The 144,179-nt window shown below is 39.9% G+C and overlaps 7 protein-coding genes across 10 annotated transcripts; 3 read left to right on the plus strand and 4 right to left on the minus strand.

The window, feature by feature from the left end:
• Nucleotides 1–6,460: 6,460 nt before the first annotated feature.
• fignl2 (fidgetin like 2) lies at nucleotides 6,461–44,988 on the plus strand. 2 transcript variants are annotated; one of them, XM_083895621.1, is made up of 3 exons: nucleotides 6,461–6,474; nucleotides 30,075–30,215; nucleotides 40,505–44,988. In XM_083895621.1, the coding sequence occupies exons 2-3, from the start codon at nucleotides 30,191–30,193 to the stop codon at nucleotides 42,517–42,519; spliced, it is 2,040 nt and encodes a 679-aa protein (XP_083751747.1). In that variant the 5' UTR covers nucleotides 6,461–6,474; nucleotides 30,075–30,190; the 3' UTR covers nucleotides 42,520–44,988. The 2 variants fall into 2 exon arrangements, with proteins under 2 accessions (XP_083751747.1, XP_083751746.1); XM_083895620.1 differs by lacking the exon at nucleotides 6,461–6,474 and adding an exon at nucleotides 28,570–28,664.
• A 5,730-nt stretch (nucleotides 44,989–50,718) lies between these two features.
• stat6 (signal transducer and activator of transcription 6, interleukin-4 induced) lies at nucleotides 50,719–65,360 on the plus strand. Its single transcript, XM_083895619.1, has 20 exons — nucleotides 50,719–50,881; nucleotides 54,572–54,717; nucleotides 54,852–54,996; nucleotides 55,235–55,315; nucleotides 55,711–55,900; nucleotides 56,036–56,136; nucleotides 56,267–56,415; nucleotides 56,575–56,691; nucleotides 56,849–57,016; nucleotides 57,974–58,061; nucleotides 58,143–58,265; nucleotides 58,363–58,455; nucleotides 60,744–60,947; nucleotides 61,041–61,135; nucleotides 61,217–61,350; nucleotides 61,585–61,734; nucleotides 61,812–61,872; nucleotides 61,966–62,040; nucleotides 63,396–63,515; nucleotides 63,610–65,360. The coding sequence occupies exons 2-20, from the start codon at nucleotides 54,584–54,586 to the stop codon at nucleotides 63,668–63,670; spliced, it is 2,289 nt and encodes a 762-aa protein (XP_083751745.1). The 5' UTR covers nucleotides 50,719–50,881; nucleotides 54,572–54,583; the 3' UTR covers nucleotides 63,671–65,360.
• A 2,234-nt stretch (nucleotides 65,361–67,594) lies between these two features.
• mipa (major intrinsic protein of lens fiber a) lies at nucleotides 67,595–68,715 on the minus strand (the record flags this gene model as incomplete). The annotated part of the gene is made up of 4 exons (XM_083895292.1): nucleotides 67,595–67,780; nucleotides 67,874–67,954; nucleotides 68,080–68,244; nucleotides 68,356–68,715. The coding sequence occupies 4 exons, from the start codon at nucleotides 68,713–68,715 to the stop codon at nucleotides 67,595–67,597; spliced, it is 792 nt and encodes a 263-aa protein (XP_083751418.1).
• A 2,882-nt stretch (nucleotides 68,716–71,597) lies between these two features.
• LOC310931591 (prostaglandin E synthase 3-like) lies at nucleotides 71,598–76,035 on the minus strand. Of its 3 annotated transcripts, none has more exons than XM_083894786.1 (9): nucleotides 75,917–76,032; nucleotides 75,256–75,338; nucleotides 74,417–74,530; nucleotides 74,026–74,095; nucleotides 73,847–73,945; nucleotides 73,576–73,665; nucleotides 73,442–73,486; nucleotides 73,317–73,344; nucleotides 71,598–72,230 (listed from the first exon to the last, which is right to left on the minus strand). In XM_083894786.1, coding segments are annotated over exons 2-9 (468 nt in total). In that variant the 5' UTR covers nucleotides 75,276–75,338; nucleotides 75,917–76,032; the 3' UTR covers nucleotides 71,598–72,228. The 3 variants fall into 3 exon arrangements, with proteins under 3 accessions (XP_083750912.1, XP_083750911.1, XP_083750913.1); XM_083894785.1 differs by having other exon boundaries at nucleotides 73,317–73,347; XM_083894787.1 differs by lacking the exon at nucleotides 75,256–75,338 and having other exon boundaries at nucleotides 73,317–73,347; nucleotides 75,917–76,035.
• Nucleotides 76,036–80,377: 4,342 nt separating this feature from the next.
• On the plus strand, nucleotides 80,378–85,528 carry dtx3 (deltex E3 ubiquitin ligase 3; the record flags this gene model as incomplete). The annotated part of the gene is made up of 5 exons (XM_083894639.1): nucleotides 80,378–80,428; nucleotides 80,642–80,682; nucleotides 82,989–83,791; nucleotides 85,084–85,301; nucleotides 85,453–85,528. The coding sequence occupies exons 2-5, from the start codon at nucleotides 80,670–80,672 to the stop codon at nucleotides 85,526–85,528; spliced, it is 1,110 nt and encodes a 369-aa protein (XP_083750765.1). The 5' UTR covers nucleotides 80,378–80,428; nucleotides 80,642–80,669.
• A 22,586-nt stretch (nucleotides 85,529–108,114) lies between these two features.
• On the minus strand, nucleotides 108,115–124,774 carry acvr1ba (activin A receptor type 1Ba). Its single transcript, XM_083895762.1, has 9 exons — nucleotides 124,649–124,774; nucleotides 115,198–115,434; nucleotides 114,829–115,092; nucleotides 114,315–114,545; nucleotides 113,848–114,015; nucleotides 113,578–113,734; nucleotides 112,082–112,206; nucleotides 111,827–111,957; nucleotides 108,115–110,523 (listed from the first exon to the last, which is right to left on the minus strand). Exons 1-9 carry the CDS (start codon nucleotides 124,710–124,712, stop codon nucleotides 110,398–110,400), a joined length of 1,503 nt encoding a protein of 500 aa, XP_083751888.1. The 5' UTR covers nucleotides 124,713–124,774; the 3' UTR covers nucleotides 108,115–110,397.
• A 3,305-nt stretch (nucleotides 124,775–128,079) lies between these two features.
• acvrl1 (activin A receptor like type 1) lies at nucleotides 128,080–140,237 on the minus strand. The gene is made up of 10 exons (XM_083894501.1): nucleotides 139,792–140,237; nucleotides 134,602–134,673; nucleotides 133,659–133,889; nucleotides 133,180–133,385; nucleotides 132,984–133,083; nucleotides 132,749–132,895; nucleotides 132,364–132,639; nucleotides 131,376–131,573; nucleotides 130,290–130,420; nucleotides 128,080–128,878 (listed from the first exon to the last, which is right to left on the minus strand). The coding sequence occupies exons 2-10, from the start codon at nucleotides 134,669–134,671 to the stop codon at nucleotides 128,732–128,734; spliced, it is 1,506 nt and encodes a 501-aa protein (XP_083750627.1). The 5' UTR covers nucleotides 134,672–134,673; nucleotides 139,792–140,237; the 3' UTR covers nucleotides 128,080–128,731.
• Nucleotides 140,238–144,179: the final 3,942 nt, after the last annotated feature.

Below are 144,179 nucleotides of genomic sequence, written 5' to 3' on the forward strand. Positions count from 1 at the left end.
ATGTTACATCTGACACCAGTCAAAAATAACCTTTTCCCAGACACGTTCTCTAAATTGCCTTCCAAGTCTACCAAGATCACCAGTGGTTAGTTTGTTATCTGCACTTATACACTCATCCTCCAACTTTTTCAGGTATTGAACCAAGTAAAGTGTCTGGTGATTTAAATCAAATTCAAAATTAAAAAAAAAACTTTATTTGTCCCCAAGGGGCAATTGAAGACAGACACGTAGAGCAGCAGCATTAGGTTTACACAGGACAAGCAATTGCTGTGGCTGTATCTGCTTCACTATCACTGAATAGTTTCTCTTTCTCAGACTATTCTTTGTGGTTGTGCATGAAAATAGATCCAGTAGATTAGGACTTTATGAAATACTCAGCAGCAAACACCATGCCACATTCAAAGTCACTTAAATGTCCTTTATTATGCCACATGTCCCTTTGTACTTTCTAGAAAATTGCCCCGACATTGTGATTTGGCGCCCCCTATTGACCACCTGGTTAGAGTTATCCACAGACAGTGAAGACGTTGGTCTGTAACATGCTCAGTCGTTTGTTTTACCGGAAGACAAGTCGTGTTTTGTCACAAACTCCTGACACCTGTGATTATAACAGACAATATAATACTTTGACGCCATTTTTGGCTGCCTTCGTAAAGACTACAAGAGATACAGCCTGCCAAACGGTCAAACGGTCAAACGGTCGTCAAGTTGCACGTAATTGTGTGTTTGTTTGGTGAGGTGAGTAATAGCACAGCTATACAGCTAATTTCTTTGTTTGTTTCAATGAAGTTGTCCTGTTTTCTTATTCCTACAAATCAGTTTTCTGGCTCGCACCTGTTGTGTTTACACTGACTGACTGTAAATGGGGTCATTTACACAGCAGCCATTTTGTTCTGTTGAGCAGCAAAAGTGTTCGTGATCACATTAACGACGGCTCCGTTCAGCTCATGTAAGTCAGTGAATCCAATCCAACTTTATTTATAAAGCACTTTAAAAACAACAACAGCTGAGACAAAGTGCTGTACATCAGAGATAAAGAAATAAAACAAATAAAACATACAAACGTGTGACCAAACAGACAATTATAACATTAAAAAAATTATAATAAAAACAGAGGAAGCTAATTAGGACTCAGCCACACTTGAGATTGTTCTGCTGTGACCTGTCAAAATGGCCGCTGTGCAAAAAGTCCATTAGGCTGTGGCCCTGATTCAATACAACATATTTAAATTGTGTTTTACAGCAAATGGAGAATAAAATGTTTAACTGCTAAAGTGACTGCTGAAGACTGACCTTCCATCTCAAGGTAAGATGTTTTCATTCCGCTTCTTCAGTTTGTTAACATTAATTCAGACTGTCGTGAAAAGTTCACAGTTACCAACAGGAGATGGAAGAAATGGCAAGGAGCAAATAATGGTACAGGTAGACAGTTTAATAATAAACGTGACCTAAGGATAGTGTTGCTTCTACAGTTTTCCCTCATTTTATACGAAAAAAAAACCCAGAGAAAACCCAAGACAGCAAAGTGGGACTGATAGGAATAAATATTTATATTATTATCAGCTGGGAATGCTGACTCAAAACTGATCATACGCACAATTCCATTGGTCTCATTCGAATATCATTCTCAATAACAGTTTTGCAAATCTCAGAATGCACCGTTGAACAGACTTTGTTCACATAAGACTTATCAGTTAGACTCACTCATGTTGATCCTGTGCAAACTTAATCAGAAGAACGAGTGTTAAAGAGGCCTTAAGTGACTTTTTGTTTACAATTTATCGAAATTTTATCGAAATCGCAACACGGCCTACTGCAATTATCAAATTGCAGGAGGCGCAGTATTTGTTCTAAATATGAATTTGGATGAATGATTGTCTTGATCTGTACACACATTATTCTACAGACTGAAGAGAACATCTTTGTTTCTCACAGATCTGCACAAATATCACACAGTCATCATTTGAAATGTGTTTTTTCAAATGAAAATGAGAATAATGATGGAAAGATTACCATTCCCTCTGATACTGCGAATCATATCGCAATTGCGATTCCTGTTGAAATAATCGTAATTAGATATTCATTCAGAATCGTTCAGCCCTATTTTTTGTGCACTTGTTTTCTTTTAAGTGGCTCTCGTTGCATTTGCACAGGTGATTTACTGAGTTTTTCTACATGTTATGTATAGTTGTGTTCCATATGAACACTAAATGCTACTTTAGGACATAAAACTCTTCATTATACCAAAGCTAGAAAAAGAAAGTTTATTTCCATTCAGTCAAATATATGTAGTCAAATATGTCATATGACGTCATGAGACTTAAACACACATGGACACTTTTTTTTTAAAGCCAAAAAGTGTGTGATGATATCATTTTAGATCTATGCACATCTTATTCTACAGGCTGAAGAAATAATTTTAAATGTGTTTTCAAATGAAAATGAGAATAATGATGTAAAAAGTTTCCTCTGATATCGCGATTCACAAAATAATCTGATATTTCTTCAAAGTTGTTCAGCCCTAGTATATCTTGATAAATGAATCACAACTAAATTGTCATTAAGAAAACAACTCTTAAAACTCGTAAAAGGCTGGGGAACCTGTGCGAATGTATTTGATGACACAAAGATGTGATTCAGTCTCTGCGAACGACTGCTTTAAGATATAAAAAGTAAATAATAGCTGTGAGGATTGTTTTGGTGGAAGGAATTAGTACGGAGAAGAACTACTTTGACTACTCATGACATGTAGTGCACTTCTAGGCTTTTGCCACTAGGTGTCAGACTTCACCACAGGACTGTGTTGAGGTCTTCTTGACTGTCTCAAGTGAAGGAACCCTTTCATAAGAACTTTTCCAACCTTTTCTGGACCAGGGTTTTGGCTCCCATGTTTTTTATAACCTTAACCAACATGTCACATTCTTGCCAGTTAAATCACTTTTATTTTTTTACTTCCAAGCAGTGGAAGTTGTTAAAATGGGAATGTGTATTTACAGCACCAAATTAAATTGTAAAAAGAAACAAATACATGTCTGGCACCTTTTCAGACAGCACCACATGGACCATGATTATGAACACAGTTTTGAGATGCGCAGCCTAAGCCACTGATGGAAAAACAAAATATTGGACCGGTTTGGTCAGGTAAGAATCTCTCGTACCGTGTTAGGAGGATATAGTATTCACCTGAATCCTTGGAGAAATATACACAGAGACCTTACCTTACCACCCAATCCTCTGCAGCAGTTCCCCCTGGGAGGGAGGGAATAATAGTCTTAGTCTATATTCAATATAATCTCACCAAGAGAAGATTCAGGGGAGTTCAGTGCAGGGCTGTGATTGCCGAGGGTCATGCTTACATGGGCTGCAGTGCTGCTCTCGCTGCTGCTGCTTGATAACTTGGTGCTGATTGATACATTAATATTGCATTGATCTGCTCCTTCTTGTACACACAGGGGCACTGCTTTACAAAGCATCAGTAAAGGCTTTGAAGGGGGGGGGGGGTCTTTGGTGCATCGACCTTCCCAGGGAGCTTAGTGTTATATGCTGCTGATGTTTTATTATGCTATTATTGTTTGTTTGCATGTGGATAAAGTAAGTGATAAAATATTCTCCTATTTTTAACTTTCATGTTAGGTAGTGTACAAGATTGGTTTATATTGAATATATTGAGCTCAGCATGAATCGTGCCTCACTTTGGGCGAAGTCTGGGATTCGCAGTGGATTCTACACATTTGACAGTTTATCTGCAACAATAAACACCTTCTCTCGCAAATCGTATCTGGACTTTGAAACGCCTCAGGGGACAAAACAATACGATCATCGCCTACTAACGTCATGACTGAGAAGTGGTTTAGCCTGAGTTTTTTTTTACCTTCAAATTTATTTGTGCTGTTAATGATAGGCTATCAGATTCCTATCTCCCTTTCCTTTCCTGCTCTGTCCCCTCTTGTGCTCCCTGCTGTAGCCCGGAGGACTGTTTTTGGGAGCATCTGGAGGAAGGCTGTTGAATAGACTCCATTCTTACAAGGTCCTGTGCTCCAGCGAGCGCACTCGGGGCATGGACACCCGGCCACGTTCCACAGAGGAGGCAGAGCTTGGTAGTGGGGGCAGGGAGGAGGGAAGCATAGAAGGATGCCTTCAAAACGTGTATTAATTGTGAATTTTCCATCAGTTAATTATTTCGTCATGTGCGCTGTATCCCCATAAATGTTCTTCTCTTCTCCTTTTCTTTCACTCTACTCTTGTAATTTTCCTTCTGATGGAAGTGGAGGAGAAGCCTGGTGGCCTTGTGCCTTCACAGAACTGAAGAGGAGTTTGATTTCTTTCTGCCTTATAACACAAATACTGCACAGTGCACTACAGCATGGACTAGTGGACTCCTCAGGGGGAATAGGTGGAGGGGCTCGTGAGTGTTGCAGTGGAGCAGCTGTGAAAGTCTATTTTCAGTAGATTTTGGAGAATGCTTGTGGACAACTGTGGTCTCATGATAGCCTCATGTCAATTCCTTGGGCTACAAAATAAGATATTCGTGATGTTCCCAGTGAATTTAAGAGAAGTTATAATTGATTCGGTCATTATAATTCAAAGATTGTGAAGCATGTGCCTAGATCAGTGTTTTTCAACCTTTTTTGAGCCAAGGTACATTTTTTTCATTGAAAAAATCACGAGGCACACCACCAAACAAAAATGTTAAAAAAATGATACTCTGTAGCCTATATTAACAATTGAGTCATTCTTATCAAAGTGTCTTGAATATTTATATCCATATTATTTGCAGATAATTAATTATTTATTTTCAAAAAACGTTTTTAGGAAATTCTGATGAATCTTCATACATCAACAACACAAAAATGACTTTCTCTTTATTTTGAAAGACAAGGTAAACAATCTTGTAATGAAAAAAAAAATTGACTAATATAACTCGTCCCAATTTGCTTTGAAGCCCTCCCTTCTTATTGATCGTGAGACTGTGAATCTGGGATTACTGTCTTCTATCCTCGCTGTTTGCTGCTTCAGCTTCTGGATCAATGTGTTTGTGTCTGCGCAGGGGAGCAGTGGCTTTGGCTGGAGCTGCTCTGTTGACGGTAATGAGATTGTAAGTGTCTGGCAAAGAGTGGTAATGAAATGAGGGACTGTTGGAGTGAGAGATTTTAGCTCACAACCACACACATAAGAGTGGTAAAGACGCAGCATAGAGTGTTATTTGTATTAGTTGTGTGAAGTGTGTTGATATGATTATATTATGCACTCACACTGACTTGCTGCTCCTGTTTCAGGAACTCATGAGTTTGTATTTGGCTCTGTGGGTGTGCAGTTCAGCCACAGTGGTAGACGTAAACCTTACACTGACAACATAACTACAGTATGTTACACCAGGGAAGGCGTGGTCAGCTCCTGCATTTACTACTCTGCTGATAGTTCTTATCTCCGAAGACAGAGAAATAGGGTAATGCTGTCCTGCAGCTGTCAAAACAGCCATTCTCTGTCTGTTTACTTGATGCATGTTCCATGGAGATAGAGCTTGGCTAAGCTGCTGCAAAGAGGTTATGGATGGTTATGATTGATTACAATTTGTATTGGAGGTGGTGACCATTGGGGTTATCTAAACTAAATAAAACATTTCAGATATTTTGTTTGTCGTATCATATTTCTGCCAAATCCTTGCAAATACTCCCGGGGCCCTTATGTGAATCACCATCCTCCTGTTCATAATTTCAAAGAATCACATCCTATATGTATCCCATTGTTTTTTGATTTGGAGCACAGAAATAGCAGATTAGTTTTAGATCCCCCCCCCAAGTAGATTATCCACTCATCTCTAAAGCTCTTGCATTGAGGTTTCCTGATAATTGCTGCTCACAGTTGAGGGAGCAGGAGTGCCCAGCTTACCCATGTTCAGGAGTTCAGGACCGTTCTGTTTCCTCAATGCCATTCGTGTGTCTATTTATTAAAAGTGCTGTTGACCCTGGTTTTCCCCACTGCATGCTTCTTCCTATTGTGTTCCCCCTGATTGATGTTGACTGGGGTCACCTAAGCCGTTATGGGGGATCATGGCACAGTGCAAAGGGAGCTAAATGTTTACATGCATTAATTTGACTTTACTCAGGGGTCCGCTGGGCCAATACAGGGTCATCTCATGTACAGACGGACGAGGCCATATGTCAAGCTTTTCTGCACGACTGGACTGAAGGTCAGACCAACCAGGATATGGAGGCTAGTTAGAAAGAATAAATACTCTCTGTGGGTGGATTCTTACCTTGTGTTTTGGCTCTGGGCTTTCAACGACGACAACAGGAGTGGGTTTAGAATCATGTATGATATTTATGTTATTTCACTGTTGTTTAACCTGTCCAACATGACAGAAAAATACACCAGATTGTTGTGTTCTTCATTTTAGTCATGCAGTGGAGCCAAATGTGACAGTGAAGAATGGGGAGCCTGACTGAGTCTGGAGTGACTGAACTAAATGCAAAGGTAAGTAACTTACTTACCTGTGATTAACTCTATTCTTTTTCTCCATGTAGGTGTGAACGGAGCAGTGAATTGTTGTGGATGTGTACGTCCAACTTTGAGAAGTTTGATATACTATAATTTCAGTCGGGCAAACATGTTTACATGTATTTTAAAAGTCCAGTTTGATACGGACTAACACAATCATTTTTTTTTTCTTGTGTCATGGAAACGTATTGGGCCACACAGTTGGTGTCGTGGTTAGCACTTTTGCCTTTGCAGCAAGAAGACCTGGGTTTGCAACCCGGACAGAACAAGGGCCTTTCTGTATGTTCTCCAGTTTCCTCCCACAGTCCAAAATAGAGCTGAAACAATTACTAAATTAATCAATTACTAAATTAATATTAGTTAATTATTTTGATAATCAATTAATCCGATTTCTGATTGTTTCAGCTTCTTAATGTGAATATTTTCTGGTTTCGTTGCGCCATATTACAAAGAAATCATTAAAAACTGAATCATTTTGTTTTTTTGGACAAAACAAGACATTTGAGAACATCATAATTTCCAGGTATGACAAACACTGATCAACATTTTTTTAACATTTTCTGACATTTTATGGACCAAAATGATTAATTGTGAAAATAATTGCCAGATTAATCGATTATGCAGATAATCTTTAGTTGCAGTTCTAGTCCAAATAGATAGATTTGGGGATTCTGCAAATTGGACACGTAGGTATGAGTGCGAGAGTGGACGGTTGTTTGTCTCAGTGTGTACCCTGTCGATCGCCCTATGTCAGCTGAGATTGGCACAGCTCATGTGGATAAAGTGGTAGGATGGATGGATGTAAATGTACTGTGTAGGGGTTTAAGGTACTGACTGTGCATAATGAACAAATGACTGCTTTGATTTAATGTTAGGGTATTAACATTCCCTGTAATAATTCATGCACAGTTAAGAACTTACCAGTTTTCCCCATATGTAACAGGGTTGTGCTCGTCTCCTGTCCCTTGCTCTTTTTTTCACTTGTCCACTACTACTAAGACACTATACTTTATATTTATATTAAGTGCATTTATGTTGTTAATAATGATCTGCAAGTGTCTCGGCGTTAGTGGCGTGGCTGGCAGTTTTGTGCTGAAGCAGTGATTAGTCTGGGGTCAGGGCGGCAGCTTCAAATAGTACAGCAGAGAATTACAGCACCTTCACTTCAGCACTGTTGTACTTCAGCAAATGATTTAACAGGCAGCTATTGATTCACCTGGTAAACATTCATTGCATTCAAACAGATTTTCCCCTCAGTTTAGACGTCTTTCTCTCTCTGTCACTCTCTCATGCTTACACATTGGAATGTGAGTGTGTGTGTGGTATGTGTGTTTGAAATGAATGTTAACAGGCAGGCGGGGGTGGGGTAACTGATTGTAGTCAGAGTGAGTGAGTATTGGTAGAATGTGGTTAAGGCTAAAAGAAGAATAGGACAGAGAGCAGACAGTGTGGTGGTAAGGAATATAAATGACAGATTGTCTACTATTTCTCTCACCCATTAACCAGACAGAACTATTGTTGTTCTCATTTCCCATTGGTACACTGTTGCTGTGACTGACAGGCCACCTCTATAGGTCTGCCACATGGTGGGTCATTGAATGGAGATGGCAAACTGCTTTTTAAAAACGGCTTACCTCAACTGCTGATTGTGAGACAACAAGCGTTCACCTGTACTTCACTGAACAATCCAGCTCCTGCATTTGCTTCACAGCCCTGAGGCTGAAACAGAATGTGTTTTTAAACCATTATGATTTAATTGCACATGCAATTGATCAAAACTTGATTTCTAAATGAGTGAATGTCACATTTAATGTTGTGTTTTGGTCATGCAAGCAGGTCCTTCCAATGTATCTCTTTTTTGCGCATACACACATTTGCTTTATTTTTAGTCAATATATATTTAGGCACTGCTTGACATGTGTAGTGTTAGAAATTAGGGCCACATTATACTACTTATTATGCGTCACCACGGAGACACCTAGAGCCTTCATACTTCTGCGTCGTGGTGACGGATACGTGCTGCAATTTCCCGCCCGATCAGTAGGGGTCGCTGCGCAAGGTTGTTGTGCTTCTGGCTACAGTGAACAATGGCGTCCGAGAGAGAAAGACTGTTGGCCGTTTCTCACTTTTCTGTGTCACGGAACGCAGTTTTAAGATAATTTGAGGCGAGAAATTGGCCATTTAGAGTCTAAACATGTGCTGTGTGTGTTAAGATATGATGTATTTATAGTTTGGCAGCGGCGTGGTTGGCGGGGATCAGCCCCCCATCTGTGGACGCTCGGTGCACATTGTGAGCCGGCATAGAGCAGCTTCGCTCGGCCTGTCCTGAGGACCAATCGCAGCTCTTGCCGTCTCCGTTGTCCCTTGACGGAGTGACGGACACTTAAAAAATATTTTGTGCAGTCGGAGACGACGCAGAGGCTCCCCAACAGGCTCTGAGTCAACGCAGAGGACTCTGCGTAACCTACGCAGAGCACTTTACGCAGGAGTATAAATTGGGCTTTACAGGTCTGTGGGAACCGCAGGGACTAGTGAGTATAATTCTTGCTCCCCCAAAAAGCACCTCTTGAGAAGTGTTGCCTCAGCCCCACCTTATGAGTCCCAGTACACACCCATTGGCCCGGCACAGCCAGAGTGGTGGTGGAGAACGCTTGGCAAGAGATTGAAGCATGTTGAACGACTCTCGCAGGCGGAGGCTGTCTCATGGAATTCCAGAGCCAGAGCAGGAGGCAGAGAGGAGGCTGCTGCGGAAACAATGGGCAGGGACATCTGTCATGCGTGGCTGCACTCCCCATCGCTTACAATAGCTCCTGGGGACCAGCCAGTGGTGGCTTTCTTTTCTATCCCCTCCTTTCCGGGGACACTTCTGGCCCTTACAATGGGCCTTTTGTCCCCTCCCTGCTTTTTGCCAACATTTAACCCTTCGAGCATGCTCCTTTTTCTGCCTCTTCTCTCTGTCGCCACTAGAAAACAAAACATAGTTGAAACCACGACTATTCATTCACCTCCCTCTGCTTCTGTTTTTCATTATGACTTTTGACGCAGTCTCTGGCTGTGCACTGCGCTCTTTGCATGAATGTGTCAAGACCCTCTTTTATTTGCCGCATGTGTTTTTGAGCACAAGCGGACAGACGGAGAGACAGAGGACCCAAATGACTCCTGTGAGTCTACTCATCCAAACAGAAATAAAAGAAAGGCCTCACACTCCAGCGATTTCTTAGCACCTTCACAGATCTGATTTTTGACATGAGTCCATTTGTTTTACATACAACATGGCAGTAGCCTCTGGCAGGTTAGACACAGTTCTGGCTCAATATGCTCCTTAACCTCAATGGTGTCCTCTTCCAACGAACTCCATTGTGTTTCACCCAGGTTTCTATGTTTCCAGGAAGCCAGGCCACTAAAGAGGTTGTCATCACACACTCACTGCCCATTGATGCGGCACAAATCACTTCCCCTGTGTGATACCTGGCAGTGTGTTGGGTGAGAGCAGTCTGTGCACATGAGTGACAGCAGTTTAGATACTGTGAGTCCTGCTCAGGACATTGATCGTCAAACCCATGATGATGTTAGAGACGCAGCGCTGTACTGGCTGGTATGTAATTATACTCCCATTCTTGGAGCTGTCTTTTTCTTAGTGTTTTCAACACTCATCAGCCTGATGTAAATTGCAAATTGATTTTTCCCTAGCCTCTCATTCTTAGGGACTTAAGGGGTTCAAGCTGGTCTACGATTGATTGGTCAGATTGCAATTTATTATTGCTGTCAGCAAGAAGCCTTTTCAAGGGGATACTTGGCAGTCCACTGGGTAAACTGAACTCATCACCTCTGTTGTGCCAACTTGGCAAAGCAAAAATCAGCTGTAAATGACTAACTACTGTACACAAAACATTACCCATATCAATAACATGGGTTCAGTAAACATACTGTATATTCTGCCCTGCGTTGGATATGACCAGCTGTGAAAAAGCTGCAAAGTTAATTTTGGGTGACTTGGGTAAGTGTAGAAAATCCACATTACCGATGTAATTTACAGCCCCCAGCACTTCTGATTACACTCCCATGTTTCACCCAGTCCTGCACTCTAATGGACTCACTGGTGAGTTGGACTGCTGTGTCCTGTCCTGGCAGCTAATTGTTGCCAGCTGCCGGAGGTCGGAGGGACAAAGGGTTGTTTGAAAAGGTGAACTGTTGATTGGAGAAACTGTCCACCCTCCTCCAGTGAGATGTGCATCACATGAGATCTAGCATCTGTGTACAGCACTGCCTCATCCTCACACACACATGTCCCCAGGACTTAGCACACTGTAACAAAAACAGCCCATCTGTTATTTTTGGTAATGGAGAGCCTAATGAAGTCAAATAGTGAACTACAAGATGGCGTGTGAACATAAGGTGAAGGTGGTGTAATCTCATGAAATCAAGTTAGAAATAGGCCGATTGGTTTGTTTTATTAATGCTATTATTCCGGCTTTGACGTTTCTTTGCCTTCACTACATCACAAAGGAGTTTTGCTATTAATAACACCTGATAAAAGCAGCAATCCTATCATTGTTTTTAGTCATCTGCACAAATACCTTTTTAACTGTTTCTAAGAGGAGGAGGACCGGCTCAAGGAAGCAAATATTTCATGCTACTCAAAGGATGTGTTGATATGGAGATAAAATTCTTGTCTTTACTCTGTCAGCATAAATATTTAAGTAAGCCTGTCAGAGGTGCACCCTCCCTCCTGGTGCTACCTCAGAGGAAGGAGAAAGCAACAGTGAGAAAGTGGCAGAAAGAGCCACCGAGAGAGAGGGAGAGCACGATAAAGGCCCCTGAATGATGTCTGTCTGTCAGCAGGGTTGTACTTTGTGGCTGTAAGCAGGACCACTCACATGCAGACGGGTCCTGCGTGTGTGTGTGTCCAACACCTCTCAGAGCTGTCTCTCTGATCGAACGGCCCTGCAGGCGTCTGTTATGACAGCTCTTTCTCCGCCTTGAGAGACCTCATCTGGGGCATGTTCTGACAGGGCGGCTGCTTGGAGTCGCTCTGATGAGAGGCAAGCACAGACCTCTATCATTCTGCTGCTGCTCCCTGTCACTCTTGCTTTCGTTCTCTGTAGCTGTGTGTGCTTGGATGCCTAGTGTTGTTGGTGTGAATGAGTGTATTGCTGTATTATTTAAAAAATAAATCTATATCATATACTTGCACACACAGTTGGGGAATGATACTTTTAAAACTGTGGAAAAAGTAGTTTGTACGTTATTACCAAAATTGAAGAAAACCCCTAGTGATTCTTTAAACTTTTAACTGTAAATATAACTTCTAAATGACCAACTTGGCTTTTGTGTTGAACAAAGATTGCTTGATGGTGTTTTCCGAATAAATTGCTCTAAAATCCCAATTTCCAAACAGAGCTTTCTGCTAAACCCGTTCTCCTGTGTATGGGCCTTGAATGAAGTACACAAGAAGTCCCACCTCTGCAGGACAAGTTCTGATTGACATTGTGTGGGTGAGATGGAGCGATCAAAGCAGGAAATGCCCTTGACAGAGCCGTGGCCTGGCTGTAGTTAACGGCTAAAACAGCACCATCTGTGACACCCCGAGAAGCAATTATCCAATATCACATTCTCACTAACCATCTATATGAAAACCTGCTCTCAACACCTGAGAATAATCCACACTCAAACCTCTACTGCATCTAGCTTGTACGCCAGCGCTTATTGTTCTCCTCGGCCATTGGATTGGGGGCTGGTTCAGGGTCAGTCTATACCTTGTTCTATGTATTCAGCTATGATTCTGCTGCCACTGCTCTGGTACACAATCATAGCTGTGGCTGTCGTAAAATGTCCTATAGCTGAAAATGACCATAAGCCAAGCTATTACAGGCAGTGATACAGAGAGGAAGGGGGTGCTTTGGCTGTAAAAGCAACATGGACTTGTCCCTCAAATGGCACCTGGAGGTCAGTGGCCAGCTTTGCTGCTCCAGCAGTGCTCTGGCACTCTCAAAAACATTGTGCCTTTTTTTGTGCTTTCCTTATTTATGCTTATTAAAGCTGTAGCAAGTATTTTGTGTTTTTTGCAGTCTTAAGTGATTTTTGCTTTTTTTATGTGATCATTCAGCCTCTGTTTGGTGTTTGTGAACACAGACAGTCAGTGTGTTTAAATGCATGTTAATTAAAGACAATAATTTGGTTTTCTTCTAAAATCGAGTTAGACATAGTCAGACTAACAAACCTGGAGAATGTGATTCATAGTCTGATTAGGATACAATATGCATGTATGCGGCCAGTAAATCAATTTTTTCCTCCGCATGTATACTCAGACTCGGCAAGTCTGATTGCCTATCTTAGTCGGACTACAGCCTTCGCTCGATTAAACTGCATGTAAATGTATTTAATGTAACATTATTTCTATGCTGTATCCATATCTGTAAACAGGCTATCACACCTGACTGACGTAGCGTTTGTGTGTATACACCAGCATCACAGCAGCAGGTGGGGATAACGGCTTATCTCGTCAAACTGCTGAACAACTAGAATTTTTGAGCAATATAATTCAGATCTCAAATGTGTAGCGGGTGCTTCTTTGTATTTTCTCCAACCAGCTATCTCACTTTTCAAGTGCAGTATTGCTGTTGCCTCCCTCTTTTATTGACATAAGCTAAATCGGTGCTGCTTTCCATCTATTTTGCTTTTGTTTGCTGTATTACTTTAGTCTACTTGTCATAGTGATTTGCGTTTTATTTTCTATGGCCCTAAATCCACATCCTCATTTTCTGTACAGTTGGTAAATAGTTGGAATAATTGTACATAACATATAGAACCAGTGGTATAGCAGGTCTTAATCCAGCCATACCTTAACCTGTAATCTAATCTGCCTAGCATGCTTTAGCTTTTTTTGTCCTGACAACCTGACTATCCTGACTATCACCCAGAACATTGCTTGTCAGTGCAGTTGCTTTGCAAACCAAGTATAAATCAAGTCTCTTCTTAGATGGTGATTGATAAAACCAAAAGAACGCTATACATCACAGCTGCCAAGTACTAGAAAACCGTTTGATGGACTGTGTGTGTGGGGGGTTGACAAACGTACACATTTGAGATTTTGCTTTAGAAGAATTGTCCCACACAGGAGTGCTAGAAATAAATCAATGCATTATTACTTTATCTGAGGCATGTCTTTGTATTTGTCGGCACACAGCAGTATGAAACTTGAAGCCAGAGTGAATTCCTTTTCAATGCATGCGAGATGGAAAGATCAGTGTGTGCTTGGCCACTTTTCTGTGTGCTCTGCTTTCAGCATAGAAAATTAACAGACCTTCAAAGAGCAGAGGGTCACAGAGACAACGTGCACACTTGTGATGATGTCAAAGTGAGAGGTAGTGAAATGCCACTGATAAAGAGCAGAGCTGCCACGGCTCAATGTGAGGCAGAGGTGAATGTGGAGATAGAACTGCGTCCACGCTCTTGCACATGGCTTGATTGTGTGAAATGTTTGTTGCTCGCTGCTGGACAATGCTCAAGGCCTTCTTCTTGTGCACTGTCCTTGTGTTCCTGGCTTCAGACTGTTAAAGGTACATTGAGTCAGCCTAAGTCAACAATATAGACTTGGGTGGAAAGAGAGTCAACATACTGCTTCAACAAGAACATCCTACACCACCTTTTCATCGGGACAAACAAGCCCACATGAGTCTTGAAGCTTAGCCTGAATGACTTGAATAATAAGTGATACGACTTAAAGGCGGACCCATCTCTCGGAGCATGTTCTCCTTTTTGCCAGGGCCATTAAGCTATCAAAGATGTGGCCTGTGAAGAAAAGGAACATTGTCCAGAGCTGAGAATTCCTCTGAACTGGGGGAGGAAAGGTAGAGAGAGTGGTGTATGTGTGTGGGGGATTAGAGTGGGTTTGGAGATGGAGGAGAGGGGAGACAATGATGATGGACAGACACGGGGGAGCCCGCGTCCACCCCCCCAGTATCAAAGCAGCAAGAATTTGGAGCGGGCTGGTAGGACCTGGAACGCACTTCTAACCCTCTGATCTGATGTGATGTGTGAAGTGGAGGGGTGAAAGCTTAGCAGTGCACACAACAGCTGAGATACAGAGCAGGGCCACAGATGTGCAGCTGGTTACCAGGTACTAAAATAACATTAGACAACATAAAGGTAAAGAAGGTAAAACAGTTGTAATTTCATATCGATATGTTTTGTTACATATGCATTTGTTATGCTTTGATGAATGTCCTCTTTTTTGTGTTTCTGCAAAAAAAGCACAATATCCCACGGAACATCAATAAATCTTTTAACCTTGTTGTACCTCCTGCAAAATCCAAATCCCATACCTATTTAACCTGAAAAAACACTATTAGGTCAATAATATTTTCTATTTCACCTATGGTGTGAGGATCTGTGGGCATTTCCTTCAGTTCCTTCGTTGGTGTTTGGTGCTTAATTTGTATGGAGGAATCGGAGCTGTGCTGGATAATTAACCAGGGCACATCTCCATCGCTGCATGGGGTCATGTGCTTGTGTACGAGACTTTGTGCCTCCACACCATTTTATTTCCCACTAATAGACAAAGCCCATCTCCCTCTCCCAAGTGTTCAATCACAATGAGAGAGCTACACATGGAGTGCATCTCTTTGACCTTACTCATTTTCCTGTGAGCACATGGACAGAGACAGAGGGCGAGAGTACAGCACCGTCTGTGGTTAGCCATTATAGAGATGCCGAGAGCTCTTACAGCATCAGTCCAATTATGGCCATGCATCCGCCTCTGCTTAAGTCCATTTGCTTTTACTTAATGTCCCAACTATTCCCACGATGCTTTGTTCTTTAGTCTAAATACTAAATTCTCTCTCCATCTTTTTCTCTTTCCCCCTTCGTCTCCAGGCTGAGTGGCTCCTGGCTCTCTCTCTCTCTCTCTCTCCCCCTCTATCCCCCTCCTTGCTAAACATATAAGCTGCTTCTCTCCACTGGCTGTACGGTCATTAGCTCACCGGAAATTTTGGCTTTGTTTCTCTTGTGTTTTTTTTTTTTTTTCTCCCCCTTGCCTGGAACAAAGAGAGAAACATTCAATAGTTATTGATTTGGAGACATACAACTTTTACTGGAGATCCCATTTAATCACAAAAGCTGATTTATTGTAGGGCCTCTGACAATCCCATTAAATTGCTGTCTAGCTAATCAAGTCCATTCTTTCTCCTCGAGGACTAATCTTTTATAGGGCCAGCAGAACAAATCCCAGCAGTAACAGGATTTGCGGGGAACCAGAGGGTTCATGGCTGCCTCACCTTCCCGTAAATTAAATAATAATAAAAAGAAAAATCGCACAAAATGATGAATATAAATCATTATCTTCTGTGTAGAGAGTAGACATTCTTTTGGCTGGTACAAAGTTTATTTTGTCACATGTTCAAAGAAATATCGGTTTTTGTTTTTTCATCCTGATAATTCAGTCTCAGTACAGGCAAATATCTGATGAATTTGACATTCTTGGTCTTTGCCATCTTCATTGTAAACTTCACCCTGCCTGTGGGGGGTTTTTGCACTTCAGACTGAGCTCAACGCTTTGTTTTTGTGATGGTTTAAATCAGAATTAACTGCATTTTGGCAAATGAATTCTGTGTATTAATGTGTAGGTGTTATTTTACAAATACATTTTATGTCTGTGAGCCATGTGATGGCACAGTGGACTTGAAAGCCTCCCGTAATGAAATTGTTCTTGTAAACCTTTATGTTTTTCGCCCTTCATGCTGAATGTATACATTCCTGCTTTATGAGTCACTCAGTCATTGAGCTTCAGCCCATCCACTAAATGAAGTGGAAACCAAAAAGAACTGATGATGGAAACCTGGAGACACATGACTGAATTTTATGACGTGCTGATAAAATGTCACTAGCCCTTTTCTCATTGGATAACGCCAGGAAAGCTGTCGCTTTTTTGTTTTTGTTTTGAGACATTAACACATTCTTTGTTTTAATATAAATCTTTATTTAACAGTACACTGTTATTTTATAGTTGTTTGGCACATCAGAGCATTGTGTTGCTATATTGTCTGTGAAGGAAAATGTCAGTCAACACTGCCTTTAGAACAAAATTATGTTATTTCAAATTGTTTGTGATGGAAAGCTGTAATTGCTCACTATTGCCGTACCTGTAGGAATTCAATACTGTCAATAGAGTGCAATTTAGTGTCAGTTGCTATTACTCTTGTGAACATGTTCTATTTGATTGTCATCTGCAGTGAAACGTTAACTGGGCTTCAGGGCATCCACCGGCATTATGTTTTTAATAATGCTGCTGTCCCTTCAATATGATGAATGTCTGTGTTGCCCCATTTCTGTACATAAGGAACAACAGAATGGAGACACCTATTCCACGCTGCTTCTCTCAGCCACTCATCGATCCCAAGGTTAGAAATATAATGCCTTATTTGAGCCCATGGATATTGTCTCAGTTACCAGGGTGAGGTGTTTTCATACACAGGAGCATATTGTCACAAAAGACCCCTGGTCCTAATAATAAGTTATCCTGCCTATAGGCCTGACACACCTAAGATACACACACAGGACAGAGTGCTGTCTCTGCAGGCCACTCCAAAAGTCCACCTCAGCACCTCTGGACCTCAGCGCAGTGACCATTGATTTGATCTCCTCACTTATTCCTTCATTGACACAGATACACTGTGTCAGAGCTGTTTGACAGAATAAATCTGAGGCAGTCTAAACAGGCTTATTGTCAGCAGGCATTTGAAGGCTTTTCCTTTGGTGTTTATGGAGATTTCCATCCTCTTAATTTAATTGAAGCAGTGCTTAGTGTTAGATGTTGATTGCATTTTGCCTCTCTCATTTGCATACTAAGAGTACGTTCCCACTGAAAAGATCAAGGTAATCTATGTGTGGCCAGTCCTGGGCTGCTGCCAGGAAGACTGTCGATTTCATTCAAGGTGGGGCCTGATTTTTGTCATTACCTTTATTGATAACCACGGGGTCAATACTGTGATATATTCTGCTGGGATAGGGCTAAGCTTAAGTCACAAGTTTCACCGGGGCCTGATCGATAGTATACAATGGACATGTACAACATGGCCACACATGAACTAAGAGCATCAGCAGAGCTGTAAATCTATCACAAAGTTCCGTGGTCAGGTGCACAGACTGAACAAACTGCAGAGAAACTATAAAAACAACAGCTGGGTGTGTTTTTATTTCTACTTCAAAGTCCACGGCCGTTGACTTGCAACACAGTCACTATTCATTGTGAAATAATGACACACAGGATGCAAAGAGAATGTGTAATATATAGGTAATTGTTAATTTCTGGAAGTTTGTTGTTTTCTGTCTTCTAGCTGTTTTTAAACATACATGTATAAAATAGTGTGTACACAGTAGCAGGGACCTTTTCAGACAGTTTCAGGTGAAGGATAGTGTCTGGTTTGAGCAAGCAGGAGGAAGGACACAACAAGATTTTCTTGTTGTACTGTCACACAGGCTGACCGTAACAATATCCAGAAATATGACACATAGAAATGTGAAATATAACAGAGTCAGTGTGTTTAAAAAGTTGTGGTACAGAGAGGTTTGCTGATAAGGGTTTTCAGTTTCAATAGTCATCTTCTGTAGCCTGCAAATTGCAGTGGTGCATTCAGCAGAGCTGTTTGTCTACAGCCGTGTATCCAGAGCTGGACATTCCTCTGGTGGTTGCGGTCTATAGGAGGAAGGCACTGACAGCAACCTCTGAATAGACGCTGAGTCGCCAGACTGGACAAAAATGTAATTACCTCTCGCTCACAATGTCACACTGCACACCCGAGTCTGACAGCAGCCTCAAAATGGAAAAGGCTGGGATTGAATTAACTTCCAGCTGGGAACAGTGTTGTTGAATGTCTTAGTGTGTGGTGTGAAGTGCGCCAATGCCTTCTTTTTTTTTTCGTGCCTGCAACTCACTGAATTTTCTTGAATTCTCATGCACTATTAAGCAGCACAGAACTGGTTTTCTAAAATTGCTTGGCCAAGCAGCGTACTTTCATTGTGTTTTATGACTTTTGGCCCAACCAGCCAACCACAGGAATCGGTTCAGATCACTGGCTAGTGTAATACATACACACTTGACACACTTGCTTTCTGGTAAATCTGATAGCAACAGCACAAAGATTATTCTCCCTTCTTGAGCTTCAGAAGCTATAGCTCTGATAGGACAATAGCCTTCATAGCTCAAGAGCTATTAGTCCCTGTGAGTGACAGTAATTTGCTGCTCCCGGTGTAAACCTTTGTCATAGTCTTTAACATCAAACAGATTATGTGCAGTCACTTATTGAGATTGATTAATATTTTCATGATGCAATTTATTTGGTGGGGAGTGTACAGCATGCACTGGCTGAGTGGGCTAATGTAATGTAATGGGGACTTAAATGAACCATTAATCTGGCAGACTCAAGGGTAAAGGGACAGACTGAAGGGACCTGGAGAACATGATGTAACCAAGATATGGGGGCAGGTGATCACAGATTATTTGGGATTTCATTGTTTTAATATCTTGACACTTGAAATGTATAAAGATCTTGCAAAGCTTTACGTCAGTTAAAAGCAACACATGTACATGCATATCACTACCAGGCAGAGCTTTTTCTCTCAGAGTGTTCCATCAAAAGCAATTTATTTATTTATAACACAAGGGCAGGAGCAAACCGAGGCTTTAAAAGAGGATACCAGGTGCTTCGAGATCGGAAATTGAAAATGGAGATAACACGGTGGAGGAAAGGGAAACGAGGTGGTGATACACAATTATCTGTGGGAGGCGTTGGGTATTATAAATGACCCTGTGAGACCAGGGAAGGAGGTGGGAGCCAGCGAGCTGTCGGGGCTTCCTGGCTGTATAATTGAAAATCATTCAGACAGCTGTACAGTTTAACCTTGGTGGACTATGGTCTTAGTCACTAATTGATAGGTTGGCATGCAATGGCTATTGAAAAGTGTGGCGTTTGTGGGTAGATGTGTTACTTATATGTGTGTGTGTCTTTATGAACATGCAGTGTTTCTGGAAATTTTCCTTCTCCATCGTACCACATCGCGACATCAGTATTCAAATTCTCGATATTTGTCTTGAGCAACATTTTTCTGATTAGCAAACCACCCACCACCGTGATGGTGCAACATAAAGAATCAGTTTATATCAGTTATAGAAGCTTGTGTTTGTGTGTGTGAAAAAAGCCAGAGAGAGGGTAGTGAGTGATCTCCAGGAAGTAATAGATCTCCCTGGTCAGTCGGAGCAGAATCCTGTCTCCTTGCACCAGGCCGGAGCAGTGTGGTCATCTCTTCCCTCTTGGAACCAGATGCATTATTGATGGATGGCTGATTGGGAACTCAATTACACAGAGATTACTGGGCTGGCAGACACTGGGACACCGCTACCCTGTCAAAACGATTGAATTAGAGCACAGGAGAGGAGGGAAAGTGTCCTTCAGAGACGCCTCTCCTCTCTGCAGACCTCCTGGGGATGCCAAACGGCCACAGCCTAGTTCATTCACTGACAGATGACCTTCCCAAGCCGGACAGCCTTCTCAAGGATGCTGCACAGAGGAGTGGAGAGAATCTTATCTTAACCACAGTCCAGACAGTGTGGTGCTGTTGTACATTTTACTGCTTTATTTTATTTATCTTATTTTATGACTTTCTTTTATGATTTGTAATTGATGTACTGTCGTGTGTGTGTGTGTGTGTGTGTGCGTGTGTGCGTGTGTGCGCACAAAGACGCTCATGTTTGCCTGTTCCCGAGTTTCATTTGATGTTGCAAATGACAGCTGCTCACTCTTTCTTAGTGAAATAGATGCGATGATGAGAAAGGCTCAGACCGTGAATGTATGTGCATAGATATAGGCATTTCGCCACATCTCATTCATATAACATGGCCCACCTGAATGAGAATCATGCCTTGCAGGGTCGCATGCTATTACAAATTTAATGTGAAATCTGGATCGAAGAAGATGAGAGAAGGGGGCTCCGGGATCTGAAATGGAAACATTCATCTTCCTTTTCTGTTGGTCAGCAAATGTGTTTTCGAAGGGAAGGGGAAAACAAGGCGAGGAAAAACTGATCTTTGAGGACGAGAAAGCCTATTTCACCCTGTGAACTGGTACAACTGGCTATCACAGGCTGCTGTTTATTGCATTCATCAGTGAAAATTTGCAAGACTGACCTCATCTGTCTGCTCCCACAACTTTTCCTTAGGAGGAAAACCCATATTTTAGACAGTCATGTACAGATGCACGTTTTCTACCTGTGTCATTAGCGTAGAGGGAACGTTTGTGATCATGGGCAAGGTTTTCCATTTCTTGTGTCTTCTACTATTGTTGCTATGTCAGGGTGTCGGCAAAGAGAACAAATCTTGAAAGAGACCATTGTTTGGGCTTGCGTTGTCAATGGAGACGGGGCCATTGCTTAGATTAGGTGGACAACAGGCAGCTTTCACCAGGCTCCTGCTTTGTCCAGGTCTTCTCCAACAGGATGGACTCTTTTAGAAAAGACACCCTGGTGAGCTGTGCCCCGCTCTGTTGCCCCTGTCGCCCTGAACACTGGGCACAAGTTAGATCCAGGAGAAAAGGGTTAATAAAGAGTGGAGAATAGCTATTAGCTCCCTACCATCTAATGTAGGAGAAAATGGAGGGGCCAGTAGACCTACACAAACCTGTGTGTAAACCTGACTGATTCACAATACTAACTTAAGCACAGCCTCAGTCGTTACAGATTCAAACTGTCTATGCTTTATCTATTTTATCTAATCTAACTCAACATGGATTAAGTTAGTGTGGGTATTTTTAATTTGTCACCTGTATAGAGATGCTGAGTCATAAGTGAGATTGTTTTCACACATGTACCAATTGAGTGGCCACATTATTTATATATATATATATATATATATATATATATATATATAAATAAATATCCAATTTGACAGATAGATAGATACGTAATTAAACCCCAAGGGAAATTCACATATTCCAGCAGTATCCACAAATTTAAAATAAATAAAAAGGCATGCAATAAGTAGAGCAAAGCAGAGTGCACAGCTTAAGGTGGACGGTGTGCAGTGTGTCGTACAGTCCAGGATGGATCACTCCCCCCGAGTGGAGTTAAAGAGCCGCATGGTGTGGGGGAGGCACGATCTCCTCAGTCTGTCAATGGAGCAGGACCGTGACAGGTGACCCTATTATTCATTTTGTAATAAACAAGTTGCAGGTAATCTCAACTAACTGTGATAACTGACACAGAACTGCCCCAAACCGTGGTATCAGTGAGTTGACAGTGGGCAGTTGTTGCTGCTGGGAGGTCGTCTTTAAAGCCATTTAAAAAAAAAAGATCGGTTTTCAGTGTGAGCTCGTCGTCGCTCTATGGCTGCTTTGCAACACAAACAAAGCCCAAGGATAAAGTGTCTTTCAAGCAGCAGAGTGGGCCGACGGAGCTCAGTGTGCTCTGTAAGTCATTGTACTGCCTTGTGCCAAACGATAGAATCTATTGGATGGTATTTGAAATAATGAATACATTCATGTAATCATGCTGCTGACCTATTCATGGTGAAGGAGCGCTTGACATTATTTAAGGAAATGATCTTCATTATGTAAGCGTTTTTTGCAAATTAGTGACAGTGACTTATAGCATCAAATTATTTGTTGCCTCAGTAAGTTTGCATCAGTTATCATTTGTTCTCATTCGTTGGACAAAAGGAAGTCTGCCCATATAATATATTTGATCAGGTGTATCAGTTATTCATTATTCGATTGAAAGCAAGACTCTGCAGATCAATGAAGAAATTGTTCATGTGTGTGCACACAAATACAATGTGCCCTCAGCACTGTGGTGAGAGTTGGACTCGAGGAACTCGGAGGTTAAATTGTGTTTATTGTCTCACTGACAGAAACTGCTGTTGGGCTGTAACTACTGAATTGGCTCACTGTCTTTAATTACAGCTTAATGCTATCACTCTCAATGGAAGCACACAAACACATTTAAATCACTGTTAATGTTAAGGATTCACATTTATAACTGATTTAACTGACAGCAAATAAGTATACCTTATCCATGTAGAGTTGAGGTATCACTGAACATCTCCAGACATAAAGTCAGCTTGTTTTCTACTAGGTGCCAAAATAATTGAATAGCCCCAACCATATTGTCATTTGAAACAGTAAAAAAAAAGCTAAGTTGTGGTTTAAATTCAACTCTGTGACCACTGCATGTCCGACGACCTGTTTCCATGCCCTCTGACGGCATGCCTGCATGGCGCTGAACGTTCAAGTTTCTCAGTTTCCAGGGTCACAGGTCCCTTTTGCAGATTAACAGCATGCATGGACGTGACCAGAGACCCTCTGACACCAAAGGCTCATGCCAACAGTGTGTGCAACAGAAAGAGTCCACGTGTGCACAGGATGCATTCACTGGTCGCTGGTGTTGAAAGACATCGATTGGCTGACTTTCTCTGCTGCTCTTTTATGGTCATACGTCATGATTGGCCGCACAAAAGGCAAAGTGACGAGGCATTTTTCTCTCTTGATGGATAAATGAACATCAAATCTTGACCAGCTAACTATTATAGTCTTAGGTTTTTCTTACCCATAAATCTGATATGTCTGTTACTTTTTTTGTGAATGACGTCCGCTGTTAGTGTGTGCGTGTATGTGCTGCGTCAGTATCTGTGAGTGCTGTCAGTGTGTGGAGCCATGCCACAGGGTTTAACCCTTCCACATTGATCCACAGGCTGCCTAGGGCTGCTGCCTAATTCTCCAATTTTCAGCTGTTAGAGATAGAATTCGAATAATAAACAGCTGAACACCCCCTTCTTATCCCCCCAACACACACACACACAATTTGTCCCTTCCTCCACTGCTTGTCTCGGGTAGAGTTTCCCTCTCTCTGACCTAATCTCAGCAAAAGCCCAAGCACTCACCCCCTGCCCTAATGAAATGATATCGGTCAATTCTAAGAGCCTGGAGCTGATTATCACGTGAAAAATGTACACACACACACACACACACGTGTATATTTGTAATTTATTTTTTGACCTCACAGGCAAAGTGTGAATTCCCAGCTTTTCTACAAGTCTAATTCAAACAGATGCTGTCACTGGAGGCAAACAGAGGAAATGACATGTAATGTGTTTTAAAACACAAAGTGCAACATTTGTTTTACCTTTTTTTTGTTTGTTTGCAGATCTACATGTAAGAATTTGGATGATTAGTTGCCCTTAAGTATTGCTTTAGTAAAGGGTTGTATGCACAGTTCTGGAAACAATTAGTCTCCTGAGGTCAGATCTCAGTCTCATGTCTTTGTATGTTTAGATCGTCCACATTCTTCACAGTTGTGATCTTCATTGTCAGTTCCACAGTCTGTAGTTATATCTATTTGAAAAACAATTGCCATCTTTTAAAATGATTTCAAACATAAGGTTTCAAATAAAATCCACTTAAAGTCCTCACAGCTGCAGCTCTTGATGTTAAAGTAGACCAAAGATCGGACTTTGTATTGGTCATCATTGCATCACTGTTTTGGCTGATATGTGTTATCATCTAGCACTTGTTTTTAGGGCTGCAACGAACCATCATTTTCATAATTGGTTAATCTGTGGATTATTTTCTCGATTAATTGTGTAATTGTTTGGTCCATAAACGGTCAGAAAATGTAGAAAAATGTTCTCAATGATGTTCTCCAATGTCTAGTTTTGTCCACAAACCTTTTCTGTTTGTTATATGGAGCAAAGAAACCAGAAAATATTCCCATTTAAGAAGTAGGTGAAGATTCAGAAAACTTGTTTTAATAATGAAAAACACACTGATGAATCGATTATGAAGATTTTAAGTTTAAAGATTTGTTTATGCCTTGATTAAAGCTTCGCTAGGCTTTCTCCATGACATTTTTCTGATGATAGGTGACCCCAGATTGAGATTATTCTACTGTACTTTCACAGTAAAACTGCACCTTTTGACTCAGTGAAGCCGCTCAGCATATCTTGCTTAGCTAATCACTCTGTGGGACTGTGTTGCATGCAGATTTTCCTTTAATCAAATTGAATGTAAGCCTGATTCATCAATTTGCCGCGATGGAATCAGCTGACACACTTAAAGAGTCTTCTCTGGGCGAACAACCCGCTGAATGGACGCGTTGAACTGACATGCCCCGGAGTATGAGGTCAAACACTAGCGTGTTGACCTGTAGCCTCTGTCCATTCAGGAGTCATTTTCAGCCAGTCATGGCTCTTTTTCCTGCCGCTCATATCTCTCCATTAACCTCCAATCATCAAGGCACCTTCACAACCTCCCATTTCTGACAGTAAGCCATGTACCCCAGGGTCTGCTGGCCTGAATGTACTGAGTGTTTGGGGAGCCTGGGATGTCACAAGTGTGCAGAAATATCTTAATACTGGAAGAGGGGCGGGATCTCTGAGAGGGACACCTGTCAAACTCGCTCATGTCGGACAGGATCTTGTCTGTGCAATCATACTTGCTCAGTTTTTCCTTTTAACTCTCTTTCAGTCTTGTTTTTTTCTCTCAGGTTGTCTCTAGTCCTGGGGCCGTGAAGTCTTTTGTGCCTCAGTAGTGCTGGGCTCAGCATGCAGCCTGTGTCCACACACTGCAGCCTCAGCACTAATAAGGCAATAGAGTGATAGAGAGTGGCAGAGTTGCAGGCTTTCAACATTCCTACTCAACCGTACCCTCACCTAACCCCCCACAGAGACACCATTAGCAAATCATTGAGGAGCCCATATTAAGGAAAACATTAAGGACTCTAATTGTGCTTCTGAACTGGGACTCATTGAGTGTGTTAAGTTTTGTTACCTCTCTTAATGAGTTGCAGTGTTTCCTCCAATGGGTTTATTGCCCTACATTCCAATTCAAGTCATGTCACTGACCACTGGGGCATCACCTGAAATAGCTCAACCCACATGTCTTACAAAAGAGTATTCTCAGAGGCCATGTGTTTAAAGGGTAATTACAGTCTATTTCAACTTGGCTCTTGTTTTTGTAGTTTGGGTCATTATTTATGTCGAGTGTTGTGTTCGCTTAAGTCGGTAAATACACGACGACACCAGCCCTGATACAAGAATGCCAGACAGGTAGAGAAACATGTATAAGTCATATGATTAGACTGAGAGGGAGCCAGCATCAAACTGTGACCTGACATTGAGGCAGTGCAATGTTGAACCAGGGAAGTGGTACATGGACGGATGCAAATAATAGACACTTTGCCCTTTTGTCTGAGTGACATCACTGTATTACGAGCTCTTGGCAAAATGTCAGAACATTGTATCACTACATATCTCTGGGCCTCTCATACAGCAAATACCTTCCATAGTACCTTCAAATAATCACGTGCATGTAATGCTCTGGACGTAAAACATATGACTAAAATGGCCCGATCCATTTTCACACGGCACACTCACTCTGTACGCTCACTTGTGCTGGAGAGGTGTGAGTGTGGGTGGCATCCCGTATAACTAGTGTGGGAGCGTGGCAGGGAAGCTCGACTGGAACACTGGCTCCATGTAACAGGAGGAGATGACTGGACCATGTGGCCCTCAATGTGGTGATAAAAATAGCCTGACAACTGTGTGTGTGTGAAGAGCAAGTAAATTGAACTGGTCGAGCACCTGACAGTGAGATAAATGGAGCCCAGAAATATTTTTGAAACATTTGTGACATGACTATTGGATCATTGACACATTGGATACATGCTTTATATTTTATACTATTTATTGTAATGTTTGCTAGAACAATTACGCTATTGCAATATTCCGACGTCGATGAGAAAACTATGTGCATTCTTATGTTCTTGACCGTTTTTATTGTTTTGTATCTGTCCTATACCTCTTTCATATCAAAGTTTTTTTTCAGTGTTTTCTGTGATCAGATTGCTATCGGATTGCGCCTGACCACTTGCAAGTACAGGTGTAAACACAACTGAGGATGGATTGTTAGCCGATCTGCTGAACCACTTTGGGAAGTGGTCAGAGATGCATTGTAAATGCAACAAGTTTTTGATGTGTCTCCGCTCCACCCACAACGTGAGCGGAAATACGTTAGTGGCTCTGAGCAATAGCAAAATGGTGACAGAACTGCACAGTCTCCTCTGTTTTTGTCAGTTTTCTGCTTGTCGTAGACAACTTCTTCACCTGCTTTGAAAAGCTAGGAGGATTCCAAACAATAGCGCAACTTCACGTGCAGTTAACGTTGTTGTTGTTGTTGATATGACACAGAGGGGGAGGTGAGCGTGATCCAATAGCAATTGGATCGTGATGTGGCCACAGGAGACACATGTTAATACCACGTGTAAGGGCATGTGGTGAAGCGCTACCCAAACGCTATCTGATCACAGAAAACGCATTCTAATGCCAGGTGTAAAGGGGGCCTCTTAGATTTGTCTCCTGTGACCACATGTGATAGCATCTCATATCCACAGGCTGTATGCAAATACAAAAGGATGTCTTTGTGTCCGTGCAAGTGACCAGTATAGAGAAAGAGAAAGAAACGAGTCAGGAGCTCTACTCACCCTGCCGTGACATGAAATAAGATTGGAATCATTGGAAAAAAAGAAATCATGTGTTTTTGTTAATAATGTGGTGGTTTTGGCAACGAGAAGTGTATAAATACTGTGAAAACACAAACTGCAGCAGGATGTCAGCAGGTCCCTAAATCCAACCTGAGGACAGATTGCATTCATGCATACTCGAGAATGTGCTCACATGTCCCCAAAACAACCTCCAATGTTGTTTTTGTGATCATATCTGAAGATGCATTCAGGACACATTGGGTACGTTTAGGCTTGGACTTTGAATCATTCAGGATGGATGTTAATACAAGGTTTGAATAAGGTGGAGGTCTGGGTTCTAAATCAATCATATAGTATGACAGTTCTTGATCAGGCCTGTTTGAGGATGGGCGTTTTAGAGTGCTCTTTCATCAGGGGTGGAGCTAGCTGTTAATCAGTAAGCACTCTAAGCACACTGCCTTTTTTTTTAGCTTTTAAAATGTGGTCAGTACAGAAGATGTGACAGGTGGGTGTGGCCACACTTTTGACAGAGCTGAGCTGAGTAACCTCTTTCAAACTAAAACATGAGTATGCAGTACTTTGTATTTTTGAACCTGAGTGAAACTTTGATCACCAATTATATTCCAATAACCATTTGTTTTCCTCCACTGCATCCACATCATAGCCCTCAGTGATAATGTTGAGGTGGTCACTATTTTGCTGTTCTTACTTAAAATATACTATTCAATTCAATTGATATAATAAATTATATTTTGCCCAGTCCAACGTTTTAAAAAAAATAGGACAACTACAAACATTAATGTCAACCCCCAATGAATTGAATGAGTGTCTCAGTGTTGCGCGATAAATAACACAGCTCTGACAAAAATAGTGCTGTCGAAGAAGAAATTGGTGTGTTCACCCGGGTCTTACATCATCGATGCCGTAGCCGATAAAAACCTGCGTGCATTGCACAGTCATTTGACCTAGGAGTGAATGCCAATTAAACACATTCCACTGATGAAATTGCGTTAGTTTTTTTTACCAGTGGGAATGGAAACTAAATAATGTTGTTTCTGCATTTGAGCAATAAGTTACACTTTTAATGAGTGATAAGTGATGGGTTCACTTTTCATGCAACTTCAGCTGGACAGAGGAGAATTAAGATTTTTTTTAAATCACAGAGAAACAATCTGACCACTGTTCCTTTAGCTCTTAATCTTCTGGGAATAAACCCATACTGAACTGGTCTTTTCCCTCCGACCAAAAAGTCTCTTTCTCTCCTGTCATCTTCAGTGTGAAGCCCTTTTCTCCTGCAGATCAGAATTGGTCAGTGCTCCACCCTTGTGCTGCCCTCCCCTCATTCTCTCTCTCTCCCCAGTTAAATACTTTTAGCATAAAGAGAGAGAGAGGAAGGGGAGGGAGAGGGGGATGGGAGATCCATGGGGGAGGGGTATGAGTGCTCATACTGTTGTCACTGACCAGAGAGAGAGAGAGAGAGAGGGGAGGGGGTAGAGAGAAAGAGAGAGAGAGAGAGAGAGGAGTTGTGCAGTTGTGTTCCATATCTGGGAAAAAAGCATAGCCGTGCACACACAGGGGTCTGTGTTCTACTCCAGGGATTATCTTAGTGCTTTCAGATCTGATGGAGGACGTGCAGGCATGAATAGGTAAGGCTGACTGCTGTTTCTGCATCTCCGTGTTGATCTGCTGTCATAGCCCACTGCTCTTCCCGCTGTTTGACTTGCCTCCTCCGAAGTTGGAATAGGATTCAGAGTTGAGCGTGGTGAAGAGGCTTTCTCCCCTTGAACTGTGCAAGGACAGAAATGTTTGTTTGAAGTGGAAGCTGTGGTTTGCTGCAGCGGTGGAGTTAGTGATTCTGTGCTGTGTGTTAAAAGTTGACTTGCCAGTTAGAGCTGAGGGGGTCTTAGTCGAAGGCGGTGTTGAATCTGAAGCCTGTTGGTGTCCAGGGTCAGCCGTGTGGTCATTGCGTAATTTCTTGTCCATGAGTGAATGTATATTGGTAACTTCCCTGCTGTTATATTTACACATGCTGAAAAAGATTAAGACCCTCTGTTACTTAAATGTGTTAAAGCACTAAATCTCACTGTTTTGCATGAGATAAAACAGTGGGGTCTAAAAGTTGGTTGATATATTTTAGAGTTTATGAGGTTTTTGATGTTTGTTTTTAAATGACTAATGTATGACCGTTACTAAAACATGCACTTAAAAAAACTAATTTATATGTGTGTGTATATATATGTATATATATATATATAGTTGGTTTTTTTAAGTGCATGTTTAAAATGATAAAAACATGTCTATTTGAGGAATAAATATTTTCACTTTATTTAAAACACTGGAATTTCATTTGTCTATAGACTTACTATTTAAAATAGTTTAGCACCAGTGAGGATAAATATTGTTCTTTGGCAAATATAAATAATGTTCAAATGGTTGTTTTGATATTATGGATTTGCTCAGAGAGGCAGAAAGCAGCTTTTTTGTATCTGAATAAAACTATAGAGATGTTGGATTATTCTGCCTACCAATCTGTGCATGAATGAAATTTTTTTTTCCAATGTTTCACATGCAGTTCCGCAACTATTTGGTCTCCTAAGAATGCAGACTTTATTGCCCGGTGCACAGAGCAATGGTATGCATGAGTCTTTTTGTGAGGCAGATTTAGAAAGCCCTCTTTAGAGGCTGCAGGCTGCAGCTTCACAATCAGCTTAATGCCTGCCTTATAATGAGTACTCTTGTGTGTGTCAATTTGGCAGAGTGTATGGGTGTGTGTGCGTGTGTGGGGGTGTGTGTGTGTGTGTGCGTGTGTGTGCGTGTGTGTGCGTGCGTGCGTGAGTGTGAGTGTTAGTGTGAACTCTTGCTTTTGTTATGTTGATAGTGTTCTCAGGTTGGTCGGTAATTTTCTAACATACACTGAATTGTGCAGTGTGTGTGTGTGTGTCTGTGTGTGAGTATGTTTAGGTTTGCAGTGTGACTGGTCAGTTGACATGTGAGTGTTTGTCCAGACATTGTGCAGCAGCCTGTAACTGCCTCACCTCCCTCTCTCTCTCTCTCAGGGTTGTTCTGTTGTCAGTGCGAGCTCATGCCAGTGATGGACTGCAGCCGGGTGGATACTAACCTCAGCTGGTATTCACAAAACAGCATTCCTCCTAACTGAGACCAGCTCCACAGAATGCTGAGTCCCATTGTCCCCTATCGTGAGTACACTGCACCCTTCTGTCTATCTACCCCGCTGCATGTCACACCACACAGCCCCGTTTGACTTAGTTGGACTTTGCCTGAATCAATGGTCTCCCACTTTGAAAGTAATCGGCAATGAACACCGTATATATAAGTGTGCAACTTATAGAAGTAAAAATGCACAGGTAGTGGTGGGAAAATGCGGTAACCTGCCATTGTTGTCACATTCCTTGGGGAAATACTAGCATGTGGACACTGGTCCCGACTGAATGTTTCATCATCAGGAAGAAGACACCAAGGGGGACTGGGGAGATTGGAGAGCTAATGGTTAAATCAGCACAAACTCATCAGTTAATCCAGTGTAATTTGACCAGTACAGCTCCAGACCCACCACCGCTGCCTTCTGCTCTCCCTCCCTTCTGCCCTCCTCTGTCTTTTCTTCCTGAAATGCTGACCTAATAACTGTTGTGTCCAATTTTGGCCTCCCCCTTTCTCACCCACCCACCAGCTTTCATTTCAGTCCTGTGCACTGACTCTCCAAAACAGCATTGTTTGCTGGTCAGCATGGGGCTGCCTCCATGGCCTCGACTTCAGCAGCCCCTTTTTATCAGCTCTTTAACTTGCCTCAAAAGAGCTTTATTGGATTGACAGTTACAAGAAAAGGGGGAAATCACATAGAAAGGATAATGTAAAAACTATTACTTGATAATTGATGGTAAAAGTTTGAATTTGCAAAAAAAATGTGATGTAGTGGCAGCGTAAAACAAGTGTGTGGGTGTTTGAATTAAAACCAGACAAAACAGTGTGACCAAAGCATCAGGAGCGAATGGCACTTTTAGTTGTTTGTGAATTTTACCCTTGAAGAAGTTGATGTTATTATCTTCATCTCATCAGATGAGTGGATTTTAGCATCGCTACTGGCCCAAAAAGTATTTGACCTTGTGTTGTTATGAAACACGTCCTCTCACAAGTGGTTGGTTTATTGTCACTTCTCATTTTGTTGTTGTTTTTTTCCCCATTAAATTATGTTTAAAATTGCAAATCCAATAAGATTAACTTGCTGAAATAACATCATTTGACCATTAATTTTCATTGCATGGTTGCGGTGCCTTTTACCAACACTTCTTTTACGAGTCATTCCATCAGCTCCCTGCACCCTCCTAGTCCATGGCGCCTCAATGCACTCCATGCTGCAGCAGGCAGTGGACGGAGCGTCCAAGAATCTCACAAACTGCTGGTGGAATAGTTAGCATGCCTTCAGAGCCGGACACTGCTGCTCCTTCACAGGCAGTCCTCCAGTACGTTACGTACCGGCCTTTGTGTGTGAATAGCTTTTATGATCGGGACACACAAAGCTGGTCTTCATCTGCTCTGTTTAGCAGATTGATGGGTTTTTTCACGTACATAGCAGCCCTGTTGTACTGGGCTTCTGCAGATTTGAGGTCGCTTCAAAACAGTGTGCCAGTGTGTTTGCGCGTAGACAGAGGGATCGTAAGCAGCGCTCTTTACTCTCAGAGCAGTGACACACAAACACAACCCTGTGCTTGCTGGTGACACTGCCGCTCAATGTCTTTGAGTTAAAGAGTGTAGTCGTGATTCTACTGAACAAAAAACGGACTGTGAGGCACTTTGCATTTGTGCAGGACATGTGAAGACTCTCACCTCCATGTTGAAATTCCCTTTGTGGGAATAACGAGCATTCCAACATCCAAGCCTGATTTCTGACTCCTGCTGTTGGCATTTCTGCCCCAGCACCTCGAACCTGTGTATGAAAGGTGACACACGGTTAGGACAGGTACGCCCACTGACACACTTCACTCTTTGTTTTGACCTCTGCTATAACATGTCCACTCTCAGTGACTCAGATATCACATTCAGCCAGTCTCTGTGTGCTTCTCTCTTCCGGCCTTGGTTCTTGTCTCCAGCCAGTGCAGAGGACTTCAAGCTGGGGCAAGTAGCCATGGCTGGACCTGAGGAGAAACCTGAGAGAGATTCCAGGGGCCATAGATACTCCTGGAGGGATTTGGTGCAAAGAATCTGTAATCTGCACTTCAAACACACTCTTAAATCAGTCCCAGGCCGCCAACCCAGGAGTGCCCTAACTCTTGTTGCTGGAGGGGGGGGCTGCTGGTCTTGCGATACCTTTTCTTTTAAAACAGCGCGCACACACACACACACTCAGGGAAAACGCACACAGTCCAGATCTGGCAGTTTTTATAGCTCTCCTCTGACTGACCCCTCTCCCTCCCTGGCCCTGTTTTTATGTTTTGCACAAGTGTCTTTGTGAATGACTCAGCCAAGTCATGGAGTAGTTTGTATAGAAAAAAGGAGGAGAACATCTCTTCCTGGGCCCCTGAAGGAGCCGGTTGGAGGGCCATGCCAGCATCTTTGTCGGCAGAGAGGTATGAGTGGTGCAGCGGAGGGGGCCTGAGGCCCTTGAGTAAACACACAGCCTGCTAAAGCGCGTGTGAAGAAGAGCCAGGATCGTTAGTGTGGGGTGTGAATGGGCTCTAATTAGCCCCTAGTATGTGTGTGGTTGTGTGTATGTTTGCGTGCCTGTGTTGCCACAAGAAAGGAAGGTTAGGGACCCAGAGCCCCATGAGTCCGCTGGCCCTCTGCTCCGTCTCTCTGAGGGTTCATCGGCTCATTAAGGAGACCTCTGCTCCCATTAAGGGCCAAATTAAGAAGCAGGGCGGTGAAGCTCATTTGGATGGTAACACTTCACTGAATTCCTGAGGCAGCAGAATTCACAGCTCGACAATGAGACACAATGTTTTTCAGTCCCGCACAGCTAATTAGTAAATGACTGCACTTGAGAAATGACATACTTAAATTGTTGTGCCATAAAGTGTTTGTCATGCAGTGATCATAAAATGCGCTGCCATAGCAGGGACTGCGGGTGTTTTATATACTGAGCGTTATCTCATTTGTGTGCGCACAGAAAAAAAAAAACGAAAACAACAAATCCCAGAGCTGTCCATGTGCCAAGAGTATACGCTTGGAGCGCGGAGGGGCCGGGGGAGTTGGACAGAAAGAAGAGAATGCAACATGCTCACTGGAAACTGGGGGGAATAAGGGAGGAGCAGAAGCAGAGAAATAGGGAAAGAAGGAGATTGCAAGAAAAAGACAGAGCTGAAAAGAGTGAGATAGAGTAGAGATTGGACTAGTGAGACAGATGGAAGGGGTGATTGGTCATCACAGAGCCTTAGGACAGCTGTTCTTTGATATATTAGTGGACACAATGACCTAAAGCTAGCCTGCAGAAAATAGGAACCCTGTTTTTCTTGAAGGGGTGGGGGGTAGGGTGTTCGCCATTTGTGGACGTGCGTTAGCAGGCTCGGGGGAGGGGGGAGTTGTTTCTAAAATTACGAGCATGAAGTGACGCATCCAGCAATTATTCCGGAGGCTTTCTGGTTTTGGAGACTGTTGAGAAAAGAGTTGTAAAATGAGCATGCACTTGGACGGGAACTTTCTTTTTGCTGTGCTGCCATTAGCAATTCTAAACACGTTAGTCAATTAATCAGTGTTGAAAAACGCCATCAAGGAGTTTGGCTGTGGCTTCTCTCCACCCACTCTGCAGAAGAGCAAATTTTAATGACAATGTGAATATTTGCTCTGTGCTAATGAGCTGAAGATGTGCCACATACACAGCCTTGTTTCATCCTGTTAATTGATTGGTTCTGAGCAATAAAGGGAATTTATTCAGACTATATTTTATCACAGACAAAGGCAGTAATGTTTCCGTCGTTCTTCAAAATACACAGTGCAGCGCAGTGCTGTCATTTTGCCCTTCTCTTCTTCTAAAACCATATTAGTTGAACAAGCTGACAAAAGCTGTTCTGACAACTGGCCTGAAACATTCCCAAAGGGGAATGAAACAAAAAATGAAGTAAGTCAAACTGTCACTCTCATACACTGAGTGCAGATAGCTCTTTCCTCAGAAAGAAGAAAATACAGAGACATTGAAAGAGAGAGAGAGAGAAACAAACACACACACACACGCATAGAGGACATCTCTCAATGCCACTGCAGGAGATGGGCTTGTTTCTCGTGGGATTGAACTGGTGAAGCAGTTTGAAAAGAGCTGCGTCTGCGTGTGCACTGGGCAGCAGGTGTGAAAACTCCCCACTGGAGCTCCCACACTCTTCTGTTATTACATCTTTTTAGGGCCATGAAAGAGGGAGCAGATGAGCCAGAGGGTGCAAGAGGCAGAATGGGAGTGTGGGATTGTGTTTCTTTTGATTGATAGCAGTCCTGTGACTAACACATAGATTTATAATAATTTTCCCTAGCAATGCCCAATTATGCATGGCTGATAAATTATGATGCCTGTTGTCTGCTGTGTGCATTAGCCCTGTCGGAAGGAGGTTTGGGAAGGGTTTCATGGGCTGACCTCGCTCTTCCTTAAACAGCTTCTTGGCAGTACTCGACACAACAACAGAGGCTATTCGGTGTTTTTGAGCTATTTTTGACTTTGTGTTGCAGGTTTTTAGTATAACAAACATAATCCACAATATATGTAAGGAATTGTTTGTTTTTCACGATGTTAGTGCAAACTGAGCAAGAGCTGATAAAATGTACATTTCATATCAAAGTGAGAGAATGTCCAGAGACAATTTTCCGCCGTCTCCACTTGCCAGGCTGTAAAATGCAGCCGGCCTCTGAGATTGGTGGTTTTATGACAGGCCAGGTAGTAAGCTGGGGTGGGACGGCCGCAGCCTAGTGAGAATGTCCTGCTTGATATTAGTGCTATAAATCACGGTGAACTTGAGAACAGAGGACTTAACGGCCTTCAAGAGCGAACAACAAATCAAGATAACAAACTCTGATAAATAACAGATTCTCAGGTGCTTCTTGCTCGGCACAACACGCCCAAGTCATGATTACGTGTGACGGGTCTTATTTGAAGTAGGTAATTGGATGTGTTTTGTCGAAAAATAAACAGTAGTGTTTAAAGATTCTTTACATATTTATGTCCACCGAACACAACTTTCATCCAGTAACTCATTGATCAGCTTGCGCCTGCTGAATACATAACAGCTGATGCAATCTTCAGAACGAGATTGTGATTTATCAGCACAAATATAGTGGCTGTCGCACTCTGCCCTTCTCTACATTTTCTGCTTGTCATACCTCTTTGGTGTGGCTACTTGCTTGGTTTTGTAGTGAAGAGAAGTGTCTGTTTCTTGGACTACGTCTAAATGAGTTTTTCAGAATTCTCAGGACAAATTGATGCCGTCGTTGAAAGATTTGCACGTTCCTTCCAGCACGTTTAACTCCACCACGAATGGACGCAATAGATTTTGCATTTTTATATTCACTGCAGTCAACAATTATAGATTTAACTTATGGAAATAACATGTTTTTTTTAAAATTTCATTTGATATCGTTGGCTTATATGTAATGCTGTCACCCAATACAAACTCAGTGGTCTCCTTGAATATAATAATAGTCATTATTTAATGTACTTCAGCATACAAATTACCAATTGTTCCAGTTTACTGTGCAGGTGTTTGGCAACAATATTGTTGAAGGAAGGTTAGCTTTTGTCTGTCTTTAGTCTGCTTTTTAGCACATTTGCTTAAAACTATTATCAGGGAGCATCAATGTCCAGTCTTACCTTCCTGATCAGATTCAGATGTTCTCCAATGTCTTTCCAAATGTCCACAAACCAAAATGATTCAGTTTGAAGGATTTCTTTGTCATGTGGAGCAAAGGAAGGAAGAAAATATTCACATTTAAGAAGCTAAAACAATCAGAAATCTTGTTTCAATAAAAAAGCTTTAAATCGATTATCAAAATAGTGGACGATTAATTTAGTAATCGATTAATAATCAATGAACTGCTTCAGCTCTAATTTAAACCCTCTACACCAGTAAGAGATGGACTCACAATCGCTCTGCGTGCTGCTCTTCTCTAACGTTAGGTCAATCAGTCAGATGCTCAACTGAGGTGCTGCATCGAAGGCAGTTTAGTGTAAATAAGGATTTTTATTCAGGATATGAATCAGTTCAAGAGTGAACATATAGAGCTGGAAATTAGCATAATACTAATTGTTAGTATGCAGCTACATTTCTCCACAGAATGTTTGTATTTCAGGATTTCCAGAGCTACTTTTTAATTCAAGAAGCACACTCTGTCGGTGTAAAGTTGACCTGCTAAGCAACTATCTGCAGGCTGCATCATGATAACGCTGCATTTTCATGTTGCATAAGAGATATGATGTAGATTTTAGAGGCACCTTTTTTCCTACATAATCTGTGTGGAGGTGTATGATCGAGTGCATGCGTTTTCTCTGCTCACTGGTTTGGTTGGGCGGGGGCAGGAGGGGGTAGTGCTCAACCCCGAATAAAGACCTGATTGGATTGATCTGCAGTGTCCTTGTTTACAAGCGGCCTCTTCACAATTGGCACAGTTTAATAGCACACTGTCCCAGAAGGCTTGTTGCATCCATGTCCGTTTTGTTCCTTGGGGCAGAGAAAACAAAAGTGCCGGGAAGGGAGAAGGGGAAAGCAACCTCAGGGGAATTGTGAAACGGCACTGGAGCCCTCCGTCTCTAGGCTTCCTGCCAAGATAGCGTTTCACCTTACCCACTGATGCTTCTTTTATAGGAAACCACAACACAGTGTTGAGTATTCCAGTCTTCATGGGCCAAAGGCTATTTCAGTTTCCCGCAGCCAGCTTTATTTGCAGTGACTGTGTAGATACTAAATTTGCACATATGAATGCAGAAAAAAAAACAAATTCATGAAACTCTCACCTTGTGCCAAAAGTGCTCAAATTTTAATTTTGGGTCCTCAAAGAAAAGCAATTTTCTGCTGAAGAGAGCCATACCAGTGTCTTTATCACGCACTCCTACAATAGGATGTGGCTCACACAGGTCCCTCAATAAATCCCAGGCTAACACAAAAGCTGTCAGTGGACTGCTGCTGAATAGATTAATAAGATTTCCATAATTAGACAGGCCCCTGACAATAGGATCCTTCAGGCTTTGTCTCAGGACCAACTGGATTGTCCAAGCCGCGCACGTCTGCTGGACGGGCAACCACCACAATGGCCGCACAGACAGTAAGGCGGTCAGAAGAAGAACATCTGTCTCTCCTGGGGCCAAGAACACACACACACACACACACAGTGGGAAGTTCCATGTGCATAACACAAGGTTCTTATCAACCTTGTTGCAGCCCAGTGAGACCACCGGTCGATAAAGAAGCAGCCATGTTGCATAATAATGTTTACTTAACTTGGTCACTGCAACTAATCTCTTTAATGCTTTTTGATATGGGTTTAACAATGCTTCTGGTAAATGATTATATGTATATGGTTATTTAGTGACAGCTTTAGTTTTACCAACAACCTCTACAAAAAGCTTCACAAGCGAATGAATGAGGACCAGATCCCATTTTCAAACCGTGACGTCATAGTGTTAAAATGAAAAGTCTCAGGGCCTGGGGATAAAATGTATTATGAAAAACCATAGCTTCTTCCATCTCTGGATTACAAATTACAAACAAGGCCATGCTTCTTGTATTCTTTGTTTTATTTACAATCTAGCCTCACACTGAAGTAATATACACTGAACTTACAACATTAGTACTGTGTCCACATTGTCCTTGTTTCCAACTTCTAATCTTAGCTTTCTTCCTGTCCCTCCTGTGAATTAATCTACACAGCGGCTCAGATTCAAACAGAAGTGTAGATTACAGCTTGCTCAGTTTATTGAAACATACTGCTCTAAAAACCACAATCCAGCAGAGGGCAAGATCTAATTACATGGACAGGGATCAACTGCACTGAAACCCTGCTGTGTTCATCAGTGGTGAGTGGCAGCCCATCACTGATGCAACTCTGTGTCCATACAGGAACAATTATAGTATAGAGTATGATCACTTTCTGAAAAGACTCAGATTTAATTGTGAATTGGTTTCTTAGGTATAGGCAGCTGGTCATTAAATTTGGCCTGGGGGGTAGTGCAAGAGGAGTGGGTTCTGTGTCGGTGCTACTGTGATGATGGAGTGGACAGCAGTTAGCCCGCCTCACTGAGTCCTCTAATGCCTGCTCCAGTCCACTTAGAGGGGACGAAGCGCCTGCTGTCCGCTCTCTCCACTCTCTCCATCCCTCCCTCCTTCCATCCCTCCCTCCCTGCTGCAGGTTTTATGAGCTCCCCTGGGCTCCCATCCATCTCTGTCACACACAGGCCCCATTATTGGGCTGCTCACAAACTGGTTGGGCTGCAGATGGGAAGGGCCTGCAGGACACGGATGGTTTCTGCAGCCTGGACAAAGACCTGCAAGTCAATCCACAAAAATATGTGGTCATCTGGGTGTGGACAAGCCAATGTCTTCAACATGTTTGTGAAAAGAGTGTGAGAATGTTCTGGTGTGTCTTGTTGTAGTGTATGTGTGTCTGTGTGGGTTGGCTAAAGCTTAGGGAAGTACTTGAACTGGTTTGGTCATTGGGAACTTAAGGCAGTGGATTTGAATATGAAGGCCATGATAATCCAATGGCCATCTGGTCTGCTGCTCTCATTTGACTGAATAAATATCGGCCGTAATCTGAAAACACACATGCGGAGGTTCGGAAAGCTGGGCAAAAACAAAGAGGCCAAAGTTTAGGAGTGAGCCAGAGAGCAGGGGAGCAGTAGCAGAATCACAGGCTGTGGATATTGAGATTTGATTTAAATGGCAATAAGAAGCCTGGCTCCACACACATAGACAGCCATGAATAATGAATCATCAGGCGTCCACTGAAAGGAAAGCGGGGAGGCCAGTAATGACAGCTTTTGCCTTATTCCTTTTTACCTACCTTTTCTAGCTGCAATAGTTGTCACCTCGGGGTAAATCATAGCAGTTCAATAATGCCAAGCTATGTGTGGAATGTCAAGCTAATGTCTCTGCATGAGGTTGTGCAAGTCTCCAGTGAAACAGATGATTTTGTAACTTTAATATTATGATACGTTTGTTTAAAGCACACATAAAGACTTCTACTCTTTAGATGTGACTATATAAACTATAGTTAAACCGCATACATATTTAGCAGATGCATTTTGTGTGTTGTCAAAGTAGTTTAGAGCTGCAGTGATAACTAAATAACCACATTTTTGCTTAATGCATGATAGTAAATTGAATATATTTGTATATTTGTGGCATTTCACAAACAAATTACCATATACCTGCTCCACGCGTTTCAAATGAACAGGATGTTTTCATGAGAGGAAATGGATACTTGGTACAAAACATCTTCTTCTCTATGGCTGTCCTCTCTGTGATGTTCTCAGTACGTAGCACCCATTATCAATCAGGCCTCGGCCTGTGCTGAAGTCAGCCGGAGGAACAGACATTCCACTTTCCCAATGTTCCATGGGAGACTGTGCTGATGAATAGCACACTATGCTGCAACTCCAAACCCCCCCCCCCCTCCTCTTTCTTCCTTTCTCTCGCTCTTTCTACACCACTGTCCACACACAGACCCTTCCTCCCTCTGTCCAGCCGGCCACTGGGCCTTTGGAGCTCTGGTGTACGGTGGGTGGGTGGATTGGTGGGTGGTAGGTGGGGGTGCAGGGCGGAGAAAGCAGGCATTCAGAGTAACATGCGCTGGGAGAAAACAATAGCTCCTCTGGGAGACATGCAGATGCTAGCAATAGAGGGAATACAAGTGGGATCTTATCACTATTCTAACATAAGCTGGGAAACAACACATCCAACCCACCAATCTGCTTTCACTCTTTTTCTCTCTACAGCTTTCTTTCTTCTTCCTCCTCCCCTTTACCTTCCGCTCCCTCTCTGGGAAATTTGAGCCCTCACTGCTACCAAACAGGATGGTAACACTGAAAAAGTTCCTTTTCCAAACAGAAGAAAGGTTATTTATTGTCAGTAGAAAGGAAATATTGTCCTAATAGTTGTCGAACTGACACATTTGTACGAAGCTAAATGGAAGTATATTCTGCAAAGGCATTGTACATTTTTCTTTTTCATATTTCTTACCTCTTGTCCTCTCCTATCATGAATAAATCATGTTTAGCTTGAAAAAAAATACTTATACTTGAATGTACCTTTGAATTAATTTTATGCATACAAAAATAGATGTGTGAAAGTTAGTTATTATTAGTCATATTTTGCCATTTGTGTCGAATTTGATTTTTGATTGATTTTGAGGATTATGTCTTATATAAATCCTAACAAAATGAGAGACGCCAAACTCGCAATTTCCAGTTAGAGGAAAGGTATTTAATAAATGCACTCTACGGTATAATTAGTATAATTACATGTATAATTACAACATGGTTTCTCTGTGCTTCTTTTGTTAGGTCTATTAAAGATGCACTGGAACCCAGAGCATGCCCAGCCTCTCAGCCAGTGGCCTGAGCAACACCTGGACGTCTCCTCCACCACCTCCTCTCCGGCCCACAAGTCAGAGTTCTACTCTGGTCGCAGCCGCGGTGGTTATAACCACGCCTGGGCCAATGATGACATCTCAGCCTTGACGGCATCCAACCTGTTGAAGCGCTATGCTGACAAGTACGCTGGTGTGCTGGACTCACCTTATGACAAGCCACCTTCTGTTGGCTCATACCCGGATCCAGGAGCCTTTGGGGGCCTCAGCGGCCAGAAGACCGAGCTGGAGCCCTGGCCACTGACGCACAGCACTGATGCCTCCTATTCCCTTGTGCCCCCGGGAGGCCATGACGGCCTCTCAGGTCCCAAGGTTGTAGCCACATCAGCAGGTCTTCCGGGAGTTAGCAGTGTGTCTGTAGTGAACAGTAACCTCTCAGACTCTGGCTACAGTGGCAGCAGCTCCTGCAGTGGCTCTAGTGATTACACCTCCAGCTACAATGGTACTTATCTTTCCTCAGGTTACTGTCCCCAACCCAGTGCAGCACTTCCCCCTGCCTCCCTGGTGGCCAGCTATAGCCCGACCACACCCGTCTATAACTATGCCCCAAGCACATACCCACCCCAGACCAGCCTTGCCCCCAACTACAGCCACCCTTCTGCAACCTACCTGACCTCAGGTCTACCAGCCCCTACCCCAGTACCCTCAAGGCCCACAGTGGTAGGAGGCAGCTATAGTTACCAGAGCACCGCCCTTGGGACATCTGAGTCAGGGGGGACATTAAAAAGAAAAGCATTTGAGATGAATGTAGAAAAGGACGAGGGCAGTGATGGTTCACGTTACAGGAAATACAGCTATGAGCCCTTGAAGACTGGGGGAAACTCGCCCTACAGTGTAAATGACAAAACAGAGTGTCGGGGAAATGGCTTCAGCAGTTCAGGTAGCACAGACCCTCAAACATTCAAGCCCATCAAACCCTCCTCTCAGCCCCTGGTGTCTCCTCAGTATGGTGCATCAGGGGAGTACAGCCCTCCTGCAGGTATGACAGGGGAGAATGGTGTGGCAGAGCAGGGCTTCAACCAACAGCAGCACCGCTCCCAGGCTCACAAAAGACCTCCGATATGTGGTCCAACTCTTGAGACTTTGAAGAGCCCGGATCCGCGAATGCTGGACCTTGTAAATGGAGAGTTATTAGACTGCAGGCCGGCCCTAGGCTGGAGCGAGCTGGCTGGACTCACCCATGTCAAGAGTGCTCTGGAGGAGGACCTGCTGTGGCCTGTGTTAAGGCCCAGTCCAGTGGTGCGACCACCAAGAACCGTCCTGCTATTTGGCCCCAGGGGAGGGGGTAAGACGACGTTGACTCGCTCTTTGGCATCTCAGCTGGGGGCCTCCTTCTACCGGTTAAGTGGAGCCATGCTGGCCTCTAAAGGGAAGGCTGAGGCAGAGCACATTCTGGGCTCTCTGTTGCAGGTAGCAGAAGCAAGGCAGCCCTCAGTTGTGCTGCTGAGTCAGGTGGAGGCCTTGGAAGAGGAAGGACTGAGGCAGACACTGCTCACCACCCTTGAGAAAGCCCAGGTGGGGACCACAGGTCTGGTGATTCTCGTATGTTCCACTGGCAGGCCAGATCTCCTGCAAGATGCAGTTCATCAGAGCTTCGCTAAGCGGTATCATGTTGGCCTGCCTGACGTGGGTATGCGCAGACAGGTGCTGCTGCAGGCGGTTTTGCCCCAGGGCTGCAGCCTGAGTGAGAGGGAGCTGAGTGCTGTGCTCCAGCGCACCGAGGGCTTCTCCGTGTTGGAGCTGTTGCAGCTCAGCCAGCAGGCGCTCGCATCAGCAGCCTCCCCCACTGGAACCATGCATGGCCTCTCCACATCCTCCAAACCCCCAGCCTTCACGGACTTTGAGAATGCCTTCTGCAAGGTGCGCCCACACACCACCACAAAAGAACTGGACTCTTGTATAGAGTGGAGCAAGATGTATAGCCACTGAGAAAGCAGCCAGTCCTTGCACTCGGACTTCACTACAAACCTTTCTTTGCTCTGACATGACTAGCCTTGGGAATGTTTTGTTGTTGTTTTGTAATTACAGATTATGAAGCCAAAAGAGCCAGAGAAGTGGACGATAGAGGAGAGCTGACAGACTTGTTTCACTGGCAGAAGCATGCCACGATGTACTGCTTTAGTTTCGCTATGGATGTCCGCAATATTTTATTTTTCCCAAAGAAAAGAAAGATGGACAGGCCTTGTTGAGTCAGGTATTGTGGAGGTCATCATAACGGGAGAATCAGATGGATATTTAGATTCTCTCAAAGTGAGATCCTGATTAGCCTTGGTCCAGGACAAAATCAATAATTTGTTGCTCGGTGATGTGGTCCAAGATTATGGATAATCAGGGTTTTGGAAGAATACCCCCTTTGACTGCAACTCTCAGGATTGTATTTATTGCCAGTCCAGTCCATGTTATCCTAACATTGATTTAGTCGTTGGATTGTCCGTAATCATTCAGTATGAAGAGCTCGAGAGCAAAACCCACTTTTAGACCAAAAACATGTCAAACCAAATATAGAATTAGTCCTGCTGTGACTGACTCGTCGTCAAAATGACAGTATATTAATATTACGCGGAAATATTTGTTCAACAGTTTGTCAAATCATTAAATACATGTGAACATGTAGCTGTTCCCTGTGTTCAGTGAAACCTTGCAGAAATACATGTAGAAATTATATGTATGTAAATTCAATTATACTCACGCTTAAAATGGTACAATTCACCGACAGCCTACCATATTATTATTTTTAGACTTCCATATTATGTGCTCTCGATCTCACATTCCTCATAAAGCGCAGTTTTCCTGAGAATCACACTTAAATAACGCTTAGCCCACACGCACATCCAGCTCCTCCGACAATGTGTCCGTTTTCTTTTTCACTTATCTCCTTTTGTTGTCTTAGTATGTAGTCTTGTTTGAAATGCTCAGGAAGAATTTCTTTACCTCAGAAATATGAATTAAAGAATGTATGTTAATCTTAGGGTCTTAGTAGGGAGTGTCGCGGAGTGAAAGTAAGAAGCGAGGAGGAAACCGGACCGTCTTGTAACACCCACTGCAGCTGGGCTTTTACCTCGGGAGAGAAACTTGAATATGCTACAAAGAGTAACAATGAATGTAATTCAGGTATTTCAAAGGATATTTGATGCCATAAAAATCCATGTATTATTATATATGAATATATACGTAAATGCATTTTCTTTTCTGTTCTTATACCTTTTATTTCTCTCGTAGTTTATGGTGGAGTGATGTTTGTCTTTAAGAATGCTATGTAGAATACAGAAAATATTCCTTTTTTTTGTTGGACAAACTGTGTCTCCACGTTACGTTAGTGTTTGCATATGCTCTATATGCACGTCTGCTATTTATAGTTTCACAGACCATTTGAAAATGTAAATATACATCTCACACACACACACGTGTGCACTTGCTTTGAACATTTGAGCACAAAATACTTTCCAAGAGACAAAAAAAAAACAATCCCAAACTTTATGTGTAGCTTTTAGCATATTCCAAAGTCTAAAAAAAAATGCACAGTTCATAAATAGATATTGTGGATGATGTGGACAATCCAGACAAATCTCTCCTTTTCCAGCGCTCCGACAGTTTTGTCTTAACAAGCTGGAAAAAGCTGGTCACTGGACTGCAGGTACAGAGGTCGTTCATGTTAGGCTGTTGCTATGGTCCTGAGGAGGTGTACACAGAGTGATGTAATATTTCCTACTGCCCTATCCTCCGTCTGCCCCTCCCTCGTTCTTCTTCTCCCTCTCTGTGCAGTCTCATTAGATTGGATTACCCCCCTGGCCACAAGCCCCAGTGGCCATGTGGCGTTGTATCTCCTCTCCTTTCCTTTCCTCTCCTCTCCTCTCCTCGCCCATCACCCCTCTGTCCCTTATACCAATTCCTCTGGAGTAGAAGTGGACTGATTGATGTCCAGCAACCTTATATCACAGCGCAGCCTCCCTTCTCCAGCTGGTGGCTTCAGTCGTTTCCATACAGCCAGATCAATCAGAGTGACCCCCCGCTGTGCATACTGATCACTGTCTCACAAACTGAAAATACATTTAAAAACGACAGCGCGTCCTCTGCCTCGAGAGGAAACGTCTCAACAACGCTACCAATTATTCACACGTACTTAAAGAAACGAAAGAACGACGTTGACTTGGAGATAGAAGTAGCTCCGGCGTTTTTGCTTGATCGTCATTTCCTCTGCTCGGCACAGTTTGTCCAACAAAACAAGTTTTTATTTTTTACATTTTGGATCTGTTATCACAGTCATTTTGTTCTTGGTTATTGTACATTTTCTGTAACCATTTCTACCTCATTTTTGCGGCATATTGTACATGAAAATATTTATTTCATGTCTTTATTGATGTCTGTTTTAAAAGATAATGTTCTTGAACTGTAATGGTCTACCTCAGAAAAGACTGTATTTTAAGAGAAGAGTATCACACAATATTAAACAGAATTTGTCAATATTGCATTGCATTTACGTCTGTTTTTTTTGGATTGCAGAAATGACTACAGTGTTTACCCTGTGTTTTTGTTCTCTCTCCCTGTAGCCTTATTGTTTAGGTCAGCACAGTTGAATAAACTCACAATTCAAAATGAATGTGCTTTAAAAAGTTCGATTAGACCACCTGTCATAAAAATGAGAAAAACCTGTTTAAACCTAAAGATGTTATTGTCAGTAACAAACTGAATTCACCTTATTATACCCAAATTTGAGTCGAGGAGCTTTTCTGAGAAGTCAGACATTAATCAAGCATAGCATCAAGCATATTAAACCACTAAAACAAATTTTTCTCTTCAGGATTGAGAGTAAATAACTGTAATTTTACATCTTTATCAAAGAATAATAATGTGCTTTAGTATTTATATATACGTGTGTGTGTATATATATATATATATGTGTGTGTGTATATGAATGTGTGTATATATATATATATGTGTATTTGTGTGTATATGTATGTATATATATATATGTACATACATATATGTGTGTGTGTGTATATATACATATAGATGTATATACATGTGTGTAAATATATATATATATACACGTATACTATTGTATAGCCATTATAGCATTGCTAACACAACTGATCTAATGATGTGTGTAAGATTAGAAAGAAGTACAGCTGTATTTATGTCTGTGTATATCTACATAAGACAAAAAAAGAGTCACTTTATGTTGTTTTTCCTCGTCCAGATGCACATAAGTTTGTCTCCCTGCGTGTTTATGTTGTTTTATGTGTTGTGGTGTCCAGAACAGCTACAGAAACAGAGGTTGTTGCACCCCCGAGGCTTCAGAGCCAGCACCAGAGCGCAGAGGTCCTTCATCCCTGTCACTGTCTGTAAACAACAGCTCGTCCCAGCGGCCTGCCCAGTGCTATTTCAGGCCTTTCCTGACAATTTTCAAAGACTCAGTAAAAGTAACTCGGAGAGCAAAGCAAATCCAAGCAAAGGAGCCAAAGTTTAGTTGCGTTCGCTTCTCCTCGGTTATGGATGGCGGTGCCACGTGAAGTTTGAAACATCTGTGTGTGTGAGTCCCAGTAGAAGAGCGGTGCTGCTGGTGTTGATGACAGAGTAATTAATTGTCTACTAATGATGCATAGCTCTGCTCTAAGTGCAACCTTGTGCGGCGGCCGCCCTTCATCCTCTGATGAAGGATAATCGTTCCTGCAGCTGTTTGAAAATTAGATCCTATCTTTTTCTGTCACTAACTCAATAACATAATCCACACAATAACATAACCTTGTGCATGTAAAACAGGCCGTGTGGTAACGTGACATTGGATTATATCACCACTTGAACGCTGACAAAACTAGTTAATAAACCTTAAAAACAAGTTAAATATATATGACTGATATAGCTCCAGCTGGAGTTAAAATTTAGTTTGTTCTTGCATCTTTAAAATGAAGTGTGTGTGTGTGTGTGCGTGCGTGCGTGCGTGCGTGTGTGTGCGTGTGCGCACTCGTCAACCCCAGTAGAAAGGGGGACTTGTTACACATTCACAAAGAGGGAACTCATGTTGAACCGGGGACATTTTTAGGTCCTCACTTTGTCATCGTGTGTGTGTGTGTGTTATCACCTCACATACAAACATGCCGTAGTCAGACTCTAGGTGAGTCACTAAGAGACTGAAAACCAGTTTGTCCTTTTTGTCCTGAGTAATGTCTGTCCTCAGGAAGTCAATCATTTTCTTCTCCCTGCTGATTGGAGGTAATTAGGCGAGCAGAGTTTGTAATTGGATAATAAAAGATGCTAATGAGCTGCTGTCCTATTTATTCATGCTGTGGCAGTGGGTATACGAGGACACAGCTGTCACACTTTCCTTGTTGTGATAAAAAAAAAAAGTGATATCGCAATTATGCCACGTTAACGGAAAGTATTCCAGTTAATAATCAGAATATCGCAGTTTTTTTATGAATAATATACCATAACAAATGTAACATGGTACGATGTCAAACAGTGGAGACCAGAGCTTGCAGGTGAATTGTGCTGATGGATGGAAGTTCAGTGTGTGCTTTATTCAGAGGTGTTCTGGGGGGAAAAAAACGAAAGTTATTTATGGTAACAACCTTTATTTTTCTTTTTTTTCTTCTTTTTTTTTTTTTTTTAAAAAAGGGTCACTCTGTGAATCTCATTTTCACACTCTCTCTACCTTTGCGGTGCTGCTGGCCTTCCATTGTCCAGGCCTTGATGCTGACAAGGTTGACATCAGAGGAGAGCTCTGACACTTGGTGAGTTAAGACTGCCAGCTGTTAGCAATCAAGTCTATTTTGAAGTCAGGGACACATGGACCCCCAGGGCCAAAGCAGCAACTAGGCCGTACAACCCCCCACCCACCACCGCGAACCTAGCCCACAACCTCCAAACCCCCTGGTCCCACAGATAGCCAGCACAGCTGTATTAGTTCCAGATGTTGTTGCAAGACCGCAGTGAAGGCCCTTTACCTAAGAAGACCCCAGAAATGATGACAGACCTGCGCAGAGAACAGTAACGCTAAGGTTTCTTAAACAATCATGACTTTTATTTTGTTTGTTGTTGATTAAACTCTTGCCCTTGAGAGAGGAGGAGGAGTCGCGTATTAGGATCGAGAGAGCACCACCACTGCGGACAGCTTTTTAGAGAATAAGATCAATGCTGTTTAACATCAGATATTGGCCTCGCTCTCCTTTCTGGAAGGTGTAGCTGTCATCGCAACTATTGGCCTGAATACTAAAGAGTCTAATCTTTATGGTTTGGCTACATTTAGCCGTTCAGAAGTAAGTGTTAAGACATAAAGATAGAACCTGAAGGAATTTAAATCAGGAATATGAAGCGTAGTTTGTCGTCAGATTGGCGAAAGCAAGGTTATCAAGTGGGGGAGAATAAAAATGACTAAATCCTTGCAGCTGCATTGTTTCTGTGTTGGAAAAGGTCAATCAAAACTCTCAGGAAATTGGATCCGACAGGTGGAATGTCCTGGTAAAAATGTCTTGGCCTGCCCCCTCTCACATGACTCCAACCTTATCACAGATGAACAGATTTACAAGAAAGTAAGAACAAATGTTGTCGTTTCAAAACATTTTCAACTGAGAGACACAACAGCAGAACCTGATCATGAGTGAAGCAAATAATGGAAATCTGGACTTAGATCATAGTCTGCTGGTGATCATGTGAGATCCTGACATGATGGCATCTGCTTTCGAACAGACTGAGCATTCCGGAAACAGTTGTGCAGGTCAATAGCGCCCTCGTGTGGCCAGGAAAAAGTAAAATTTACTCTTTATGACCAAGATATATTTTCTTTTTACAGTTTGTTTTTTTTGCATTTTAAAGTCATTTTCAGCTAATCCTGGACACAGTGTACATTCATTACTATATGTCAGGGTCTCAAAGTTGCGGTCCGTGAGCCACATGCGGCCCCAAAGTCGATTTCTTGCGGCCCAACACTTAATTTAAAATTATTATGAAAACTAGCCCACACTGAACAACAGTGAACAGTATTTTGTATAGTATTATATTAGGTTATATTTATCCCATTATTAAATTCATCCACCTGTAAGTCCACATTTTGATTTAATGTTTTATTTGTCTAGCTTTCTTATTTACAGATACATTTTGGGTCATAATTATGTTATTTTACTTTGAAATGTTGTGGTAAATATTTGTCATTGCAACATCATGATGGATTAAGTTTCATTTCTAATCACTAAGCACTTCATTCTTGCAGAATTGTTGGACTTTTTTCACTTTAACTGTCCCCGTTCCCCACGTAACCAGAAGTTCACTGACCCCAGGTCATTTTGAGTTTGAGACCCCTGCACTACTGATATTTCATTTTAATTAACAGATGAAAGTGATCATTTTCTACTTCTTTTTGAAGTATTTTCTGTGTAAAAAAATTCCACAAGTAGCTAGTATCAGAAAGCTAATTACAAAACCTCAAACAAGGCACAGCAGCAGCTGAACATTACATTACTGACACCTGGTGGCGCCACATGAGAATTACATGAGAGTGGCAGAGAAACAGTACAGAACAGTATTTATTTTTTGTTTAACTTTTCACAGTAACTGTCAGAAACTACATATGAATTCTTCTTTTTCATGGACACGTTTCTACTGTCATTCATTTAAAAGCTGTAAAAACAGATCAGTCATATAATGGCGCTGATGAGAAGTCACAGATAAGGAAATAGAGGAAATGAGATCACGCTGTACTTTTTTTAACGTTTATAACGTGCGCAGAAGGCATGAAGTTAGTTTTGCATTGGAAACTAAGGTTGAAAATCAGATTTTCATCAATTATTTGAGAAAGAGGAAAAAGATAAAAACCAGAATGGAACACAGTGTTAACTCACAAAAAAAAGATACATTTACATTTTTTAATTAAAGTAAAATGTTTTGATCTAGTACAAATCGATGCGTATATTTAGTTAAAACAAAATCATTAAAGCAGACCCTTCGATGAGTCATAGGAGATAATTTGGGGTCAACAATAAAAATTCAAATTAATAATTAATCTATAATTTTTTTTCTATGTTTATCACTTTTTAGAAAAAGCCTGGTTTAACTATTTAGTAAAATATTAGATTATTCAGATGTAACTTATATGCAATAATATGCACAAATTAGCTTTTAAGCTAAATGTTAAAGTTAAATCAAAATCAAATCTTGACAATATAGTCGAAAAGTGGTGTCACTAAAACTGAAAACAAACGTTTACATTTGGCACAGCATACAAAAGTGTTTTTATTGACGGTCCCTAAGTGAGAACACCCAACCTAAAGCGAACTTCACCACGATTAAGGACGGATATGTGAACTGCAATAACAGGAATGTCCTCACATTTAGATGCCAGAAAGAAACAAAAGCGTCTATGAGATTAATAAAAAAAAAAAAAAAAAATCAATAATAATAATAATAGAATAAAAATAAACACAAAAGGAAAATCTGTCCTGATAAAAAAAAAGTTAAACAGAGTGAACAATGCTTTGTGTGTGTGTGTGTGTGTGTGTGTGTGTGTGTGTGTGTGTGTGTGTGTGTGTGTGTGTGTGTGTGTGTGTGTGTGTGTGTGTGTGTGTGCTGTTGGGACCTGTCCTCTGCAGATATGGTATCATGTGTCAAAGTAGACTTACTGGAAGTGACTCAACATTACACTCCGCCTACGTCTCCTTCTGTGGAAGTTCACCATGCCCATACACACCACACCGTAGTAGTGTGTGTTTTCAACCGTGTACACAAGCACCACATGTATTCACGTCATGTCTGACATGCGTGTAGTGTGTAGTGTATGTACGTGTGCGTGCGTGTGTGTGTAGTGTGTGTGTGTGTGATCTATATTTAGGTATTTAGGTTTAGGTCTAATTCCTGTGCGCATGTTTCTTTTTAAGACAAATTCCACATGTAGACTAAATACAAACACAGTGAGGTTTTGTTTTGTGCTAAAACGGACACGCACACGTACGCACGCACGCGCGCAGTGGTCGTGTGAGCTAACTTGAACGTGAGGGGCAGGAAATAACGCGCGCGCTCCTGGCACGGCGCGCACGAACAGGGAAGTGAGACTAACCTACTTTTCGTCTGCTGCTGCTGCTGCTTTTCGAACTTCAGTGAATTCTGCCCCGCGTTTAAAACACAAACCCACGACTCCATTCGGCCAAAAAAAACAACAAAAAAACAAAAAGAAGGTTGTTCAACTTTCCCGTGTGTGATGGACGGAGGAGGGACACGTTGAGAAGGACAGTGGAAGACGAGGAAGAGACAGCCCACCGTTACACACATCACCAATGTTTCTGAAAGCAACAGTCGACTGAAGGTAAGAAAGAGTGTTGTTTTTGTGTCGTGTTGTCCGTGTTTGTGTCCATGTTTGCTTTTTGTCAAAGGGTGTGAGAAATGTTGTAAAAACAACAACAACACAATAAAAACAAAGCGTTGACGTGGATGTGAACGTCTGTCATGTCCTACTTTCAAAAAGTAACAAAAGGGAAGGAAGAGAAACGAAAACGCGTGTGAATGTGATGTGGACATTTATATCGTGCACAAGTTTCTCCATTTATATGAGAAATGGTGTCATAGTTGTATCATGGACACTCTCACCACCAGATGTTGCTGCTCTAAATCATTGTTGTTTTCCACAAAGTTAGTTATGCAACACTCTAACAGCAGCAGCAGCAGTGTTGCCTTTATACTGTTCTTATTATATATGTATATATGCAGATAATAATAACACCAATTATGTGCCATTAACCCGTGGTTTGAGTGGAATTGACTTTATTATTATTATTATATTATTATTATAATCACGTGAATACAATGCATTCAAAATGACAGTGTGTGTTTAACTCATGGGTCACGTATTCTAGGAAAGTAAGATCATAGTTTGCGTTCATTCAGTTTTATAGAGATATAATTCATCAATGTATTAGATAATGTATATATATATATATATATATATATATATATATATATATATATATACATACATATATACACATGTATACATTGTACAATATGAGAAGGGCTACGTCTGCATTAGAGTACAGTGTTGTTAAAGGTCCATTTGGTTACATCTGTGAGAGGATATATATATATATATATATATACATATATACTGTATATATATGTATGTATATAATTATGTTTTCATTAAGTTATAATCTACTGAATATTAAGGACTTGTCCTTGGAGTCTCCCATGTGGGATTAATTTCCTTCATGCCTCTAAATCCTACGCACCCTTTTTTAAAAATATATTTTAAGATATTATCCAATAAATATCGAGCTAAAGGTTAAAAGATTGTGTTCACATCTGTTTGGAATTGTAATCATTTATTTAAGCTATTTCCCTCATTTAATGGGTCAGTCCTCCAGAGTTTCAGCAATCCAGCATCGCTCTAACCGTTGCTTGTTTACACTGTGGTTTTTGTCTGATCTGAACTGTTTATTTTTTTCAAATCATGCCACAGGAGTCAAATGGTTTCGCAAGGTCTGAAATAGTTCTGTGAAAACATCTTTAGAAATCCTGAAAGACTCATTCTGGAACAGACTTACAGTACTGCACCTCCCACATGTGATGCATGATGCAACAATGCGGAAATGTCCTTTAATCAGTCAGATCAAATCAAGTATTTTGATTGTTATGACATTAATAATAGCTTCCCATGGGTTTTTCTATGTTTTTTTTTTGTTGTTCGTAGTTATTTCTGTCACCACGTCACGTCCCAGCTTGTGTCAGTTTATACTCGTTGTTGTTGTCTGGGCTGAACGAGCCTCTGAGGATTAAAGTTGACTTTTGATTTATGCTCATGAGAAAAGTTAGCAGCCGAGGCTTTCTGCCAGAAGAACTTTGCACACACAGTCAACTCTATAAAAAGTTGTATTTACACGCATAAAATGATATTTTGTCCTAAAGTTTGTGTTTGTTTGCCTTGATTCTCCATAGAATGTTTTTAAATGCGTGTTTCTTTGACTTAATTGACAAACTCCAGCATCTACCAATACAGATATTAGTCAGATACAGTCATTCTAGACCGTTTATGAGCGACGAAGCTGATTGTGCTGAGTCATTTCAAAGACATCATTCTCCGACTGTGCTACAAATATTGTTCTCCCAAAAAGAAGAAATAAACAAACATGACTCAGCTTAAAATGCTTTTGCTGATTTTTATTTACATGTTCACACTGAAGCATGTGATTTGTAGGATGTTTGGATTGCATCGGATTTTATATTTCTATCTGATCCAGTGATTTTGAACGGTATCAGAAGGACAGATACTAGATTCCTAGTTTTTAAGATTTAAAATCTAAATTATGTTGACAGCCAGTGCCATTCTTCATCTCTGTAAGAGTTTTTGTGCTAATAACAGCTCACTGATATAGCTCTAAAATCGATTATTACATTTTTACTCGTCAAGTGAGCAGCAGTGTTTCATCTGTTGTGACCATATTGACAGGACACATTTTGCACATATGGTGTAGAGATCAAATGTTTCCTTATGTGAAAAAAAATGTTTTTCCTGTTTGTTTCGATGGTTGCAACATCTTCTTAGATCTCTGTGGGATCAGTGTGGCATCCCACAGAGAGAGAGAGAGAGAGAGACAGGAAACTGGTCTCAGTGATTTCTGGAAGGAGAGAAAAGCTTCTGGGCGTCAGTGCACACCAGGGACCACTCTATGTTCTGTATGTCTATGCCCATCATGACCCGCACGATTAGAGACAACTTCACTAATGCAGGAGACATTTTGTGCTTCGCAGAGACTCCAGTGAACTTGGCTGTTTATTACATTGACAAATGTCTCAAAATCTGCCTTTGAAACAGTGTGACGTGGTTGTGTCTCAGTACATTACACTGTCAGGCTCCGGCTGGGAAATGGATCGCTAATGGTTTTTACTCTGATGCTGCACTGGAGTTTATGAGGAGCTTCTTACTGCCTACTTGTTGGATGACATGATATATTCAGAATGAATCCATTAATATCACCTGACACAAAGAAAGGAGAAATGATTAAGTGAATTGTGTCATTTGCGCTCTGCTGTTGGTTTTATTACTTAGACTTTGTTCAGTGTTGTCATCGTCGATTAAACAACACAAACCGTTTCCTTTATCTGAGAATCTAAATCTCGCATCGAGAACATCGATGAGAAGAGAAACAGTCACATTTTTTGGGGGAGCATTTTAATCCCAAACTCGAAACATAATGTGAAATATGTTTTAAAAAAGGGTCTACGGTAATGTGTAATATACTGATACAATCAAATCATAGATCTACATCACCAACATTTTCCTCCACCAAGTGTTTTGTTGAGCCCGATTATAATTTTATGTTCGATTTCTGCCAAATGGAAATAATATTTTCACCTAAATCTTAAACAAGATATTAAGATATTTCACTCGCCAGAGCTCATGTAGTATAATCTGTGAGGACGTTCTAGATGTTCTGGATTTTAACCCTTAGTGCTCAGGCGGCACGGATCTGTGCCACAGGTGCACTCACGGCAAATTGCCTTGGGAATAATACACAACTCCTTATATGGACATCCTGGGGGTGGGGCGTTTACAGGTCACATATTCATGTTATTTTTCTCTCCGTCTTCTTATGTGTTGTTGAGTCAAAGTTATGACTTATATTATGTCACATTTTTAGTCGCGATATAAAGGAGCAATAATTGCGCAGAAGTCACAAAATTAGACCGTTTTTCTTTTCTTTTTGTTCATAAAAACGGGCTAAGTGAACTTTGAACTGTGACGTATTTCCAAATTTCACAAATTCAATCTGATTTTAAACATCTTGAGTACATTTTGCTCAGGTGTGTTTGTATAGTTGGTGAAAATTATTATTATTTTTAATCAGATTGTTTAGTATGTGCTGATAAAAAGGATATAAGGCATGAACATTCTTATTCCCTCTGTACGTTTAATCATAGTAATGGAAAAAAGCAGAAGGGTTAATGGCATTTGTTGATAATAAGAAAAATATTTCACATCATCTCCCTCTCACCATTGCAGACCTGTTTGACCATGACTCAGTGGCATCACATGTCCCAGATGATCCACTGCCTGTCGGATGAGACCATCAACAGCCTCTATCTGCCGCAGGCCTTCCCCATCGAAGTCAGACATTTTTTAGCTGAATGGCTCGAGAACCAAAGATGGTAAACACAAACACACGCTGTACAACGGGCAAATCATATATGTATTTCATTAAAACACTTTAAAAAAAATAGTTTGCATGTATTGGTGTGCATCGTTGGTGGTTACGTGAACGTTTTGTATGTGCATGTTGCAGGGAGGACTTTGCGCTGGAACAGGTGGAGCGAACAAGCCAAGCTCAAACTCTGTTGGACCAGATCATCAGCATGCTGCAGTCGGTTGCTGAGCAGAATAGTAACGTGGTGGTCAGGATGAAGCTGAAGCAGATTAGCAGGACATTGGTAAGAAGGATTTTGTGCCACTCGGAACAAAGTTTTGGGTCCTACCTGTAATGTTTTTTCCTTATATACAATGTCGTATGTGACATGACAGGAAATCTCTGCAACGTTAGACATTTAGGAAATCCTTGAAGTGCATGGGTACTCTACCCAAAGATCAGATCTTGTTACAACATGGATAAAGTTCTGCATACGACTACGACTTAAGACAAATCTAATGAGACAAGTGCTTTTTTTACAGACTGGGTTTCAACAGCAGCCTCTACAGTTTGCAGTGCTGGTCAGGGACATCCTCAGGAGGGAGAGGGTTCTTCTCAACACAGTAAGATGTTTCTTAACAAATACGCTCCTTATTTGAGTGCATGCGAGCTCATTATCCACAATCAAACATATATGGCGGTTATAGGAAGAAGCACACATTGAGAAGTGGAGAAGCAAACACCAGTTGTTGTTGTTAAAATGATTGTGTGTACTACAGATGACAGCATTCTTTAATGACGAGTAGTTTCTAGTCGCGTCGTCACTCATTTATATCTGAACACAAATAATTCACACATGACTCACTGTGCTTGAGAATATAATTCTGTCCGATCTATTTTCATTTTGAAAACAGGAACTCGTACTAGTTTTGTAGTGTGGTTGTGAAAGGCCCCCCCGACACTCTCAGGAGCTCTCCCTTTGTAACAATAACAATAAGCTTCTGTTCTACGTGTGCAGCCCACTCAGGGACCCAGTCCTCAGCAGTACCCACCACCGTATGAAAGCAGTCCCCAGTCCTCATTCCCCAACACCCAGGACGTAGACCACCTGGTCCTGAAGGTGCTGGAGGTCCAGGAAATTCGACAAAAGATGCACCAAATGCAAGAAGAGCTCAACTGGGAGAGACAGAACTATGAGAGTTTACCAGGTGAGAGATTCCTGTATTTAAATACTATGGACACATGCCAACAACCACAGGAAGTGTTTGTATCATACTGTATGGTTTCCGACCTTTTTCTAAGAACACCCTAACCCTACTCTTTATTATCTGCTGTTTGGACAGGGACAATTCAACAGAACGGAATGGATCCTGCACAATCTGAAATCCATAAACTCCAAAACCACATCAAGCAGCTGGAATACAACGTGAAAACAATGGCCACGGTGAGCTGCTGCTTCTTACCCCCACCCCCACCCCTGTGCTGTCAAACCTGATGGTATTGCTTGACGAAACCTGTTGTCCATAGATGATCTAGATAATATCAAAACCACATCTGGTTGTTGGCTGTTGCAGAAGCGTTTCCAGCTGCTGCAGGAGTGTGTGGAATGTCTGGACCAGTGTCAGGTACGACTGATCAGCAGACTGAAAGCATGGCAGTGGGAACAGCACAAGTCCGCCATCGGACATCCTTTCGACGAAAACCTCACTCCGCTGCAGACTTGGTGAGGCACATTTATTGTGAAAAGTAGTTAACAAAGTTGGTAATCAGTGCTTTCACAGGAGGATATGGTGACCCTAGTTTACATCAGATACTGGATTGTGTTACTGGTTCAGGTATTTCACTTTATTTCCTGCTCATTGTCTGCGTGTGTTTCTTTTAGGTGTGAGCAGTTACTTGCGGTGAACGGGAAGTTGAGGCAGGAATTAATGCTGATTGTGGAACCGATCCCAGACCTCCAGGAAAGGCTGGGCAAACTGCAGCAGGTTCTGATTCAGAGGTATTGTCTGAATTATTTTCAAATTAGAGACATGTAAGAGAAAGTAAAATCCATTTAATTTTATTAACGTTTCCTTCCTTATAATTTCCCAAAGAGCAGCAAAGAAGACTCACTCTCTTACGTCTTTGCTCCCTTATGTAACTGCTGTCTCCTGCAGCTCTCTTGTCGTGGAGAAGCAGCCTCCACAGGTCATTAAGACTCAGTCAAAGTTCTCCACCACTGTGCGATATCTGCTGGGGGAGAAAGTTGCTCCAGGGAAACCTGTGGTACTGAAGGCACAAATCATTAATGAACTGCAGGCCAGGAATCTGGGCGGTGTACCTGGGTGAGTCTATAATATTTATACAAATGAAAATGTAAAATGAAATCATTGTTTTCTTTTCCCCAGTTGTCTGTGATTGTCCACTTTAGGACCGAAACAATTACTCGATTAATCGATTATTAATTCATCGTCAACTATTCTGATAATTGAACGATTATGATTTGATTGAACTGATCGAGTGAAATTTTCTGATTTATTTGCTCCATATACCAAAGAAATCATTAAAACTCAATCATTTTGGGATCTGAGAACATCATGATTTCCACGTTTGAGAAGTGGCGATCAACATTTGATTCCTTGTTCCAGGGTCATGAATGGATTGCATTGTATTCAGTAGATGTATTTGCTTTACCTGTACAGCCCTTTGTTGAACAAAAGCATGAAGTGTTTTTAAATCAAATTTGTGGATTTTTTAATTAATTCATGTGAAAAGATGTAACTGAAAACATTTAAGTTATATTTTTATTAAATGAATTTGTGATGTGAAAGTTTTGGCCATTGACATTATTATTATTACGACAAAGCTAATATTAGCAAGATCAAGTGTACCCAATATCCTACATCATAATTGTACTATGAAGTATGTATTGCTGACAGTCACAAAACAGCTAGCTACGCTAATGCTAATCGAAAATGAAAATATGTGCGTTGTGCCTAATGAGGTTTCACAGTGTTTGTATTGTTTTCCCTACACTAATGCTAAACTTGAAACTTAGCCTCCCTAGCTTACCTTTGGAAACAGGTTCGCCAAGTTAGCCGCAAGGTAGTAGCATGCTATTGCAAAATAAATGTGCTCACGTATTGGTGAACGGACACCTCGTCGTTTCAAATTACATTATGAATTGAATGACTGTTTTGAAGAATTTGTGAAGTCGTACACCAGACATGACCACAACTGGATTTTGTTGTGGTCAAATGAATACAGTCAAAAATGGATAATTAACCCCCCTTTTCCTGCAGTGAAAATGTCGGGGAACTGATCAACAATACGGCCATCCTCGAACACAACACAACCAGCAAGAGCACATGTGCCACCTTCAGGAATATGGTATGTTCTGGTCTTTGTTACACTGACGATATTTAATTGTTGCTTCAGCAGTATGTATAAACTCTTATTTTGATTCCAAAGTCCATTAAGAAGATCAAGAGAGCTGATAGGAAAGGATCAGAGTCTGTGACAGAGGAGAAGTTTGCATTCCTGTTCTCCGCAGAGATCACCATCACTGGCTGTGACACTCCCTACAGGATACAGGTACAACCCATTTTGATGTTGTACCTGTTAAATGTTAAACTAAACACAAATATTGCAGTTGTACACTGATAACGTAAACCTGTGTCATTAATTGCAGACTTTTTCCCTGCCGGTGGTTGTGATTGTCCATGGTAGTCAGGACAACAACGCTCTGGCCACTATCATATGGGACTGTGCTTTCTCGGAACCAGTAAGTGTGATAACACTCTGCTGCTTCTTCTTTTGGGTGTGATGAGTGGTAGAGTCGGTCAATTTGCACATGAAAGTAAGGTGGTTCAATGACCTCATAGCTCATAGGTTTTCATTAGTATGAGGGTGTGAATGGGTTTGATAGATATGTGATCAGGAGGCACTGTGTGAAGTTTGATGTTGTCCTAATTTAATAGTTTTGTGTCTTCTTGTTGTGTATTTTGTTGTTTCTGTTCATTGCTTCTAATTGTATGTTTTTAGACTACCTGCCTGCTTTTATTCCAATGTATTTTTTGCTGTGGGAGACTCGTGACCACGTTGTGGAAGCTAATGGGGATCCTACTAAAGAATTCAAAAGAAAGCTAGCACTGTTGCCTCACAGTAAGGTCACTGGTTCACAGTCTGACCTTTGTGGAATGTTCATGTTCGTTCCGTGTTTGTGGCTTTCCTCCCACAGCCAAAAAACATACAGAGGTTAACTAGATGCTCTAAAATGTGTGAATGCGAGTGTGAATGTTTGTTATTCTCTGTTTGTTGGCCCTGTGGTGGACTGGAGACCTGTCCAGGGTGTACCCTGCATTTCACCCTATGTCAGTTGGGATTGGGAACGGGATGCTTGATCTGACTCAGCCGGCTGCACAGCTTGTGTTGCACCACAACCTTGTGTGCAGCTTGTGTGCAGGTGTTGGGCCCACAGAGTAGTGGATTTGTGTTATTCATATGGCTGTGCCTAACCAGACTCCAAGACCAGCATACCCTCTGAGAAAGAGTCATTCACACCAGAGGCCAGGAGTGAATGAGATTCTCCCTGAGATAACGAAAGCTCATGCTTGGGCTGAAGCTTTTTCAAGCTCAAGCTTTTCAAAGCTGACCAGAGACTGTGCTTTCCCCTGGAAATGAGGAAATGAATGCAGTAAAAAATACAATCACTGTGTAAAGACAGCAGACATGCTTGCATGCCAATGTAACTTGTAACGCCTGGGGATAAACCATTCTTGTTGGAGTGGTGTGTGCAGCACCCCTGGTCCGTGTTATCCTCAACCCGAGCTTTACGGGCGATTCGGCATGTAGAATCAGTGTCACCATCAGTCGATGAGAGAGATCACTGTGATTGCCAGTTCAGCTCCAGTCGATCAAAAAGACGCGAAGAGACGCGGAAATGAAAGGGAGTGCACACGAAGAGGCTCAGCTCATATGCACAAACCTTGTTCCATACCCTCCTTGTGTGAGTTGGACATTTGGACTCAAATACAATTACAGCATGGTCATCTGTGGTGCTCTTCATGAGGCATGATGACAGAGTGACAAGACAAACAAATGCTGCAGTTTACACTTAATATCTACACTGACGATCTTTCACTGATTGGATACAGACTCTTGCCATCTGCCTGAAAGGAAGGTAATTTCCTCTCTTGCAGATGCAAATATATACAGTATACGTGCTGGTTGTGTGTACAAGAACAACTTTTTCCCTGACTGAAACATGCAGTGGGCAATCTAGAGTTTGCATAGAACATATTCAGTCAATTTTATTCGTGCAACGCCAAATCACAACCTACATTATCTCAAGGCACTGTACATAGTAAGTCAAACACATTCACAATAGTACAGAGAGAAGAGAAAGCCAACAGTTCACACAATGAGCAAACACTAGTAGGCATAGACACAACCAGGCTCAAAAATGTGCAGCCATCTGCCTCGGCCGGTTGGGGTGAAAGGAAAAATAGGGATGTGAGGTCGAGACCAAATAAGAAAAGAAAATAGACCAGGAGCAGATGTATCACAGTTGTGTGAGGTTTTAGGTTTAGACAGGACATTTCTGAATCAGGTATGACTTGTTTATGGAACTACAATGTCATTTACGCAGGCAGCAGCATGGTTGGATACATATAGCAACTTTAGTTTTAGTAACATAATATTAATGTCAATAATACTCCTGCTAATAATAATATTAATAGTCTCGAAACTGGATCTGGATCCTGCAGCCTGCAAGATGAGGACACACAGAGAGAGAGAGAGAGGTCATATTCATAGCCTGTGAGAGAGTGAGTGTGAGTGCACCACAGAATTTTCCCCAGCAGTCTAGGTCTATAGCAGCATATCTAAGACATTCCTTAACTATAAGCTTTAGCAGAAAGGAACATTTTCAGTGTGTATCTGCATGGTGCTGTGCACACAAGCCTCGTGGGCCTGAAGGTGTTTACTTTTTGTTGCTCTTGTTGCTGCTGACTTAATTTGTTAATGTAAACCAACAGACTTATCATCCTGTCTTTGTCTCTTTGCCATCAGGACAGAGTTCCGTTCATAGTGCCCGAGCGTGTTCCCTGGGGGATGATGTACAGCACGCTCAACAGCAAATTCACGTCTGAGGTACAGACGCAGCACAACCTGGACCAGTTCAACCAACACTTCCTGGCCCAGAAGATATTTGACAAGTCTGACTATGTCGAGGACTTCAGCAACATGATGGTTTCCTGGGCCCAGTTTAATAAGGTACAGTCGAATGTATGTTGTCTGGCACAGACACACACACACACACACAGACAGGCACACGCTCACACTTCACTGTGGTTTTCACTCTTACAGGAGGTTCTCCCAAGTCGATCGTTCACTTTTTGGCAGTGGTTCGAAGGAGCAATGGACCTGACCAAGAAGCACCTGAAAACCTACTGGAGTGAAGGGTGAGGAGACTTCACAGCTACTTCAAATGAGCAACCTTACTACAGGATCTTAATGGTTTTTGCAATGTTTGGCTCCACTAGGCTGATCTTTGGCTTCATTGGGAAGCAGCATCTACACCTGATTCTCCAGGACAGGCCCAATGGGACATTCTTACTTCGCTTTAGTGATTCTGAGATTGGAGGCATCACCATTGCATATGTTTCTGCTTCTGAGAGTAAGTATTTGACTGGCCTGTGTTGTTTTTGAATGGCTAACATTGATTTGGACATAGATATCTATACATATATATTTTTACATCACTGTGTTGAACGGTGAGGCCTAAGTAGAGGATATTGTGCTTTTACAGTACAGCAAATAACACATAAGAGTTTAGTTGAAAGATATATATTTGTTATTTATTCCTCCATCTTTCTTTCACACATAAAAACAAATGCACTTTTTCTTCTAGACGGGGGCCAGAAAATTCAGAACATTCAGCCATTCACCAAGAGAGACCTTGAGATCCGTAGCCTCGGTGATCGCATCCGTGACATCAATCACATAACGTACCTGTATCCTAAATTCCCCAAACATGAAGTTTTCAAAAAGTTCTACACAGGTAACTGTCTTCATGTATTTTTAATTTCCCTAAGTTCAAGTATAAGCCAGGCAACTAACTGCTGTTGTTTGAAACAGAGCCTCTAGTGTCACCTAGTGGGGGTTACATTCCTGTATCACTGCAGACTACACTGGGCACGTAAGGAAGATTTAAATAAAACATCATCTAATACAGCTGAAGTGACTAATGGAAGACAATGGGGGCGTCTCATCTGTGTGTGTTTGCGTGCAGGGATCCTGGCTCATCCACAGCTCCACCTCCCCTTGTGGCGCCTGATAACCCCTGCAGTTCTGTACTGTTCTCTGTGTAAGTGTCGTGTCTTTCTTAAAGGTCCCATATTATGCAAAATCAACTTTTTAATCATTCATAATCAATTCTTATATTTGGACTCTGGAGGTCCTATAAGTCTGCAAAGTGTGAAAAAAGATGACTCACTCATGTTTTTGTGGTCCTCCTCAGTCTAAGTACAGGATATAAAACATGCGATGTTGACTTCCGCGCTGACTGGGACGTCACAATGCGCTAAATTACTGGAATTGTTGTCTCGCGGAGCTCCGCTTTGTCCGTAAAACAGGCGAGAGTGCTGGCGAGGGCAACGGCATTTGAAAACCGGAAGTCCGCAAAGTCTGCGGTTCTATTCTAAAGTTCTATTCTTGGCTCCACAGTGCAGCACAGAGTTCTACACAAACTTCCAGCCTCAGAGGATTTATCTGTCCAGTGGATACATGTTATATATGACGGTAATGTGCCTGCTAGAGCCTGCAAATGATCACTTTTCCAAATGCTAACTGCTGTTAGCTCCCAGTAGCCTCTGTGGCTGATGTCATTTCCTGCCCCTTAAGTTTCGTTTTACTTCGTTGGTGGAGTCCAAAATGTGTGTCTACACAAATGCAACTTTTACTGGAACAAACGTTCTCTGGCATGTAAATTAAATTTATGCTAAGTACGTAGAGTCTCTTGCTCCAAATGCTGGATGAGAAATGAACAAATAACGCTCTTTTATGAACGTTGAACATTGTTCTTTGCATAATGTTGGGTTAAGAGGTTAAATCTCCTATTTAATTATAAAGTTTTAGTCCCAATTTTAGTCTAATTTTAAAAGGTTATATTGCAGTAATTGGTAGCACACATTTTCCATTGTCATTGGCTTGGAGGTCATATGTTAACCTCACATTTTATGTGAATTATTTTCTTACCACATGCGTGAATTCATATAAAATACAACATCTCACAACAGGATATTGTTGTTGTCATTTTCTCTTATAGCAAAATGGACATGTTATTATTAGTCCAGAGTACTTTGGTTTTTTATTATTAATTATTATTTTAATTATAATTATATATTATTATTAAATTATATCATGGGTGAGAGGTATAGTGTGTACAATTTAGCAACATTTGTGTTGAAGAACCAATTTAACATTCAGTTAGCATCAAATGTAAATGTAGATTTAATTTGTCTATTGTGAGATATTGTAAAAAAACATGGTGGCCTCTATAGAGCTGACCTGGAATATAAAAGTCTCATTCTGGGTTAATGAACAAACAACAATACCAAATTAAAACAATAATTATTTTATATTCCAATGAAAATAATTTCACATAAATTCTACACAATGGTCCTTTTTAATGTTGGTTCCTGTTCGTCCCTTTTCTTTCAGGAATCCGTTCCATCAGCCGTTCAGTCCGGCAGACTCCATTAATCCACTAGAAGAGATGGATAGTACAGCTAATCCTGATGTGGAGTTCAGCTCCTCTCCTGTTGGTTTTCCAGAACACATGTAGGTGATTTATGATCATGACGTCCATTTCCAGTCCAGATGTTTTTTTTTCCCCAGAAACAGTGTGTGAGTTCATTATGTGTCTCTTGTCCAGTCCCACAGGAGACAACATGGACCTAGAATTAGAAAATATTCTCCAGACCCTGAATAAATAAGGAGACTTCCCATCAACGCTGTTTTGGGAGTGCAGTGCAGATGTCGAACAGAGACCAGAGTCAAACTCATCTGTCTCGCTATCATCTGAAGAAAGTGCCTCTGTTTGCAACAGCCATTCTTGCTCCACTTTCATTTTCCATCTTCAGCTTCAAGTGAAAACTTTTTGGAGACAATTGTGGGACCCTCTGGGAAAAAGGAAATCAATTTACGGCAAAAAAAAACTAAAACAGAGCAAACCAGGTAAAAAAGTGCTGCCATTGCTGTCAGCTTTTGTTGCTCTCAGACCTTTTTTTTTACTGATCCCCTGATGGCAATTGTGTTGATGTGTTTGTAAATGTTGCTTGCTTTTCACAAAATAGGTGAATTACTGTACAGATTAGTGCTTTTCCAACAATGACAGTGATGCTCATTGAAATGAAAAAGCACATCACCACAGTTGGGAGTGAGCCAGATTATTTTTGATGCTATACGATATTGTTGTTCATTTGCAGTTTTTCACTGTATATAAAGCTTTGGTAAGTATCTCTTATTGTATCTCACAGTAATAAACAGTATGCATGCTTGATATTAGTCACTCAAATATGGGTCAGTCGGTGTATGATACATACATTTGGTGTTACGGGAGTTGAGTACTTAATGGTATTTTAAATCTTACAATATTAATCCGACATGCATTATCTTCACTTCATGGAGCTCTACGTTTGATGTTCTGATTTTGGAAAGTTTTTACTTGTGTCTTAATGTAAATAAATCAAAATCACACTTTCCCCCTAAACTAACTTCAGGTTTGCACTACCTACCATCACTGTCAGTTATGGGCATGTCATTCTAGAAATATACAACACACACTACTGTGCAAAAGTCTCAGGGCACCACCGGTTCTGTTGTCCTTATGTCAAGTGTTTCTTGTATAAACTTGGCTTATCAGTCTGTCACAGCATATGAAATAGTAGGATAAACACAGCTTTTACCAGTAGCATTAATTAGGGTTCCACTCCATATTCAAGAGAGGGTCATGCTGTTGTTCAAGTGTAAGGGTAGGTCATAATAAATACTTTTTTTTAACCCGCAGAAGCTGGGTTTATCTCTTGAAAGTTTTCTTATTTTAAAACTGCATACATCACTCACTCATCTTCTACCACTTTATCCTCCATCTCGGAGGCGCTGGTTCCAATCCCAGCTGACATAGGGCGAAAAGGACAGGATGCCATTTTATCACAGGGCCACATAGAGACAAACATCCGCGCACACATTCGCACCTACAGTTAGTTTAGAGTGTCCAATTTGCCTGATCATGTTTTTGGACTGTGGGAGGAAACCGGAGAACCCGTAGAAAGCCCACGCACACACGGGGAGAACATGCTAACTCCATGCACAATGACCAAATTGTTTACATGTGTTCCAATAAAGTTATTGAGAAATAATTATACTGTATGGTCATTCTAGCGTTGCTAAACAACAAATCTAATGGTGACCTCAGACTTTTGCACAGTGCAGTCGTGTCTCGGATGTAATACGTGCTCTTTCACTCTGATGAAGCTCTTAAGTGTTGATTATCTCTGTGTTTAAATCAACACAAGGCTACTATTACAGATCTCATTTCCCCCCCCCCCAAAAAAATATTAAAAACATTGTAACTTTATTTAGAAATCGGTTACTAGTTTTTTTTTGCCTATGACACATCAGAGCTTTTTGTGGCAAATGTTGAATGAAACACAGTAGAATATCCTACAAGCAGTTGCAGCTATATGAGCTGCAACCTTTACACGACTTCTTTTGAGTGCCAAATGATTATGTACTGCAAGTTCTCAGGAATGTTCTTTGATATATTCAGCTATAAATCTCATCAAACATCTCTTTGAATCCCTTATTTTTATGATTCCGAAAGAAAAGAAGACAAAAAGTGATTGAAAACATGAGCATTTTAGATTTTTTTTTGGTAACATAAAATAATAAATCAATGAGATTGAGATTGGGGAGGCATGTCTGGTACCATAAAGTCTGTTCACTGAATTAAAAACATTTTGATAACATAATTGGCATTAACTCCATAATCCATTGACATTGCCTAACTAGGATTACATTCCCTATCTATACAGTTTCAACAGTCATGAAATGTTTTGGGTTTGTTTTGTTTTTTTAAAAAAAAGAAAACTTTACACTGTACATCACAAAGCTTTTCAATTAGAACACAAACTTTATGTTCAACTTGCCACTAAAATGCAGCTCCTACTCAATCACTGCCAGGCAAATCACACTGAAAAAAAAAGAAAAGGGTTATAAAGAGGAAGCAGAAAGAGAATCATCTTACATGCCTGGTTCTGAAAAAAAAACTGTCCCCTTCCCTCCATCCCAGCAGCTTTAGATGTCCCCTCATTAGAGCAGAACAAGATGGCTGCCTCATAAACAAAGGGAGGAGGTAGGGTGAATGGAAGAAGGAAGGGGACACCAGGTCATTGCAGAGCTCCAAAGTCAATATACACTGTATGAAAATAAAGGTGAACATTTGTCACCCTGTACAAACACACTAAAAAAAACACCACCTTGCTGTGACCTTCTATCTTCTGCCTTATATCAGAAGACAGCAATGAGTCACGCAGCTCAGCGGAAAAAAAGAGAAGGCACCAGTTTGCCCACACCAACAAGAAGCCACCACACCTCATGCATTCTTTTAACCTCACGACACCTCAGTCATGTCAAACTAAATGAATTCAACCTGAAAATATTTGTTCCTTGCGACAGTTTGTCTGGTTTGTTTTTTCTCTCCATGGCAGACACACGCAAAAAGTCAAAGCAAAACCAACCACCGCTCACCTGTACATGTATCAATGAAAACTGCACTCCTCTGAAGCTTTAAGAATAAAAACCCTTTAAAAAATGTAACTCAAAATAAACATGAAATCATTCGGTAAACATGGTAGAAAACCTCAAGAGTTCCCACTGACAAAGCAGCGGATAGCAGATTAGGTATAGGGTAAGACTGTTCTGTGTTTATTTAGAATAAAAATATGAATGTGTATGCATGTGAGACACAAACTCTAAACAGAATGAAATGGGCTTTAACAGAATCTGTTAAACTTGTATGCAAATGGTGCCAGTGTCAGTGAGGAGTGGAGCAGGCAGCATGTTTCCCTAAAATAAGTTTGCATGATAAATCAAACACAACAATAGTAAAGATAATGATAATTGTGATGTATATATATATACAAGAAGCAATGAAAAGTTAAAATAAAATAAAAAACGCTGATCAACTAAAACAAGCACACAAGCATATACACGCATATACACAAGCATGCCCTCATGCATGACATGCATGTGCATTCATTCTCTGGTTCTCACTCATACAGCTAAAAAAAGAAGAATGTGAGCCAAATAAACTCTGGCAAAGTACAATACATAACATATCATTTACCCACGGTTCATGAAACAAAACATAACTGGGTGAAATCACACTAGATTTTCAAAATTAAATACATGCAGACATCTGCTGCTCTACTGTAGCATCACTCCTAGCAGACTACAAAAAAAAAATAGAAAGAAAGGGAAAGAACGATAGCGGGAGAGGCCCTGATCCTGAGTCATAGCCACCTGCTCAAAAAGGAGTGGCTGACTCCTGACACCTCAGGGCACAGGGTGCTTCCTTCAGTGGAAAGTCTTCTTCTAACCCATCTGTTTCCTGTAGTCCAAGGGATGAGGAGGAGGAGGAGGAGGATGGAGGAGGAGAGATGGTCATGGCTGTGGGTGCCATTTCACTGTACTTCATTAAGCCCAGTTGTGGATGCACAACAACGAGTTTGGGATCTGTGCTAGCATACGTGGAGGTGGGGAGGAGGTACTGTGTGTGTGCAGTGGGCTGACGATGGACCGGGAACTGTGATGTGATGGGTGAGGTGGATGGAGGGGTCAGATCTTCTTCTCTGGGCTTATAGAGCCTGTGTCTTGAGCTCGATGGGCTCTCCCCTGGTCTCCTGCTGGACCTCAGCCTCTGGGGGCCGCGTGCCCTTCAGCGTGGCGAGCCTCTCAGAGAGGCCTCGCATTCGGGGGAAAAGCATAAAGTCGTACAGCAGAGCACCCAAGGCGGCGCCAATCATGGGACCCACCCAGTACACCTGCCATTTTCAGAACAAAGTACAGAAGGCGTCAGTGAGTCTAATTTATCAGGTTTTGAGTGTGAAATAAAAAAAAAAAAGTGATCAACTTACCCAGTGGTTGGCAAAATTTCTGACCAGGACAGCTGGAGCGAAGGACCTGGCTGGATTCATTCCTGCCCCAGTGTAGTACATCTAAGTCAAAACAGACAGAGAGAGTAGTTTAGGATGAAGGCTGTAAATGTGCTCTGTGAATAATGTGACGTGATATAATACTCAGATCCTTGTTTGAACATTTTTTTAAAAATGTGTTTCCTTACCCCAAGAAGATGCCCCATCAGCACAGAAAAGCCAATGGAAAGGGCAGCGGAGCCCATGCGTCCGTTGCGCCTCTCATCAGTCACAGCAAAGATGCAGACAACAAGCTGCAGTGTGAGGAAGACTTCCATGGTGGTGGCCATGCCCATACTGACGCCTGGCTGCAGCTATAAATGATAACATGTTACAAATATTATATTAAGATCTTTTTTTTTCCTTTTGAGTGTGCAAGATATTGCTAAAACAACAGAATCACTCTGACTGACAGGTATTCTTACCTTGTTGAGTGCCAGGTTTCCCCTCATGTTGCCGGGTGTGACCCCGTATAGCACGGCAGCACCAGCCAGTGCTCCAAGACATTGGGCTATGATGTAGAAGAACGCACGGAACAGGGACATCTGGGAGCCAATCAGATAGGCGAAGGTCACGGCCGGGTTGATGTGACCGCCGCTGATGTGGCCGATGGACTGGATGAGGGTGGCAGCTGCCAGCCCAAAACAAAAGGCAACATGGAGGACATTATGGGCCCCAGTGGTCCAGCGGAGGGCTGCGCCCAGCCCAAAGAACACGAAGAACATGGTGCCGTAGAACTCGGCAAACACAGCCCGCCAAAAAGACATAGATCTGAATTCCCACATGATGTCAATAGGTCAAAAAGCAACCTCAAAGAAATGTATGAGGGGAAAAAAAACGAATCAACTCAAGGGAGATGCCAATTTTGCACAATAAAGACTGAGACCAAAAAACACACAGTCAATGCAACAACACATTAGCTGCCCAACATGCAACTAATCTGCAAGTGAACTCGAATGCCTGTCATAGAAAGCTCCTGAGAGGAGCAACGCGCCAGTCCCTGTGCATCGATGTGCCAACCCTGTCGGTTGTTAGAAGAAGAACATGGAGAGAAAAAAGTTAAGCATGTTCTGCAGACATTTAGTCTCTTTACTAGAGCAGGAGGAGATCAGAGGCCTTTTTATAACGCCCCAGAACCAGAGTCGACCCTCTGATCCCAGGGGAGGGGCCAGTGAAAAATACTGCGAATCAAAAACAAAACCACTTAACCCTTCACCTGCCTTGACCTCTTTGTGTCTGCTCATGCCCACTCTGAATATGGAATAATAGATTGCTATTTTAACAGGGTGAGAAGAAATCAATGCAGAACTTGGCATTTACTAGAACTAAACTAAAGTAAAAAAAAAAAACTCTTGTAAACACTTCTAATATATTTGTGGGAGCTCTTTTTATGTTTGACCTTGTGCACTCCAGCAGAGAAGTAACCAAAATGGATCTCATTTCTCCTGGAGGTTCTCCAGCACATCAGGGTCTAAGTAGACTCCTCGTGGTGGTACATGAAGAAGTGAAGAACAAGTACTTGTATACCACCAGCAACGGCCTGATTTAAACACTTACTCCAATCTGCACCAGCACTGACTGAAAACTTTCCTGTAAAAAACTGGACTGACCTTCAAACCATTAAATGAAAGAGTAAGTGTTTGGTGACAGTGGTAGTTTTGCATTTCACTTATTTCTTATGATAATCTCTCCTGAAATGTACAATCGATAGCTGACATTCTCGCAAATCAAGATTGCAATCGCCAAAACACGAGCAACGAGCAGTTTGTGGCAGCAGAACTGATTAGGCTGGACTTTTACATTGTGTATGCAGGATGTGTTTGGAGGCTCAGGTCAGATAAAGCGCTGGAAAATCCATGGTTGGGGAGAGAGAAGGGAGAACAGGGCCTGGCATTGAGCTTCTTCACTGGACCATCATGCTGACCAGGGCAGCCAGTGGGGCAGCCACTGTCCTTTCAAAGCATTCTGCTGACCTCACTGCTTTTTTCCTCTATGCATAGAGACAAAACGCTGGCAGTAACAGTTTCTGCTGCTTTCTGTGATGTTTGTCTGACTACCACTGCTGAATCTATGGTTATCTATATAACCATGTGGCAGCAAACACTCCGTATTATGTGGTTTTGGAATGGCATAACAACATTTTTTACAACAACCAGCTTAGATTTGTACGTAGAAAAACAGAAAAGTGTTTGAAAGTGTTTCAAATATTTCATATGATTCAGAAACACAACAGCAGCAACATTAGTGGTTAAAACGGCCACTTTTTCTTTAAGAAGTAGTGGTGATCCTGTTGTTTCTGATCCCAACAACTTTTTTCAGTTTTCCAGTTGGTGCATCTCTATTGTCATGAGTATTATGTCCTTCTCACCACTCCATCCATTAGTGGAAAGCCAGCTTTTGTGGGTTTAAGCCCAGTTTAGTTTTAGAGGGGAGGGTGTCGAAAAAGGTGCTTGCATTGTATTTTTCTATTTACTATGTCCAGACTGCTGACACACACACACACACACACACACACACACACACACACACACACACACACACACACACACACACACACACACACACACACACACACACACACACACACACAGGCAATCTCTCAAAACTTCAGAGGGGATAGTAAGAGTATCTTTGCAAACCATTAGTGTGATACACAGCAATTGCTATATTTTCACTAAGTGCATGCCTTCATTGACCTCTGCCATGAGGTATATAATGGCATATTTATATACAGTATATATATTTTGCCAGTTTGTTTGTTTGTCTGTTAGCAACATAACTCGAAAAGTTACGGAAGGATTAGGATGAAATTCATTTCAATCAGGAAATGTCCGCAATGGAACCAGGAAGAAGTGATTACATTTTGGGCGTGATCCGTATACGCTATTGCTGGTTACAACACTCGCTGTCAGGCCCAGGCGCGCTGGCAGGGTGTATTTTGTAGGCACTGAGCTGCCTTGGCAGAGAGGTCTGCGCTCTCCAAGTGCTTTTCTAGTTTCCATTTTGCTGCCCCATGTTCTCATAGAGAGCATAAAGCGGTAGCTATTGGATGGATGGATGTTCTCATAGTGGAGTGAGAGTTCAGTGTTGTGACGCATTGGCACTACACAGTGGTTAAAGAGTAAAGCTGAGTCTTCTCCATACTGGTCCTGAGGACACCGTGTTCTTAAACAACTCAAACATAAGACATGAAGGGCGAAATCCACCATCATCATCTAGGCCACTATTCTAAATTCTTATGAAGTGAATTTGAGGCTTGAACAGTCTGATTAGAGACATTGAACGGCTGCTAAAACCTCACATTTGCTGGACAAGTGGTGTTGATATCATCTCCCTCTATTGCTTAAATCAGTATGAAAGTTTTTTTGAATTTCAGTTCAAGTAATACATCTGGGACCAACACCACCTGTTAAGGAAACAATTTACCATACAATTTAAAGCTTTCTTTGCAAATTAAATATTAATATTCAAGTCTGAAACAGTTTATTATAAATGTATATATGTATAATATCTAGTGTATGTGATTGCAATTACAACCTGTGCTTTTGAAACTGCGTAGGGAAGAATATTTCTACACTAGGCACAATGTCCAATAAATGTAATGTACACTGGCACACACTAAAGAAAAAAATCTAACACATTTTATTTGTATGTCCCACATTTACAAATCACAATTTGCCACAAGCTGTTGCACAAGCATTTCTGTTTATTTTAAATGATGTTGAAAAATGATTTTGTTAAATATTTGCAGATGTCGGCATACATTGAAAATCCATTTCAAGCGGAACTTCTGATTATTATTATTGTTTTTTTTTAATCAACAAAACTGATAAGTGCCATTTACTTTACAAACATTAAAAGGGGTAAATCTGTCATTACAAAAATCAACTTTTGTTTTGGAAAATAGGAATTTTAGTTTAATGTTTTTTCTTCTTCCTAGAAATCACAATGTTCAATATTTAACCCGACACTGCAAAAAAGAGGTGTAAGACATCAGCACATCCCCATTACAGTCATTTAACTCTATGAACAATAACATTTTAATTTGAACAGAATTGTCCATGCAGAACAGCAAAGCACAGCAATTTATGTTGCTATGGATCTCTGTGCATGTCTGTATCCAACAGTCACTCCTCCGCACTCTCCCGAGGAGTTTCACACTGAAACATCTGCAGAGAGATGAAGTTTCTTCTCCGACCGTGTTGCATTCCAGGACTAATCTCTCCTTTCAGCCAATTAATTTCTCACTTTGTTTACTACTGGCACGGCTTTCGGGGCTTCTACTCGAGGTCGGGAATTTCTGGAATGGAGAAAATAAAAAAATGTGATTTGTAAAAACAACATTAAATTCCTCTCTACTCATTTACATATTCATAATATTGTGAAATTGTAAGTAAATTATAGTATTAATTAAATAAGTGACTATACTACATATGTTTAGGTCCCAAATGCTATTAAGTCTTACCACATTAAAATCCTATCAACTAGTCCCGGGCGATATATCGATTAATTCGATTTTTTTTGTTTTTTGTTGACGATTTTAAAAATAAAATATCGATTATTTTCTCCTCTTACTACGGCGCACTTTTTTAATGTTCGCACTGGGGAAATGTTCCGGGGAACGCTCATTTGTGGCACCACCCGTGCATCTCCTCACACTCACCCGGCCAGGGTTTCCCCCAGTGCATAATGTTTGTTTATTTACTTTATATACACTTTTTTTATACACCACAGATTTTTCTAAACCCGCATGTAACCGGCGAGCGTCCTCTTGTCCAGGTACCATTTTGAAACTAAAGTCACACTATCAAATACACCATTATTACGGTTATATTGTTATTGTCAATAAAGATGTTATATTTAGGAATCCACCGATAATTCGGCGGCCGAAACACAGCGAGTACACTGTGGAACAGCAACTATTAAATGCTGGAAAGTCTCTTTGCGCAAAAGTGAAACTTATGAACAGTACAGCGCAGGGGCGGTGCGCAGAAATCTGTCTGCACCAGATGAGGGGGCACTACCACTTTTTTATTTATGTTAATTATTTTACTTTTAAATGTAACCAGCATAAAATGGATTTCATAGGGCCCTAGATCAGTCAGAGTCTGTGCTACGGTCATGGAGGATGTATTTAAAATATTTTCATTAACTGACACTGAAACAGTGTATGTGTGTGTAAAACGTCTTGCATTTACACATAGTACATCATATGAATAATTATTTTGTCTTTAGTAGTTTAAAAAAAAAAATCATTTTAAATCGAAAAATCCATTTTTTTTTTAATAAATCGGGGATTTTATTTTTAGGCCATATCGCCCATCCCTACTATCAATGTCACCGCTGATTACTAACTTTAAAACAGATGATTTAGGACAGTACTTACATTCATCATCACTGTCTGCAGAATAATGCTGCTGAACAAAGCAAGAGTAAACGTTAATATATTTTTTTCTTTACCTAATTCTCAGTGTGATCAAGGCTTAAAAAATACAGTATGAACAAACATACCTCATCTAAATCACACATCTCATCCCCTTCCATACTGTTCATCATCTAGAGAAACACAAAAATTCAACTTGTCAGCTCATCAGTAAATCTGGATTACATATACTTGAAACCCTGGGCATATTTCATGTGCTTACCTCTGAGAATTTGTCATATTTTGACATGTCCTCATCCGAGTCGTCTTCCCAGTCTTTCCAATTATTGAAATCCAAACTCAGCCAGTTGCACTAAAGGGTGTGAGATTCGTTTATTCTTGACATTTACATGGCCTACAGCCAGTTAACACATTTCCTTTTCTTTTTTTCTAAGGTTTTTCATGATTTCAATAATATTCACCAAGACAGGGAAGTCAGACAAATTGTATTAATAAATCAAATGATGCAATATTCATATTAGGATTTAAGTTACCTTTGTCTTGTCTTTGGTAAGTCGTGGCCATGGTTTCCCAGCTGCTGCTTTTTGTAAACAGCACAACACGGATCTGTCAGTACGTCTGTGTTTGGATTCCTGCAGGGATCACATTTTTTTTTAAACAAATAAAACACACAAGGTACAACTTCAACAATAACAGCAATTGACAAACATACTTTGGGGTCAATCTCGTCAAAGAGGTCCACTGCATTCTGGTGCTTGATGTTATCTGCTCCAGTGACACAGCTGTTAGATGAAATAGAATAGACCAATTCATTGGATCACATTTTCAAAGCACATGCAATGAATGGCCCTATATGTAAATAAGGAGACACCATGTGGTCAGCAGTGAAAACTTTTCAAAGAATATTTGCATGTGTAGATGTGCAGATGGATAGTGTCTTAAAACATGCCTGTGGATTGTCTTTAATATTATTATTATTATTATTAATAATAATAATAATAATAATAAAAATACTAGGAAAATGAGCCTTGGTAATTTAGTTTCAAGAATATAAAAATGCTCCATTTCACTACAATTCAATACAACACATTAATGAAACTTACCAAAACTCAAATGTTGATTTGTCAAAGTTCACTTGTACATCTTTACTGTCCTCCACACAGAACTCCACAAATACACAGTCCCTCCTGTCGTACCACTTAGCTGAAGCGGGCTGCCTAGTGACAGAGAGAAGAAAGTAAGTCAGAAAATAGCAAAAGGACTTGTGCAAAAACATGAAGAAGAATAAAAGGGCCATGGATGAAACATCTTCATAACAGTGTAAAAAAAAAGAAGATAAACCACCAAAGAGATTTAAAGCGATTCGTTAAATTATGGCACAATGATGTGTCATAATTTGACTGAATCTCTTTAAATTATGACACAATGATGTGTCTGGTATGTGTACCAACAGTGGTATGCGAGCAAGGAGTGTGTAGAATGTAGGATGTAACTAATAAAAACAACAATAATAATAACAATAAATTAAATAATACATTTCACTATACCAGTGAATGAAGTATAAGTGAAGATGAGGAAGATTATGAGAGAGCAAATTATCTTATAGGGAATAAATCTGCCTCCAGTGAAATGTCGGACTTTGCTCAGCCTATTTGACACCACTATCTTTTTAATACAGGCAATAATGGTGTCACTTCATGAGCTTAATACATTCCCAGTTGGTACTTGGTATAAAAAAGAGAACCACTGTTTTATTATATTCAACCATATAAAAATGGATCATAATAACATATTCCATGAAATGCCTCAGACTTGATATTATAATTGTTGGTGTTTGATAAAATAAATTAATAGCAAATGGGTAACAGTCAGTTAGATCATCAATCATTCTACGCTACACAAACGGTTTTCGGGGGCGTTTGTTCTGATTCAAGTGATGTACGTTTTCAGGGCGTAGTGCATCTGAGGTCACGGAACATGACGACAAAAGCCTCGTCCACTGGGATTCTGCTTTCAGGTTATTCCCTTAAGACAAACACCATTTATTGAGACAAAACATTACCACAATATGACCTAACTGTAAACAGTGCACACACTACCATTATAGTAGCTTGTACTCCACAGCAACTGTTCGATTGTCACCATGAGGATGAGTGCTACAATACTAAAATGACATGTGTGGGTCGTGAGACACAACTGTGACAAATATATTCGACTTGAATAAAGTAATTTTTTGAATGAGAAACGTTTAGCACTGATGAACATGTCTTCGTTGGTGTTAGCTTACGTTAGCTAAAGGGAAGCTAATCATGACACCATGCTTTTTCGATGCTAGCATAGCTTATAAGCAGTTGTAATTACGCTAAACGCACATTATCAAAATGAGCAGCGGTATATCACGTCTGAGTGGCGCCACATATTAACACGCTTAAAGATAATTAGCTGCGGTTGTATTAAACGACGTACTGCGCCTTTAGTTTTGACGACCGTTAAGCGCTAAGGCTAACTCATGTGCTAGCTCAGTTGGCTAACTTTAGCATGCATACTAATCTATAATAGACTGCCGCTCGAGTAATGACCGTTATAGTAAACCCAGGACTTACATATTTACTGTTTTAGCAATGAGCTCCCCACTTCTGACCACAATACAGGTTACAGTTACTCAGCTAGTATTTGATTTCTTTTCTACAGTGTCTACGGCTGATGATCGTTTCCAAACACTGGATCCAAATATCGCGTGTACTCGTTATTCTCTCGAGCCGTGACAGCGTGACCACAGCGTCACTGAAAGGTATGAAACAGTATTCATGTTAAAGTCCTCTGTATTGATGTCCTCTGAATTATGCTTTAATGTAATTTATTAATTAAATAATTAAATAAGAGTCTCTTGTTTTTTGTGTAGTCTGGCATTCAATCAAAAATATAATAATGTTATTATTAATAATAATAATAATAATAATAATAATAATAATAATATAATATAATATAATATAATATAATAAATAAATCTAACACCAGAGGTGGAGAGTACTAAAATATTCCACTCAAGTAAAACACTATTTTGATAAAATTTTATTTACGTGCAAGTAAAAGTACTAAAAATATAGTCGAAAACTATACACAAGCTGAAGTAAAAAAGTACCTTGTTTAAAATTTAGAGGAAACATTACTTTGTTACTTTTTTTCCCTTGTTTCTTGTGTTGTACAAAAAAGACAAGGAGACCCAAATTGCACATGAATTGTTTTGGCAAACCTTTACAAATTAAAGTGCTGACAAAATTGGCTCATTCCCCATCTTCAAGTCCCATCTGAAAACCCACATTTTTAAACAGGCCTACTCCCGCTAACTCTCTAACTCTCTACCCTTTGCTGTTATTTTTTGTTATTTTGTTGTTGTACGGCGACTTTGAGTGTCATGAAAGGCGCCTTCAAATATAATGCATCATTATTATTAATAAAATAAAATATGTAAACATAATGTATCAATCAAAATGGGTCAAAGGTCACAAATGCTTTAACTTTGTTACTCACTCAGGGACCTTAATTAGCACCAATTCACCTGTCCCCATCATTCACCTGTCCCCGTCATATACCTGTCCTCATCATTCACCTGTCCTCATCATTCACCTGTCCTCATCATTCACCTGCCATTCAACTGTCATTCACCTGTCATTCAACTGTCATTCACCTGTCCTTAGTCACCTGTCCTGATCATTCACCTGTCCTTATCATTCACCTGTCCTCATCATTCACCTGTTCCTATCATTCACCTGTCCTCATCATTCACCTGTCCTTATCATTCACCTGTCCTCATCATTCACCTGTCCTCGTTCACCTGTCCTCATCATTCACCTGTCCTGATCATTCACCTGTCCTCATCATTCACCTGTCCTCATCATTCACCTGTCCTTATCATTCACCTGTCCTCATCATTCACCTGTCCTCGTTCACCTGTCCCTATCATTCACCTGTCCCTATCATTCACCTGTCCTTATCATTCACCTGTCCTCATTCATTTTTTTTCGAAATTCAGGCCATCATTTTTTACTCAGTAATGGATGTGTAATTTTGAAACACTGAAAGGACAGATGAATCCAAAAGCTATTTCGACTATGAGTGTGTTACTCTTATATGACATTAATTACATGCACAATGCTCTCTTTTCTGTTCTTTGGAGCAGTGAGCTTAAGAATGAAAATGACTTCCACTTAATGATGCCCTGTGGATTTATGTGTATTGCACTGATCTAACCACCCCGTATATTCACTAGGCCTTTATTATATGTATTTCTATTCTCTGTCAAAATGTGCAGTGGTGTGTTGTTATGATAAGACAGGTGATGCAAAAAAAAGGCATTCAAATGGCAGGAAATGGCATGGAAACATAGTAATGAAGGAACATAATAAGACTCCGGCTGTTGTCACTAAGCGCAGTGTCAAGCTGTTGCACCGCTTTGTGTATGTGTATTATGAGGCTTGACAGCATGATCATCAGATGAGTGGGGATGTTCACACTGGATTGAGTCATAAATCACACAGGGTGATTGCTTATGTAGAATAACAATATTAGAGTGCTTTTGCATGTCTAGGAAGGATAGATATACATGTCATATATGGTAGTGCCTGGCATAGAGCAAAGAAGAGTTCATTTGTCTTTCTCAGAAAAGGAGGGATGAAGAATGATGCACTGCAGATGCAGGATTGAAGTGGGAGGTTTTTTTTTTTGTTTGTTTTGTTTTTTAATTAGTGCACTACTGTCTCTGGGATAGGGGAAGATAGTAAGGGGAGTGTTGGAAGTTAGAAGTTGTTCTACTGCCAGAAAAAAAATATGACCGGCGAAATAATTATCTTAACATCTAGTTTGGAGTCGATAAAGGGTCCAACTTGCACAACATAAAAATAATATTTTGTTCTGCTATAGCCAAGGTTATTGACAAAAATGCTGGATGAGTCAGACACAGGGTTCTGGGTAGAGGCTAACTGAGGAAGTTTAGACAAAAAAGCACAGGGAAGCAGACAATTTATAAATAACTACACAACATTCATTTGAAATAAAAACTGTTTAAGCCAGTAACTTTTTCCTGTGTGACATTGCTGGTCTAATGACCTCTGCACGCAGAGTGACCAAGAGTCCATAGGTCCAGACAGGCAGGGCCATCTGTCACATCAGCAAAGCTTAAATCTAAACAAAAACTCAAAACACACTTGGAAAGAGATCATACCATGGTAAAGTTGCAAGGGCATCTTATAGAACACCACATCACTTTTCTCCACTAGAAAGGCACCCCTTTAGAAACAATAAAAAAAATGTTAAACTTACATATTGCTATATAAGCCTTATATGAATGGCATAAGGAAGTGACTCCTGGTCACCTATTTTTTCCATTACTCCATAGTAACTTGTCATTTTATTTGTGACACAGCAAAGTTACGCGCGAAGTAGTTGTTTAAAGTTGTACTGAATGGGTTAAAAAGATTAGTTCAGTACTTCCTGCATGACTTCCTGCATTTTCTGGGGATTTTAAAGTCTTTTTTTTTTTTTAAACTGATCTATAGTTTCAATTTGATTCTTGTGTCGGAACGTCGCGCTCAGGACCCTTCCAGTGATGACACTCTTTGACCAATCAGTGGCCGACAGTCTGTCAACGTCACATTTAGTGCCGACTCGGCTCGCTTGGAACCTCGTCAGAGTAGGGTACCAGGCAAGGGCGTCAGTTTGTTTTTAAAAGTGCGGGCGACAATAACCATAAGTTTGAGTGTGGTTTGAAAAGTGCTCGTTTTCAGACGTTTCATCACCATATACACATACAAAAAAAACCCCACCGCTAAACCGGCTCTAAGGCTGTTGAGGCCTCTAAACGTTAGCATAAGCTAATGCTAACAAGCACTATTATAACAGCCTCGGAATCACTTTTTACGTTCAGAATACACCTTGAGATACAGTTGGCACACTCAACAGTATCCCGTCACGAACCGCCCTGGCCCCATTACAACACAACCTCATAAAACAAAAGGACTTTTATCGACTTTTATCAGTCAGAGTCTGACCGGAACGCGCAGGTGCAGAGCCAACTTTGTGTCATAGCCCCTCACATACATAAACACACAGCTCCAAAACACAGACAGGCAACAGAGAACAGTTTTTAAAAGTGGTGAGGACAAAATTGTTTATCAAAAATAGTTCTGGGGACATGTCCAGGTACTGGGTACTATTGCAAATGGAAGAGGAGCAGCACCCCCCTGTGCACGCCACTGCACTGTTGTTACAACACTGTTTAGCTGATGTACACAAGCAAAAACAAACAAACAATAATAATGCACTCTGTACACAGCCAGGAGTGAAATACAATAAGCCAAGTTGTATTTACACTGTAACTGAACATGTGGATATCTTCTCGATGACGTACACGGCGGACTCCTGAAGGAAGTGTTACCATTAAAACTGTTAATCACTTCAAACACACACAACAACAACCCCAAAGCCACCACTCGTCAGCCAATGGTGTCAGCTCAGTGACGAACTTCCTGGTCACGTTTTCCCTTAAGTCCCAGTGCTCTTGTTCTTAGTGTGTGTGTGTGTGTGTGTGTTTGCAGCAGCAGCCAACGGCGAGGAGGAAGACGAGGAGGAGGAGGAGGAAGAGGAGGAGGACGACGACACGGCGTGAAAGCGGAGAAGCTACCGACTGACTGAAGACTGCAAATGAGAGCAAGGAGCGTGTTTCCCGGCCGCGTTCAGCCGCTGTCACAGTCACCATGAAGCGTGGTTGCCAGATAAGAAGAAGAGGAGCGACGGTATTTTTCTCACCGCCGTGTTGCGTCTAGCCCAAGGACGTACGCGGAAAGCAAACACAGGCGAGACTTTGGGGGGGACGAGGTGCGGGATTTAGATGGCTTATGTTAGCCGGACCGGGAACCTGAAGAGATATGAGCTGGAAATACGTTTATATATCATGTCTTGACTAGCAAGGACTAACCATCAGCCGGTTAACAACACCAGCAAGTCGGAAATAAAGGCCTGCTCATGTGATGGGGCTCTGACTGTGCTCCTCTTCTTCTTCTTTCATCCAGCCCCGGAAACCTCCTCCCTGACAGACAGTGACGAGCCACGGCTTAAGGGTGAGGTATCCAAGTGATGATGATGATGATGATGACGAGGAAAAGCTCTCATCTGGGTGTTGACACGACATTTATCAATGGCTAAGCCACTGTTGTGAAATGGCTGCTGCAGTGGAGCATGGCTGAGTGTGGCTGTAGATAACGCTTGTTTGTTTCCTCCTCTCTCTCCCTCCGTGTGTTTCCTGTGTGTGTGTGTGTGTGTGTGTTCAACAGGACGCCTCATTCGCATTTGAAGGGATTTATGGGATCGCAAGGTAAAAGTCCATCGCTGTGACGTGTCACTCTCGTGTTCTCACGCGTGTTTGGTGTCAGTGTGTTTGGGCTTTCATGTTTGTCCGCCTTTGATGGGCCAGTTACAGTGTCCTTTGTTTACAGTGAGAAATCTCTGAACAGCTGATTCGTCCTCAGCACGGACACACGCTGCAGAGCCTCTGATCACACAGACACCAGGTTTTATTTTGTTTTGCAAAGGTGAAAACTGCCAACAAAACAACCAAACTCCTTTTATTTATTAATGTATGTATGTATTTGTTTGTTAATTTATTTGCCTGGCTGGTTGGGCTGTATAGAAAATGCACTGATCAGCAACAACATCCACTTATCTGTGATAATGTTGTTTTTCTGGCAAATGTCGTTTCTGTTTCATTAGGTCAACATGTACTTAGTTAATGGCAAAGGCTACAATTTAAAAGTAGTATAAAATAGATGACAATAATAATAATGATAATAATAATAATAATTGGATGGTGTCATGTTCTAATGCTCCACCCATCTATAACACAGTATTATAACTGAAGCGTGATATAAATAACAAATCAAATCACAGTTATTATTATTATGTTATTTTACCCAGATAACATTTTCGGTTGCACATTATTATTATTTTAAATCAATTCTCTTCGAGAGGCGCAAACCAATCATATCACTGCATTTGCAACTTGTTTATTTCTGCACAAGTTGATAACATCTCTGTATTCTTCTCACGAGTTTGTGCTAAATTTGGAGCCCTATTTTTTTTTTTTCCTGCGAGATACTGATAAGTTACCTGCTGAGAACAATGCTCACCCTAAAGCATTTAATTGAATATAAATTGCTCTGCTCGCGCTACCACCTGTATGTTACGCTGTGACACCACGGCCTTTGTTCGCAGCTTAGAGGTGAGGCGTGCGCAGATGTACACTGCCAACTGAACAACTAAAACAGATGTCAGGTCGTGCAGAGCAGGGGTAGTGATTACGCCGGACAAAGGATGTTGAAGATGGGAGCTGCCGGGCAGGAGGAAAAGAGGAGGACCACAGAGAAGGTTCATGGATGTTGTTAAGGAGGAAATGAAGACAGTTGGTGTAACAGGAGAGGACACAAGGGAGGCAGAAGATCCGCTGTGGCGAGCGACCCCTAAAGGGAAAAGCTGAAAGAAAAAGAGTTGCCTGGCTGGTTTGGCTGTATAGAGAACACACGTCACAATGTGTACATACTCACTCACCGGCTTCTTCTATAGGTACATCTGTATCTATTTGTTGATGCAAATCTAATCGGTGCATCACATGGCAGCAACTCAGTACACTTAGGCATGTAGTTATAGTCAAGCTGACCTGCTGAAGTTCAAACCGAGCATCAGAATGCGGAAGAATGGTGATTTTCATGACTTTGAGTGTGGCCCTGTCACTGGTGCCAGATGGGCGGGTCTGAATATTTCAGAAACCACTGATCTAATGGAATTTTCACACACAGCCATCTCTAGGGTTTCCACGGAATTATCCAAAAAAGGAGAAATATGAGCATGGCAGTTTCTCCAAGTGGAAAAAAAGTCTTCTTAATGCCAGGGGTCAGAGGAGAATGACCAGAGTGGTTTGAAATGTAACTTAAACTCAAAGTAACCGCTCGACACTTTATAAGAAATGCACAATACTTAAAAGAAGTGACCAGTGAGTGTAGTTTATAGGTCGTAGCATGAGCAAAGCAACAGAGAATACTTGGTCCATACTCGGGTCCAATAGTGCACTCAACCGGCAACAGGTGTTATTGTTTTATGGGGAAATAAACAAGTTATACATGCAGTGAAATTTCCGGTTTGTCTCTGTATTGCTTGTAAAATGTTATCTGTAGAAAATGCCTTTTCTATGGCATCTTCTTCCACATGAGGGTTGCCGGGGGGGCTGGAGCCAATCCCAGCTGACATGGAGCAAAATAGACAAACAACCATTCACTCTCGTGTTCACTTTCCCATTCAGTGACCATAGAAAATGAATAAAGGGACAAACATGAAAACCGAAGATGTGGATAACAAGAAATGACCTGAAACAATTATGTATGAATGGAGAAAAAGGAGATGCATGAATCATTCACAACATTACAAGAGACATGTTATGTTCACCACAGCCAGCAGAAGCAAAAACACTGTTTTGGCAACGTCTACAGAAGACGGAACATCAAATCCCACAAAGCATATGAAAATTGCAGCGTATGATTACACGAGTAATGACACAAACTGCAATTGTTTGTTTCAATGGCTTTTGTGAAAACACTGCTAATGACGTGTGTGTACTTTGTGTTCTTGCAGTTTCCTCTGATGAGATGAGTGTGCGTGCTGGCCAGGGCAGTGATGAGGTGCTGGTTTCACAGGCGGTGTGGGATTACCTGGCTGCAGCTGGGCGGCCCTGGCTCATCGACTTCCAGCGCAAGCAGGGGATGAGCGCTGGTATTATTAGGCGAGGAGAGAGGGGGGGCTGCTGTGCTGTGAGGCTGCAGCCGGTGGAAGGCTTCAGGACCACTGGAGCAGGGGTGATGGATGCACCCATCTCCAGCGAGACACGAAAAGCCTTCATTGACTTATGCCGCTGTGCCCGCAAAGAAATGAGCAAACAGGAGGGGGGGCACAAGAGGAAGAGGGTTCTATTGCCCTGTGTGGGAGTTCTGGAGGCAAACGGCGAGGGCAGTCTGCTTCAGCCCCCACTTCCACAGCCTCGGCGCTCCCAGAGACAGCAGCAGAGGTTCAGGAAGCCTGCTGATGAGGAGGCCTGTGCCATGCTTCATGAAGCGGCGCAGAAGAAGGACATGGACTCCAGCTTGGCTTCTCACAGTGAAGCAGAGGACAACACTACGTGTTCAATCTGCATGGGGGACATCGTGGAGAAGACTACTTTAGAAAGGTGTGGCCATTCGTTCTGTCGCTCCTGTCTGGATCAAGCCTTTAAGGTGAAGAAGGCCTGTCCTGTGTGTCGATTAGTGTACGGCCAGTTGATCGGAAACCAGCCTGCCAATGGAACAATGATTGTAGAGCGAGATCCTGATCTGGAGATTCCTGGACACGAAGGCCATGGGTGTATCTGCATCATCTACAGCTTCCCACCAGGCCTACAGGCGGTGAGTGGACCAGGAGCATGTGCAGATGCACGCGTCACTCTGTGCTGCTGTGGGTGTAATGAAATTCAACTTGGTAATACGGGTCAATAAACGTTGCTAAATTTTAGAATAGGGAGAACATTTTAAATAATACAGTTATGCAAAGTTGATCATTATTTGTTAAATGTAATTGTTCAATTGTAAATTGAGGTAGTACTGAAGACACATGACCATGTATTTTAACACATTTAACAACCTTTATCCTCAGATTGGCAATCTCTCTCATGCAATCTTCACTTGTCCCTGTTTTACATGCAACACCTCTCGCATCCACTGCCAGAGAGAAAACCAAAAGGCACAATTTCAGATCCAGTTGTAAATAAAATAATAATCATTAAAACTCCAAAAAGATCTAAACCTGATTTCAATTATCAGATTTTTTTTTAGATTTATTAAAGATTTATATGATGAAAAATTAAAGGTTGGACGTTTGGACCTTTAAAAGGAGCATGGTGTTGTCCAAGTACTCTTTCATTGTGACCTTTACCTTTTAAGTTGTACTTTAGTGATTTATTACTGCACCTCCATGACCTTCTGTCTCTTCTAGACTCTGTGCAGTATACGCAAACATCTTTGAACTACGAAGGTAGTGGTTGCATTTTGTGGGATTATAGTAGTTCCAGTGTTTGCCCTACATTCATCAGCAACTGTGTGCCTCCACTGTGAGATTAATAAGCACTGCTGCTAAAATTCTACACAGTCATTGGAGGTATTGCTCCAAATAATATGTTCCCTATATGCAGCCATTTATTTCTACTCCTTATTTCACCGCTTTTGGTTATTAACTTGTTCCACAGACTTCAACATAGGAACTCCATTCAAACCTCAAAATGTCCAGGGCATTATTCAGTCCATTTTGGAATATTTCATACCTTCCATATCCACATTTCTGCTCCTTACATACTTAAATGTAGAAATCTTTGTGTTTTAACACCAGGTTAGTTAGTTTCCATGTCCAAGCTGCATTAACACCAGATAAAGTAGGTTTTTAGTAAATTCTTGCAAAAATATCCTCCCCATTACCATGAGTAGTATTTCTCCAGACCTGACTTTACATGTTATATAGGTAGCATCAAAAGTTACCGATCTCTTCTTTAGGTGTTTAGGTGTCAAACATGTTTCCAAAAGGGAAACTGCTGTATATAAATCAGCATTGCCGCACGACTCGCAACAGAAAGAGTTCAACACACCGGACTTAAAATGGAAACAGAACAGTGTTAATCATCCCCATTTTCCTCCGTCTTTGCCCACAGCCTGAACATCCAAACCCAGGCGTTCGGTACCCAGGAACAGACCGCATGGCCTACCTCCCTGACAGTCCTGAGGGGAACCGTGTGCTGGGCCTGCTGCGCCGGGCCTTTGAACAGCGCCTTATCTTCACCATCGGTACCTCCATGACTACGGGCATGCAAAATGTCATCACCTGGAATGACATTCACCATAAGACCTCAATATGGGGTGGGCCGCGCTGGTATGTATGGGCTTTTAGTTTAGGGAGGTGAATGCTTGATGATTTTGGCAGTGGGCTCAAAATGCTATTACTTGATGCTCTTGTCTTGATGGTGCTCTTGCTTTTTGAGCTGGTAGAGATACAGTGATTTAATATTTATTTCTCCTGACAGTTTTGGCTACCCTGACCCCACCTACCTGGTACGAGTGACGGAGGAGCTCAGAGAAAAAGGCATCACGGCAGACTGACAGCATGAAAATGACAGACTCCTCCGGGACATTGTACGACTTTCTGAGTGTCCTTGTCCTTGTGGTGGACATGACTCGGCTCCAGGTTTATGCTCTGAGACTGCCCATCCATTAAAGGATGGCGGAAGACAAGGCCCTCAGCAGACAAGCGTCTAATGCTGCAGCAGAGCCCACATCACTCCACTAGTTGTTCCTCTGTTTGTTCACTTCACTTCACCGGGTTTGGCTTAACCCTGTGCTATATGTGGAAGAAAATAATTTGAGTGCAGTGCATTCTTGTATTACAAAATCCTCTGTCACTTTTTGCAATAGAACTGATATCTGATGCACTTATTTAAGAGCATTGTGAGGTGTTGGAATTAATACTTATTTAGGAAGTCTAAGTTTAATGTTATCAGGACAGTTTATGTTATATTAATGTTTATTTTTACTCTGGGGATTACGTTATTTCGTTCAAGCACAGTCTTGGTTTTATCACGTCAGAAATGTTTCTTAGGTAAGACTCTAATGTTATTGGTACTAATGACTTGTTGCAAGGATTAAATGGCAGAATAGAGCTGCTAATATAGGAGGGGAAAAATCCTTTTTTTTCTGAAGTTATTGCAATCTAAAGCACTCAAGAAGCACTTTGGCAAAGCAGTCTGGTTTCAGTGAAATGGGAGTCGTGGTTTTTGCTTCCTCTGTGTGGAAAAGTGCTCGGTGCAAACAGGTTAATGCAGCCATCAGCTAACAGCTTGGCGACTACATGTTGATGTCACTCACTTGCAACTCCTCAATTTGCGTAAGATCGTCACTTTGCCCCCCTTCATCGTCACTGAAATCCTAACAATGATGTATCGTCGCAGCACCTTTTATCACGTGTTTTAGGACTGCCCTTTTTTGCCATCGGTCACATCTGTTTTCTCGAGATGTCTCCCAGGTGTTAAGCCCATTACCTCAGTTGTCAGTAATGAGCTCATCCAATTACCAGATTTAAGACGATGTCAAATGTAAAGGGCATAAAGACCATTTAAACCAAATCAAAGGCACAAAAGCTCTTAAAATATCTATGCCTCTCTGTCCCTGGGAAAATTTGCCTGCTAATGTTCTCATTTAAAATGAGCTAACTGTTTTTAATTTATCAATCTGAATAGATAACCTATGACACAATAATGAGAAAAATGTTGCAGGAACAATTGATCTTCTTTATGGTGGATGGGATACTGATTTTGTTGTGCCTTTCTCATATTCACTTTTGATAAAAAATCGAGCATGATGTTACTAATGAATGGTACGCAGTTTGGGCACATTTTGGTGTTATTTGATAGGTAAAGCAGCGGTTTGTTTGTAGCTGGACTTTCTGGCTTTAAAGTACGAATACTACACAGTTCACAAAAATATGTATACTAATGTGTGTTTAAAATAGCTTCTCCTTCATAGACATTCTTGTAGTCCAAATGCTGAACACACCCTCAGACAGATAAAGCTGTATATGTGAAAGTGCTTTGTTAAGTACAGTAACCTGCTTGGCTAGTGGAGAATGTCATTCATTTGACTTGCCAGAACCATGAATCAACCGCCCTTTTATTATGCTTTACCTCCTTTGTATTTTAGTTGAGGGACCAACTGAATTATTTTTGGGACATAGGATTGTAGTTTACTAAAGCTACTGTGCAAACATTTCTATGCATAACATGACTAAGGAGGAGCCAGGAGAACGGATAGTCTGGAGATTCCACATATTACAAACTGATTGTTGAAGAAAAGTTGGAGTTTTGCTTTTCTAATTGTGTTCGTACTTTGTTGATATTCAGAATAATGTGCTTTACATTTTAATACTTGAATAAAAAGTTATGTTTGGGTTTGTGTTGAATATTCAGTATAGGCTTTATAGATGCACTGCAAGCATATTAAACTTGTGTCAGTTTGGAATGAGTTCAGGTTGTCGCCTCGTGAAGATTTGATCAACACCGTTATCGCTAAGCATCAAAGATGTTTGTAGCAACAAAATACTGACTTCTGCTAAGACACTTGAGACATGTAGGTTGAACAGACCTTCAAAATACCAAAAGTTGAAATTACATTTTTGGAAAAGTAATACAAAACTAAACTTGCCAAAAGTTGACATATTAAATTTTTGGAAAAAAATTGCCAAACCGTAAAACTTTTTGGAACAAGACTTTCGACAAGGAATACACATTTTGGATGGCATAGTATGGTATGAAGTTTTTGGCAAATTTTGGACCAAAACTTTTTTTATTTTTATTTTTTAATTTTGAACGACATTGCATAGTATGACGTTTTTTTCAAATTTTGGACCAAATTTGTTTTTCAAAAAATTGTCACATTTTGTACGACATAGTAGAGTATGACATACTACATAGTATAGTATGACGTTTTTGTCAAGTTTTGGACCAAAAAAATGTTTTTCAAAAAATTGCCCGATTTTGGACGACATAGTATATATAGTATGTCGTTTTTGTCAAATTTTGGACCAAATTTATTTTTCAAAAAAATTGTCACATTTTGGACAACATAGTTAAGTATGACGTTTTTGTCAAATTTTGGACCAAATTGTTTTTTTCAAAAAATGGTCACATTTTGGACGACAAAGTATAGTATGACGTACAACATAGTATAGTATGAGGTTTTTGTCAAGTTTTGGACCAAAAAAACGTTTTTCCAAAAAATTGTCCGATTTTGGACGACATAGTATAGTATGTCGTTTTTGTCAAATTTTAGACCAAATTTTTTTGTCAAAAAATGGTCACATTTTGGACAACATAGTATAGTATGACGTACAACATAGTATAGTATGACGTTTTTGTCAAGTTTTGGACCAAAAAAACGTTTTTCAAAAAAATTGTCAGATGTTGGACGACATAGTATAGTATGTCGTTTTTGTCAAATTTTGGACCAAATTTTTTTTTCAAAAAATTGTCACGTTTTGAACGACATAGTATAGTACGACGTACTACGTTGTATAGTATGAAGTTTTTGTCAAGTTTTGGACCCAAAAAAGTTTTTCAAAAAAATTGTCAGATTTTGGACAACATAGTATAGTGTCGTTTTTGTCAAATTTTGGACCAATTTTTTTTTCAAAAAATGGTCACATTTTGGATGACATAGTATATAGTATGACGTACTACATAGTATATAGTATGACGTTTTTGTCAAGTTTTGGACCAAAAAAAGTTTTTCAAAAAAATTGTCTGATTTTGGACGACATAGTAAAGTATGTCGTTTTTGTCAAATTTTGGACCAAATTTGTTTTTCAAAAAAATTGTCACATTTTAGACAACATAGTAAAGTATGACGTTTTTGTCAAGTTTTGGACCAAAAAAATTGTCAGATTTTGGACGACATAGTATGAAGTTTTTGTCAAGTTTTGGACCAAAAAAAAGTTTTTCAAAAAAATTGTCAGATTTTGGACAACATAGTATAGTGTCGTTTTTGTCAAATTTTGGACCAAATTTTTTTTTCAAAAAATGGTCACATTTTGGATGACATAGTATATAGTATGACATACTACATAGTATATAGTATGACGTTTTTGTCAAGTTTTGGACCAAAAAAAGTTTTTCAAAAAAATTGTCTGATTTTGGACGACATAGTATAGTATGTCGTTTTTGTCAAATTTTGGACCAAATTTGTTTTTCAAAAAATTGTCACATTTTGGACGACATAGTATAGTATGACGTACTACATAGTATAGTATGACGTTTTTGTCAAGTTTTGGACCAAAAAAATGTTTTTCAAAAAATTGCCCGATTTTGGACGACATAGTATCGTATGTTGTTTTTGTCAAATTTTGGACCAAATTTTTTTTTCAAAAAAATTTTCACATTTTGGACAACTTAGTAAAGTATGACGTTTTTGTCAAGTTTTGGACCAAAAAAATTGTCAGATTTTGGACGACATAGTATGAAGTTTTTGTCAATTTTGGACCAAAAAAACGTCTTTCAAAAAAATTGTCAGATGTTGGACGACATAGTATAGTATGTCGTTTTTGTCAAATTTTGGTCCAAATTGTTTTTTTCAAAAAATTGTCACATTTTGGACGACAAAGTATAGTTTGACGTACAACATAGTATAGTATGAGGTTTTTGTCAAGTTTTGGACCAAAAAACGTTTTTCCAAAAAATTGTCCGATTTTGGACGACATAGTATAGGATGTCGTTTTTGTCAAATTTTGGACCAAATTTGTTTTTCAAAAAATGTTCACATTTTGGACGACATAGTATAGTATGACGTACTACATAGTATAGTATGACGTTTTTGTCAAGTTTTGGACCAAAAAAATGTTTTTCAAAAAATTGCCCGACATAGTATAGTATGTCGTTTTTGTCAAATTTTGGACCAAATTTATTTTTCAAAAAAATTGTCACATTTTGGACAACATAGTAAAGTATGACGTTTTTGTCAAGTTTTGGACCAAAATAATTGTCAGATTTTGGACGACATAGTATGAAGTTTTTGTCAAGTTTTGGACCAAAAAAACGTCTTTCAAAAAAATTGTCAGATGTTGGACGACATAGTATAGTATGTCGTTTTTGTCAAATTTTGGACCAAATTGTTTTTTTTCAAAAAATTGTCACATTTTGGACGACAAAGTATAGTATGAAGTACAACATAGTATAGTATGAGGTTTTTGTCAAGTTTTGGACCAAAAAAACGTTTTTCCAAAAAATTGTCAGATGTTGGACGACATAGTATAGTATGTCGTTTTTGTCAAATTTTGGACCACATAGTATATAGTATGTCGTTTTTGTCAAATTTTGGACCAAATTTGTTTTTCAAAAAATTGTCACATTTTGGACAACATAGTAAAGTATGACGTTTTTGTCAAGTTTTGGACCAAAAAAACGTCTTTCAAAAAAATTGTCAGATTTTGGACGACATAGTATGAAGTTTTTGTCAAGTTTTGGACCAAAAAAACGTCTTTCAAAAAAAATTGTCAGATGTTGGACGACATAGTATAGTATGTCGTTTTTGTCAAATTTTGGACCAAATTTTTTTTTCTAAAAATTGTCACATTCTGAACGACATAGTATAGTACGACGTACTACGTTGTATAGTATGAAGTTTTTGTCAAGTTTTGGACCCAAAAAAGTTTTTCAAAAAAATTGTCAGATTTTGGACAACATAGTATAGTATGTCGTTTTTGTCAAATTTTGGACCAACTTTTTTTTTCAAAAAATGGTCACATTTTGGACGACATAGTATATAGTATGACGTACTACATAGTATATAGTATGACGTTTTTGTCAAGTTTTGGACCAAAACAACGTTTTTCAAAAAAATTGTCCGATTTTGGACGACATAGTATAGTATGTCGTTTTTGTCAAATTTTGGACCAAATTTGCTTTTCAAAAATTTTTCACATTTTGGACGACATAGTATAGTATGACGTACAACATAGTATAGTATGACGTTTTTGTCAAGTTTTGGACCAAAAAAAGGTTTTTCAAAAAAATTGTCTGATTTTGGACGACATAGTATAGTATGTCGTTATTGTCAAATTTTGGACCAAATTTTTTTTTCAAAAAATTGTCACATTTTGAACGACATAGTATAGTACGACATACTACATAGGATAGTATGACGTTTTTGTCAAGTTTTGGACCAAAAAAATTGTCAGATTTTGGACGACATAGTATGAAGTTTTTCTCAAGTTTTGGACCAAAAAAACGTTTTTCAAAAAAATTGTCACATTTTTGACAACATAGTATAGTATGTTGTTTTTGTCATATTTTGGACCAAAGTTTTTTTTTCAAAAAATGGTCACATTTTGGACGACATAGTATATAGTATGACGTACTACATAGTATATAGTATGACGTTTTTGTCAAGTTTTGGACCAAAAAAACTTTTTCAAAAAAATTGTCCGATTTTGGACGACATAGTATAGTATGTCGTTTTTGTCAAATTTTGGACCAAATTTGTTTTTCAAAAAATTATCACATTTTGGACGACATAGTATAGTATGACGTACTACATAGTATAGTATGACGTTTTTGTCAAGTTTTGGACCAAAAAAATGTTTTTCAAAAAAATTGTCTGATTTTGGACGACATAGTATAGTATGTCGTTATTGTCAAATTTTGGACCAATTTATTTTTCAAAAAATGGTCACATTTTGAACGACATAGTATAGTACGACGTACAACATAGTATAGTATGACGTTTCTGTCAAGTTTTGGACCAAAAAAACGTTTTTCAAAAAAATTGTCAGATGTTGGACGACATAGTATAATATGTCGTTTTTGTCAAATTTTGGACCAATTTTTTTTTCAAAAAATGGTCACATTTTGAACGACATAGTATAGTACGACGTACAACATAGTATAGTATGACGTTTCTGTCAAGTTTTGGACCAAAAAAACGTTTTTCAAAAAAATTGTCAGATGTTGGACGACATAGTATAGTATGTCGTTTTTGTCAAATTTTGGACCAATTTTTTTTTCAAAAAATTGTTACATTTTGAACGCCATTTGTACGACGTACTACATAGTATAGTTTGACGTTTTTGTCAAGTTTTGGACCAAAAAAATGTTTTTCAAAAAAATTGTCCGATTTTGGACGACATAGTATGAAGTTTTTGTCAAGTTTTGGACCAAAAAAACGTTTTTCAAAAAAATTGTCAGATGTTGGACAACATAGTATAGTATATCGTTTTTGTCAAATTTTGGACCAAATTGTTTTTTTCAAGAAATGGTCACATTTTGGACGACATAGTATAGTATGACTTACTACATAGTATATAGTGTGAGGTTTTTGTCAAGTTTTGGACCAAAAAACGTTTTTCCAAAAAATTTTCCGATTTTGGACGACATAGTATAGTATGTCGTTTTTGTCAAATTTTGGACCAAATTTTTTTGTCAAAAAATTGTCACATTTTGGACGACAGTATAGTATCGACATAGTAGACGTACGACATAGTATAGTGTGACGTTTTTGTCAAGTTTTGGACCAAAAAAACGTCTTTCCAAAAAATTGTCTGATTTTGGACGACATAGTATAGTACGACGTACTACGTTGTATAGTATGAAGTTTTTGTCAAGTTTTGGACCAAAACGTTTTTCAAAAAATTGTCACATTTTGGACGACATAGTATAGTATGACGTACTACATAGTATATAGTATGACGTTTTTGTCAAGTTTTGGACCAAAAAAATGTTTTTCAAAAAAATTGTCTGATTTTGGACGACATAGTATAGTATGTCGTTATTGTCAAATTTTGGACCAATTTTTTTTTCAAAAAATGGTCACATTTTGAACGACAGTATAGTACGACGTACTACATAGTATAGTATGACGTTTTTGTCAAGTTTTGGACCAAAAAAATTGTCAGATTTTGGACGACATAGTATGAAGTTTTTGTCAAGTTTTGGACCAAAAAAACGTCTTTCAAAAAAATTGTCAGATGTTGGACGACATAGTATAGTATGACGTACTACATAGTATAGTATGACGTTTTTGTCAAGTTTTGGACCAAAAAAAGGTTTTTCAAAAAAATTGTCTGATTTTGGACGACATAGTATAGTATGACGTACTACATAGTATAGAATGACATAGTATAGTATGACGTACACATTTTGAACGACATAGTATAGTACGACGTACTACATAGTATAGTATGACGTTTTTGTCAAGTTTTGGACCAAAAAAATTGTCAGATTTTGGACGACATAGTATGAAGTTTTTGTCAAGTTTTGGACCAAAAGAACGTCTTTCAAAAAAATTGTCAGATTTTGGACGACATAGTATAGTCTGTCGTTTTTGTCAAATTTTGGACCAAATTGTTTTTTTCAAATAATGGTCACATTTTGGACGACATAGTAAAGTATGACGTACAACATAGTATATAGTATGACGTTTTTGTCAAGTTTTGGACCAAAAAAACGTTTTTCAAAAAAATTGTCCGATTTTGGACGACATAGTATAGTATGTCGTTTTTGTCAAATTTTGGACCAAATTTGTTTTGCAAAAAATTGTCACATTTTGGACGACATAGTATAGTATGAATTACTACCTGGTATATAGTAGGAGGTTTTTGTCAAGTTTTGGACCAAAAAAATGTTTTTCAAAAAAATTGTCTGATTTTGGACGACATAGTATAGTATGTCGTTATTGTCAAATTTTGGACCAATTTTTTTTTCAAAAAATGGTCACATTTTGAACGACAGTATAGTACGACGTACTACATAGTATAGTATGACGTTTTTGTCAAGTTTTGGACCAAAAAAATTGTCAGATTTTGGACGACATAGTATAAGGTTTTTGTCAAGTTTTGGACCAAAAAAACGTCTTTCAAAAAAATTGTCAGATGTTGGACGACATAGTATAGTATGACGTACTACATAGTATAGTTTGACGTTTTTGTCAAGTTTTGGACCAAAAAAATGTTTTTCAAAAAAATTGTCCGATTTTGGACGACATAGTATGAAGTTTTTGTCAAGTTTTGGACCAAAAAAACGTTTTTCAAAAAAATTGTCAGATGTTGGACAACATAGTATAGTATATCGTTTTTGTCAAATTTTGGACCAAATTGTTTTTTTCAAGAAATGGTCACATTTTGGACGACATAGTATAGTATGACTTACTACATAGTATATAGTGTGAGGTTTTTGTCAAGTTTTGGACCAAAAAACGTTTTTCCAAAAAATTTTCCGATTTTGGACGACATAGTATAGTATGTCGTTTTTGTCAAATTTTGGACCAAATTTTTTTGTCAAAAAATTGTCACATTTTGGACGACAGTATAGTATCGACATAGTAGACGTACGACATAGTATAGTGTGACGTTTTTGTCAAGTTTTGGACCAAAAAAACGTCTTTCCAAAAAATTGTCTGATTTTGGACGACATAGTATAGTACGACGTACTACGTTGTATAGTATGAAGTTTTTGTCAAGTTTTGGACCAAAAAAACGTTTTTCAAAAAATTGTCCGATTTTGGACGACATAGTATAGTATGTCGTTTTTGTCAAATTTTGGACCAAATTTGTTTTTCAAAAAATTGTCACATTTTGGACGACATAGTATAGTATGACGTACTACATAGTATATAGTATGACGTTTTTGTCAAGTTTTGGACCAAAAAAATGTTTTTCAAAAAAATTGTCTGATTTTGGACGACATAGTATAGTATGTCGTTATTGTCAAATTTTGGACCAATTTTTTTTTCAAAAAATGGTCACATTTTGAACGACAGTATAGTACGACGTACTACATAGTATAGTATGACGTTTTTGTCAAGTTTTGGACCAAAAAAATTGTCAGATTTTGGACGACATAGTATGAAGTTTTTGTCAAGTTTTGGACCAAAAAAACGTCTTTCAAAAAAATTGTCAGATGTTGGACGACATAGTATAGTATGACGTACTACATAGTATAGTATGACGTTTTTGTCAAGTTTTGGACCAAAAAAAGGTTTTTCAAAAAAATTGTCTGATTTTGGACGACATAGTATAGTATGACGTACTACATAGTATAGAATGACGTTTTTGTCAAGTTTTGGACCAAAAAAAGGTTTTTCAAAAAAATTGTCTGATTTTGGACGACATAGCATAGTATGTCGTTATTGTCAAATTTTGGACCAATTTTTTTTTCAAAAAATTGTCACATTTTGAACGACATAGTATAGTACGACGTACTACATAGTATAGTATGACGTTTTTGTCAAGTTTTGGACCAAAAAAATTGTCAGATTTTGGACGACATAGTATGAAGTTTTTGTCAAGTTTTGGACCAAAAGAACGTCTTTCAAAAAAATTGTCAGATTTTGGACGACATAGTATAGTCTGTCGTTTTTGTCAAATTTTGGACCAAATTGTTTTTTTCAAATAATGGTCACATTTTGGACGACATAGTAAAGTATGACGTACAACATAGTATATAGTATGACGTTTTTGTCAAGTTTTGGACCAAAAAAACGTTTTTCAAAAAAATTGTCCGATTTTGGACGACATAGTATAGTATGTCGTTTTTGTCAAATTTTGGACCAAATTTGTTTTGCAAAAAATTGTCACATTTTGGACGACATAGTATAGTATGAATTACTACCTGGTATATAGTAGGAGGTTTTTGTCAAGTTTTGGACCAAAAAAATGTTTTTCAAAAAAATTGTCTGATTTTGGACGACATAGTATAGTATGTCGTTATTGTCAAATTTTGGACCAATTTTTTTTTCAAAAAATGGTCACATTTTGAACGACAGTATAGTACGACGTACTACATAGTATAGTATGACGTTTTTGTCAAGTTTTGGACCAAAAAAATTGTCAGATTTTGGACGACATAGTATAAGGTTTTTGTCAAGTTTTGGACCAAAAAAACGTCTTTCAAAAAAATTGTCAGATGTTGGACGACATAGTATAGTATGACGTACTACATAGTATAGTATGACGTTTTTGTCAAGTTTTGGACCAAAAAAAGGTTTTTCAAAAAAATTGTCTGATTTTGGACGACATAGCATAGTATGTCGTTATTGTCAAATTTTGGACCAATTTTTTTTTCAAAAAATTGTCACATTTTGAACGACATAGTATAGTACGACGTACTACATAGTATAGTATGAAGTTTTTGTCAAGTTTTGGACCAAAAAAACGTTTTTCAAAAAAATTGTGAGATGTTGGACGACATAGTATAGAATGCTGTTTTTGTCAAATTTTGGACCAAATCTTTTTTTTCAAAAAATTGTCACATTTTGAACGACATAGTATAGTACGCTGACTACGTTGTATAGTATGAAGTTTTTGTCAAGTTTTGGACCAAAAAAACTTTTTCAAAAAAATTGTCCGATTTTGGACGACATAGTATAGTATGTCGTTTTTGTCAAATTTTGGACCAAATTTTTTTTTTCAAAAAATGGTCACCTTTTGGACGACATAGTATAGTACGACGTACTACATAGTATAGTATGTCGTTATTGTCAAATTTTGGACCAATTTATTTTTCAAAAAATGGTCACATTTTGAACGACATAGTATAGTACGACGTACAATATAGTATAGTATGACGTTTCTGTCAAGTTTTGGACCAAAAAAACGTTTTTCAAAAAAATTGTCAGATGTTGGACAACATAGTATAGTATGTCGTTTTTGTCAAATTTTGGACCAAATTGTTTTTTTCAAGAAATAGTCACATTTTGGACGACATAGTATAGTATGACTTACTACATAGTATATAGTATGAGGTTTTTGTCAAGTTTTGGACCAAAAAAACGTTTTTTCAAAATTTTTTCCGATTTTGGACGACATAGTATAGTATGTCGTTTTTGTCAAATTTTGGACCAAATTTTTCTGTCAAAAAATTGTCACATTTTGGACGACATAGTATAGTATGACGTACTACATAGTATAGTGTGACGTTTTTGTCAAGTTTTGGACCAAAAAAATGTTTTTCAAAAAAATTGTCCGATTTTGGACGACATAGTATGAAGTTTTTGTCAAGTTTTGGACCAAAAAAACGTTTTTCAAAAAAATTGTCAGATGTTGGACAACATAGTATAGTATGTCGTTTTTGTCAAATTTTGGACCAAATTGTTTTTTTCAAGAAATGGTCACATTTTGGACGACATAGTATAGTATGACTTACTACATAGTATATAGTATGAGGTTTTTGTCAAGTTTTGGACCAAAAAAACGTTTTTTCAAAAAATTTTCCGATTTTGGACGACATAGTATAGTATGTCGTTTTTGTCAAATTTTGGACCAAATTTTTTTGTCAAAAAATTGTCACATTTTGGACGACATAGTATAGTATGACGTACAACATAGTAAAGTATGACGTTTTTGTCAAGTTTTGGACCAAAAAAACGTTTTTCAAAAAAATTGTCAGATGTTGGACGACATAGTATAGTATGTCGTTTTTGTCAAATTTTGGACCAAATTTTTTTTTCGAAAAATTGTCACATTTTGGACGACATAGTATAGTATGACGTACTACATAGTATAGTGTGACGTTTTTGTCAAGTTTTGGACCAAAAAAATGTTTTTCAAAAAAATTGTCCGATTTTGGACGACATAGTATGAAGTTTTTGTCAAGTTTTGGACCAAAAAAACGTTTTTCAAAAAAATTGTCAGATGTTGGACAACATAGTATAGTATGTCGTTTTTGTCAAATTTTGGACCAAATAGTTTTTTTCAAGAAATGGTCACATTTTGGACGACAGTATAGTATGACTTACTACATAGTATATAGTATGAGGTTTTTGTCAAGTTTTGGACCAAAAAAACGTTTTTCCAAAAAATTGTCCGATTTTGGACGACATAGTATAGTATGTCTTTTTGTCCAATTTTGGACCAAATTTTTTTGTCAAAAAATTGTCACATTTTGGACGACATAGTATATAGTATGACGTACTACATAGTATATAGTGTGACGTTTTTGTCAAGTTTTGGACCAAAAAAACTTTTTCAAAAAAATTGTCCGATTTTGGACGACATAGTATAGTATGTCGTTTTTGTCAAATTTTGGACCAAATTTGTTTTTCAAAAAATTGTCACATTTTGGACGACATAGTATAGTATGACGTACTACATAGTATAGTATGACGTTTTTGTCAAGTTTTGGACCAAAAAAATGTTTTTCAAAAAATTGCCCGTTTTTGGACGACATAGTATAGTATGTCGTTTTTGTCAAATTTTGGACCAAATTTATTTTTCAAAAAAATTGTCACATTTTGGACAACATAGTAAAGTATGACGTTTTTGTCAAGTTTTGGACCAAAAAAACTGTCAGATTTTGGACAACATAGTATGAAGTTTTTGTCAAGTTTTGGACCAAAAAAACATCTTTCAAAAAAATTGTCAGATGTTGGACGACATAGTATAGTATGTCGTTTTTGTCAAATTTTGGACCAAATTGTTTTTTTCAAAAAATGGTCACATTTTGGACGACAAAGTATAGTATGACGTACAACATAGTATAGTATGAGGTTTTTGTCAAGTTTTGGACCAAAAAAACGTTTTTCCAAAAAATTGTCCGATTTTGGACGACAGTATAGTATGTCGTTTTTGTCAAATTTTGGACCAAATTTTTTTGTCAAAAAATTGTCACATTTTGGACGACATAGTATAGTATGACGCACAACATAGTATAGTATGACGTTTTTGTCAAGTTTTGGACCAAAAAAACGTTTTTCAAAAAAATTGTCAGATGTTGGACGACATAGTATAGTATGTCGTTTTTGTCAAATTTTGGACCAAATTTTTTTTTCTAAAAATTGTCACATTTTGAACGACATAGTATAGTACGACGTACTACGTTGTATAGTATGAAGTTTTTGTCAAGTTTTGTACCCAAAAAAGTTTTTCAAAAAAATTGTCAGATTTTGGACAACATAGTATAGTATGTCGTTTTTGTCAAATTTTGGACCAAATTTTTTTTCAAAAAATTGTCACATTTTGGACGACATAGTATATAGTATGACTTACTACATAGTATATAGTATGAGGTTTTTGTCAAGTTTTGGACCAAAAAAACGTTTTTCCAAAAAATTGTCCGATTTTGGACGACATAGTATAGTATGTCTTTTTGTCCAATTTTGGACCAAATTTTTTTGTCAAAAAATTGTCACATTTTGGACGACATAGTATATAGTATGACGTACTACATAGTATATAGTGTGACGTTTTTGTCAAGTTTTGGACCAAAAAAACTTTTTCAAAAAAATTGTCCGATTTTGGACGACATAGTATAGTATGTCGTTTTTGTCAAATTTTGGACCAAATTTGTTTTTCAAAAAATTGTCACATTTTGGACGACATAGTATAGTATGACGTACTACATAGTATAGTATGACGTTTTTGTCAAGTTTTGGACCAAAAAAATGTTTTTCAAAAAATTGCCCGATTTTGGACGACATAGTATAGTATGTCGTTTTTGTCAAATTTTGGACCAAATTTATTTTTCAAAAAAATTGTCACATTTTGGACAACATAGTAAAGTATGACGTTTTTGTCAAGTTTTGGACCAAAAAAACTGTCAGATTTTGGACAACATAGTATGAAGTTTTTGTCAAGTTTTGGACCAAAAAAACATCTTTCAAAAAAATTGTCAGATGTTGGACGACATAGTATAGTATGTCGTTTTTGTCAAATTTTGGACCAAATTGTTTTTTTCAAAAAATGGTCACATTTTGGACGACAAAGTATAGTATGACGTACAACATAGTATAGTATGAGGTTTTTGTCAAGTTTTGGACCAAAAAAACGTTTTTCCAAAAAATTGTCCGATTTTGGACGACATAGTATAGTATGTCGTTTTTGTCAAATTTTGGACCAAATTTTTTTGTCAAAAAATGGTCACATTTTGGACGACATAGTATAGTATGACGCACAACATAGTATAGTATGAAGTTTTTGTCAAGTTTTGGACCAAAAAAACATCTTTCAAAAAAATTGTCAGATGTTGGACGACATAGTATAGTATGTCGTTTTTGTCAAATTTTGGACCAAATTGTTTTTTTCAAAAAATGGTCACATTTTGGACGACAAAGTATAGTATGACGTACAACATAGTATAGTATGAGGTTTTTGTCAAGTTTTGGACCAAAAAAACGTTTTTCCAAAAAATTGTCCGATTTTGGACGACAGTATAGTATGTCGTTTTTGTCAAATTTTGGACCAAATTTTTTTGTCAAAAAATGGTCACATTTTGGACGACATAGTATAGTATGACGCACAACATAGTATAGTATGACGTTTTTGTCAAGTTTTGGACCAAAAAAACGTTTTTCAAAAAAATTGTCAGATGTTGGACGACATAGTATAGTATGTCGTTTTTGTCAAATTTTGGACCAAATTTTTTTTTCTAAAAATTGTCACATTTTGAACGACATAGTATAGTACGACGTACTACGTTGTATAGTATGAAGTTTTTGTCAAGTTTTGTACCCAAAAAAGTTTTTCAAAAAAATTGTCAGATTTTGGACAACATAGTATAGTATGTCGTTTTTGTCAAATTTTGGACCAAATTTTTTTTCAAAAAATTGTCACATTTTGGACGACATAGTATATAGTATGACGTACTACATAGTATATAGTATGACGTTTTTGTCAAGTTTTGGACCAAATTTGTTTTTCAAAAAATTGTCACATTTTGGACGACATAGTATAGTATGACGTACTACATAGTATAGTATGACGTTTTTGTCAAGTTTTGGACCAAAAAAAGGTTTTTCAAAAAAATTGTCTGATTTTGGACGACATAGTATAATATGTCGTTATTGTCAAATTTTGGACCAATTTTTTTTTCAAAAAATGTTCACATTTTGAACGACATAGTATAGTACGACGTACTACATAGTATAGTATGACGTTTTTGTCAAGTTTTGGACCAAAAAAATTGTCAGATTTTGGACGACATAGTATGAAGTTTTTGTCAAGTTTTGGACCAAAAAAAAGTTTTTTCAGAAAAATTGTCAGATGTTGGACAACATAGTATAGTATGTCGTTTTTGTCAAATTTTGGACCAAATTGTTTTTTAAAAAAAATTGTCACATTTTGAACGACATAGTATAGTACGACGTACTACGTTGTATAGTATGTCGTTTTTGTCAAATTTTGGACCAAATTTGTTTTTCAAAAAATTGTCACATTTTGGACGACATAGTATAGTATGACGTACTACATAGTATAGTATGACGTTTTTGTCAAGTTTTGGACCAAAAAAATGTTTTTCAAAAAAATTGTCCGATTTTGGACGACATAGTATGAAGTTTTTGTCAAGTTTTGGACCAAAATAACGTTTTTCAAAAAAATGTCAGATGTTGGAAGACATAGTATAGTATGTCGTTTTTGTCAAATTTTGGACCAAATTTGTTTTTCAAAAAATGGTCACATTTTGGACGACATAGTATAGTACGACGTACAACATAGTATAGTAGGACGTTTTTGTCAAGTTTTGGACCAAAAAAATGTTTTTCAGAAAAAATTGTCCGATTTTGGACAACATAGTATAGTATGTCGTTATAGTCAAATTTTGGACCAATTTTCTTTTCAAAAAATGTTCACATTTTGAACGACATTTGTACGACGTACTACATAGTATAGTATGACGTTTTTGTCAAGTTTTGGACCAAAAAAACGTTTTTCCAAAAAATTGTCCGATTTTGGACGACATAGTATAGTATGTCTTTTTGTCCAATTTTGGACCAAATTTTTTTGTCAAAAAATTGTCACATTTTGGACGACATAGTATATAGTATGACGTACTACATAGTATATAGTGTGACGTTTTTGTCAAGTTTTGGACCAAAAAAACTTTTTCAAAAAAATTGTCCGATTTTGGACGACATAGTATAGTATGTCGTTTTTGTCAAATTTTGGACCAAATTTGTTTTTCAAAAAATTGTCACATTTTGGACGACATAGTATAGTATGACGTACTACATAGTATAGTATGACGTTTTTGTCAAGTTTTGGACCAAAAAAATGTTTTTCAAATAATTGCCCGATTTTGGACGACATAGTATAGTATGTCGTTTTTGTCAAATTTTGGACCAAATTTATTTTTCAAAAAAATTGTCACATTTTGGACAACATAGTAAAGTATGACGTTTTTGTCAAGTTTTGGACCAAAAAAACTGTCAGATTTTGGACAACATAGTATGAAGTTTTTGTCAAGTTTTGGACCAAAAAAACATCTTTCAAAAAAATTGTCAGATGTTGGACGACATAGTATAGTATGTCGTTTTTGTCAAATTTTGGACCAAATTGTTTTTTTCAAAAAATGGTCACATTTTGGACGACAAAGTATAGTATGACGTACAACATAGTATAGTATGAGGTTTTTGTCAAGTTTTGGACCAAAAAAACGTTTTTCCAAAAAATTGTCCGATTTTGGACGACAGTATAGTATGTCGTTTTTGTCAAATTTTGGACCAAATTTTTTTGTCAAAAAATGGTCACATTTTGGACGACATAGTATAGTATGACGCACAACATAGTATAGTATGAAGTTTTTGTCAAGTTTTGGACCAAAAAAACATCTTTCAAAAAAATTGTCAGATGTTGGACGACATAGTATAGTATGTCGTTTTTGTCAAATTTTGGACCAAATTGTTTTTTTCAAAAAATGGTCACATTTTGGACGACAAAGTATAGTATGACGTACAACATAGTATAGTATGAGGTTTTTGTCAAGTTTTGGACCAAAAAAACGTTTTTCCAAAAAATTGTCCGATTTTGGACGACAGTATAGTATGTCGTTTTTGTCAAATTTTGGACCAAATTTTTTTGTCAAAAAATGGTCACATTTTGGACGACATAGTATAGTATGACGCACAACATAGTATAGTATGACGTTTTTGTCAAGTTTTGGACCAAAAAAACGTTTTTCAAAAAAATTGTCAGATGTTGGACGACATAGTATAGTATGTCGTTTTTGTCAAATTTTGGACCAAATTTTTTTTTCTAAAAATTGTCACATTTTGAACGACATAGTATAGTACGACGTACTACGTTGTATAGTATGAAGTTTTTGTCAAGTTTTGTACCCAAAAAAGTTTTTCAAAAAAATTGTCAGATTTTGGACAACATAGTATAGTATGTCGTTTTTGTCAAATTTTGGACCAAATTTTTTTTCAAAAAATTGTCACATTTTGGACGACATAGTATATAGTATGACTTACTACATAGTATATAGTATGAGGTTTTTGTCAAGTTTTGGACCAAAAAAACGTTTTTCCAAAAAATTGTCCGATTTTGGACGACATAGTATAGTATGTCTTTTTGTCCAATTTTGGACCAAATTTTTTTGTCAAAAAATTGTCACATTTTGGACGACATAGTATATAGTATGACGTACTACATAGTATATAGTGTGACGTTTTTGTCAAGTTTTGGACCAAAAAAACTTTTTCAAAAAAATTGTCCGATTTTGGACGACATAGTATAGTATGTCGTTTTTGTCAAATTTTGGACCAAATTTGTTTTTCAAAAAATTGTCACATTTTGGACGACATAGTATAGTATGACGTACTACATAGTATAGTATGACGTTTTTGTCAAGTTTTGGACCAAAAAAATGTTTTTCAAAAAATTGCCCGATTTTGGACGACATAGTATAGTATGTCGTTTTTGTCAAATTTTGGACCAAATTTATTTTTCAAAAAAATTGTCACATTTTGGACAACATAGTAAAGTATGACGTTTTTGTCAAGTTTTGGACCAAAAAAACTGTCAGATTTTGGACAACATAGTATGAAGTTTTTGTCAAGTTTTGGACCAAAAAAACATCTTTCAAAAAAATTGTCAGATGTTGGACGACATAGTATAGTATGTCGTTTTTGTCAAATTTTGGACCAAATTGTTTTTTTCAAAAAATGGTCACATTTTGGACGACAAAGTATAGTATGACGTACAACATAGTATAGTATGAGGTTTTTGTCAAGTTTTGGACCAAAAAAACGTTTTTCCAAAAAATTGTCCGATTTTGGACGACAGTATAGTATGTCGTTTTTGTCAAATTTTGGACCAAAAAAACTGTCAGATTTTGGACAACATAGTATGAAGTTTTTGTCAAGTTTTGGACCAAAAAAACATCTTTCAAAAAAATTGTCAGATGTTGGACGACATAGTATAGTATGTCGTTTTTGTCAAATTTTGGACCAAATTGTTTTTGTCAAAAAATGGTCACATTTTGGACGACATAGTATAGTATGACGCACAACATAGTATAGTATGACGTTTTTGTCAAGTTTTGGACCAAAAAAACGTTTTTCAAAAAAATTGTCAGATGTTGGACGACATAGTATAGTATGTCGTTTTTGTCAAATTTTGGACCAAATTTTTTTTTCTAAAAATTGTCACATTTTGAACGACATAGTATAGTACGACGTACTACGTTGTATAGTATGAAGTTTTTGTCAAGTTTTGTACCCAAAAAAGTTTTTCAAAAAAATTGTCAGATTTTGGACAACATAGTATAGTATGTCGTTTTTGTCAAATTTTGGACCAAATTTTTTTTCAAAAAATTGTCACATTTTGGACGACATAGTATATAGTATGACGTACTACATAGTATATAGTATGACGTTTTTGTCAAGTTTTGGACCAAATTTGTTTTTCAAAAAATTGTCACATTTTGGACGACATAGTATAGTATGACGTACTACATAGTATAGTATGACGTTTTTGTCAAGTTTTGGACCAAAAAAAGGTTTTTCAAAAAAATTGTCTGATTTTGGACGACATAGTATAATATGTCGTTATTGTCAAATTTTGGACCAATTTTTTTTTCAAAAAATGTTCACATTTTGAACGACATAGTATAGTACGACGTACTACATAGTATAGTATGACGTTTTTGTCAAGTTTTGGACCAAAAAATTGTCAGATTTTGGACGACATAGTATGAAGTTTTTGTCAAGTTTTGGACCCAAAAAAAGTTTTTTCAGAAAAATTGTCCGATTTTGGACGACAGTATAGTATGTCGTTTTTGTCAAATTTTGGACCAAATTTGTTTTTCAAAAAATTGTCACATTTTGGACGACATAGTATAGTATGACGTACTACATAGTATAGTATGACGTTTTTGTCAAGTTTTGGACCAAAAAAAGGTTTTTCAAAAAAATTGTCTGATTTTGGACGACATAGTATAATATGTCGTTATTGTCAAATTTTGGACCAATTTTTTTTTCAAAAAATGTTCACATTTTGAACGACATAGTATAGTACGACGTACTACATAGTATAGTATGACGTTTTTGTCAAGTTTTGGACCAAAAAAATTGTCAGATTTTGGACGACATAGTATGAAGTTTTTGTCAAGTTTTGGACCAAAAAAAAGTTTTTTCAGAAAAATTGTCAGATGTTGGACAACATAGTATAGTATGTCGTTTTTGTCAAATTTTGGACCAAATTGTTTTTTTAAAAAAATTGTCACATTTTGAACGACATAGTATAGTACGACGTACTACGTTGTATAGTATGTCGTTTTTGTCAAATTTTGGACCAAATTTGTTTTTCAAAAAATTGTCACATTTTGGACGACATAGTATAGTATGACGTACTACATAGTATAGTATGACGTTTTTGTCAAGTTTTGGACCAAAAAAATGTTTTTCAAAAAAATTGTCCGATTTTGGACGACATAGTATGAAGTTTTTGTCAAGTTTTGGACCAAAATAACGTTTTTCAAAAAAATGTCAGATGTTGGAAGACATAGTATAGTATGTCGTTTTTGTCAAATTTTGGACCAAATTTGTTTTTCAAAAAATGGTCACATTTTGGACGACATAGTATAGTACGACGTACTACATAGTATAGTAGGACGTTTTTGTCAAGTTTTGGACCAAAAAAATGTTTTTCAGAAAAAATTGTCCAATTTTGGACAACATAGTATAGTATGTCGTTATTGTCAAATTTTGGACCAATTTTCTTTTCAAAAAATGTTCACATTTTGAACGACATTTGTACGACGTACTACATAGTATAGTATGACGTTTTTGTCAAGTTTTGGACCAAAAAAAAGTTTTTCAAAAAAATTGTCTGATTTTGGACGACATAGTATGAAGTTTTTGTCAAGTTTTGGACCAAAAAAACGTTTTTCAAAAAAATTGTCAGATGTTGGACGACATAGTAAAGTATGTCGTTTTTGTCAAATTTTGGACCAAATTTGTTTATCAAAAAATTGTCACATTTTGGACGACATAGTATAGTATGACGTACTACATAGTATAGTATGTCGTTTTTGTCAAATTTTGGACCAAATTGTTTTTTTCAAAAAATTGTCACATTTTGGACGACATAGTATAGTATGACGTACTACATAGTATATAGTATGAGGTTTTTGTCAAGTTTTGGACCAAAAAAACGTTTTCAAAAAAATTGTCCGATTTTGGACGACATAGTATAGTATGTCGTTTTTGTCAAATTTTGGACCAAATTTGTTTTTCAAAAAATGGTCACATTTTGGACGACATAGTATAGTACGACGTACAACATAGTATAGTAGGACGTTTTTGTCAAGTTTTGGACCAAAACATTTTTTTTCAAAAAAATTTCTGAGTTTGGACGACATAGTATGTCGTTTTTGTCAAATTTTGGACCAATTTTTTTCTTTCAAAAAATTTTCACATTTTGGACGACATAGTATAGTATGACGTACTACAAAGTATAGTATGACGTTTTTGTCAAGTTTTGGTCCAAAAAATTGTCAGATTTTGGACGACATAGTATAGTATTTTTTTTCTAAAATATTTTCAATTATAAAAAAAATCACAAGCCTATTTAAGAGTCTGAAGCATCGTCTGAAACATTACCTGTAGCACAAATGGTCTGTCAAACTGCAGAGCTGCCAACACAGAAGAACAGAGCAATGACTTGACATTATCAAAGGCCTGCTGACAATCAGTGGACCACACAAACTTAACTTTAAACTTTAATAGTTTAATACATTTAACGGAAATACCACTATTCTACAGAAACTTATGTAATAACCAACCAAACCCAGGAATCGGTGGAGCTCTTTTTTAGCGGTAGGTTGGGGAAATTCAGACACAGCAAATACCTTCGCCTGCACAGGAACCACATTACCCTGCCCAACCACACGGCCCAGTGAAGTAACTGTTGTCTGACCAAACTCACACTTTGCCAGGTTAACTGTTAACTGTGCTTTTGAGCCAACCTCTCAAACAATGCTTTTTATTCTCTATAAATGAGAATGCCAAGTGTCACTGTGCACAACCAAGTTGTCCAAATAAACTGAACAGCCCTCTAAACCATCTACAACCCGGTTCATGAGCCACTGAAAAGTGGCTGGAGCATTCTATAAGTCAAAGGACATAAAAACAGAGACTTTTTCTATTACAGTAGAGTATACAGGCCTGGAATAGTGAAACCAGCGGTGTCAGAGTCAGGACCTGATCCCCAGGACTAAACTCATGGCACTCTGTACCACGGTCATAATGAACTTACATTTTGGTCTCAGATATTAATGTCATATAAGTTTATGACATTTACTGTACTTAAAGTATCAAAAGTTATTTTCTGATATAAATTATACTTTTTATAGTTTTAGTTTAGTTTTAGAAGTAAAAAAGTGAGGAGTTTGGATTGAGCCATGGTATCTCAGTACCCCACCTTGCTCAGGTAAGGTTCCTGAGCAAGAAACTGAACCCCATGTTGAAGCGTGTGAGTGGTAAAAATGTTGTGTAAAGCAGCTCATCAAGACTAGAAAAGCTCTATATAAAAACAAACCATTACCAACTCTTCTTCTTCTGATTTTGCTTGGTAGTAAAGAGTAATGTAGTAGAGTAAAGGTACAAGGATTTTGTATTTAAATCCAGTTACATTACAACACTGGTCAATTGGAGCCTAATGTCAAAACGGAAATTGAAAACCTTTTCCTTTCACGTTCACCACCTAACTGCAGTAGCTTCACAACACCACCAGGGGGCCTCCGCTCTCACTTATTTGACTCAGCGCTGTACATCTTCAGCATGAACACGAAAGATCACATCTTGAATGTCCCAGGTAAGAAAAAGAGGAATTTATTGTTTTATCATCTATATACATTTTTTTCCAACTAATTCTGAAAAGATTTTGAACAACATGATTTCTGAAAACCTTGAAGTATTACATACAATGAACAGGATGTCTGATGGTCACATACCCATGGCAACAAACCAAACATGGACAGGGTGTTTTTTTTTTTTTTTTGACAATTTCGCTTCAACTGACAGCAGTCTGTCTGTCTCACATCTCCTCCTCCTCTGCTGAACATCTACCCATGTTTACAATAGCAGCAACATGTCTGGGCTACACAGGCAACAACCTGAACAAAATTAAAAAAAAAAAACAGGTAGGAGGAGGGGAAGTTAATTTACCTCAGAGTTGAGGACCCAGTGTTTGAGACAGCATGCAAAATGGTTACTCACAGGACATGGATTTTAGGTCAAGTGATGGATTAAACCAACATTAACTGAAGTCCATGAGGACGTAACAGTGCACAGCCCAATGGTGACAGAATGTCAGTGTTAATACTCAGTGTGTGTGGGGTTGTGGCCACTACTACTCACAGCTGCAGGCAACAAAGTAGAAGGAAAAACATGCACTTTTACTTTACAGCGTGTCAAGTCCTTTAAGTAAAACGTCTCGACTACTTCATACTGTATGTGTCAACAGTCGTCAAAACGCCAGAATAAAAAAGAATCCGCTCCTTGATATTCCAGTGTAAATGAGAAGGAGATGCATTACTGAGCTCCGACAAGAACTCAAAAAAAACAAAATGAACTGGGATCAGTAGTACCACCAAACTGCCATGAGGGGGAGCAAGTGAAAAACAAATTCCAGCAGGTGACACAGACTATTTCCTGGCACAGTTGGAAACCATGCAGACAGATCACAGTAAAGACTTCTGAAAGTACCATTCAAGCAAAAAAACAACAACATATCACACTGGTGCTTGTGGTATAAAAGGAACAAATGCATGTTTTTTTTATATATATACAAATCATATGTACCCATCAGTAGTGTCTAATGTCAAAAAGGAAAAAAAACACACTCATGATATCTTTACATAAAACACAAAATATATCCGAAAAACAACTAAACTAAAGTCATTGCCTTTTTCATACGCTTCTTATTTGCTCAGTTTTCATGATGTCATTAGCGTTCACCCGCGGGGTTATGGCTACGTCCACCCCAACGTCCGCTGAAGAAGAAGAATAACAACGGTGAACGTTACATTACCCCCCTACACACACATACACATCTCATCTCACAGTGTTCATCATTATGAAATAAAAAATATAAAATCAACAAATAAATAATAAAAACAAACATCCCAAACATTATTATTATTCCCTGCCACATTTCAAACACCAGGACGGGACCAACGTCCCTGACGAGGCGAGGTCTCACACGTCACGTGATGAGGAAGCTCCAGTTACATTTCCGTCTGTGGGGTCTGCTTTCCCCCCCCGACGTAGCCGCTCGTGCCGCGCTCGGCTAAAACTGCGGTTGATATAAGAGCACGTACGAGTGTCTTAGGCTACATCCACACTATGAATACTTAATCTGTGTCCAAAGCAGACACTGAAGCACCATATCAGAAATAATCTGCAACCCATAATCTGCAACACACCAGAGAATCTGACCATTCAGGTGTAAACAGGAAGCAGAATTTCTCTGCAGTTGTTTGCTTAGAGTAAAAAAACCATGAGGATTTCTGTTATGAGAGTGTAATTATTGTCTTTTGTGTGTGTGTGTGGCGTTTGACATAAATGCAGTAGTGTGGATGTAGCCACAGAAACAACGAGTCCCCTAACACACACTCAACAGAACACGTGCGTTATTTAAAAAAAAAAAAAAAAACTTAAAAACCTGCAACATGCTCGACTCTTCAGGACAAGGTTAGTCCATGTCATGGGAAAGTTTCAGAGAGGTAAAAACAAAAAAAGAAGAAGAGAAAAAAAATCAATCCCATCACTGTACAATAGAAATAATTCCTGCCATGGTTAATGGAAAACACAAAAGGTCAAGTGAGATGATATTAACAGTGGTAGTGCTGTGGTGTTGTGGCCCATGGAGAAGGAAGGGAGGGAAGGGATGGGGTCAAAGGGCACGGGAAGGAAACACAAGGGTCGAAAGGCAGGAGGGGTAAATGTTCTGGGGGTGGGTGGGGGCAGGGGATTCTCAGTAGTTTTGGCTAAAAAGGTGAGGTAGGCCTTGTCACAACTTGGGAGTGTGGCTTTAAAACTGGCAGGGTTTTGTCTTTGCAGTCCGTCTTTAGTGTTCGTTTCCTATAGGAGTGTTTGGGGTCTGGCTGTGCGTCTCCAGAGCGCCGTCTCCAGAGCGCCGTCTCCAGAGCGTCGTCTCCAGAGCGTCGTCTCCAGAGCGTCGTCTCCCTCCTCCACCTCCACCGGTCACCTGGCGCTCACATTTTGACGTCCTCCTCCACGCTGAGCTGAGACAGAGTCTTTTTGATGCGCAGGGCGGTGAGCCTGGCCGCTCCGTTGGCGTACCAGCACTCCCTCATGATCTTCCCCATCACACGCAGCGACTGCACGAGAAAGGACAGAGATGCGAGTTAGTCTTCAACCTGTGTGGCGACTAACAGTGATGGACATTATGAGACCACCACCTACTGTAATGTTAAAGCCACAGCTGCTCTAAATCAACAGCACTGCTAACTATCAGTATGTAGAAGCTCTTTAACCTACTTTAAAATACTCTTTTTTGTTATCCATTCATTTAAAAAATTGACAGTTTTACATCAAGAAACTGAAAAAGCACATTATTATTTCTTAATTAAGATGAACAGAGACATTGGTGTTCGTGGTTGAACGTTATGCTTGATTTATTTTCAGTTTTTGTTATTTGACAAACAAATAAGAACATTTTTAGTTTTAAAACAGGTCTAATACATTGGTGAAGCTCTGTATATGATGACAATGCATCATTAAATAAATATGCTGTCATTCTGAAAAACAAAGTTAAAGGAGACAACCGCAAATAAACTTCAGTGCCAACGTACTATGTGTGAGAAGATTAACAATTTGAGCTTTTATAGCACATTAATGGTGAGAAAACCCCAATTTTCTTCACATGGAATATTCCGATTCCTTACCTAACCCTTAAAGGTGCCATATGTAAGAATGTGGCCAAAAACGGTTACGACATTCAAATTAAAAATACCGAGGTCTTTTAGGTTTCGTGTTCTGACGTAACTGGCAACACGTGGTTGCTCGGCAGCTGAGACTCTACTGACTGCAATGATTGGTAGACGACCGTAAATGGCTCCACATGCCAAAACATGATTTCAAAACATAAACATCATTTGCAGTCTGCAAAATATTTTTTTTTAATGCAAATATTTTGTCTGTACTGTTGTTGTTGGCGAGTTCAGTTTGTTATATGAATATTATTCCTGAGTCTCTGTGACATATTAGGAGGTTTTTATGGCCAGTTGCTTTAGATTTATTACATAATGCACCTTTAACTGATGGACAGTTATTTTATTTATAACTTTATTATTTATTCAAGTTACTTGAAATTTCTGTCATGTAAAAAGTCATCTCTAGTCAAGCCAAAGTCATTACTTGAGAGAACACAACTAGTATAAGTTGTGGTATAAAAATTAACATGTGGATTTAAATATATCTCAGTGAATATTTGTGTTGTTTGTAATCAACAGACGTATAAAGCTGTTATAGGAAAACGCGTGTGAATGCACACTTCTGTTACGCTGTTCGTTTCCTGACACGCCTGCCTTCATATACAGCCAGTTCACCTATGTTTAGAACCCCCCCCCCTCCCTCCCATGTGCAGATGTTAGTTTTTCATGTATACAGAGTGTGAAATACCTCGTAGCTCTGCCACCAGTTGGGCACGTTGGGCCTCAGTTTCTGGTCACACACCACCTTCCTCATCTCCTCTATGGAGGGATCTGATGGGACAAGGTCGTAGTAGGGCAGCTGGTACTCCTCGTGAATACCTGCATATGGAGAAACCTTCTCAGTCCGTGCTTTCATGCTTCCGTTTATTCTGACCGACACATTCACACATTCACACATTTGCATTTGCCTCTGTTGGTTGGCTTTCTTGAACGGTGGTCTTACCTCCAGCATTGCAGCGGCGCGCAATTTCCCAGTAGACCAGGCCCAGCGCGTAAATGTCAGCACACTTGAAGGAATCAAAGTGTTTCATGTTGATGGTTTCGTCCAGAACCTCTGGAGCCATATACCTGAAGCGGACGCAAAGAGTTAGAGATAGAAACCAGTGACTCAGTGGTCATACTTAGTTATTCTAAAAAGGTTTACGTCACGATTCTTTAACAGGTGCAACCTTCTCTCTGCACTTATGGAAGTCAGAGACATCACAGATAGGACACTTTTTTTTTGGTGAAAAATAATTTAATAATAAGTCATGAGGACAGATGCAGCTCCCCATAGGCACATTAACAAAGAGTTGACTGTATGCTGGTGAGTTAGACAGGATTTTCACGTCACTTGTGTGAAATATTTATGTTTTTCTTCATTCACGATTAACACACTAATAAAGATTCACCACAATTCATCTCTTGTAAGCGCTTTTAATCCTGATAAGTTATAATATAGTATATTGTCCCATCACTTATCTCAGTTTTAGGTCATACTGAAATTATTTTTTTCTTCTCCATTTTCTAGCACTCGACCCGACAGCAGCTTGGCGCTAAAGTTTAAATAAAAGTTTCCAGACGTAAACAGAAGTAAATAATGCATTTGTTTTTGTTTTCAGTCTGAGAAACTGTCCTCATTAAAGTTTTACAGCAGCAGGTTGGTGCTGCATGTAGGACAAACTACAAACCACGATCATTGTAGTTCTGAAACATGACAATACAAAGGTATCAAGGACAGAATTATATGGAGCAGTGTTTCTCAATCCTGGTCCTCAAGGACCCACTTGCCCTGCATGTTTTAGAAGTTTTCCACTCCAACACACCTTCTCAAATGAATGAATGGCTCGTTATAAGGCTTTTGCAGAGCTGGATGACGAGCTGACCATCTGACCCAGGTGTGTTAGAGCAGGGACGACATCTAAAACATGCAGAGCAAGTGGGTCCTTGAGGACCAAGGCAACTCGTCTCTTTACTGGCTGCATTCAAGACGGCAGGTGTATTATAAGATGGTGGATAACTGTTGAGCCCTGGGATACAAAGACAGTCAGCGATAAGATAAATGGAGAGCATTTTACTGCATTCAAAGTGAGAGTAGAGGACTTGTATATGGGAATGCACCAGCCAAGGATTCTGCTTGTGTAGTGATCACTTTATATCTGGTACAAAACCCAATGCCAACTTTAATATGTTGTTTCTTGTGATAAGGAAAGTATTATCAGGGAGTTGAAGATGTCAAGATACTGCAGGTCTGGACTTTTACGCCACATCAGCATTCTAAGGGTCAGATATAATCAGTCTGTCAAGCTTTAAGTGGATTTAAAGTGTTCAGTCAATTCCAACAGCTTGAGAGAGGCAACAGTGTGGTTCCTTTTTCCTGCCACCACGGTAGTGTAAACAAATTGAATCACGCAACTACATTTGTGTGCTAATGTATAAATGGGTTATGGAAACATTTACCTCTTAGTGCCCACACGCTGGTTCGGTGCTATATCGATTGTGTCTGTGATGGACTCGTGGCGGACGGCCAGGCCGAGGTCAGCTATGGCACACACGTTGTTCTTCTTAACCAGGATATTTTTAGACTTGAGGTCACGGTGAGCGATACCAGGCTTACCTGCAGGAGGACAGACAGCACATGATTACACCTCAGCCTCAAGAGCTCAGCAGAATCAGCACATGCCAGTGTAAGTGGGCACACCGTCCTTTAACATGTCAACTTGGTCTCACCCTGAGTGCCGAGGATCTCCATGTGCAGGTGAGCCAGGCCGCTGGCTGCTGACAGTGCAAGTTTGATCATGCCCTCGATGGTGACAGAGTAGCGGTTCAGGTAATCGAAAAGAGAGCCGTGCTCGTGATAGTCCGACACGAGCCACAGCTGAGTCCATGTGCCGTTATCTGACAGAGAAACGACAGCAAAATGAGTCAGAAAACATGCAGGTTTAGGTTTATTCATTTCAACTAAATTCATACCAAGAAATAGCCTTGTAATAAGGGAAAATTTGTTTTATAATAGCAGGCACAAGAAAGGCAAATGCATGTGTTATATTTCAAAATATGCCACCTGTCTGTAAATTCAATCACTTCAATCCTTGAAAACACAACATTAAAGTTCAACTGTTGTCAAGGACTTCAAGCCGTACCAACCCTGTGGCCTTTTATTTTTCTTTCAATGCCAAAAATGTTGAGGTTCTTACCTTTATTATCTGCAGCAATGAATCCGAGGATGTTTTCATGTCGTAGCATGATCGTCTGGTAGATCTCTGCCTCTCTGAACCAGGAGCGCTCCTCTCTGGACGAGAAGATTTTCACCGCCACGTCTCCTCCTCGCCACTTCCCTCTCCACACTTCACCAAACCGACCCTTTCCTATTATCTCCTGCAGCACAATAGTCCTGGCCACCGTCCGCTGCACAAACAGTGGCAATCCTGCAAGAGGCAGTAGAGAGAAAGAGAGATGTACTTTAGATACTGTTCCACATAGGCTTGTTTTATAGATGAGTGGTGGTGGAAACACCCTGAGCAGATTCTAGGTCAGGATTATTTCACTGGTATTGCAGCAGAGTTAATTGCTCAGTTGTGTATTTATAGAACGACTTATGGAAGAGTGTTTCACTTACTGCTTTTGCTGACAAGACAGTGCAATTTATATATATATATATATATAAAAAAACACAAATACTTTTACATTCAGTAGTCAACAGGAACTGACCTGAGCCAGATCCAGAGGTGGACATGTCATAGATGAGGTCTTGCAGGGTTTTGTCCTTGGCCAAGTACAGATGGTCACAGGAGGGGTCCTCGACCTCCAGCCTCTGCCTGTGGCTGTAGGCCCTCTGGTGATACTGGAAGAGGAACACGCCAACCATCAAAAGCACACATAAGAGAAACACTGGGCCTGCGATGACCGCCACCAGCTCCACTGGCCCCCACGCACTCCCTTGGCCTGCCCAGTCACTCCCTGCCTTGGTTGGAACTAGGAAAGAAGGCAAACAATACAAAGACATTCAGATATGATCAAAATTAAAGTTCAACTGTCTGATAAACCGAAGGTAGTCGGATGACAGTGATGAAGCCTCACCTGGGACTTTCAGATCAATACTGTTGCAGTAATCTACATAGCAGCAATGCGTGTTGAGCAGTCCTTCAGCACTCAGACAGTAGAAAGGCTGTCCAGGTGGGACCAGGTTGTCCCGGGTGATACAGATGCGTACATGTTGCTGCTTCCCCTGGTTGTAGTATGTTGAGGCCATGCAGGCGCCATCTGTCTCGCACTCATAACCAGTCTTCTCACAGTTTGTGCAGTTACAACGCAGAGCTGCAAGAAACAACAGGAAACAGATGAGTAAATAATTTTTTTTTTTTTTTTATCTATGTCAATTTTTCCTTCTGTCCAGCAGAGGGCAAACTAACCACACAGGTTTAAACTAGGGTGTAATAAAGAGTGTAGTGTCCCATTCAGCTGTAGGCATTTTGTCTCATGCAGACACAGAGCATGTTCAGCAGCAGCAGACAGACAGCCTTGATGGCCCTGAAACCAGATCCTTCACTGCAGATGAACCCAAACACGGGGTGGAGATGAACCTGCCCAGTGGGACAGACAAAGTGAAATCCAACAAGGAGAGAAGGCTCCTGCCAAATCCCTAATGCAGCATTCTGCTCCATGCCTCGTTCCCGTCTTTTTTTCACACCAGCACAGAGAGCTGCCACTGTTAAAGCTAATGAGACAGGAGTTTTATTAAACACAGCACACTCCTGCTTGGGGACCTATTAAAGCTGACGGAATGGAACTCCTGCCACTGCTGTAATAAAATGACGACGGTCCGCCTGCACACTCAAATTAGGTCAGTGCCAGAACGTCCGCACAAATATGTCGCATCTAAAACAAAAGCAGACAACGTTTGGTAAACCCAGAGTGTTAAGAAACTGCAAACTGATTAGGGAGCGAAATGTGATTTTCAGTCAGAGCACGCGTGCTTCTCATTTAGGGTAAGGTCAGCACAAAAGGCCTCCTCCAAGGTTTTCTACTACTAAACATTGAAAAGCAGGAATGGCCAAGGTTAGAATATTATAGGACTGGTTTTCACATGGGAAAGAGGCACAGGGAAGCAGCTAAGCTCAACTGAACGCCAGTTGGTGATAAATGAAAAATTGTCTGACTGACAGGACCGTGAGTGAGGTGTGACGTGCCAAAAGCTGATCTCGGGTCAAAACAAAGGCCGGACCACTCAAGACTAATCGCTGTGGACTTAGTGAAGACAAGACCATTGTACCAAAGATGACAAGAGGAGACACAAAAAACAGGAATTCCAATCCTCGTTCTCCAACAGAAGAAGAGGCTCAGATGTGAATGAACCACTGACGATGTCTGCCCCAAAGGAAAGAAAAGGTGTTAAGAGTAAATTCCCACTAATCCTCTGTATCTTATCCTGAGGGTTTTCTTGACCAGAAGCTCGCAGATCTTGATTTTGTGCCTCTGTCTCTGTCAAGACAGTGATTTTAACACATTGTTGAACAAGCAAAGCTGTCACACGACAAAGCCGTCATTCACAGTATGGTTCAGTTATTTAAAAAAAATGTGTAAATGACTAATACATTGGTTGCACCATCAGCATGTAACATCCAAGTGGACAAAACCACAAACTCTGGTGTAATAGGAGTGGTTTCCATTCAAAGGAACTCTGGGAGGTTGCAATCTGTGTGGCAGCATATTTTGTATGTAGTGTCTATGCTGATGTGTCTATGCTTGTTCAATGATTGGTAACTGGAAATGTGGAACACTTGAAGCAGTGTTTCAGTAATATTTCTCATCTGTTTGGTGTTTGCTTGCGTGCGTGTGTGTGTTGCTTTCCAGGAGGTGAGCGGGAAAGTGGCAGGAACTCTTGGCAGAGATTCTAAATTCAGTGAAGTTCGCATGCAGATGGAATTTCCTGCAGATTACAGAGGTGAAGCAGGCTGGGCCTGATAAAAAAAGAGAGAAAAACAAGCCCTGTGCAACATCACACCAACCTACAGCACTAATGGAGCAAATGTTTTAGCCATATTAAAACAAAACTGTCAGCAACTGCAGAACGTTAAAAAAGCAGGACAATACTGAACATAGAACATATTCAAATAACTGGAATCATGCTGCTCATTTGTAGGTCTGATGGTTCTCATTTTAGTAGATACATCTTTAGCAAATATATAGATCTAAATAAAACCAGATATATTGTACCATAATCTAAATTAGTAATAATAACAAAAAAACATCTTAATGTACCAATATTCCCCCAGTGATCTGGTAGGAAAAGCAAGAAATGAACAAGCGCATCCATCGTGTGTGTGTGTGGTTAGACAGATGGTACACAGACATACAGACAGAAGCCGAGGAAGGAGGAGACCGAACATGGCTGCCTTTTTTGGGTCCACCATAGATGGTTTGTGGTCTACCAAGAGTTTGGTTTATGGCAAGTCTTCTGAGACAGTTTGATCTAGCCAATGACACGTAAATATTGAAAAAACACTGAACCGCAAGTCATTTCCAGTTTTCTTCTTGCCCACGATGAAACAGCAGACATGATGAATGGCACCAAACTAGCCATTTTGTGCAAGAGATCACTGTGGAGTTGGAGGAAAGCTTTCTTTGTAAAGCATGCGTGTCGCAAGGTTATACTGGCCTTGGCCTGTTCATTCTGAGCCTTTACAGATGTGAGAGCTCCAGGTGTGAATACACAGAGGACTCATTTAAAGTCTGATTTGGATGTGGCCACATTGTTTTGGCACAGTCAATTGAGTTGTGTCCGTGGACACATTGAAGCACCACCTGTTCAATTCTAATTCTAATTCTTTGCATATGGGTGGAAATGATCTGTCAGTCACTTAAAATGCATCTGGACAGTTTCTAATGCCAGTTGTGAAATGAAGTAGCCGTGTCTGATTGGATCAGCCAAGACACATGTTAATGCCGGATATGAACAGAGCCACCGCACGTATTACTCAACTCCAGAGGTACAAAAGCATCTGAACATGCTGGCAAGTTTGAAATTCCCTACAGGCATTTGAAGAAAGGTCTCGGGGGGAATTAAAGTGAACAAAGGGAATTACCAATGTGTGCAACACATTAAATGTGGGACCAGCTGACCAGCTCCAATGAGCTACAACACAAATCACTGAACTCAAAGATGCTCAAATTCTATAAACTTTATTTCGAGAGGAATTTCTCATCCTAGATGGGTCAGGCACTAAGTTTTGAGACCCTTTTTCCCAGACTTCTTTAAACTGAAGCTTACAAATACACCGCTCTGTTCAAAACTCAATGGTTGGGAGTTGTAGTAGTAGTAAAAATCAGTTCCAGTCATTGCATCGGAGATTGGTGTAATATATGTATTCCATAATGTATTATTGCCCGAGGTATGGGTCTTAGAAAACTGTAATTATAGGAGAAGTTTCCTCCGTGCAAACAAGGAGACTATGGGTAACAAGTTGGAAAAAATGTACAACAGAATGAGGTATTCCATTTTTTGATAACAAATTCAAGAAATTCATTATATTGAGGCAAATCCAACACCATCTTACAAACCAACTGAGGTCACAAATTTGACCACACTGACAGTGTGAACCCATGACTTCAAAAAATAAGGAGGTACCAACTACGGTTTTAGTTTGTTTAAAGAAACGTCTTCGTTCACACCGTGTGTTCGGCCATTAAATCAGACAGATAATGTCAGTGCAAGTACTCCTGACCCACTTTACCAAAACGGTGTTTGCTCTGAATATCACTACATTTAGAGCAGAAGTGTTAAAAAGCAAGAGTAGGAATAATATCAAGCCTAACTACACATGGATCCGAGTGGAGGCTCAGTGTATGTGGTTTTTGAGTGAACTCTGCTCTTGTATCCACATAATTGGTGGTCTTTACACTGGTCCTTTGTGTAGAGATTAAGACGACATGAGGAGGGATTGGACTGGCCCTGCATGAACAAAGAGTAGAGTTGAGTGGGGGAGCACACTCCTGCATGGAGCTGTGAGGGGGGATGGGTGGTACGCAAGGGACAGACTAGACCGAGGTGAACAGTAACAACCCCAATGTATGGGGGCTGTGCTGGACCAGACAGGAAGGGGGCCGGTCCCAAATTGCACAGGACAATACATAGAGGAGGGGGCAGTGGGGGTAACGAATGGGACTTGCAGAGCCCCCCAGCTGTGAGTGAGGTCTGCCCAAGTGGCCAGCTGCGACCATCATTAAAACCCAGTCTAGACTTTGACTTGTGGAAAGGGGTAAATAACAGGAAAAGGGATCAGTGAAGGAAAAAGGGGAGAACACCATGAAAAAAGTTACTCCTTGGAGCTAGTGTGTGAAGTTCCTATCATTCCGTTCGTGTTGAGACAGGAAATAGCAGACATGGTGAGGAGAGGATTAATAAAACATTGTTGTCATAACCGGCATCGTCTTAACTTGGACCCAACGAAAAACCGCAGCATAGTCCCATTCCAAACAGCTTCACACTTTAACCATGATGACAGTGTTTAGTGCAGAAGTGTCCGTGTTGTTCAGACTTACTTGTGCAGAACAACCTTGTCAAAACAGAGTTTAGCATTATAGCATGGTAAGTCTGGGGAAAACACAATAGACTGCGCAGCAGAGGGCAGTGGGTTAACATTAACCCAGGAGTTTCCTGGGGGCTACGTGACACAGACGGAGAGAGTCGTTGCGTGCATGCATGTGTGCGGGTCTGGGATCAGAGCACCATTACCAAAATGCACTAGCTGAAATTAGATCCATACAGATACCAGACTGGGAGCTGATCAAGACAAGCAGACGCCAGCAGACAGTGTGAGTGCAACATACACATACAGGCGAGCACACACGCACACGCCACTACTGTGTCCTAATCAATGCTAGGGGAAGGAGGAAAGTCATTACCTTTGTCTGCATCTGAGGGTCAGATTACTGATCTGATTCTTAAGTGAGGTCTCTGGGGCTCAGGCTGCTTCGACTATCTCTACCAACCACCTCCCTCTAGGCTACATCACATCCTGTGTCTGTCTGGTTTCTTCTTAATATTGGGTGATATGGCCAATAAGGTTATTATGATAAAAAACTGTTCCAAGTCAGCCGATATCAGTAATTGCTGTGATAAATGTCATATAAAAATAAAGATTGAATTTTGCTCCCAAGTTTGACCTTCCTTATGGGTAGAAAACACACAATTAATGATGTGTTAAAACTCGGTTTATACAATGCATGTGGTGGATTTCTGTTATAATGCAATTAAAGAAAATCATATTGGGATAATTATCATGAGTGAATTATTGCCCAATCGATGTCTCTCTGTCTGTCTTTGTCGTTTCCGTCTCTACCGTCTTAGTGCAAAACCACACAACCGTAAGCACAGGCTCACTTCAGACTTCCTGCTGAAGCTGGCGGTCAAATTTCCGTACCAGTCAATGCTGCCTGCCTCTTTAGTGACCTAGTATGTTGCAGTACTGTGAGCCAAAGCATTGGCCATGTGACTTGAGCTTTAAGGCTTTTATCTCTATTAGCAGACTAAAGATTTATTATATTACAGTGCTGCCTCCATTTTATTCTGACGGTCAACTGTCAAACCACAACAATGTTTTGGCAGTGAAATAAATAAACAAGGAAATACAACATTTGACTTGGATGGTGCATAGCTCTTTGTGTGGGCTTTAATGGTTAAAGCAAAAAGGAGTGTCAAAAAATGTTTGCATAAAGGGCATATGCAGATAACGATGACGCCAAACAACTGGTTATCATCCTCATCAAAATAGTCCAGCCTCAACACTGTTGATATTGGAAATACAAAGGGACTATGACAAAGGGTATAGTCACAACAAAACAGAAATTCCACTTAATACTTTCAAAGAGACTTTTCAGAAAGAAAATTCAACTTGGCTCATAGAGGCCTGAGAGAAGAAACGATATAGACGGTGTGCACTTCTACAACTGGTTATTTGATACACTTACGCACTACGTTCCCCAAACACAAATATTCTTACCAACCACATCAATCAAAGCAAACTGTTGTCAGGAACTACTGGAGAAAACTTGACAAGCAGACTGCACACACACAATCCAGCAGAAAATAAGGAGAGCAGGTCTACATTCCAACAGCAGACAAAAAAAAACCCTCTACAAAGAGATGTCTGGGGGACTGGTGTCAAATTTTGTCCTATAGACATGAAACTGCATAGCTACAGTCTGTCTGAGTGCACCATGACAATAACAACTCTATCATCAAGAACAATTAAGGTATGGCAAGATTTTGTTGTAGAATCAGCACATACAGTTACATATGCTAAAAAAAATGCTTTCAACAAAAAGAAAGAGCTGTGTGTAGAATTAAGGAGAAGTGGCCTGGCTCTGTGGCAGAAATAATCCCTTGTGGTCCAACATCAGTAATAGTGGAGCTGGGTCAGTCTGAGGTTATACTGTCTGCTGCAGCAATTAGGGGCTCTGTGCCTGTGGGCTTACAAAGGTCATTAACAACCGTGGTCATTATGGAGGGAAAACTAGACCACCTCAGACCGGACCCTGCCAGACTTGGTACCACATTATAGAACCTGTTTGCAAACACAAATTGTTGAGGAGGAGGTTCAAGTAAGTAATTTGACATTTTATTAAAAGGTGTGGGCGCAACTGCATTTGATCATGATTTGGCTGCAGGGATCCAGCTGCATAAACATCCATCTATTGAGAACAGGCCTCAACAACTGCTAGAACTTACGAAAAAAACAAAACAACTCTGTGCTTTAGGTCCGCTGGAAATACCACCTCCATATACATACACCTTTGAACCTAATAAATTTCAACCTTACCCGTACATTCCCATGGCTCTGATCCATTGGGCAGGTGTATACATGTTGTGATTTGACTAGACCACACTTCCTCCACCAGAACCTTTGAATTTTGACATTAAAACAGCATATGTATCAGAGGCAGGACGTTGACTTTTACAGTAACTGGTCTGATTAACATAGAAGCACAACCAAGTATGACAAGACTGGCAGGACTGGTGACATTTTCATATGTGGCAGGGCTGATACAAGTGAACATACAGTACTGAGAGTTCAAGAATCCGCAAGAGGTCCTGCTTTAACCTAGAAACAAACAAACTATCTAACACAAAAAACTTATTCGGTGGAGTGAGTGAAAGCAGAAGTGGGACCAGAGATAACAAAGTACAGATCAAATACTGATAAAGAACCAGGTCTTTTATGTGAGATAAACAGAGACTGAAGTGAGTGTGAAGAAAAAAGAAAGAGAAGGACGCACCCTACCTCACGGCAGTGTGGCTATCAGTGCCCATATCACATTGCTACTGGGTTCAATACAACCAAGCAAACTGCTTTAATGCCTCCAACCCCACTGACTTCTAAAACAATTGAAGTCCACAACATGGTATATTCAATAAACCTGTGGATTCTCACACAACCCTGGAATATGCTCTCAAACAGCTACTTTCAAGTTTGTCTGGTTTCAGCCACTGCATGGTGTAATCCATTATGAAGTGTGAAACCATTCCTCCAGGCAGACTTGTGGGCCCCTTATGTGACAGACCCCGCCAGCTGGACAAACCCATCATCACCCCTGTCTGATGAGGCCACAAACACACACACACACACTCCCCTCACACATGACTGTTAATGTTGGAATAACCCAGTCAAACAAACCAGCCAGTCAGGTGTGATTACTTTCCCTGCATGCCTCACAGGATGAAATGATTGACTGGTAAACTGCACCCCTATCTAAAGTAAGCAGGGACGACACATTTGTGCAATTCTTGAAAGGATGACTCAACGGTTTAAAGCACAACATGCACTTTACACGACAATGAAGGCAAAGTGTTTATCCGGACAATCACAACGGAGTTGTGTCACTTTATAACACAGTTTATCTGCGGGTGGCAGAACAGTAAGAACAAAATACAAGACCTGTGTTAAGTGTTGTAACATAAAAGGCACAAAATGAGGTCGGGATGGGACAATATATTATTTTAATAAAAATCACTCAAAATCAGTTGATTTTTCAATTTTTGGGATCGTTTTCACATTTTAAATCTTAAAATTCCACACAGTGTTTATCTGCTTCCTCTGTGACCAATGTAAAAACGCATGGTCAGAGGGATAATACATAATTTCATCACGCAGTATGATACAAAACATTACTCACAATAAGTGGAGTGTGGTGAAATTCTTTGATTGGGATAATCTTTAAAATTGTGAAACTCTCTCAAAATGCATACGAGTGACTACAACATACTTTTAACATTACATTTTGTAATGGCTAGTTCATTCATTTCCTCTATATCAATACATTTAAGCACAAAGTTGCCATGCACTTTGATAAAAAGCACAATACGTTGATAATGGAATGAATGAATTACCTGAACTGGAATAAGGAAAACGTATTTGTATTTGGAACATGTTTTTGTAACATTGCAACATTGATTTCCTCTGCATCTGTAAGATTTTGTCCTTCTGTGTTCTAATAAACCCTGATATAAACAATGGGCGTTGGAGGTGAGCAGACCCTGCATTAGCAGGGAAAACACTGAGGAGTTGTAGAGCTGGGTATCAGCTGCTCCAGCAAGAGGTTCACATTGAATCAGCCCAATAACTGGCGCCGCAAAGGGACCCCACTTGCCACATTTCCATCACAATGAACCCAGACTTCAACTCTGACTTCTGTCTGGGATGGCTGAATGCACGGCTGTTGTCGCCCTATGCCAGCATTCAATTTCTGTTGGGGGCCGCTAAGGAGTCTTTTCACTCCTTACAAATGGATAGCAATGGAGGAGCTGCCAGTATTTACTCTTAAAAAACACATTTTATGCACACAGTCGACTGGGCCTTCATTCAGAGACTCCTTTCTGCTCTCTCCACAGCGCAGAGCAGCGCTTACAGCCTGTGTGCAGACAGTAACTAACCACACTGCACACAGTTCACCAGCCAGCTATCACTGCACAGTGCTAGCACCAACACATGAGCAAAACACATCAAACAACACTGTCTGGTAAATACAAACAACACAACAACCACCTAGAGGTGAATTAAAAAACATCGAGAGCACCGTGTGGTCTAACGCCAACCATTTTAATGTGTCAACACGCCATTATACGACGATTTTATACCATTATTGTAAAAAAAAATATACAAAAAAAACAAGTACAATGTGCAATATTTAACTTTACACACTTCATTACCCAGAGAGCTAGCACACGTTAGCTTCCGAACACACAGTCCCACCATGTTGTTGTTGTTGTGGTGGTTTCGCTACTTGCTACTTCGGGAACAAGCCATTAACGCGTCGCGTTTTGCCACACGACAAATAAAAATCACAACAAACAACACGCGAACAGTGTGACTTTGAGGTCGACGCTAGCTACAGACACGGTTAGCCAAATCCCCCCCAGCACAGCACAGGGCGCCATGGCGATGAGCGACAACAGGCGATGCCCGGTCCAGGAAAACACACATCGAGACAAAAGCCGCCGGAGAGGAGTGGAGCTTTCTCGGGTGAAACTTACCATGACCGACGGCGGATAGCGCGACCAGGGCCAGCAGCGTTAGAACGGTTTGTTTCAAAGCCATTTCTTCAGAATTCCCATCTCTCTGCGACGAAACGCGTCCTGACTTTGTCGTTATCAACACTAGCACGGCTGAAACACAACCACAGTCCGACCGCACACACACACACATACACCACTCCACCACCACACCGCCAGATATTCACTCACACTCAGACCAGCCAGGCGAGTGACGTGTTTAAAGGGGTGTGTGTGTCTGTGTGTGTGCGCGCGCGGGCATGAGCGAGTGAGTGTGCGTGTGTGTGCGCGCGCGCCTGTGAGTGTGTGTATTTCGAACCTCGTCTGGCATAAACACTGATGGAGACCAAAACCTGGTCCTAATAAAGCAGAAACCCGTTTCTAAGTGTACACATTCAAACACACACACATATATGTATAAACACAGGCCTTGTCAGGACAACTGGTCCGTGTGGGGACCGATATACTGTCTTAATAAAATCTCTATTTTTCAAAATAATGTTGCAAAAATAAAAACAAAACAAAAAAGAAAGAAAGAAAGAAAGAAAAGGAGTGGAAATAATCAATTCACACTCTTGCTGTTTTCATCCCATGTGATTCAGTTATTTATGACTAAGTCATTTTCCTGGTCTAGAGAGCTGAGCCATGTTAAGTTGACTTGTTTTTCCCCCTCCATCTGTTTATTGGTTGGAAAACAAAGCATGAAACATGCTCTGCGTCCAATTTCAGCTGCCAACATTACCACAGGTTTGATCGATGAATTCAGACTTTCTAATTCTCATTCATTCATTCATTCATTCATTCAAAAATTTATTTGTGGACGTTCCAGTGTTGTAATGTGACACAGTACAAATACTTTGATACTGTACTTACAGTACAAAATTCACATATCTGTACTTTGTTATTTATATTTTGAGCAACATGTACTTTTACTCCACTACATTTCCTCTAACTATCTTTGTTACTTGTCACTACCAAACAAAATCAGAAGAAGAGTTGATAATGGTTTTTTTACACTATATATTTGCCATTCAGCCATTCAACATGGGGTTAAGCGTCTTGCTCAAGGACACATTATAGACGGGCAGGGCCAGGAATCCCACAACCTTCAACTGGAAGGTTTTTTTTGCTCTTCCACTGAGCTACCATTGCGTAATCCTTACTCCTCACTTTTTTCAAAAATACATTTACTTCTAAAACTTAACTTCATTTTATATCAGAAAATAAATGACTGTTGATACTTAAGTGCAGTAAATGTCATATACTTAGACCAACGTCGTTTTCTGGTAAGATTACTTGTGCTTTTACTCAAGTATCCCTTTAAGGTACTTTATAGAAGACTGTTTGGAACAAACCTGCTCTGACCATCCATCCTCCTCTTGCACAAACACTCCACATACAGATAGTCTCTTTTCACAAGGAAGATAAATCAGATAACTGATAACGTCTCGTTGGGCCAGTGTGCAGATGCATGACTCTAATTTAAACTTTGCTGCACTAACTTCACCTGGGTTGACTGAGAACTTTCACAGACAATTAGGCTACAGATCATTTCTAAGTGTTCCTTAGAAGTCAGGCAAACTGAGGATAAAAACCAATATGATTATAGCCAACGGGACAGACCTCATCTTTTATCATGGCTGTAGGTTACAAGGCAACAGAGGAACAGATTGAAATGATAGGTCTCACATGCATTCCTGGTAACTATGGGCCTTTCGGTGTGTGTCCTTTATTTAGATGGTTTCTTTTTGTTTGCTGTTGTTGTTGTTGTTCTGGTTTATCTTAGATTACACAGCAGCCCATGCTCTACATTTTAAGACAGTTCCATCCACCGGCAGGTTTTAGTGAGAACGTTTCCAAAAGTGTTTTGGCTCAGCTTCATTTGCAGGATCTTTCTCTCAGCTGGATACCCAGACGACATACTCCTCCAACATTTCCAGCTGTCATGGATTGAGAGTGTAGCTCAGGATGAAGTATAGTCAGGCTGTAACCAGGTTCTTTGGGGACTTGTCCGGCCCCCCTGACCCCCCCCTGCTTTTATCACCTGTCCTTTTTGCCAGAACTCTCACAGATCTTTCTCTGAGCCGGGCTGTGTCTGCATACTCTCTCCTCTGCGGCTTTATATCTGTCCATTATCAGGCCTGTCCAATTTATCTCCCTTATTTCTCCAGTGCACGTCGTCCGCTGAACAAATCCGTCTGTCTCTATCGAGCCATTTGGAATGATCCCACTGTGAAAATGAATACACAGAGGAGGGAAACAGAGGGAGAAGTGAGATGGGCTTCGGCACTAACAGACAGGGGGTTTTGGCCTCTGATACTTGAACAACCCCCAACTCCCCCCCTCATCCACCCACCCACCCCGCAGTGTTAAAAATAACCAGCTCTTCATCTGACTGACCAGACAGACTGGGGCTTTGAGGGAGTATTATCTCACTGGAGTTTGTTCAACAACCCGGCAGACAGACACACACACACACACACACACACACACACACACACACACACACACACACACACACACACACACACACACACACACACACACACAGGGAGTACACACAAGAGATACCAAAAGAAAACAACTATGCACTGATGCAGATATAATTTCGATTGTGCTGGACATTTTGCATTTTTTACGATGCAATCTCTACGCTTACTTATACTTCATGTCCTCCCTATAGGCTACACTGAATAAACTGAAATAAATCACCTAACTGATTGGTAGTAGCAAAACCAAAATTGTAAATATGCATGCATATTTTTTATGTCACAGTTTTCACCTATCGGGACTACAATAAGATTTGAAATGAACTCCTGACTCTGCCTACACCTTTGCATTCATAACTGGAAACAAAGGCTATAAAAATGTACAACTATAGTTGTAATTTTAATGTTTATTGCCTTATAATTATTGAGAAAAATGCAGCAAAATACGCCATGAACTACTATTACTACACCAGTCGACCTTGTCGTTTTTCTTGTTCAGCAAATGTGAGCATCTTATCTTTGCCATGTTCCACTTCCTGTACATGTGTGTAGATCCTGTGAATTAATCAGTCTCTCGTTGTATCCTGCGACTTTGATCTTTGATCACACTTCAGCGTCAATGATTAAATGTGCACGCCTCGGCTTGTTTGCTTCGTAATTCAACGGTGAGGTAATGCGAATGGAAACAGGATTGCAAAACATTTATGACACAATAACTCTCCCAAAGTAAGAAGCACCTCTGTCAGCAACATGGATCACTGTTTGCCTGCCAACTGACGACCTCTGCTGGTCAATCCTAGAACTGCAAATATCAGTCGAGTACAGCGAAAACATTTAAAAATACAATTCTTTATTCAACATATACAGTATCACATGTCTGACATTTTTTTGAACCATAGTGACATAGTGATGCTACATCAGGCCTATAGACATATTACAAAATGGTGTTGTATAAAAGGATATAAAATGTGTGTCAGTGAATAATTAACAATAATATGACTTTAGAAATATATTTACACAATATGCCACAATATGTACATTTAAATAGCTCAATGTGTCTAAGTGCAGATAATAAATGGCATGTTTTATATAAGTTAAATACAGTATGCTTACAGAGCAGGTCATGGTTTTTGGTACAGGAGTATGATATTTGCTGAGGCCTTCATACACTCATTGATTTTCCATGTCTTTGGTTATAGAAAAATCCATGAGTACATTTGTTTCTGTATATCAAAGCTCCTCCTCCTGAGAAGAGTAGAGTATTCTGCAGCAGAAGTGTCTGATTGAGCTGAACAATACATTAATGTGAATATCTGGTCTAAATGGTTTTTTAAGGGCCTCTTGGTTCAATGCACCAGAAGTTTGACAGTTGAAAATCAGGCTATGGGGGAAAACAAATCCCACAGCCTGGGGCTGTAAGCCATTCTGGACAGCACTGTTCAAACTCATATGGTTTTAATGTAATTCACAGATATGTTAATGATATGCACCATGTGCTACTTTGACTATGGTGCAAAAATCGCCCCTCTAGTATTTTCCAACATCCTTTGTCCCTCCCTCATCTGGGGCCTCAAGTCTAAACGTCCTGCTTGAGTTTTTTGATGCTGAAGTCACTGTCGTGGTCCAGTTTGGAGAGCGTCTTCCTCACTCGTAGGGCTGTGAGGCGGGCAGGTGGACTCTGGTACCAGCACTCTTTCATGATCTTCACAATGGCTGTGAGAATCTGGACACACACAACTCATTACAAAAGAGTGTAACATTTGTTCATACTTATAACATATGGCAGTGTGGGTAAATCTTCACGTGAGTCTTTTGGGCGTGTTTCCACTGTACTTTCCTCGCCTCGCCTTGGCACGGCACAGTTAAGTTGTGTTTCCACTAAAGGTACTATGCGTGACATCGCCAGACTGCCGGGCACTGATCAGAGTGCCGTCACAGGAAGAGACTTCCGACAAAAGAATCAAGCCGAACAATGCTGAACCTTAGATCAGTTAAAAAGATTTAACAATACTACAAACGTGGGTTAATATCCAACAAGGACTTAGGAAATGTCTCTGAGCGGCATCACTAACCGCGCCGCTGTATTTCAGTCCAGTGACTGTGTCAGATGGAGTCTGTAATGTACTCCAGTCGTGGAGGAAGTACTGAACAAATCTATCTATAAAGCATGTTGTGTCTGTGTGTGTGTCTGTGACGGGCATATCTCGCTGACCGTTGGTCAGATCGACTTAAGATTTTGGATATGGGTTGAGCATGGCCTGATGGTGTGCATCCCTGATTTTCACGTTTTTCACATGATTTTAATTTTCGCTGATTTATCACGCTACACCAGACAGGGGTGCCGTCAGGATTGTCTTTCATAGTAAGCACAGTCCCCCCTCGAGGCTACTTTTAAAACAATGCATCTGAAAACACTGTGTCAAAAAAACATGTGTTTGTTGTACAGACATTGTGTAAAAGCTCATAACTTTAAGGACTGATGAGTATTTTACTGTGACAAAACATAGTTTTTGCCGTATGCATGGATGTGGCCACAATGGACGCGTTTCTACGGGACGTGAATAGCCTACTGCTCTCTTCACATCGGTGAAATACCCTGCGATAATGTAGACAATAGCCTACGGGTAACAAACGATGTTTGTTCATGCATTGACGCATGTCATAACCTAGCACGACAGTTTTCATTAGCCCAAATAGCTCGACAGTTGAAGATTTTTTAATTCATCTCCACTAAGCATGCCAACGTCTGCAACTCCATAAAACACCATCCAGCACATATACACATATACAGTATTTTTAATGAACGGATTCTAATGATTCAGTTTCACTGAAAACAACTGCACGGCAGTTTCTCCGCCCCCGTTGAGTAGGTACTATTTTGTAGTGGAAAACCAACCTAAAACCGCGCCACACCGCACTGAGGTGAGCTGGGACCATAGGTGGAAAAGGGGCTTAAATGTGTGTCTTTGTGTGCCTGTTTAGAACCTTTTCTGATAAACACTAGTCCTCATGGGGACAAAAACCTGGTCCTAATGAGGCAGAACCTCATTTCTGAGGAACTGTTTAAGTTTAGGGCTGATATTTGAATTCTGGTTAAGTAATAGTTAGGGTGTGTGTGGGATTTGTCTGCTTACTGGGTGGGAATGGAGCCTGTTGTGAAGACTGGGCCTTTGCTGGTCTACACACACCACCTTCTTCATCTCCTCAAAGCTGGGATCTGAGGGCACCAGGTCAAAGAAAGGTGGACGGTACTCTTCTACAATCCCTAAAACAATACAGAAGAAAAAAAACAACAACTCAGAGTGCTGTATCCTCACACATTTAAACTTAAAAATGCCAAAATAGTTGATCACAGTAATCTTGGTTGTGGGATTTAGTTGGATGGTGAGGTGAAAATATGCAAGTAGATGACTAATAGACCCCATAAAGTGTTAAATCATTATACATTCTCTTCATTCAAGGTCTGAAATAGCTCACTTGGAAATCAAGATAGATAGGATGTAGAGGGAAATTTGGAAAGTTAATTTGACAAAACAATAGAGCAGAAAAAGAAATCAAATCCCCGGCGATTTAACTGGGAAAGAGACTTGCAAAGCATGAATAAACATGCACACACCCACACACACACACGCACGCACGTACGCACACGCACACACGACTCTGATTGACCAAGTGCTTTTCCTAACATTAACCATAACCAGATAATGCCTAACCCTAACCTACACTTAACCGCAATTCAAATCTAAGCCCTAAACTAATTCTCTCTCCCGCCCCCCCATCCGCCCCCACACACACACGCACACACACAATGACAAAGTTATGAATGTCTGTCTATCTGGACTAAGTGCTTTTGTGCGCACTGTGAGCATGAGCATAGTTGATGTGTATGTGTGTGTGTGTGTGTGTGCATGGGCATCTGGACAATGTACAAGTGAGTGCTGACACCAGATAAGACTGTTTATAATTACTGCAGTGCTAATCATGAGAGGAGAGGATAGTAGAGGCAGACACAGACTGGGAAAACACTGGAGTGCTGAGAGACATGGGACTAACTGCCTCTTATGTTTACACTATCTGCTACTAGACAGTCAGTTAGAACAAGATTTGTGAAATACATCAACCTATAAAATATTCATTGACAAATACTGTACATCCTCACTGTAGCATCAACTTTAGTTTAAAAAAAAACACAACTTCCTGTCAGGTTGTTGCCTTTTTACCATTGACAATCGTCCTGCGGGTAATTTCCCAGAAGACCAGGCCCAGGGCCCAGATGTCTGTCTGCTTGTAGGACTCAAAAACATCAGTACGAATGGTCTCATCGAGCACTTCTGGGGCCATGTAGCGCTTGGTCCCCACACGAGGGTTGTTGCCCACGTCGAGGTAGTCATGGGACTGAGAGTGTATCACAGCTAAACCTGAGGAAACACAGAGCACAGCCACAATGCAAACATTAATAATGTTTATCAGATGAATACCCTATTTATCCAAGTTAAACTAGTTCCCTGGTGTCCTAATGAACATGTCTGACAAGTTTTGGTCAAAATACCATAAGGATGAAGCACCACAGCAGTTCAATCACCCTGCCAAAACAGCCCTGTTCAGAAAGCTCCGTTTAGTAGTAAAAAAATAAAAAATAAAACTTAAGGGACAGGAAATGACATCAGACACAGAGGCTACTGGGAGCTAACAGCAGTTAGCATTTGGAAAAGTGATCATTTACAGGCTCTAGCAGGCACATTGTTATATAACATAGTTAACATAGTTATATATGACATAGTCCAGTGCAACTGGACAGATAAATCCTCTGAGGCTGGAAGTTTGTGTAGGACTCTGTGCTGCACTGGTTTTCAGATACCGTTGCCCTCGCCAGCGCTCTCGCGTGTTTTACGGACAAAGCGGAGTTCCGCGAGTCAACAATTCCAGGACTTTAGAGCATTGTGACGTCCCAGTGAGCGTGGAAGTCAACATCGCATGTTTTAACTTCTGTACTTAGTCTGAGGAGGACCACAAAAAGATTAGTGAGTCATCTTATTTCACACTTTGCTGACTTGTAAGGCCTCCAGAGTGCCAAATATAAGGATTTAAATGATCAAAAAGTGGATTTTTGCATAATATGTCCGATTTAAATTGCAGCTGTGTCTCTATCTGAAGCTGAGAACAAATGCAACTAAAAATCTAGCATCCTTACTTCAACATAGCGCTCACCTAGATCAGCAATACAGCACTGTCCATTCCGCTTTACCAGGATGTTTCGGCTTTTCAGGTCTCGGTGGGAAATAGCTGGCTTTTCTTGGGAGCTGACAATCTCAGTGTGGAGGTGGACCAGACCACAAGCCACAGACAAGCACATCCTCAGACAGCTCTCAGGCTCCAAGCTGCTGTACTGCAGGAAGTCGTAGAGTGAACCCAGCTCATGAAAGTGAGTGACGAGCCACAGCTGGGTGCTGGAGTTTTTGGATGTCATATCAGAGGCTATGAAACCTAAAAGCCAAAACAGAAGACAGCTGTTTTAACATTTGTCTTTGGTTGCTGATTATCAAAAATGCCACTGCACGTTCTCTCTGCAAAGGAAAAGCATGACCAGCCGTACCCAGTATGTTGTCGTGTCGCAGCTGTACAGTATTGTAAATCTCAGTCTCTCTGAACCAGGACTGTTCATCCCTAGAGGAGAAGATCTTAACAGCCACACTTTCCCCCATCCAGGTCCCCCTCCACACCTCACCATACCTGCCTTTACCTGAGGATATAATGACATAGTTACATCACTGCAAAGGAATACAAACACAGTAAAGAGAAGCACAGATGTAGTGAGGAAAATAACTGACCAACACACTCAACAAGAGAGATTTGTCTTGCCATAGTCCTTTGGACTAGATAGGGCAGTCCTGTCCCACTCCCTGATGTACAAAACTCATCAAATATATCCTGTCGACAGAAACAAAGGTTATCTAGGTCTTAAAGACTCTGAATATATGTCTTGATAGTATTCTTTTTCCACATCTGACATTAAACATCTCTTACGCCATACGTGGGGTCATCTCCGTTAGGGACCTTGAGCATGGTGACGTCATGGTCTTCAGCGTTCTTCAGTTTGCAGTGTGTGTGTTTGAAGCGCAGGAACAGCAACAGGCCACACACGATGCCGACCGTGATGAGCAGCAGCAAAGACAAAGTGATCCACAGCTCGGGACGAGCGGGTTCTGGGGACACCGTTGTCGTCACTTCGTCTGGACACACGTTGACATTGAGAGACACACATTTGTGTGAGTGTGGGGACAACACTTTTCTACACTGAGCTGAAGTTTTACTGCTAAGTTAATTTTGATAGAATGTAAACATGATTCACTCAGTGTTTATTTACTGTCACTGACCACAAGGGGGAACCAGTTACTATTTCAATGAATAGATGCAGAATGTGTATGTGTAATTCTTCCCAGTTACATTGTGGTAATGTTCAGATATTGTAAAGCAATTATTGTGGGTGCTGCTGGCTAATATACCTGGAGGTGGTGTGGCATCGGCGTTGCACAAGTTCTCTCTGCAGCAGTCGACGTGGAATCCCTTAAAAGAGCCGGAGCACTGCTCCCTGAAGTTTCTTTTGGAGAAGCAGCCTCGCTCCTCTCGGCCTTGCACCAAGGTGTAGAAACAGATGTCTCCTCTGCACGTCCCATTCGTGCATGTACCTTTTTTATTCTCGCAGGTACACAGCAGCTTCTCATCATCTCCGGTGTCTGAAATACAAGGAAACACACGCGTAAGCTAAAAATTGTTATATATTGTGTTATATAACCATTAGGGCTGAAACAATGAATCGATTACTAGAGTTATTGTCAACTATTTTTATAATCGATTAATCAATTAACTTTTTCCATTATTAAAACACGATTTCTGATTGTTTCAGCTTCTTAAATGTGAATAGTTTCTGTTTCTTTGCTCCACATAACAAAGAAATTTGAAAAAATATATATTTTCTGACATTTTATGGACCAAACGATTAATCGAGAAAATAATTAATCGATCACGTGAGTTGCAGCTCTAATAACCATACTTTAAATTCAGTGATCATGTTTAGTAATAAAATAGTAAACTGTATTTGTATAAGGGGAAATCCCAGTATTAATAGAGAGAGAGAGTTTGTGTTGACCACATTTCCTGACAGACAACATCCTTGTTTAGAAACACTTATATGAGCGTGGCTGAGTGCTTAACCAGGAGAGGTATTTTTGGTTTGAAATTGACATGAAAATGACAGTGGAGCTTGTCATTTCCTTGCTCTCTCCCACACATTTTCTTGACATCAGTGTTTTTAATGTATCTTTCCATCGTCACTGTCCTTATTTGCAGGAAATCCCCAAATGGATTAAATGGAACAAAGGAAACGCTCTACAACAACAAACACCCTTAAATCCCCTAAATCTCTCCTAAATCTAATTGTTCACTCACCTGCACGGATGGTAGAGGCCAACAGGAAGACTCCAGCTAACACCACTGTGAGTAGAGCAGAGCTTCCCATCTCTGTGAAACAGGGGCAACACAAATTACAAACAATTTAACAAAACAGCCCTGTACAGAAAGATCTGTTTAGTAGTATCTATTTATATATATATATATATATATATATACATGAAAGTAAAACGAAGCTTAAGGTAAGGAGTAAGGACAGGAAATGACATCAGCCACAGAGGCTACTGAGAGCTAACAGCAGTTAGCATTTGGAAAAGTGATCATTTGCAGCCTCTAGCAGGCACATTGCCGTCATGTATAACATGTATCCACTGGACGGATAAATCCTCTGAGGCTGGAAGTTTGTGTAGAACTCTGTGCTGCACTGCGGAGCCAAGAATAGAGCTTTTTACGCGGACTCCTGGTTTTCGGATACCGTTGCCCTCGCCAGCACTCTTGTGTGCTTTACGTGTTTTATCTCCTGTTCTTAGACTGAGGACCACAAAAACATGAGTGAGTCATCTTTTTTCCACACTTTGCAGATTGCCCTCAGAGTCCCAAATATAAGGATTTAAATTATTAAAAAGTGTATTTTCCATAATATGTCACCTTTAAGTTGAAAAAACAAGGTCATTTCCAAGACATTATAGCAGCTTTGTGTCTGAAAATGCACTGTAGCTTAGTAGGAGTAGTGACTTTATGGGGCCGAGCGGTGGTTAAAGCCAGTTCTTTGGCAGAGGAAGTAATGAGGTCAAAAACAACAGTCCGAGGGCCCTGTCTGTCTGACTGTGTTGTAATTGCATAGGGTGGGAACAGGGGGCTTAGGGGAAGGAGACTGGAACAGCACTCCAGCCTGTTTGTGTGTGTGTGTGTGTGTGTCCGCGTGTGTGCACCGACTGTGTGTGGCGCTGTGCAGCCCTGTCGCCTCCTCCACTGCACTGCTTGCAGAGTAAATATTGATGGCTGTGTTTCCTGCCATTGAGTGGCCCCACCCGGCTGGCTGGCTGGCTAGACTCAGGTCTGCTCATTGTTTAGGGCTGCACTGCTGACGGTCACGCAAGCAGGACGGTTGACGCACACTCTAGTGTGTAACTTAAAACTCAGGTGAACAAAAGCACTTTCTATTTACGTTAAGACGTCGGCTGTGAAATATCTACAGATGCTGTGATTTTACTACTGCCTGTGCTCTGTTTAATATGAAGCAGGATGGCATGGAATCTATGTGTGTATAATATATTAGAATTCATTTATGTGTTTATTTTTAATTAAACAACTTTATTCTTCTAATGCTTACAATTTCCTTTATGCTATGTTGATCAATTTGTATTGTTTTCTTTCAAGTCTGCCTGTGTTGTTGTCTTAATGTTTCTGTGCAAGAAAACAAATAAAGTAAAAATGTGGATTTATTCAAAAAATACTTAAAGAAATAAAGAGATAAATTAGCAAATAATAACTTCACACACAATTTTATATAGTTCAATCAATTCCTTTCTTGTTCTGCATTTGACCTAACTAACTGTTAACAAGTCAGCATCTCCGCATCCAAGGCCATGTGTCTTCATCAAACTGTAGTTGCAGCAATTCTTCCGTCATTTATTCTATCGTGGCTCATGGAAAAGCTTTTATAAATACTAATGTTTGAAGAGGTGGTGAGGGTTAGAGACTGTTCAGTTTGCTAATGTGTTATCATATCATCATATATATCAGACGCTGTACTGATCCAAACCTCCTGGAGACTCCTTTCTTTGGCAACATCAGGGTGTAAGGATGAAAATAACACAATCAACATTCAAGTGAGACAGTTGCTACAGAGAGTAACTGAAGTCCAAAAGGCACGTGCCGTGGTGCATTGTCCACAGAACTACACGAGTGAAAGGATTTTGCCTCAAAACTAGGAAACGAGTTGGATTCACTTGCGTTGGCCCACTGTGAACCACAGGATTTTCAATTTTCAACTCTGTTATTGGTTATACAGATACATGGCCTTTACCAATACTGGTACACATACAGGTCTGTCTAGATGTTTTGTGGCTGGGTGTACAAGTTTCTTTTTTATTTTAAATCCCTTTGCCCTTTGTCAGCTGGGTTTGGCACCAGTGCCCCCTGTGGCCCTCATGTAACACTAGCACTCATCTTCTTAGTAACTTACATTTAAACTACATACACTATTAACATATCTACTTGTTCTTTAAATTGTACTTAACCAGTTTGACTATTTGACTGCTCTTTGTTCCAACTCTTACAAAACACATCAGTATAATATGTACACACAGGATCAGGCTGTGACTAACCTGAGGAAATAACACCTGGGCTATTGTTTCGTGTGAGCGTGCAGTGCACGTTTTACCGTCAGCAGACAACACATCTCACAGCAAATAAACCTTGAACTGCACACATCTGGTGGCAGAACTTGCACCTGTCAGCAAAAAAAAAAAAACCGAAGGATATCCTCTTTCAGTTTTAATGCAGCTCGATATATTAAGTACAGGAAACTTCATATTGTCTTTTTCTGGATTCGACTACGTCAAGAGGAATTAGAGGAGAACAGTTTATTTGTGTATTAAATAACTTAAACATTTACTTTAGATGTGTTTAACCGCATTGAATTCAAGCATGTACATTTAATACCTAATACCATAAAATGTTTTAAATGAATGTGTCAAATCAAATGTGAAATCTCTTACACTGATCTCAAATCTACGCGAGAGATCTGATAAGATCGGTCTCACAATACATTTCTTTCCACCTTTCATGAATTTGGGCTGTGGGGCTCCAGCTCGACTGACGAGAACTTTGCAGAAACCACAAACCACTTCCTGTAGCATACAGATTACATGTCAGTGTAGTTAATCTGTGGCTCCAGTGGAATAAGAGCATAAACACAACTCCACCCACAGAAAAAAAAAAACATATTCTCCACGGAGGAGAACAACTGCGTCTCATTTATATCGTTTTCGGGGCCTGACATCTGAGACGACAGTAATCGTGTCCTCCATCGTGGCGGCCTGACTTCAGCATCTCCAGCATCTACTCCTATATCTCTCTTGTTTGTCTCTTTTCTGTGCAATTTTCAACTTGCACAACCCAAGGGGGCAAGATCCAGCGTCATCTCTTCCTCTCATCTGCAGAGAAGGAGGCAAATCTCTCATTCCATCTGGATGACTGTGTGGTTTCTGTGGTGGTGTGGGCATGGCAGAGCCAACAACCCCATCAATTGAGCTTAATAGCACCCAAAATACTCTGGAAAGTCTGGTACTGTTAAAATATCTATCAAGTGGTTTTAAATCAATAGATTTCACCAAGCAGCATTTTAAAATATCTGTTGTATGTTTTCAATAATAAAAAAAAACAAACAACCAACCCTGTTATTCAGTGAGTGTGACTGTCTGCTTGTTGCAGCGACAGACTGATTTTATCTCCGTTCTGCAGACAAAACTAGGCCTGCCTCCTGGCATGTTTTTTTGTTCTGCGTGTGGCTCATCTGCATGGTTTCATATTTGTGCACATACCACATTAACCGCATGTGGTGGGAAGACAAACGGTGTGTATATATATATATATATATATATGTGTGTGTGCATATAAGAAGAAAGTATGAGCAACTTGCACATGACGTGGTCCAACGACGGCACCCAAATGGAAAGAGTTCATCTTATTTCCCTCACATCGTGACCTATAGTCCAATAGGTCAAATGTCGCAACCCTGTGTTTGTGCGAGTGTTGAAGATACTTGTGTTATTTTAACTTTTTGAGACAAAAAAAACAAAACAATATCAGTACTTGGACTTTTAAAATACAATAACATAACCCTAAACCATTAAATTATTATATATTTTATATATACTAGTAGATGGATACATAATGTAAAGTGAATAAAATACTCTATGTTAGACAAAGTATTAAAGAAAGTGTTAACTACTCCTTAGGAACCTGAAACACACATAAACTGTATTTCTGTAGTGTGTTGTACAGAGGGGCAGCAACTGACAACTATTTCCATGATGGATTCATCCATCAATTGTTGTCTAAATTAGTTTTTTGGTGACAAATGATGATCAGTGTTTCCCAAAGTTTCCCAAAGGAGAATTATATCTATATATATATATAAAAGCACCACTATAGTTTTTAATCCATTGACAGGCGATTTAGGAATCTAGATTAGATCAATAATCTGTTGATGAATGCAGCCCTAATCATTGCCATGATAAACGCATATGTATATATATATGTTTATATTTTACTTTTTACTTTTTCTAAGTGTGTCTGTTTATTTTAGATAATTTAATGTCATTTTTACACTCAAAGCACATTGTGTCTATGTACTCCATATGAAATGTGCTATATAAATAAACTTGACTTGACTTGAATTTCGGCTTTATCTGTTCATCAATCTAACAGGTGACAGGAACTATAAGATGGATGTAGTATTCCAGTTAACCAGTGAATTTTAGCATGTGTAATCCAGTTTTAATTGGGTTAGGGTTAGTAAATGTAAGCTCAACATAGCAGGGAAACCAAAACCTAAAGAGGATAATAATGAGGATTATATTAGACAATAGTTTTAAATCTGACAGAGGTATCGAACATGTGTCCCTGGGCAGAGGCGCAGCTTGTGAACAGGCAAGGCAGTCAACTGCTTGGGGCCCCGAGCCGATAGGGGGCCCCCCGACACTCGGAGCCTGAGGTCTGTTTTTACTGAAATGTGCAGTGACCAGCTGCCTCCCCGTCCCCCTTAAACAATAATGGGTGATTTGCAATAGGTTTATATAGTTTTTAAAAGCTATTTACAACATTGTATTGTTCTTTACATTGACATACTATTGACCGAGTATTCACATACTTTTTAATTACAAGGTTTTTCCATGTTATTTAATTCATTTTGAAAATATATATATATATATATATTTTGAACTCATACATTTTTCGTAACATCATGGTGATGAACTGGTTGGAAGGGCCCCCTGGGGATTTTTGCTTCGGGCCCCTACAGACTCTAGAATCGCCTCTGTCTCTGGGTCATGTAGGTCAATCTTTGACACCTGCCAATGTGGCCGTTGAAAAGTGATGGGGACGTTCACACAAAACCAGCACAACACAACACAACACAACACAACCTTTCACGACAACAACATTTACCGTAAAGTAAAGAAGGAGAATCAGTGTGAAACACACACACACACACACCTGTACCTGCTGTCTCTGTCTTCGCCTTCTTAACTCAACAGACGCCTCTCGTCTCCCATATCACAGTCGCTTTGAAGAGTCCATTCGTGTCCCACGTTCTTTCGAACGAATGAAAGTCGCTGTTTCTTTCAGACGCTACGTGTAAAACTTTTGGAACGGCTCAGCTGCAGAGGTTTATCCAGGAGAGAGTTCACATCCTTTTCTGCTTTTGCTAACGACCACAACCCGCCGTTTTTCGTGAGGACGTCGTTAGCGCCGCTGCGTTTTCTCCTCTCTCTCTAAACGAGTCAAGGCTTCAACACAAAGTAAGAAGAAGAAGTGAAGAATGATTAAAATCAGGACCTGGCAGCTGTGTCCTGTACTATCTCATCTCATCTGGGTCCAAATCTGCGCTGATAAACCGAGACGAACCGTCGTCGTCGTCATCGGTTCGGATTCCAGTGGCGGCTCCACAAAGTCCAGACCCAGTAAGTAAGTAAGTAAGTAAGTCAGAAGGGTCTCCGTTGTCGTCCGTGTTCCTGATCTGGAGTTAAGATTGCAGATTTCTTTTTTTTTTTTTTTTTTTTAAATGGCATAGAGTTTTGTCCCACCCCTTATTGTCCCGCACACTCTGCTCTGGCTGGAATGTGTTCTCATAGCGGTTTTCCTGTTGCCTGCTAAACCTCTCATTTTCCCTTTTCCCCTGTGGACTGGAGTCTGCACTGCACTGACAGGAATGTGACCCCCCCTCCATAAAATAACACTTCTTCAACAAAGAAAGAAGCCACTTTGTATTTGTTTTTTTTAATCATCAGCATAAGTTTTTCAACACAAAAAATAGGCAAATGGTCTGTATTTTTTATGGTCTTGATGACTCACAGCTGCTTTTTGATATCCACCCATTCACATTCATACAGTGTTGTAATACTTTAGTACAAAATTCACATATCTGTACTTTACTTTGTCATTTATACTACTATACACTACATTTCCTCTAACTATCTTTGTTACTCGTTGCTACCAATTAAAGTCAGAAGAAGAAGAAGGATTGGTAATGTGTCTGTATCTATATAGCACTTTTCTAGTCTTGATGACATCTTTCATACCCATCAACATGCTGCAACATGGGGTTAAAGGGACACTGTGTAGTATTTATGGGTTTATATAACCCAAAATCCACTCTTTTATACATATTATGTGCTCCTGCATTGTCTAGTCGATGTATAATAGTTTTTGTTTCATTTTCGTAGTGTTTCAAAAAGTCATGTAAAATAACACGGTCGCGGGCCGTGGTTGCATAGCCACTGTTAGCAGCGAGACGCCATGTTTCTACCGGAGCCTGTAAGGACAAACGCGAGAGAACAAATCAAGCGTCTCTTAACTTGTAGGGGAAGTCCCGACTCCTCTCTCTCCACTTTGTCTGCTACGGCCGCGGTAGCTCGCCCTCTCCCTCGCCTGACGAACCTCATCTGCTGACACGGAGAAAGACGACGAGGACGACATTTGACCAGCTGCGGATACCGTAGCGCTCAGGGAAGGGAGAGGGTGAGCAGAGGAGCAGTTCTTTGTTGTAAATTTCAGCCTCTCCTCTAGATGGCACTATAAACTACTTACTTCACCTTTAAGTGTCTTGCTCAGGGAAATGAACCCACAACCTTAACACTCAGGCTAGCTTTACACAACAACGATCTGAACACAAACCGCATAAGTGGCGTTGCGTTCCCACTTTTTCACCCGGGAGCGTCGTCGTGTAAAGCCAGCCTGAGCTACCATGGCTAAATCCTAACTCCTCACTTTTTAAATACTTTTACTTCTAAGACTAAAGTACATTTTATATCAGAAAATTACTTTTGATACTAAGTACAATGTACATGTCATATACTTTAAAGGTCCCATATTATGCAAAATCAACTTTTTAATAATTTTATTACTTATATTTGGGACTCTAGAGGCCTTACCAGTCGGCAAAGTGTGAAAAAAGATGACTCACTCATGTTTTTGTGGTCCTCCTCAGTCTAAGTACAGATGATGGTCAAATTATCACTTTTCCAAATGCTAACTGCTGTTAGCTCCCAGTAGCCTCTGTGGCTGATGTCATTTCCTGTCCCTTAAGTTTGGTTTTATTTTTATTTTTTATGTTTTATAAAGAGATACTACTAAACAGGGCTGTTTTGGCAGGGTGATTGAACTGCTATGGTGCTTCATTCTTATGGTATTTTGACCAAAGCATGTCACAGACGTGTTCATTAGGACACCAGGGAACTAGGTTAACTTGGAGAAATAGGGTATAATATTGAACCTTTAAGACTCTTACTTAAAGTAATATTATAAAAAGTGACTTCAACTTCTACCAAAGTAATTTTCTTGTAAGGTACTTGTACTTTTACTCAAGTATCCCCTTTAGGTACTTTATACAAGACTGCATTGATACAGCACATCCCTGCCGACTGTCCCTAACTACAGTCTTAGAAATAAAAGTGCTAAGTAGAACAATATAAGGTTCTTTGGCTTGTCCTCATAGCAGAACCCTTTTTTTTTTTTTAAAGGTTCCACCTGGAGATCGACTCCAGAAGTGAAGAAGCCTGCACAGATTCATGCACAGCTGGTTTGAACCAGCTCTGCTGCATCTTGTTTCCCTTCCTCAAGGACAGAGGATAAACACACCTCTTCTCCCACAATTCTGTAATAACGCATTGTTTTCTCTACAGACCATGTGCGTTCTTGTATGATTGTTTTTTCTTCAAATGAAAAGATTGAAGCCACAAAAGACACATTTCAGATCTCACCAAGCAAATCTCCCATTACACTCCAGCTCCAAAGATCGGAGAAAGAATCGGAATTGATAATACTTGTTTTTAACACAATAGAGACAACTACAATGGTTCCATGATGTTCAAGTGTTCATGTTTCTCTTACAGCAGCTGTAACATTCAAAATTTAAGTAAATAAAGTACAATCTCTTGCTATCTCTTAGATCCCACAGAGACCCAGCTGTATGGAATCACTTCATTCAGCAGAGCCAGAGAGTGATGTCTTCACGTCTGTAGTAAGTTACCCTCCTTGTTCTCAGGCTCTGTAATCTCTCCATTTTTTGGCTTTTGACTGCTCACACAGCTGCGAGCGCTCACATTAGCTGTCATATAGAAAACAGAGCAAACTGTTGTTCATTTTTTTTTTTTAATCGGCACTTATTCCTCTTTTTCCCCCGTTGCTTATCTCTGCACTTGAGAGACTCACTCGGTCCTGCACCCTGAAGGTTTTTCTAAGAAGCCCCTATTTGTTGTTGAGGGAATATTCCCAGAGATCGACCTCTGCACAATATGATCCAGTCTGTGTCACAACAGACCTACTATGTTCCTTTACTGAACTCTAGAGAGGCCTTTATTTTAGAGCTGACCCCAAGTTCCTCCTCTGTGAGAACAGGAAGTGAGCAAAAAAAACTGAAAATATAATGTTTCATAGTGTCCAGAAAAAAAATTTGCTTCTCTCTTTTTTTTTTTAAGGTTTGTGATAGCTCTTTGTTGACTTATCTTCTGTCGCAACACACCCAGTATATCTTGATACTATACTGCAGTACACATTGGATTATTAGTTCAAATGCAACCATAATCTGTTTGGACAACACATGATGCCATCTGTTCTCGAAAAAACCTTAGGCAAACCTTTTGTCTGCTGCTGCTGCTGCTGCTGCTGTTAGCATTAGCTTTCCCCTCCTTCCTCCCTTAGTCACTTCCTTAACATGTTTAGATAAACAGACTAACTTTACGATCAGAGAGAACCACCTCTTTGTGCTATTCTCGCTCTTTTGATAAAGTGCTGAAAAGTATTTGTATTTCATCAAATCAAAATTTCTGTTTCCACTAGTGTACAACTCTAAATGTTTATATTATACATAACTGCACTATGCAGTAACACACTTCTGTGCGGTAGTATTGTGTAGGAAGGAACCAAACTCACACGCAAAGGTCAGTTATTTTATTCCAAAGCTTGGACACAAACATAATGTTCTCTCTCACACTTGATAAAGATGCAAAATTACGCCACAAACAATCCTCGAGTAACCGGGTATAAATGACATTGACTCTGATCAAACTAATGTTCATAACGAGCATGTGAGTCAACATTCCATGGAACGAAAAAGTCTTTCCTGAGAAATGTGTTGTGCAATTGTTGCTGTGCATGTGTAACTGAGGCTGTGTTGTGGTGTCGGTACAGAAAACACTAAGAGTGAGTGAGATCACTTTTACCAGTGTTGTGCATTTTCACGACAAAATGATTCACCTGCCGCTCTCAAACAGTTTATCACCGAGCAGTAAAATTCAGTCAAATACATGTGGTAGATCGATGCTACATATTGTGATGACTGTCTATAAAATAAATGGATTTGTTTTTGACATAAATCATGACTTTAATGT

This window comes from Microchirus variegatus (genome assembly GCF_963457635.1).
Source record: "Microchirus variegatus genome assembly, chromosome: 9".
Taxonomy (NCBI): Eukaryota; Metazoa; Chordata; class Actinopteri; order Pleuronectiformes; family Soleidae; genus Microchirus; species Microchirus variegatus.

Bases quoted from the DNA above. Each gene is read 5' to 3' on its own strand.
- fignl2 (XM_083895621.1), top strand. From the start codon at position 30,191: ATGCTGAGTCCCATTGTCCCCTATC. The intron at 30,216-40,504 runs GTGAGTACACTG...TTCTTTTGTTAG, and splicing joins GAGTCCCATTGTCCCCTATC to GTCTATTAAAGATGCACTGG.
- stat6 (XM_083895619.1), top strand. From the start codon at position 54,584: ATGACTCAGTGGCATCACATGTCCCAGATGATCCACTGCCTGTCGGAT. The intron at 56,137-56,266 runs GTGAGCTGCTGC...TGGCTGTTGCAG, and splicing joins ACGTGAAAACAATGGCCACG to AAGCGTTTCCAGCTGCTGCA. The intron at 63,516-63,609 runs GTAGGTGATTTA...TCTCTTGTCCAG, and splicing joins GTTGGTTTTCCAGAACACAT to TCCCACAGGAGACAACATGG.
- LOC310931591 (XM_083894785.1), bottom strand. From the start codon at position 75,275: ATGCACTACGCCCTGAAAAC. The intron at 74,531-75,255 runs GTACATCACTTG...CTCTGTCACTAG, and splicing joins ATGCACTACGCCCTGAAAAC to GCAGCCCGCTTCAGCTAAGT. The intron at 73,348-73,441 runs GTATGTTTGTTC...TGCTTTGTTCAG, and splicing joins AGATGTGTGATTTAGATGAG to CAGCATTATTCTGCAGACAG.
- acvr1ba (XM_083895762.1), bottom strand. From the start codon at position 124,712: ATGGCTTTGAAACAAACCGTTCTAACGCTGCTGGCCCTGGTCGCGCTA. The intron at 114,546-114,828 runs GTCAGTTCCTGT...TGCCTCTTGCAG, and splicing joins CACCTCTGGATCTGGCTCAG to GATTGCCACTGTTTGTGCAG. The intron at 112,207-113,577 runs GTAAATGTTTCC...CGTCCGCTTCAG, and splicing joins CAGCGTGTGGGCACTAAGAG to GTATATGGCTCCAGAGGTTC.
- acvrl1 (XM_083894501.1), bottom strand. From the start codon at position 134,671: ATGGGAAGCTCTGCTCTACTCACAGTGGTGTTAGCTGGAGTCTTCCTG. The intron at 133,890-134,601 runs GTGAGTGAACAA...CTTGTATTTCAG, and splicing joins GGCCTCTACCATCCGTGCAG to ACACCGGAGATGATGAGAAG. The intron at 131,574-132,363 runs GTGAGCGCTATG...GTGTTTCCTCAG, and splicing joins GTGCTGTATTGCTGATCTAG to GTTTAGCTGTGATACACTCT.